The following is a 133,498-nucleotide window of genomic DNA, read 5'->3' as shown; positions in this document are numbered from 1 at the left end:
TTTCCTCAGTTTTGGAGGTTTTAAAATCAGACTCCGCTGCATAGTTTCTTGGTTTTCTTCAAATGCCCAAATACACTTCAAATTCTATTTTTAATCATCAGGATTTTAAGAATAGAAAATGTTTATGTAATAAAGCCCAGCCCTTCGCCTGATGTACACAGAACCTCGGTCACTGGTTTATTTGAGGTAAGAGTTACGAAGTACACGTAGATTAGAGTTTTGATCGATAAGGAGGCTTTTAAATACCAAAAGTGTTGAGAAAACAGAGACAAAGTTTCCTTTAATAATAAAAAATCAGGTTTTCTTCTGAAGGATGCTGACTGAGGCAACTTGATAAGCTTGACTGACAGTGGGCACGTTTCCTTTTTTTTTTTTTTGTCCCTTCAGTAGTTTTGCTGCTGTTTAATGTGGACTGTTATGAAAAACACTAAAGCAATTGAAATACTTTAAAGGCGGCAGCTGTTTAACTTGCAGTGCTGTGCAAAAGTCTTGAGTTACCCTTCATTTCTTGATATTTTGTCAGGAAAATGGGTGCAGTGATTTATTGAAACGTACAAACAAACATGTATATACAGTATATGAGGCAAAAACAGAGTCAGTATTTGGTTTGACCACTTTTATTCTTCAAAACAGCCTGAACTCTTTTGGGGAAACTTACTTGTAATTTCTTCAGGAAAAGTTCTCCAGGATTCTTGAAGGACATTCAAAGCTCTTCTTTGGATTTTGGCTGCCTTTTGTTCTGTCCTCTATCGGTCCAGGTTCTGGGGAGGCCGATCCATGACTGACAGTGTTCTATTGTGGGTTTTTTCTTCTATCCAGGTATGCTTTTACTCCATTGGTTGTCTGTTTGGGATCATTGTCATGCTGAGAAATGAAGCCATCCTTGCCAAATCAGATGCTTTCCAGATGGTTTTGAATGGAAGATCAAAATCTGATGGTGCTTTTGTGAGTTCATAATTTCATCAATTTTGGCAAGATCTCCAACACCACTGGCTGAAGTGCAGCCCCAAACCATGACAGAGCCTCCAGTGTGTTTTACAGATGGCTGTAGACAATCACTGCTCGCTTCTCTCCCAACCTCCTCTGTACAAGAAAGTCTGGCTCCTTTGAAGTGAAATATGAAGAACTAAAGGATGACTCAAGACTTTTGCAGAGTACTGTACCTACAAACTAAAATAATATAGCTTCATATTTCACTTTCAGATATAAAACAACCTCTTTTAGAGAAACTGAATAACTATATAACTCTTCCTGCCAAAAAGAAAAAAAAAAAAATCTAACTTTTCCTTGAATCTGGCTATTGAGGTTACAAGAATCAAACACAAAATTCTACTTGTCTTCGTCACTCACAGTGAAAGCTAAATTCAGGAGTTATTCAAACCTGCTATTCCATTTGCATTTAATCATATCTATCTAATATTTACAGTTTCTCATAAACAAATTACCATGGAATAACTGCTAATAAATGAATTTAGCATTGATTTTGAACATCACTGCCTCTGAAAACAGTCAAACTCTACTGCGTTTATAGCAGAGGTGGTGTTTTTGCATCTGTATAACATGGCTTATGGTCTTTGATCAGTTTGTGGGGCTTTAACTGGATTCTTTTGGGAGGCAACGTGCATGCACAGGGTAAAATCTTAAGGACTGCAATAGTTGATGTATCCTGGTCAGAAAGGAATGCTGAGTTGGGAAGAGATTTAGAATTTCAGGTGGGAAAACTAGGGAGCTGGAGGAAAGACAAATACTGTGCCATCCCAGCAAAGAGATTTAAGTTCAAAGCCTGCAGAGGAAAAGGGAGCTCCTCTGTGCATATATGTTTGTGAGGCTGAGTTTCCCTGTTGAATTTTCACACCCCTCTAAATGCTATGGTTAAGGCATAAGTTCTCAGAGGAGCAGACATGATGTTAGCTAGTTTCCATTATCCCCCCCATCTCTGTATCCTACCTCAGTCTTTCAGCCTTATCCAAGACATTGCAATGCTTCTGCTATTAATTCAAAGTAGTGGACTGAATCTCCTTTGGGCATGCTGCATTCCCTGGGCCGGTTTTCTGTCGCCTGTGAGATAGCGCAGAGCACACAACCTGCACTACTATTAAGATTCCTTATGCTACCCAGATAAGGGACATAAGAGGAGCTCTGCTTTCTCTCTGCCTCTGCTTTAATTTAGTCTCCATAATGTCTCCCTTCCTTCCTCTTCCCCTCTGTCTTCACTGAGGATTGCTGATGTACTGGATTTGTTCCATCACACTTTTTGTCTGAATTTTCAGACCTTGTCCAATCTGCACCAGTATACTGGCTCAGGTCTGGTTTCATTGTTGGTGGCTTTATGACACTCTGCTCTTCCAGACTGCACCCATCCTGAGGGATATCTCACCCAGCAGTTATCCTTTTGTTGAAAGAACTTGAGAAGACTGACATTATGCTGGTGGCAGTTGCCATGTATAGATATACTGTATACAGTGCATGTGTGGGATTGCATAATTTCAACTCCCAAAGAGAAAGTAATGAAAATTTCCCACCTTTACACTCCCCAAACAAGCTTGAGAATTTCCATGGTTGAAGGATTTTGGATGGAAGCTATATGCATAAATTATTTTCTTGCTGTATAGAATCTCTTTCCAGCTTTATCCTGTCTTTTCTTGGCAATGGGAGCCATTTGCATAGTGCAGACCCAGTGGATAGTGTCTGTTTCCCTCATAACAGAGGCTGTACATCTTCAACTGCAATCCTCTGCAGCTTTCAGGGGCACTAGGCTGTAATTTAATGTGCACCAGTGGAATTCAGTGCAGGGTTATACTGCTTCACTAAAATACCATCAACAGCTTTGTTCCACCACAAAAAAAATACATTACTAAAATGAGGTCAGCTGCACTTCTAGGTGACACTTTACATATAACACATTACTTTTTACAGACTTGTAAAAAGCCAGATAACCAGATTTACAGCCGTGCTTGTACTATCAGCATTTGCAGGCAACGATTTTTTTTTTTTTTTTTTGTATTTTACTTAAACTTGTGGTACCTTGTTGGCTGTGGAATTTACTCTAAAAGGAAAAAAAACCTCTTTCCATTCCAGGCATTTTCACATTCTTGTAGATCAGTATCCTCAGGATCATCAACCTGGAGTTGTGCCAGTGCAACTCTGTCTGCACCTCTGCAAGATGGCCCGATGAGCCAATGTTTTTTGGGGAGTTGGAGGGGTGGTCTTACAAAGGTAGTCGGAAGGTAGCCTCTCACTGGAATTTGCCCCATTCCCTAAATTCCTTGCTAGGCATCCTGCTTCAGATGAGCATGTTTCAATTGGAGGTGCCGCCCAGTTTTGGGAAACCTAGGCCTCTGGTCTACAGGCCTTTCTGAAATCGATTAAACTCTCTTTTTCTTCCATTCCTCTCCCGCCCTCGTCTTCCAACCATCTGTCCCATGGAAATGTGCCATTAACAGATCTTTATCAGCAGACCCATCCCAGCACAGGCTTGCAGTTTGTCTTTGTTTTATTTAACCAACCAAGTGCTGAGCCAGGATGAGGGATTTGTGTGTACACTTCCTTCTGTAGCTCTGCAGTCCTAATTTGAAACTGGTGTTGCTGTGGTTCTGACAGTCCTTTTTTTTTTTTTTCCTTCCACTCTACGAATGTTCCTGTGGATGATAATAACACGGGTCTGTGCCTGAGGGACAACACTGTGTGGTCGGGGTCAGCCGCAGATGGTTGTGCCTGTGGACGATATAAACAGCGGGAATGTCAAAACAACCCTCAGACAAGTAAGGAGAGGAGGAGCAAAGGAGAGAAAAAGTGGGTAGAAAATATGCCTATGAAACAAGCGCAAAAGACAGATAAAAGTTAAAAAACAGACATTACAGAGAACACAGAGCTAAATATGGATGACATGATGACAGAACTTCCCGCTTGTCCTTGCTGGTCTGATTAAATGGTGATGGAGAATGGAAAGAATGTTGAGCAGAGTATAAAACTCAAGGCTGTGGACAGGAGGTGTTGTCTGTCATCCCCCTGGGCTGGGGACAACCATATTATTTGGGTCTCAGGAGAGGACCAATTCTACCCATCCAAACAGCCCTCACCGGGCTGCTACACTACATTGCCCAGGAAAGCAGGGGTGCCCAGCCTTCTAAAGTCTGAGAGGGACATCGAGAACAAAGTGTTAATCCGTCTCAGCTCTCTACTGGCAGCAGCTACATGACACCATATGTGAAACCAAATGTGTGTGATTTCATTTGTCTTTTTGCCAAAAAATCATTAAACCGTTTATTTTCATATAACTTTCCCACAAATACTCCGCAACAAACAACATCGAACACCAAAATGAACCATAAGAGCTCCTTGAAGAAAAAACATTTTTATGTACAATATTCTAACAAAAAAAAGTAAAGAAAAAAATAAAAACGAATCTGTGTGACAGATAGCTTGGCAAGAAAATCTGCACACAAGTCACAATTATTTGAACAAAAAATAGATTCTGTCTATTGGGGATGGTCACAACTGCTCAAATTCAACTCTAACATGTCTAGTTTTGTTCATAATGCTTAAATGGCTTTCTTTTTGATTGCAGTGAATATGGTGTCCTAGATGTGCTTTTGCTGACCCAGGACTGATGACCATGTGTGATCTGAAAAAACAAAAAAGCCCTGAATAGAGAGGGTGACACATCCCATTGCCCAATCTTTCATTCTCTGTCTCTTCGGCTTGCTTTCTGTTTAATACGCTTTTACGCACACACACACAAGGTGGCATCAAATGCTTGACCTAAAATGTCTCCTCACAAAGACCGTTTGCCTGTCAATCAACACTCTCGTAATTAGGCACAGTGTATCTGTGAGTGTCAGTTAGTTTCATTTGTGCGTCTCTGCTTTCAAGATGATCTGCTTCTCTCAGTTAGAATTTAATGAGGTGGGAACAATAAAAGAAAGCCGGACCATGTGCGGTGCTCCTAATGATCGAGACATTACTGTTGTCACATCACACCATTACCATTTCCACTGTGTGCCTTCTATTGTACACTGTGCTCATTAACAGCGTCACCAGAGAGAATTCACTTCTGTAGCCTGAAATAATCCAACTTTTGAGCGTTTAATTAGCCAAAAATAGGACTTTCCCTTGAGGTGAGCTTGTAAAAACACACACTTGAATCTTTTGTAATTTGGGAAATATTCCAACACCTGTGCCAGGCATGGATTTACTTGAATCTGAAATGCAAAAGAAGCAATCGTTACCTTTGATCGCGTGTGCATTCTTGAGTGTCAAGGTCCCTGTACACCTGCCGCATTTTGATTTTCATATGGAAGGTTTTATTGGATTGCAGGTCGTCAAACACAAACACACACACACACACACACACACACACACACACACACACACACACACACACACACACACACACACACACACACACACACGCACAGAGCATCAGGGGTCACGCTGGCCCATTAACAGTCAGTCTTCTGTGACGTTAAAGACAAACACCATTAGAATATTTATGACTCATTTTCAAAAACGCCCTCAAGTGTGAAAATTTGATGAATGTCTTTTGGTTAAATGACACATGGGCAATCGTGACTCAGAAAGCAGTGATGGATCATGTGAGCATGATGAAATGCATCAGTCGGGTTCTGGTTTTAATTTTCCCCAGCAAATATTGCAGATTTGAAGAAAATGGTTTCTGTGCTTGAGACACGTGCAGATGGTTTACTTTAAATTCTTTATTTATTAATTTTAGAGTAAATGATTTGACTACTAAGCATGTGATAAACTGCAAATGTTTAAAGTTTTACACAGCAGATGAAACGTAACAGTAAGCTTCAAATCCCTGTGTCAGCACACTCTCAATAAGCTAAATCTGAGACTTTACATGCTGTTTTTCAGAATAAATTAAATAAAGTTTTCCCTTTTAAGAAATACAATGTTATGTAAAACTGAATTGTAACTATATAAAACAATGTTTTTAAGGACTGCTTCATATCAGTTCAGATACTTTATTTATTTATGACTGACCCAGAGATAAATCTTATTGTAGTTTTCTGGCAGCGCATTATAGACGTATGGATGTACTCAGTTATCCAAAGCCTGGGGAGCTGTCAGGGGAATAGGCATTGCCACTCTGCTGGTGTAATGTGTGTGTATGTGTCTCTGTCAGCTGCTCCTTTCTCTTGGTCAAGTGCTTATCCATCAATTTAACCCGACACTCCTTCACTGTCTTCCACACGATAAGTGAGGTGACCGTCAGCCTGGAGAAAAAGAGGCTGTCATTGCTCTCTTTAATCCTACTTAAGGCATTTGAGGAACTCAGCTGTAGATTAGACGCACACGCACGCACACACTTTAAGGTGAGGTGATTGTTAGAGTGTAAGAGCTGTGTCCATCATTGCACATATAGTCTGCCATAATTTAAATAGGATACAATCTGAGATAATGCCTGCGAGAAAGAAGAATAAAAGCTCCCAGCAGCTGCACATGGAGGACGCTTGTTTAAGTATTTTCTGCAGGCCCTTCTTCATGAAGACATATTATCCTCTTTTAGCCGTCAGTAAAACTGCAATTGAGTTGGACAATGGGGCTGATCATAAATACAGGGTAAACGAGGAGCATAATTCATTGTCAGCGCATACATATTGTTCTGGGCTATATTATTCAGTGATTTATTCTAGAGAGTGAAAGCAAGCCAAGAGAGGATAACACTAAATAGAAACTTTTGTTCTTATTTTTAAGCGTATCTTTAAAAGTATCATCCTATTTTTATCTGCTTGAAGGGAAAGTACCATTACTGCTCCTGAACAAACATACAGTGACTAGTCTGAAGTCGTACGAAGCAAAACAAAGCTGCCCTTCAACTGTCATTCAAAGGTTCAAAGCTTTAAGGCTGCAATGCTCAATTTGTATAAGAACAATGAGCCCAATGGCTAAGTCGAATGTGAAAGAAATCAGTTAGGGTGATGAAGCCACACAGATTTATCCCCCAAATGGTTTCAGCTTGTCTTTGTGCCAAACCATTGTGTCTTTCAAGCTGAAGAAACTTTTCTGCTCTGGTAAACTTGCTGCTACCAAGCTAGTGCCAAACAGGAGAAGCTGGTGACTACAATGCCACATTGCTTTAATGATGGGCACAGAATATCACGTGGGCATGTCATGAGTTATGGTTTTCTTAACACTGAAATTAGTGATTAAAGAAACCAGCAATGACAGCGAAGGATGGTGTTGCTTGTCATATGAGGGGCATGGTAAAATCATTAGAGGCCTTTCTAGTCAACCAAAAACTGTAATGACTACTAGAGATCAACTATCAGCTACCAAGCGATGCAAATAGCTCCATATTTGGATGTGGATTAAAGCTGATAAAATTAGCAGTTGTGTGTGGGTAATTTGTGAAGGGGTGTAGCTTGGGATGGAAGAGGACGCTTATAGAGAGCACAGGTGTAGGAAGGGTGTGTAATCACGCTTGAAGATTACAGGGTTTTGCTGCTCGCTGAGAATGCTCACAGCTTCAGAACAGCCAAACCAGTCATTGTATCATATGCACAGGTTTTATATGCAAAACAGAAACAAGTTCCATGTATCATTTATCTGGGAACATCATCCAACAGTGGATAATGTCTGGAAAAGAAAAAAAAAAGTCTCTCACTCCCAGCTGATTTTAGACAAGGATGAATTGCTTGCTTGGTTTTTGACAGCAACTTTGTATTTGTAGGATTTCAGTCAGGGGTGTATTTTTAAACTGGTTCTGGAGTATCCTAAAAAATAATTTCATAAGGAATTGTTAATCCTGTAACTTTTGGCAGGTCAGAAACCTTATGCAGAGCTACCCTGTAGATTTGGTCACAGTGAGTTCAAACACTGGTTGTTGAAATTTGAATTCACTGAGTTGTTTTTTTTTTAAAAACCAGCCTTGATGAGTCCAGTCAAGTATCTTGTAAAAAAATTTACCATGTTCTAAATGTGTTTACCTGTTTCATGTCATGTCATTTGACTCTTAGTTTGACCATATTTTGTTAAAAATAGACATGTCATGTTAAAAAAACTTGAAACTAGCAAGGTCAGTGAAGTCATACATTATGTAGGTAAGCATTAAGGTAATTTTCATAGTTACACGGTTGGACTTATTTTTGCAACTGGAGGAATTACTATCCACTGGCCATTTGAACGAATACATAATTAAGGCATATTTAAGGTTATGTAATAACTTCTTCTAAGGATCTTATAATCTAAATAATAGCGAAAGACATAGTTTCTATTTTTGAGGTTGGATCATGAGATTTATCTTTACGACTACTGTCAAATAAAAATCCAACTGGTCTGACATGCTTATGGAAGAGGTAATGTGTCAAAACTGTTATTTTTGGTATGTAATTTTATTCCAATGAAAAAGCATTAGATGTTCAAAGATGTTAAAAATGTTAATTAATGGGACATGATTAGCGTTGTCGTGATACTAGAATTTTAAACTCGATACTTATACCCAGGAATATACTTAAAGGCAAAGAAAAGAGGCAAAATTAAGAGGCTTTTCGTTAAAAAAATAAATAAATAAATAAAGATCAGAACAAAACTGGTTGGTGCAAATATATGCAGTAAACAGCCCTGTTTGTTTCCTGTGCTTCTGGTGATTTGACACCTGATCAAACAGAGTTGTTAAGTCTACCATCAACCAGACACTGTTTCTGTCTAGTTGCTGCTAGACTTTTCTCACCTTCAATCTGGGACAAACCAAATCAGTTTTCAGATACATATAACTGTGTGATCCTCTTAAATTAAAACGGTCTATTAATTTTGCAGAGGGGCAGGACTGATAATATTTGCTGTCTGGCTTCCGCATTAATGTTGATAATGTTTTATTATTAACTACAGCTGCTAGCTGCTACCTTAATGATAACTTAACAGACGGGTGGGTAAATGTTAATAGTTAAACAGCTAATGTTAATGCATGTGCTAGCTAGGCTAACCTTTATGGTAACTGTTTAATAATTCAGTGTTTTTGAAACAGGAGCTGACGTCACAAAGTTCCTCATGAAGACGGATGTCAGTCTTTGTGGTGCTAATGTTCACTTGAAATTTTACATATTACAACTGTAAACTAAACATTTTACACAGTTTTACGCTGTTTATATCATCCACAGGGACAACCATCTGAACATGATATTTATTCACTTCATGCCAACACATGATATTGACGCAAAATTGTCTAAAGAAAAAAAAACACACTAACCCTTAGAAGGATACTTTTGAGCTTGCCGTTGCTAAACTCTACATAAAAGCTTCAATTCATGAACCTCCCCTCGGGGCAGTCTAACCCTGGTGAACCTTACAGTAAGGCATCAGAGGAAAACGAGACGTGCTGTTTCAGTCTGTTATTATGGTGACACCACAGTTCAATGCCAGACAGATGTCACTGTTAATGAGACAAGCAGTGATGAGTGGATTGAAGCAGCATCATGAATGACCTAACGAGACATGAATCACTCTGTAGACTGTTCACTGTTCTTTCTTATAGGCAGCTATCTGACAGGCTCCTATGCCTGTGTCAGCAGTATTATGGGCTGGTAGGACAGAGGAGTGTCTGTTTAAGTGAGTTTGAACAAAAGACAATAAGGTGGATGCCACAGTGCATGTACAATAGAGGTGACTGAGTGTGAACTGAATACATCAGTGTTTACTGTCATTAATAAAGGCTGTCTAATAAGATCCCCCAAACCATAGTGGGAATAAAAAAACAAAACAAAAAATTCACCAGTTGTAGCTTTCGAGTATGACAAAAAAATAAAAAATGTTGTTTTTTATTATTTTAAGATTAATGTGGTTTTTGCTGACCTGATTACTTCACGATATCCCTCGTTGTTCATTAAGCAAAAAGCATAGATTATATAGTGTCATAAGGCTAAAATGGAGTCACTTAGAGAGTCTGCACAGATTAATGTAGGGTTCCTGCACTGAGGATTTACACCCTTTTGCTTGAACACAAACCACAGCTGAAACAACTCAAAGCGGTCCAAACCCTCAAGCAGTCAGTACCACTTTGAGAGAGTAGCATGAATCATATGAAACCTTCTCCTTAAGCAGTTCTTCAAGAACTGAAGATCAAAACATCGCAGTGGAGTCATCTTTGTAGGAAATCATAATAAGCAGAATAATATGTTATCCCGCTGTCTTTGTTGTGAGGAGGGAGGGATCCAGCAGCTCGACCAGTGATGCTTGAATCAGTCTGATCTCTGTCAGAACTCTGTCCACCAGCTGTGTCCAAACAGCCCACGCCCTCTGCTTGTGTCTTTGAGCAGACACAAGCTGAGGGTGGTGTTGGGAGGAGGGTGAGAGTGTGGGTCATCTGAGGGTGTATCAAAAGCTCTCACTCTCCATGCTACAGTAACTTCTGCTTTTGACATGTGGGGGCCCTGAACCCATCTATCCACTCCCTGACAGCTCAGCTGCTGCAGATCGGGAAAAGTAGAGAAAAAAAATGGTGTTAGCTTGCTGCTTTAAAACCTAATCTGAAACTTTTTTATCTACAGAAATACATTTTTAATACTAATACTGTGATTTTTAAAAAGAAATTGGAGCAAAGGTATCATTGAGTTTTGCACTTTCAGTAGCAGTAAAATGTTTTAGTTTTAGTACAAAACGACATATCTTTAGTGAGACATCACCATAAAATACTGGAAAATGGTATTACAGGACTTGTCATCTAAATTATTGTTAAAAAAAAACCAAAAAAAAAAACCTGGCTTTAGTACAGAGATACAAGCAAACTTATGATGCTCTTAGTTTGGAGAGGAGAGCAGTAATAAAAGCCTTCCTCAGTGGCGAGCTGGCTTGTCTACATTTTCTTTCTCCTTCACATAAATCCGCTCTCAAACAGAGTCAGACGATAGACGGCAAGAAATGCCTTGTTGAAATAAAAAAAGATGTTGTACTGCAGATGGTGCATCTTAATGGAGGTGAGATCAGCGAGCTGTGATAAGGGATTCTGTCTACTTTTAGGAGACAGAACAGGCAATCCCTGCTCTGGGAGATGTGCAACATCTGCAGCCAGACATTAATAGATGACTCCGAGTATCACGCTGACAAATTGAATGCCAGAGATGAGTAATGGTAAGATACGTGTTAAAGAGATTGTTGTTCAATTGTTCCAAATGCACTGGGGAATCTTAATGCTAAGCTAGCATGGCTGTAGCTTTTTCCTTTAATTCTCCTGCTAGTACCGCTACCAGCATAACTTTTTCCAAAACACATAGAGCCGTGTCTCAGACTATGGCCAGATATTTTGATTTGCTAAACGACCATGTAGTACATACTCCCTGTGCTTGTGCAATAGCTGAACCTACATGGTGGCTTTGCCTCTCAACTGCATTTGACAGGAATCTCTCAATGGCTTTGTGAACTATGTAAACACAGAAACCAGTGGCTGGTCAAATTTTACTCTGAATCCAATCCCTCCTCACTGTGAGATCTTGGGGACATGGTATTAATAACTACAAAGAAGCATAGGTCTGGACTCAATTGCCTAAATGACCACAATACACTTTCACTTGACTGCGTTCTGAGATTAATTCTGTGTTCTCCAATACCTTTCCCCCCTGACTGGCCATGTTGCAGCTAAAAACATAGCAAGGGACTGAGTCATATGGTTTCACTTTGAGGACTATACTTTCCTACGTGCACTCTGTGAAGCTCCTGTTTCCATTTTCGTAGGTGTGGCCTTCTATTTAGGTCACAACAGAACTCAGAGGAGAGGAATTCCCTGTGCATCCGTGTGAGGAGGGTTTTTTAATGAACTGCTCAGTGATTGAAATGGGCCAAGTCTGCTTACTTTTACATTTACACCACTGTTACTATTACACTTTGGGAATAAGAACCACATAGCTGAGTACATTATGCTAAAAAGGAACAGAGGGAACTGCTCTAATGGGCCTCATCAAGAACTGGACAATATTTATACTGAAAATGACAAAAAATGTGCTTTAGATCCACAATTATCCACGTGTTGGAAAAATATGTTCCATACATCCCCAGCCCAGCACTTCATCAGGTTATCATAAGCTGCATACCAAATAGTTTTTCATCAGTGCAAAAATGCACATGTGGAAGTGGATGGAGGAGGACACATGAGTTAAGGCCAGCTAGTATTCTTGTAGTCTGGCCAGAGCTCCCACTCATACCCAGGACAGCCTTCTACGATGAATCAAGAGGATACTTTATGGCCTCTGGTCTTGCCAGGTCTGGTCCAGCCATTCACCGAAGCACTGCAGCTTTCCCCAGACAGCCAGAATGCTATTATCAAAGAGAAACAAACTGAAAGCCCCCCAAAAGAGTAAGCGGTCTCATTAAATGGAAAACCTGGTTTGTGAGTGAGTTTGTATATTCAACAATTCTTCCCAGTAGCCTTATGTGGTTATGCTCTGTCCTGATCCTCATAGGGTGTAAATATAGGTGGAGAAAGCAAAGGGAGTGATTTAATGACCTCATCTTACAGAAACAGAGGATATTCCAGTTCCTCGTGTGTCATCATCCAAGCATCACCTTGCTGGAATGCTTTCCAAACCACTAAACTATCAGCAGATGTTCCCTATGTTGGAAAAATGTTTAAACTCATTGCTCGGTTTCTCTCGAGACATCTCAAAGACCTTAGTATTAATATGTGCAGTACTGTGCAAAAGTCTTGAGCCACCCCCTTTATGCTTTGCTAGGAAAGCAGGAAATATGTGCAGTGATTTATTAAAATGAGCAAATGGAAATGGAAAAAGGGATTTAAGGCAAAAACAGAGTTTGTGCAAATCTGAACTTGTCAAAATTTGGCCAGTCCATGACTGATTGTGTGTTTTTCTATTGAGGCATGTTCTTACTGCATTGGTAGCATGCTTGGCATGATTATCATGTTGAAAAATGAAGTTGTTGCCAATCAGACACTTTCCTGATGGTACCGTATGCTTTCCTAAGTTCATAATTTCATTTTGACAAGATCACCAACACCAGGGGCTGAAATGCAGCCCCAAACAATAACAGAGCTTCCACCGTGTTTTACAGGTGACTGTAGGCACTCACTGTCACACCTTTCTCCTGATCGCCTCCTGACCTTCAGATTAAGGATGATTTGAGTAGATTCATCACTCTGTAATACTTGTTGCCGCTAATTTTCAGTCCAGTTCTTGTGTAATTTGGCATTCCTCAGTCTTTTCTCCCAGTTTCCCTTCCCAGAGAATGTTTTTTGACAGCCACCTTTCCATTGAGACCATTTCTCAGCAATCAGTGGATGGATCAGCTGAAGGTCCAGATGAAGCTCTCAGGTCCCGTGTCACATCTTTGCTGGATTTTTTCCTATTTCTTGAGGACATGATTTTCAGATGCTGTTCATCTGCTGTAGAAAGTTTTTTTTTTAGGACTGGCATTTCTTCTTTTGTCCTCCACTTGTCCAGTTTCCTCAATTTTTTAAGGACACACTGGACACCATGCTGAGATATGCCAAGTTTTTGGCTAATAGCTCTTTGGGAATCACCTTGTTGGTACAAAAAAAAAAAAAAAAAAAAAATGCTGCTTTATGTCTGTCAAACTGTCTCATCTTTGCCATTCATCATGAATTCAGCTACACATAATTTTTGTTACAAAAATGCAAAATGTGTTTCTGAGACAGGCTGCTAGTAACAAAGTGCCTAAAGATACAATTTAAAATTTATTTGTTATGGTGGCTAAAGATTTTTGCACAGCACTGTATAATAATATTAATACAGTATGTATCAAAAAATTGCACTTAGTTCTTGGACTTTTAAATTACTTTTAAGTTACTTTTTATCACTGGATGAATAGAATCAACCGTTTGAATGATTTTTAGCAACACTGACAATTTTCCAGGATGCTTGTGCATGTGCAGGCAGTTTTCTGCATGTACACTATGCAGGAGTTTGTGTTCGTTTGAGTCAGGAGTGCGGATTAGGTCTGGTCTCTGGCTCTCGTCAGCACATACCGGACATGGAGCTCTGAGGCCCTGCATTCATTCCATGTTGTTTTCATTCCCCCACCTTTGCTAGGTGCACCAAAAAAAAAAAAAATCTCAAGCCTCCACATTCCAGCAAAAAAGTGCATTTCGTTTTACACACACCTGGATTGTGGCGGTTCATTTGATAGTCAACATTTTTCAATTTTCAGCAGAACCTCAAAAATGAGAAGGATTTCTTCCTCTGTACTAAGGACGCTCTGGCACGCAGAGAAAACAAGTATTAACAAACACATTTCTTGATCCTTCATTAATCAAAGGAATCTACATTTATCACTCCCCTTACCTGGTTCATACGGGTTGTATGAACATGACATTTTTTCTTACAGAGGGGCCCATCACTCTCAAAGCCTATAATTTGAGTTGGGTACAGAAGGTAAGGGAGTGAATTAATGTTCTCGATCAGAGTGCAGCATTAATGGAAGCTACAGACTTCTGCCAGAGCACTTTCATTTATTAGTTTTTCATTAGGAAATCCAACCTCAGTTTAATCCTTCCCTAAATAAAGCTGCACAGAAACTTCTGAAAAAGCGTTTCCACTTCTTAGTAGATGAGCTGGGGTCAAGAAATCCAAATGTTTTTACTGTAAAACTAACAAGAATTATTAACATATAATGACCACTGCTCTGTAAACACACACCTCATGGCTGGTATGACATTGTCATTGCATGTTAATGCTGACTTCTTTTTAATACCATTTAAAGAGTAGATGAATAATCGGCCTTTTGCTTTGATCCCGATGACATTCTCTGACATTCTAGTAGAAAGCAGTTGGCATGCTGTGGCGTATTCTGAGTCTGGCTTACACTTCTGCAGATGAGCTGAACAAGTTGTGTCATCCCAGAGCCCTCTTACCAGAATCAGACTTGACTGAACACCTCCTGCCCTCAGCAAACTGCACCATCATATACCACCAACAGATGCTACAGTTTTAGAGATTTGGCTCTAAATCAGGATTTGAATCGTTATTTATGGACAAATGCGTCACAGTGTTACTTCTAATCACACCCTTACATTTCTTTGTGCAGACTGGATGCTGCTGGAACGAGTGCAAACTGACTTCAGACTGTAAGGCATACAATCTCTGTTTGGCTTTTAATAGTCAGCTATGTCACACAACTATTCTAGCTGTGTGACTCCAAGCATGACAGTGTCAGTCTGTGCATAAATCTCACTCTGTGTCATTTGGACTGCTAACTGTTGAACCAATTCCAAGTGACATTGACAGCTTCAGCTGTAATTTACTGTAATGATTTCTAACAGTAGATAGTCTAGTTTCAGTGGAAAGCATACAGAACTTTAAAACTTTAAATCACATATCAAGCTTTTACTAACCCCCGATCTTCATAATCTCTTAAGATCATCACAAACATGAGACAAGTCAGACATCTTAGTGAACGACTGTGCTGTGATATGAGTATGTTTATTAGATGATTTGTGACTGCTGTGGCGATAAAGAGATAAATCATTCTGGATACCTCATTGGCAGGAGCATGCGTGTCTGTCTGCTTATGGTTGGGCAGTTTCCCCTATGCACACTGGTTCACACAGGCGACCTCATACCAAAGAGATGTGCTGTACTGACGACGGGCTGAGATTCTAGCACCACACAGACAGCCCTGAGCAGGGCACGGTTTCAAAACAGTGCTGCTGTTTCCATTTCCTATCAATGATGGTGTGATTTGAGTTTGAGATGAACAAGTCTCCACTGTACCGGCAGCAGATTACCCCCGGTTGTGACTGTCAGGCCATAACATCGTGCAGCTTGATCATTCTGCTATAGAAAATCAAGAGACCCAGAGTGAAGATGTGAAATAGCCTCCCATCATACAAGATCTTTATACGGTTCTCTGCTCAGTTTTCAGAAAACATCCACCCTAGCTTTTCCTGGAATATTAGGTTTTAAATAGGCTCCAAGCTACTTTGTTGTATTGGGAAACAGTGCTGCTATTCCAACAAAGATCTCTGTCACATCGATTTATGATGGCAGAAAATTCACAAGAATGGCTTTCAGATGAAATCCACTAAACTGGTTGCTACTGTGCCATCGCGCTTCCCCTATACTGTACCTTTCACAGTGGAAACTGATCCTATCGTTCCTTATGATGGGGGTAACGTCTATTTAATTTCATCAGTAGAGGAGAGGCAACAGTGACTCACATAATTACATCATACACTTATAGATAGCAGATGGCGAGATATGCTATGCAAAATGTAGCCCGGGAAGGGTGAAACATTCCCACCATGACATCTAAAAATCTATCTTAAACTTTAAATTTAGTTTGTGCAAGAAAAACAAGACATGCTTGAAGGGGACGGCAAAATGACTTTTTTCCTGCTGCAAAAATTAATTTCCAAATACTCAGTTGGCTCCATGATTTGGACAAAACGTTGAAAACAAGCTGAAGGCGAACGTGCCAGCTCAGAACGAAGGGGAAAATGATTATAACCGCACAGACTTTGGCTTAGACATGATGGTTTGTTTACTGCCAAGAACAGCCACTCTGCTGAGGAAACGAGATCCTTCTGACACTCTCTGAACGAGTCCCAGGCTCTTGTGGAACAAGCCATTTGCTGACCAAGTTTAATTAAGAATAAATTAATTTCACATTTTATATGGTTGTAAATTGAAATTAGGGCAGTAAAACAGTCACTGGAAGGGAGTGTTTCTTGGTTAATATATAAAGCACTGACTTTCATTTAGGAGGTTGTATACAAGCGCAGATAAAACTCATGATACCAGACTTGGCTGGTCTTTCAGTAACAAACATTATTTGTGCAGAAACAAATGGAACCTTTGATCTGTTATGTTGTACCAAAATATTCAGTGCTGAAGATGAAAAGAGGCTTGGTGTTGTAATTGCCTTGAGGTCTATGTAGTTCTGACTCATGAGGGCAGAGAAGCTAATGTCTCCCCTTGGGCCTTAAGGCGTCTGCCTGGTTCCCAACCAGCCATTGAGGACCTGCCCTCAGAACCACAAGGTTCAGTGAACTCCTGAAGGTTAAGGGTCAAGAGCCCTGGGCCAGGCCACAACCTCTGCAGCTGACAGTTATGCTTAAAGATCATAGTCATCAACCTGATTTGTGAGGTTTACGCAGAGCATTGTCAAATAAAGATGTTTATGACCTAAGTGTTTACCTGTGTCCTGCCCCGGAACATAATTCAAAGCTTATTATTCTACAACTACTATACATAGATTAATTAACAGCAGTGAAAGGAGGTTTTGTTTCGCTAAATCACAGGGGGGAAAAAAGATAAAAATGACCCTTACTGCATGACAAAAACTGCTGCCTCATTACAAAATAGCATTAATTTACAACCTATAAAAAGTTTCTCATACAGTATCTGACAGCTTTTAAACACAGTGATGGTGAAAGGCAAATGATCTTTTAAAGAGGGACAGCAGTAACAAAGTGGCCCATTGCAAATCTTGTCAAGGCTTTTTTGAAACATGCTCTCATGATGCCGGCTGACCCTGGTGTAGAGTAAACATTCCATTTGGCCTTCATGACTTGCCAGTAATTACCCAGACTGCCTCGGGGCCTTGCTCACTGCCTGACTGACTTGCTGACTGGCTGAATTTACTTGCTAACAGACATATTTGTGACATGCATGCATTTCCCAAGCCAGTTTACCCCTCTTTAATGAATGGGAGGCCAATCATAAAGGGTTTGTGAACTCACCTTCACATGATTTGACACACAAAGCAAAGAGATTGTAATGAAAAGCAGTGTGTAGGTGTTTAAAAGGATGTGTTGAGTTGTTTAGTTTTTTTTTTTTTTCATTTTTGACATCACCTCAGTGCATTGCAGCAGTGGTTGTTACAGCTTCTTGCAGGCATTCATTAAGGTGTGTTGACTGCTGAAGGCTGCTGTCGGTTCCAGTGGACGTTACTGTCTGCCAGGTGTGACGCTGGACTGATGCATCGTCAGTGGCTTCTGCCAATCCGCACACACACACACACAGAGCTGATTGTCCACTGTCCGGCTCCACTCCCTCATTATCTGTATAACTGCTTGTCTGAGACATTTAGCTCAGCAGTCGGGCCAAGTCTCCACAATGCAGACAAACATCCCAGCTATGATAATTTACTTTTAGGACATCAGTATGTTTCCCTGGCTACACTGATTTTGTTAAGATGTCGATCCTCTTCTGACATTCAGTAAATTCTGTGAAAAGCTTACCATGTGGTCTCATATGAAATGCTGGGAAATAGTCTGTGTCAGCTAAGAGAAACTTCCCTTATTGGACTATCCAGAATCATATTTCCAAGGCATGTTGTATAAGGTTCTCTTTCATATACCCTCCCAGCTTACACTTCTTTTTTGCCCCAGCTACAAAAATGGCATCTGCAGGTCTCAAGCCTTGTTATGCAATTTTAAAAGGTCTGTGAATTAATGTGACAGCAAAAATGTTGCAACAGCTAAAACCATTTTAGCAGTGATTTATGGCAGCGCAGCAGAGAGAGAGATACTTGAGATACTGTTAATCAGCCACATGCCTCTGTTATTATGCATATGATTAAAGTTTTCTCAGCATAGCAGGAGCATCGTCCAATCAGGTTAGTTCAACCCTTGGCGCAAATGGTAAATTAACATGTTGTTAGCTTAATGGGTGTTAAGGGTTAGGGTTTCCTAAGAGTGAGCACTTGTCTTTACAAACAAACCCATACATCATTTTTAATTAGCTGTGGTTGGACTGCAACTTGTGCTAATTAAAATGTAAAGTCCTGGCAAATGAGCTGCTACTGGTGCAAAAACCCACAGTCTGGTTATCTGAAGTTCTATTAGTGAGTTTACTTATAGAGTATGTATGAGCCTTTGGGCATGTTAACTACCTGGAGAGGATCTGGAATAAATTCCTAGCCAAAAAGCAAACAAATCCATCTATGCTGGAAAACGAAGCAATTCTAGTTGTATGCCTTGCATTATCGTATTTGCTCAAAACTTAAATATCTGCTCAAATATCCTCAAAATATTACATGTTAATAGGCCATGTTACCATGTGCTGGAGCAAAAGGTTTAAAGAGCCCAAGGGGGTGGGGGGGGTGTGGGGACTGCAGGGCTGAATGCAGGTACTGTTCACACAAGGCGCCCTCTGACTACATGTTTACTCAGCCAGTCACATGTCTAAATCTATGCAGAAAAAAGAAAAGTCATATTACTGTCTTCCGCACAGATTAACCCTAAAATTCAGGTTAACAGCCCTCCAGTGCAGGAAATTCCTCTTTCACTTGCTATAAGGGAAACCATAATTTTTGTATTAGCCACATAATGAATTTTGATCTGTCCTGAAACACCCTTTGAATTTATGAAGTTGTACAGTATACAGTAAAATAAAATAATTCATTTAAGTCTTAACTTTTTATGTTCTTTGTCAATGTCCCAGGTATTTATCATTTTTTTATAGACTGAGCCACTGAGCCACACAGGTATATTTATTACCATTTATAATGAAAAAAGCAATAAAGACATCTCAACCTCATATGGCCTGTTTAATAGTTAAACATAAGGTGGGTATTATATCCATCTTCTGGTACACACAAAGAATCAAATTACAGTGACTGGTTGTGCCACGTGAGGAGTGTTTGACAATAAAGATATTTCTGGTGCTTTTAAATAAACCCTGATAGGGTGGATTTTCCATGCTTGCATACACTAAGAGTCTGTGTAAATAAAGGGAAAGAGCTGGTACAGCTCTCTCAAGGCATTGCTCTCTGCTCAGGCCTTATAAGGAGGCTCGCTGACCAACAGAACAGTTACTGGGACATTTGATCCATAGAGACAAATGGAGAGCACTTGCACTGGAAACAGTGGGCAAAAAGACAGTCCGGGGGAGGGGGAGATATCATGGTTAAATATATCAGTGACATTTCTTAATAAGGCCCTTTCTAGTAAAATTTCTAGAGTAAATCTATAAAAAGATTGCATCTGGAAGAAAATTTGTTTGGTGTAACTGAAGTTCTTGACCTTTGCTGCAAATTTTTTTTCAATTTCTACTGTTGCTACAGCTGCAACAGCTGCTGATTCACAAGACTGCTGGGATGAGAAGGTGATGCCACTCTTTCTGAGACAAAAGATGAAAGGGATGAGCATTTTCATTTCCTAGAGCTGCTGACAGCAGAACTGACTTCCAGGTCAGGTTGCGTAAGGCATCATCCACAGGGTTCAGACCTTTGCAGTAACCAGCAAGAAAACAGCTGTTCTTGGGCTCGTCCACCACCCATCCTCCCTTTCTCCTCCACTCATTCCACTTAGCAAGAGCTGAGTCAACTTTGTGAAATAGACACCTCCCCTTATGACCAACCACATCCCAGACAGTTTGCTGTTGATTCTAGCGCACACCATCAATGGGAGCTTTCATGTCTTAGAAGATTGTAGGGTGAATGTGAGTGTCTTAGAGAATTGCTCAGGACATTTGTTTGTCAGAAATGCTCAGGCTTCTCTGTTGGTGGTATTTCCTTGGCCATGCATTGAACTCAAAGTCACAGTGAGAGATGTGATCAGGCAGGCTCATGTGGGAGGGGGGGGGGGGTGTCTCAGGTGGCACAGTGGATGTGGAACAGTGAGGAAAACAAACAAGACAAGAAGGAGGTGCAGGAAAGGGGAGACCTCCAACTGCAAAGCAGTGGAGTGAAACATTACACATTTGCTTAGTTGGTCCACCGATTGGCCCAAAGTTGAAGCAGCCCAGTGGGAGGATTCAACTTGGTGATCCAGCACCCTTATCAGTGAGCATGTTTTCATTGCTGATCACTCAGTGAAACTCCTGCAGGGTCCACATCATGCAAACCAAGAGGTGAATGTCTGTGACACAGAAATGCTGTTAAGACAGGGTGTTAAGTGAATGACAATGCAGCTGTATGGCTAACAGGCTCAGGATGCAGCAGCAGGTGTGAGGGACAGACCACCTACAGTCCAACCTGAAAGTACTCACCCCTGAGAATCCCTCCCCAGGCCCTCATAAACAATGCAGGTGTACCACCACATGGTATCAGGACCATGTCAGTGTCATGTGAATTAATCATGGCTACCTCTCCCTCTCTATGCTCACATGATTGTCTGGTAGTTAAAGAATAAAGCTAAGTTCCAAAAATGTTAAAGTTAATATTTGCAAGGTGTTTTTTTATGTTACTCTACACACATACTATATATCCATTTTTAAGCCCATTGTATCCTGTATTGCATTCTTTTGCTAACAGCCATAATAAAAAAAAATTTATATATATATATATATATATATATATATATATATATATAGACTGCATCTACATGCACCACTTTTTTAATCTACCACTCTAAACCCTGTACTCTATAAGCCACATTCACCTTTGTCACCATATGTGCACACACACGCTCACATAGATAGCAGGGCATTTTGGGGTTTAATATCTTTCAAGAACACTTTGATGTACAGAGAGGATCAGAACAGCAATCTCCAGAGTCACAGACAAGATTAAGATTTATAATTAAGGATTTGGTTTGTTATTGTCGATCAATATTATTTTAGGATACTTTTGACAAGGTGAATGGGACAGTAGGTTAGTAAACTCATTCACTGATGATAAAGTCATCATCTTGTTTTGTGTTTTTCTTTTTCTTCTACCATAAAGCCTGGTTATGCTCTGAAGTTGTGATTTACACAGCAAGAGGCCCCTCAGTAAACACAGGGAGCAGACGCACTGCTCAAGGGCTCCTCATTCATCTCATCATCCCAGGGACACTGACAGCTGGCCTTCGTGACAGGACAATGAGTCAGAGAGGTGCTCCAGCAGCGAGACGGTGGCCGAGGACTCTTTCTGCTCTCGCTCTCTGAAGGGGTTAAAGTCTTAATCCGCCACTATTCTCTGTGGCATAAGGATTAGCCAAGCAAAGTTTAATATGCAAACCTTCAGGTTAGGGACAAGAGCAAGATCCCAGCTCTGTTGCTACAAAACCCGTCAGTTGATCGCAAACATGCAGCCTTTACTGCTCACATCGGCTGTAGCCAATACAAAAGGCCATTTTGGCCAGAGGGTGACCACCCCCATTTCAAAGCCCTTTATGCAAAAAAGAACAAACTCTCTGCACTTTACACATATGTACTTTGTCACCACTTAACCACTGAGCTAGGTCATGACTGAGATAGCATTTTGCATTAATTCTCCATGAAAATATTGTCAGAGTTATGTAAACAACCGCATAAATAGAGTGATTTCACAGCTCACGCTGCTGACTCTCAAAGGGAGTTTTGTTTGCCACTGCACAGCAGTATATAAATATTCAATTGCCTGTTAGCCACAGCTGCTACTAATCCTCAGCAGAAGTCGCTGCCAAGTTGGAACAAATTTGAGGGCAACTGGATAATAAATCATAAGAGCTCAAACACAGAAATATACCAAGGAGCTTGCTGTTTACACCTTTTGTTCTGGAGTGATGACGGTTTTGACAGCAGGCTCATGTGACCAGGACCAAACTCACGAACAGCTTTAGGCCATAAATGGACCGTCGGTGCTCAAAGGCAAACACAACGAAAGAAGAGCTCCGCTCTTGGCGCAACAAAGTATGACGGGGCAGTGTTGTATTCTGAAACAATTCACGTTTTGTGACTGATTTTCATTATGTTACTTTTGTGTTTTAATGTCAGAAATGTGTGTATTTTTCACCTTTCTTCTTTTTTGTAGACCAAAAACAACTTTTTTGATTTGACCAAATACACAAATTGAAACCAATACTTTGATTTTTTTTTTTTTTTTAACTTGTTTGAGTATCTTTACAAGTGGTATTGTGGATATCGTAGGAGATTCAAAAATAGGATTACGTTAGCCAAACATTATCCACTTTTGTTTTATGGGGCAAAGTTGCCCTGCAGTTCCAAAGCAGGTAGAAAAAGTACTTTGAAATTTGCTCATTTAACAGTATTAACATGAGATGCAGATAAATCACACAGATGAGGAAACTGCTCCACGTGTTGTAACTGCACTTCTTTCACATCGTTTTTTGGCATTGTCCATTAGTCTGAACTACACCTGAGAATTATTTTCAAGTCCAATTCTTTCTTTCTGCAGATATTAGTCATATATTTCATGTGTGGAAATATGATTAATAGCTTGAAGCCTGGTCATGAATCATTTAATGTTGGAATATTTATGGACAACATCACTGCAAAATGTGGTCCTGGAGACATCTATTATACCAGGACTACAAAGGCAGTCGTGAGTACTTTGGCAGGTGTCTGCCTGACTTGTCAGTCTGTAGACAGATTTTGTCAAACACTTTCGCAACTGTGCAAGATAGTCACAAAACCAAACAGGTGTGTGGCTGTGGGTGTGGAGGATCTCTTAAAATTATGAATCAGGAAGCATTACTCCTGACTTTTTCTTTTAAAAATCTCAAACATAACATTTTGTGAAAATCTCTGATTTTCTTTCTTTTCAGAAAGAAAACCTTTAGCTATTGTATCTTACTATACCTGCAGGAATCAATGGAATCTGGGAATTGACCAACGATTGCCAAAGTATTTGAGAGATTACCTTGATCTGTAATCCTGCTTATAGGATGTGTCGAGCAGAATAACTTCATTCATCTTACCAGTGAGAGGGATTCTGTGTAAAGTTAAGAACTCCTTCTGCTTTCCCGACGATCCATCATTGATGATTAGGATATAAGTGGCAAATAGATAGTGTTGACATGGCTTAGATTCAGGTAGCACTCTATTGCTGATCTGTCCAGGGAAGTTAATCTTCAATTCCAACTCTGTGTCCAGCTAAAGGCACAAAGCAGGGTTTCAGTAAAGAAGGCCCAGCTTTGGAAGGCTGCTTTAATCCAAAGTGAAACTCGGCAACCTTTGTCATCGAGCTGTTTTTATTATGGAGCGGATTAAGGTATTGCTAGCTTAAGAGCAACTTTGATCATGACTACTGGCTCCTGGAATGCACAAAGTCTTGATCATAAGCCAAAGCAACAATTACCAGATGACAGAGGCTCATTAAGACAGAGGGCTGTTCCCCATGTTCCAGACACCCCCAGATAACCATAATTAACTAGTTCTTTGATAACATTAAACACATTTCTTCTTGTCCAATCTCTACCACAATCACACCAAACAAAACTGCCTAGTGCTAAGTACAGATCTGCTAGACCTTCACTCAGCATCCCCCACAACTAAAGGAGAGGAGTGGCCCGACAGGAAGTGTCCATGGCAAGCCAAAGCAGGAGGCTCCGAGGTGGTTAGGCCCATAGAGAGCTGCTCAAATGTGCTTCAAATGTGATGCTATCTTTCTGCTGATTCCTTACTTGACCCCCCCCCCCCCCCCCCCTTCCCCCCCATTGATGTTGTCAGGAGGCAGTTAACTGAACTAAAAAGGTACAGGTTGACTAGTGTTTATTCTGGTTTTATTGTAGATTATTCTAAAACTGAAATTAAGACTTGCACTGGATATCTGAAGAGATGACCATAACGTTAATCGAACTTTATTTTCGCTTTTAATACATTTATAGGCTTATTTCTGTAAACGCCATATAAAAACTGGGAATGAGTAAATTTTTAGCTGAAACACATGAAATGTGCTTAAAGATAAAGAGGAGATAATGTAGGCGGTTATGTGCTGTCTGTCCGGTTGTTTACTATCGCTGAGATCATGGCCAGTAGCTATAGTAAATGACTATGGTCACATTTTTAACTTACATCCATCCAAACATCTACCTTTCTCGTTCAATACTGTCCAGTAATGGGCAGAATGTGGTACCAGATATGGTTAGTGTAGTAGTTTACATATTTACTTGGAAAGCAAAAGGCCTCTGGTTCAATTCCAGCTGGAGACAGAAATCCCCTTTGGGGTTGTGTCATGAATGTTGTCTGGTGCTTCCAAAAAAAAAAGTCTGCCAAATCAAAACATGTTTAGCTACCTGCTGTGGCAGCCTCACAGTGGCTGAGCAGCCAAAAGCAGCTTGTACTGTTTGTGTTTAGCATAAAGATAAGTGCTCTCACACTGATAAGGGTCACGGGCAATTGATTTGTATGAAGAATAAATGAATAAAATAAAATGCACCTGCCTTCTCACCCCCACCACCAACAGTTGTCATGAACATTGAGGGATAGAGAGAGACCCAAACCACTTTTTGTACGAGCTCTGCTGTTTCCCTGTTGTATTGTTGGGCATCTTAACATGGAGGTCTCTGTGGGCTGACTGGCTTTAAGGGCCAGGCTCATGTGGCCATTTCAAAAACTTCAGTTTTTGGCACTTCTTCACTGGCTTCTTTTTCAGGCCCGGAGGCTTCTGCTGTAAAGGCTAAATTAGAGCATGAAATCTACAGGTTGATCTTTGACCCATCTGTTCCTTTTGCCCTATTGACTCCAGGGGTAAACTAAGGTTACTCAAATGTCTACAAGGTCAGAGCAGGGTCGATGTACCTGCAAACAGGGAAGTGAAAAAGATCACAGGACCAAGCTTCTGTTGAGACCTTGATAACATTTGAGAGTGGTGAGGCTCAGGCCACTGTTACACCGGCTGTCAGTCTTAATTTAAAAGGTCAGGACAAAAGGGAACTTTGCTATCTGTTTTAATGTTTTGAGTCTTTCTTTTTTTTTACAAAGGTTGCAGGACTGGCACCAGAGTCCAAGAAAGTCTGTCAGTTTCTCCTTTTTTTTATAAGCAATCAGCTTCTGTTCTGTTTTTTAGTTGCGTAAGATCTTTAGTTCCCAAATCTTCCAGCTCAGCACTGTTTGTCAGTGAATATACAGCATTTAATTATAATTAACAACACCCCTTTGGGTCTGATTATGCCACAAAATTATTCAGTCCCTACAAAGTTTTCCACTCGTTCTGGAGTTATTGCTTTCAGGTGGCCGAGTACCATTGATCCCCATCCTGAGCATTTACATTGTGCATATCAAGAGGAAACAAGTCACCAGTGAGTAAACACACAGCACTTTGGTTACACTCACAAAGACTCTCAGATGACTGGGAGGAAATATGTACGTAAATGAAAGCTCTATTTTTACCCAGGTCTCCCGCAGAAGGCACGAAGTCTGAGACTATGATAAACTGGAAGCAAATAAAGATAGCGTCTCTTGACGTGAAGTTATCAGGAATAGCACGAGACAACATCTTGCAATAGTCGTCATGTCTTGTGAAAGATGGACTTTTGAGGTTTTAGGATTATATTTTAGCTTCTAAACATCAAACTATTTAAGATACCCAACCTTTCACACCTTTTCAGCTGTGAAAATTTCTTTCATCAACATTTGTTACTTTCCACTGGTAAAAATCCAGCAAGTGTGCCCACATCACACAGCAGTGGAAGTTAGAAAATTTGTAGGAATTTAACTAATTTTCCAAGCCTTGGCTAAACCACTTGCACAGCTGAACACTTATAACACTTCCAGGTGAAATGCTGAAACCATGCATCATTAATCCCATTTGTACAACTATTTAAAAACTAGTTTATTTGTTCCACCATTTTAAACTTTTTGACAGTTATAAAAGGTGTTTCAAAGAGCTTAATCAGAGTTTTAATGAGTTTGGAATTTTATAGTTTTGTTTCATTTAGTTTCCAGAATGATTTGGTCATTTCAGTTCAAGTGAGCTAAATTCAGTTTGATTTATATAGCACCAAATCACAACAACAGCTTCCTCAACACGCTTTAAATTGTAAGCTAAAGACCTTACAATATTAGAATATTAGAACAGCCCCCTATGAGTTTCTTTGCTTCTAGTCTTTGGTTCCTTGTTTGACTATAATTCCCTTTTGTGTCCAGTCTGTCCTACTCTCATCTCTGTGTTTTGTCCTTAGCCTCTCCTGTATGAAGTCAGTCTTGTCTCCATTTTGGTTTGCCTTTTTTTTGTCTTTGTGTCAAGTTTGTATGTTTGAGTCTGTGTGTTACTTACGTCCTGTATTGTTTTGATAGTGTCTCGTGTGCTCTGTTTAGTTTGCTTTCTTGTCTTGGATTCCCATGAAGGCAGTCTTATATATTTGTGTAATGTGCACACAAGATTTTTAGGATCAAGTACAATAATATAAGTTATTGGGTGTCATCTGCATAGCAATGAAAATGTATGCAGTGTTTTCTAACAATATTGCAGAGCACAGAATCCCTTGGAGTGTGAGGAAGACTCCCTGTTTACATGCACACATTGTAATCTATCAAATAGATGTGATTATCCCACTGCACTACTTTTGGTCATCCATGTCTGGTTGCTGTATATCCAGTTCTGTCGTTTTATACTACCAAACCTCACAAGCTGAGCAATATGCTGGTGGCTACTACACAGAGAGACCTTGAGTCATAATGCATGCTAGGGCATTAGCTTGCAGCACGGTATCTGGCAACAGTTTGGAAGCTTTCACAAACATGCCAAATATGATTGCATTTTAAGCATCTAGAGTGCTGTGGTCTTTTACATTGTCCAAAGAAAAACAGCAATTTACTTTCAGTAGCCTCTGGGTTGATTTTGGAACGATAGGTGGTATTTTGACAAGGCTTTAGGGAAAGTTATCATAAACACAGCAAACTGAGAGTTTGCAAGACCTTTTCTATCCCTAGATTTTCCTTGAACTCTGTGTTTCGGGTGGTGAGTAAACTCTATTTGGCGTGGCTGATAGTAGATTATGACACACAATGCTGGCTTTTCTTTTATTATTATTCCAGATTTGGGATGGATTTGGATTATTTCTGTAATTTATTAGTTTTGACCATAAATGGCAGCTCCCATTCTGTTTGAGAATCATGGCAGTGTTTATGTGACCTGAATCCAAAAGAAACTGCATATTAACTAACGATCTTTTGGGAACTCTCAGTAAAATAAGGAGACATTTTATTCTTGGATAAACATGTGTGAAGTGTTTCTGAAAAAAAAAAAAAAAAAAAAAAGAGAAAGAAAAACGGGACATTTTTGCACTTTCCCTCCCTTTCTATCTCTTTGGCACATATGCAATGTAAAAGTGTAGCATGATTAGATCAGCAACGATTCCAAGGCCTCTGCCCCCATGGCATGTTCAGGCTTTATCACAGACAATGCTACATTCCACAGCAGGGCAGACGGAGTCACATTTTTCCTCTATCCATCGACAAGATTCACCATTGCGCCCACTATCTCTGTGATTTGTAGTTACAGCCCACTTTGAAACGATCCCATTTGCTTCTCCGCCCTCTAGCACGCTGCAATAAGGAGGAATATGGGTGGTGTTCAAACTCACCTGTAGGAGTCAGAATGTTTACTCTTTAAATTATTGTATTTTCCTCATTAAACTCATTAACAGGAAAAATATCTTATTTTTTTTTCTTTTATTTTGTTGTATGAATACATTTTTCAGTTACTACATCCTGTAGTCAGAGACAGGCATAATTTTTCAGTGATTTAATATTCTAACTTTAAGGATTTAAGCCATTTTATGACATTAAAGTTCAGTACTCCTAATCCTAGAGTTTTATTCAGACTAAATCACTCATGTCTACCACATTTCCTCAGGGTGCTGTCATTGTTTGTTTTTTCCATGCTTTGTTTGTTGGGCCCAATATGAAGGGAACAGAGCGACTGAGGTGCCCACTGTGATGACTGGAGGCTTGTGGGTCGGTTTGATTTGAAGTCCTCTTTTGTGTAGTTCAGTTATTTTGTTTTTGTTTTTCTCCCCTTTGCTGTGCATTCTTAAATACATTTTAATTTAATACGGACTAAAGGCCTGGTCACACAAGAAATTCACACTTAAAAGCCAGGCAGTTTATTCCCATGTCCCAGTTACCAACTTTAGTGGATTTTTTTCTACAGAGGCAGAGTCTGCATCAGAGCTGCTTCAGAGTGTAAGTAGATTAAATGCTGGCTTCAGGCTCATGTGGCAAACAGAGCTTCTAATGTCTCTCAAAAGTGCTTATCTGGTACAAAATGAGGAAGAAAAAAATACAACTGCTGAAACAGAAATGCTCACTTATATATATATACTGGCTTCTTACATGTGCCATAAGATTTTTAATTGGTCTAAAAAGTCACATGAGTCAATTGACTATGTGTGTAGTCTGTGTATTCACAGCCACCAGGCATTACCACTTCTGTATTTCCTCATGCTTTGGTAGAACTTCTGTTATAATATCTGTTTGCCTGTGACCAGCTATAACCTTTCAAGCCATCTACATTGCAGACTGGCTCTTGCCGTCTTAACTCACAAGCCACCAATACTGTACATAGAAGCTTCAGTGTGCAAGGAATTCTTGGGAGAGTTGATGCTGCAGAGCCATCATAGCTCATGAGTTAGTTAGCATGAGGATTATAAAGAAATTGTCAGAAAATTACTCACAGTGCTTTGAATTAAATCCCCCTTTCTGTCTCTCTTCTGTGTCCACAGACAACAAGTCCAAGCTGTGAGAGGCAGGGCCCCATACCAGGCTGCTGTAATCTATTTGACCTACATGAATGTGTCATGGCAGAAGAAAAAAGGCTGACCTCTTCTTCTTGGTCACCATATCCTTCTCAAAAATCATTTGAAGTTAAGGTCAGTGTTAAATGAATCTCTGGTCTGCAAAGATAAGCCTTACTCTACAGGAAGTCTTGAAATCCTTTCGTTTTATGGATTTGATGATAAAGACTTAATATTATTTAAAGCTAGATTAGCTTTTAAGAGTATTTACACCAAAAAGAAGTCATGGAGTGCATACACATTTTTGTCTGAATGCACTGTATGAGTGTGGAAAGAAGCCATTTTGCTCATAATGTTAAGGAAAGCATGCTTCCATGTTTAAATGTCGTGGCATCTGTATAATTCCAATTTCTGGAAATTGGAAAAAGCAATTAAAGTTGTTTAAACTTCCCAGATCCATTTTATATTAGATCATAAACATGGGAAATTCGCAATATTTGGCATTACCAGCAAAGCCTGAATTGAGAAGATAGGAAACTGCTGAATCACATTCAGTCAACTCTAGAAAAACCCCACGACTTTGATCCCGACAATGAAGACATGAGCCGACGTCGGTCAAACACTTCAAAGAACTGAAAAGAGAAACAATCACTTTCAGAATTACCGTCTTCCTTTTGGCTTATCCACTTTTCTAAGGAATTTCTTGTATGTAAATCACTGTTTGTGGAGTTGATCAGTTGGGACCACACTCAAGCATCACTTAAGTCAAACTGCCTAGTCTCACTCACTGAAACCTCTGCAATCTTATCACCAAACCAAGAACATAGCCTTTTTATTGCTCTATCAGATTTAATGACAGACATGACCGACAGCGTTATCTCTTGGATCCAGATAGGTTTTTGATCTCTTGATCTTTTCTCACATTTGAAGCCACATCAAACGTTTTCGAGCTATTCAAAAAGGATGGAGGATATAGCATCCTGTCTTCATGTGCGCTAATCCAAGCCAGGTGGAAAGAGTGGAAGGAATGAAGACTGATTGATGGCCTGAAATACACATGTAACCAGCAACACTGCCAGATGTGCAGTACAGTGATATTTCTAACATTCCATTCTGATTTTTCTGAAATCTGTCAGTGTTGTATTGGGACAGTTTTTTGTTTGTGTAGCTGGGTGGTTAAAACCTATAACTCAGTTTCTGGGCTAAATAGGTTTTTTTCTTGGGATGTTGGGGTGCCAGTAAACATGTTCTTCATCAGTTTCTTGAATGTGACATTTGCTGTTAATTTGTATGTGTTGTAACGTTCTGGCAGAGGTTCGCCTGATGTTACAAACTTCAATCACAAGGTGGCAGCGTCATGAAGAACAGTGGTTACGCCTTCAGTACATCTTGGTCTACGTTTCGGATAACGTTTGTTTTACAAACGGGTTGCGTTTGGTCTGCACCAAGGTGGAGATGCATGGAGGATGGTGACAAGGCGTAATGTGCTGAAATATTCTTGTGTCAACAAGATGCCAAGTGTGTAGTCTCCAGAGTGTCCAAATGTGAAGTTAGTGAAACTGCTGCGAAGTGCCTGCAGGCATTTTATTATTATTTGGTGGTTTTGGCTTGACATTAATTTGTTCCTCTGTTTTTTTCTGTGTGTAACGAGACCCACTGCCATATTTTTTTCTGTGTATTTCTTTGCGTGTGCGTGTGTCTGTGTGTGTGTTTTACTCTCTGTATAGTTGTGTGCCATTAAAGTGCCCCAAGACCCCCTGTTATTGTGTCCTGTGTGGGCTACATTTGTCTTTAGCTTAGTTTATCTTGTATCCCCATACTTGGTACACAGGTTAAAATCTGAGGCTTTCTTCAACCTAGTTGATGCTTTGATCATCTCAATTAGAGCACATTAAATAAGCTGTAATTTTGTTTCATATTCAACCATCACCACAATGTAGGGTTCAGGTTTTGGCTGCTGTCTTCGACAATGTACTCGGCTCTGAGTAATCCTAACAAAACAGCATTCAGAATACAGGTATTTCCATCAAACTGTTATTAACTTAAGACTCCAAATCTACTTCAAGAAAGGACGCCAGCATTTCCCCCTCAGCTCCAAAGAACAGATGCCACATAAATGCCGTTTTTATAAACACTACTAATTACTGAGTACAGCTATTTGAAACCAAGCCACTAGGTGTGACTGTGTACATTACTTTTTCATGAATGGAACAGCAGATGATTTTGAATTGCATGACCAGCTAGCCTTGTGAAAAACTAGGAAAACTAAAGGGAAAGTGTATATATTTGATCATAAAAAAAAGCTTTTAATTGCCTTCCTGTTTTAAACAGCACCAAGACCTCGCACTGTGTGCAGTGATTTACAGTCCAGTTATGCATCTATGTTGACCAATTTTGCACACTATTTTATCTTGTTCAATAGAGTCACTTAAGCACACAAACAATAATTTAATCACAGGCTTTAACACTGACCCAAAGCCTTTCCCTGCGCCACTGAGAGTTCTGCTGTTTTGGGGGGAAAAAAAAGATTCACAGCTTAACAAATTTAATCTGCATGCAGCTAATTATGGCATTTACAGATCTGAAGTGTGAAATGTGAAATATAAATTTAAAAAACATTATGCTGTCAGAAAAATCTGAAAGAAAACAATATATGAGTTTTAAAGGGAAAGAGGGGGCTTAAAATGATACATTAAGACTGGACTGGATACTCAATAGGCAGACAAAGTTCAGAAAACACACACACACACACACACACACACACACAAAGAGATCAAGAGGATCAAAAGTCAGAATCACTTTGTAGCACACTGGTCTTTATTATTGCTTTCTGAATTGGCAGCATGTTAGCACACAGAAAACAAAAAGGAAAGCACGCAGATCAAGTGAATTCTTCATCTGTAGAGAATTAACTGTTTATTAGTCACTAAAGCAAAGTGCGGACAGGATAACCTTCAGGCAAGTACAAATGACATAATCTGTGGCGAAATCTCAGAAAACAAGTGTTTGTTCATTCTTCCCAGCTGTCCAACAAACTTTGTTTCAACAGAATTTTTGAGTTGGCTTTCATGGACTCAAAATCTTGTTTGCATGAAGAAAAAAACAAAAAAACAGGAAAGAATCATTAAAGGACAGATCTGTCATAAAGTTACACTTCTAGGAAATGTAGCCTTTCTTATTGGACCAAGTTACACACAGCAACATTAATTTGCTGTGTGGAGTGTGAGGAAGTCAACAACAAAGCATCTCCCTTAAGTGTCCTCCTCAGTTTTCACTGGATTGCAGGGAAGGACAACAGAGAACAGATGCCCTGCAGTCATAAAGTGAAAAGGGCAACAAAAACAGACCTTCTAATTTGTTTAAACTTGAACTCCAGCAGGCTGATGGGAGGTGGGTTTTGGGGTGAATGGTGCCAGAGTGCTTCCCCTGTATGCAGAGCCTCCCTGTGCACATCAAAGATCATCAGCATTAGCAGATAGCTGGTCAGCCCAGTGAGCAAAAACAGCTGGGCCAAAGCAAAACAAAGATGATATAAGCAGCTTCCTCCTTAGGGGCAGCACCAGTGCAGTCAGCAATGATAAGTCCCAGCCTATATATATTGTTTGAAGTGCACCCCCCCCCCCCCCCCCCCCCCAAAAAAAAAACCTTCTTACTCAACACGCACCGCCCTTTACCCCCCACCAGTCCTCATACCGCACTACCAGCACCATCAAAAACACACAATTTACAGCCTCATGTAATGCAAGAGGAAATATAGACTGTGATCTCTTGAACCCTCTCAGGAGAAGAGTTCCGGCCTTTGTCTCGACAACCATTTTGGGGAAGTAGTGAGTGTGACTTTAACTGGCAAGGATCGATCTGTGAAATCATACAAACATGATTTAAATCTCTACTTCCTCGAAGCACAAGGATCGGTAAATCAGACATATTTAAAATGATAAAAATCTCATTTTGAAAGTGTAAACTTTGAAGCAACGTGAGAAAAAAAAAAAAAACCTGTCCAGTCTGCACAATCTACCCACCGTGCATATGCACAGAAAAATAAATAAATAAATTTAAAAAACTGGAAGACACCCAAAGTGGAGGTATACATTTCCAACTGCACAATTTCCTGTTGGATTTAGCTGACAGTGCTTGAGGCATGCATGACAGAGCAAGCAGGAATCCCTCTTTAGAGGCTGCCAGAAGCAAAAGTTCATATTTGTACACATAAGATCCTTTTCAAAACAGAAAGAATTTAAGCTAATTTGTTTCCCCAAGTCCATGCCTGCAGTCACAAGGACCAGAGAAGAGGAGGAGGAATACATATTTGTAATGCTATGATTCTCATATAATCCAAACAAAATGTCAAGAGCACCAGGATAGAGTTCTGCAAGGGATTACACAGTATTATGTCAACGAAGGGGCTAATTTGATTTTTGTTTGCACACGGTGCAGGCTGTATTCTTTTGGCACTGAATGGTCATTATGATCATTAATTTTAATATGTTTATATTGAGGAAATCCATGTACATATGTGACCTGTGAGCTCTAATTTTAAAGCCTATTTTCTAATGAATCCAACACACATTAGTCGAAAAAGGATTACCTGAGATGTATATTCAGAACTGGAGTTGTGAACCAGCACTCCGAGGAGGGAATTTGTTAATAATTAGACTGCATTTATATAGTCTATATTTTACAATTGGTTCTCAATTCTTTCAAATGTCAACACTGCCAAGAGCATCCACAAGGTTGCAGCACAAATCTTTATTTACTAAAGTTCCATTTTATGCCCCAAATTGGCTCAAAGTGACATCACTGTCCCTGAGATTACATTGACACTGAAGGCTAGGAGGGGCCAGCCAGACCCCATCGTCCCCAGGGGCTGTCCACAGCCACAGCAATGTCTGGTGAAAGTGTGAGTCAAACATCTCACAGCCAGGGTTGTTGCACCTCCATCTGGAGCCCTGAATTAAACATCATCTAGGCAGACGGGCTGCCTGCCCCAGAGCCTGAAGGACCAAGAACTGAGGCCAATTAACCCATGCTTGGTCTATTGAGACCTTACTGTGTAGCCAATTAGGAGGGCATGTCAAAAGATGATAAAACGGTTGGATTTTGACTTGACATCAGGCGTACTGGACACCATTTGCATAAAATCACAGGGACTGGAGGGGACATTTTGTCCTTGGCAATGGTACTACTCATCATAATCCAAGTAAACAAAGAGCTGAGGATAATCATGATTATTAAGTGGGTATTTTAAGAGCACCCACCAGTATTTCCCTTCAGTGTTTTAAAAAATAACAGACCTCTTTTGTGTAACCACTAAATAGTAAACTTTGACACTAGACACTACTCTGTCTTCTCTTCAGCTCAGTTCCTCTGACGTCTATTTAGTATGAAGAAATCCTTCTGCAGATGAGACAAGGTCAGGAAACACAGCAAAGAGAGGAGAAGTGAAAGGAATCAGGAAGTAAATTTCTTTTGTCACTATGACAGATGGAAATGACCACATGTGACCCAACAGAACCTCAATTATTAGATTGTGAAATGGAAAATCAATTGCAGTGTAAAGACAAAGTTTGATTTAGCTTTCACTGAATGGTGTCATTAAACATCTCTGAATAATATAATATGTCCAAGATTTATCATTACACAGAGCAGTCTGTAAGTATGAGGACTGATATGGTTTTCATTGTTTGACTCTTCTCCAGCACACTGACATAGAAATGAAACATATGCTATGTAGTCAAGATGCTGGCTTTCAGCTTTGAGTATCCATCCATCCATCCATCCATCCATCCATCCATCTTCTTGAATGCTTAATAGCTTCTTAACCTACCTTCGGTGAAAGGAAAGAAAATAGAATTAGGGGGTCTCTATATAAGAAACCCTCAAGAAGGCTCAGCTGAAACATTTTCACAAATTGATTTCACATTTCACAAATTTTGCTGATCCTGCTGGCACAGCTGCTATTGCTGCTACACCTGTAAATCCAAAAAGCTGGCCTATGAAACTCTTCTTTTATTAAATGCATTTCTGTGTAAGTTTTTGTTGCCAGCTGCAATATTAAAGACACTAATCAAAAAGGTGGGGAGTTTGAAATAAGCACCTTCTTAGTTTAATGTCAACTGTGATATAAAACACAAGGACACCGCATGCTTGTTTGACTGTTCTCACCCATGTCTGAAAACCTGCTGCTTTTAATTCATCGCACACACACACACACACGCACACACAAGCATGCACGTCTAATCTTTACAACATTTGTAACTAGGAATTTATTGCATTCAGCCCTCTGTACACCCTGCGTTGAATAGCTAATATTTTACATCAATCTGTTCCCTCGGGGTAGGAAAAAGTGTAATGATGGTGAAACTAGAAGAAACAGGTGTTCTTCTGGCTGCGCGTTCCTTTGAAGGTGCTGAGAGTTACAGAAAGATTGTGAATCACTGATAATGGCACGAAATTATAGTTGTGGGGCTGCAAAATGAACTCATGCCAGTGCAGCACAAGACAGCACAGTAATGGCAGTACTTCGAAGGGTTGTAGATGGCACACTTTGTGGAATGACGGAGGTGTGTTATACGTTAACAATGAACAATGCTGACTGGAAATGCTGCGGGGGGTGGGGGTTGGGGGGCGTTACAGAGAGCTCCCTTGATTATGATGACTGAAGCACATTTCAAAGGCAAATTGTTTATTTATTGGCATTAAAAAAAAAAAAAAGCCAGCTCATTTTCAGATCTGCCAAATTAAAAACTTAAAGACCGTGAAAATAGCTGAAGCTCTGTGCCGCTTGGAGACTTGTTGAACTAAAACTAATCGGGCGAATGAGGTCAGCCTATTAGTTTTTGCTCAAAGGGAAATACTGTTGTGTGACTTTCAGCACCAGCGCTCTGCTCTCGAGGGAACGCTTTTTTATAGTTTGGATTGACAGCTGTGGCACATCTCTAATTACAAAATACACAAGTTGAGCAGTTTAACTGAAGCCACCTAAATAAAGGCATTGGCAGCAAATATTAACAGGAGGCCGTGGTCTCATTACTCATTTGCTTTATCAGAACAGGCGGCCTTGACTAAACCAATTTGGACTCCACAAATAAAACTCATTTGTATTCTTCGACAGCCAAAAACCAATAACCAGAATATATAAAGCAAAGGCCAGCAGGGAAATATCTTACTGGTGATCTTTCATACTATTTCAGTAATCTAATATAGCATGTATATTACGTTTCTGAAATATTATACTATTGCTGGATGTGTTCTCTTTACAGAGCACAGATCAAATCATTTATCTGAGTGTGTTGTTCTTAGAGTGTCTTCTAATCTCTTCCAGTATGTGTGAAGATTGAGATTTGGACCTCTGCAGCTACACATAAGCACAGATGATGAGTTTAAAATATTGAGAATTTATTTTTGAGACCTTCATTGTCATTACTGGAAATCTGTACCACTTTGTATTCACCATCTATTTGTCCTAAAAGAGAAATCCACCCTCAGCCGCTTTTCCTAAACGTTATTAGAGGTGCAATGATAGAGAGAGCTATGCTCTGCCGATTTAAAAGACATTAATTTTAGTAATGGTTTATTAAGCAGTATTTTGACCACAACTCTTTTACCACCCGGGTCACAGTCGGTAAAACGGCAGTGAAATGCGTATTTATGTCACATGAAGAAAAGAGAGTAAATGACAATTACCACATGACTCTGACGGCACTTTTAGTCAGCTTTGCAGAACTGAGAGTGGGCGTTTTAAGAAATAGTTTGCTTACTGGAGATTCACTTCCCAAATTTGTTACATATGTGTCAGTTATATTCTTTGCAAATGTAACACAGAACAGGTTCTGAAGCAGGACTTGAAATCATCTCGACTTCTTAACCTTTATACTTTTTGACAGTTGTTTGCAGAGGCATACTTCTGGATATCATGGCATATTTTACAGCCGCACTTGGTGCTGCCATTTTGTTGGGATTCATCAAGCTCTCAGTGGCAAATGAAGCTACCTGTGATCTCTATGCTGTTCCTGGGCAGACTCTGACTCTGCCTTTTGTCTTTGAGGGACTGACAAACTTACATATTGTGAAATGGACTCATAACAAGAAAACAGTTTTCAACAAGCAAAGAGGAGTGATTGTTGGGAAACCAGAGGACATTTCTTCAAAAGGATCACTTGTGCTTAAGAAAATTCAGTTGTCAAGTGAAGGGATTTACCAGGTAGATGTGCTCCATCCTAATCATACTTCTGCTAAAACATGGACTGGGCGCCTCTGCGTGATGGACAAAGTCTCAAAACCACAGCTCAGTTATGTCTGTGACTTCAGGTCTATGGCTGTCAATCTTAATTGCTATGTAGCTAAATCTAAGGGTCTGGTGTTCTCATGGACGCGTGATGAAGAGACATTAAAAAATGAAACAAAGGAAACACTCAGCATATCTCTTATGCATCTGAAAGGGGAGAGAAGTTTCACATGCAGCGCGGCAAACAAAGTCAGCAAGGTGAGCAGCGACAAGGTTCGTCCAACTTGTCCAACTTTACTTTCTTTTACACCCAAAACTGTTCTGGCAGTGCTAGCAGGCGGAGCAGGTCTGATTCTTTTTCTGCTCGTCATCATCATTGTATTATCCTGCTTACTCAGACGCAGTAAAAACCAAATGAGTTCCACGGATGTAAGCGAACTGAGGACGCTTTCTCTAAAGAAGCGAGAATCGGATTCTGTAAGCCCAAAGTATGAGACCATGCAGCCAACAGAGGGCTCTCCGCCCCCCAAACCCCAGCCTTCACCAAGAGCGTGTTACCAGGATGTTTCACACTTTGAATTCCAGACTGAAAACAGGCCTCCACAGCCTTCACCTGTACCAAAGCCAAGGACAAGGAACCTCCAGGGAGCAAACATCTGACATCCCACTGACTTTGTGAGAAAAAAAGCACATTTGTGGAAATTCTCCTTATTATCTTCACTTTTAATTTACACTTTGTGTGTGTGTGTGTGTGTGTGTGTGTGTGTGTGTGTGTGTGTGTGTGTGTGTGTGTGTGTGTGTGTGTGTGTGTGTGTGTGTGTGTGTGTGTGTGTGTGTGTGTGTGTGTGTGTGTGTGTGTGTGTGTGTGTGTGTGTAAATTTAGCTCCTTAGTGTGCTGGTTTACACACTCACCTAACAAGTGAAAGAGATCTGGTTCAATCCCAGGAGGAGACACAAATCTCTTTGGGGTTGTTTCAGGAAGGGCATCCTAGTGTATCCAGTGCCAAATCAAAACATGTGGGGCTGCTCACTGTGGTGCGCCGAGGAGCTGAAAGTAGCTTTAGTTTCATTTAGAGAATATTGATGTTTTAGTGCTGTGGGTCTGAGAAGTAAAACTTGAAATATTAATACCTTTATTTCCTTTTCAACTTGATGTTACGTGATAATTTCAGAGACAAATGTTAGAGTTAATGTATAATTCATTACTGATGGTCTTATGTGTTATATCATGAATGATCTAACTGCAGAGGTAATTTAGTCTGAAGATGTCAGCAATTTTTGTGTAAAATAGTGATAACTGATATAATAGAAAAAGAGCATAATACTGATGATATTCCAGTCAGCCACTCCCATGAAACGGTACTTCAAGCTTACTAAATAATTTTAAAAAATACTGGGCACTTTCTTTTTTTTTTTTCTTTTTTTTTTGACTGCATAAAAATATAAGGCAAATAAAGACATTTGGATGCCCTTACACAAAAATCTTACATGAAAGCAGGTTGATTTTCTGCTGTATAATCACAGTTTACTTACAAACAGTATATGGTGTTTGAAATAAATAAAGCTGTCAAAATGATCTTGTATCTCGTATTTGGATGGAAAACTGCATTAAACAGCTTATCTGTGTCAAACACAGCCCTTTGTCCCAGTTTCTTACATGTCAGCATTCTTGCACTTATTAAAATTTGCTTGCTTGCAAGAAGTTATTAAAGGGAAAAAAAATCAATAGAGAAATGGATTAGCCAAGGCAAATATCTATTATCTCCAATGGGTAAATGGTAATCCACACATGAAAGTGTTTGCTGTCTCGCCTAATGCTGTGTGACAGCCACATAATGGAATCCCCCTGAGCGTCATCGCCTAAAACTTACAAACCAATGTCATCTTTTGTCAGGTCCTGCTCCACTCCTGCTCTCTATACATGGCTAAAATTTTCAGTGCGGCCGGATTTGGCAGGAAAGCTTGTATCTGCTTCCTGGAACAATGCTTCTTTTTCTCCATTTCTCAAGAAACACTGAGACGTGGCTGGCAGAACGCCACATCACTTTCATTCACCAGCTAAAACCGTGCACGACATACATAGATGGAAGCGACACACACAAGCATACATGTACACTGGGGACTGCCATTATACAGTTTAATGAAACACATCTCATATGCTTATTCCAGGTCTACCCTGGAAATGTAAGGGAAATACTTCTACTGTAAATTATGCTTAATCAGAGGCTCTTGGAGTCTAGAGGATAGAGCCTTTTGATCTTGATGCGTGTGTCCAGGAAAAGGGTCAATTACCCTCGGAAAGTATTGTGTCAAACCGTTCCCACTACAGTTTTCTTGTTGTTGGGGGCTGCCAAGTCTAAGGAAAGTACAAACCAAATCAGAACATCAGATGTCAGCCAGTGCAGAGGCGGTTTTCATCAGATTGTTCTGAAAACACAAAAATCTGATTTCTGTAGCTATTTTCCTCTCTCTTTGACCTCCGTCTATAACTGACACTTAATGTATGCTGAAGCCACAATCTTCCAAATCAAGCTGCAATTTGTTGAAAAGGAAACGTGGCCAAATACTCTTTAAAGACTCAAATGCAGTACATGCAATTTTGTTTCCACTCACTGCCTTTAAACATCATTCACTGTGGGGAGGGGGAAAAAGTAGGACGTGTAGGTTGTGGTCTTGCTGAATATATTTTTTCAAATGTCTCATTAAGAATCAGATTTACAGTATCTGTCAACACACCAGTCCCATTGATGTTATTCTTCTCCATCTGTGCACCTCACACTTTTTCTCCCCCCACACAGCACATGCAGCTTGCTGGCTGTCTCTGCACAGTCTGTGGGCGACTGCAACACAATCTTACAAATTTGCTGAGAGATCTGGCAGAACTGATTACGTTACATTTATACTTTTTTTTTTTTTTTTTATGGACGCACAATACATCCCAGAGTTCAGCGAGATTTAGCACCTCAAAGACACTGGATGTCAAAGCAATAATACTGTGTGCAGAATCTTTCTAACATCTAACTGGCTCTCATATTACTTGCTAAAAGATTATGTCTTTAAAGAGAAATTAACCTTTTCATCTGACCTTCATGTTGGCTGCATTAAGCAGTCCCCCCCCCCAATTCACTGGGTTGTGCCAGGTGGTGTGTGACTCCTTGCTACATTCTTGTAAAAACTGGTTTAAAAGCAGTGTCTTAGTCATTTGGGTTACTTTAAAACAACATTAAAGACTCAACAATAAATAAAAGAAGTAGGGGGCTGTCCAAAAGTCACTCTAGCTTCACTCTAGAACACTGGAGGTAAAAAAGTTGACCAACTAAAATGCAGATCTGACTTTTTTCTATTTTTTAGAGACAGCAGTTTTCTATTGTTGCGAATTGAGCATCGTCTTGATGAAATATGCACGGCCTTAACTGAAAAGGTCATCCTGTGGATGGGAGCGTATGTAGCTCTAAAACCTGTATATGCCAAAAGTATTCATTATGCTGAAGATGTTCCACAATTTGCAGTTTTTTTGCAGATTGGAAGTCCTCCGCCCGTCCCTGTTCTCCAAGACGTTCTTTTTATACCTGATCATGTTACTGACCTGTTCCCACTTAAACTTGTTATCTGCCAAATGTTCGTCCAGCTGTTTCATTTTAGTACCACTTATTTTGCGAGCCTTTTGTTTCCCCGTCCCAACTTTTTTGAGACATGTTGCTCTCATCAAATTCAAAATGACTTAATTCTTTTCTTAAAATGGAAATTTTTCACAATTTAAACACTTGATGTGCTTTCTGTGATCTATTGTGAATAAAATATGGGTTTATGAGATTTGCGAATCCTTCAGTTCTGTTTTTATTCACAATTTAGACAGCGTCCCAACTTTGTGGGAATTGGGGTTGTACTTGTGCCATATTATTCATAGACTGATATCTATAATCACGCATTATAACTTGGCAAGAGTTAGAGTGTCTGTGAAAAAGGAGTCCCAGACCCTTGAAAGATTCTCACATCTAGACAAGAAACCAGCATATGAAATTCTGTCCTATAGGTAATTTTAACTATTATGTACCTATTTAGTTTTATCAGAGAACAACATCCCTGTTCCTAATCCTCTTGCCAAATATTCCTAAATATCTAAATATTGTCTACTTTCACATGGAAAACAGGAGAAAATGTAAGACTTTGACCCTACAATTCTATTTGGGAGGCTCTGTTAGAGAGACAGATTTACAATTATTACCTCAAGACCAACTTTACAGATGTCTACATGTTGATGTCTGCAGTTATCTCTGGATGAGTCAAAAAAAAAAAATATCTGCTCTGGTTAAGAATGCATGTATAAATCATTTGATAACATAAGTGTGCAGGAAATGAGAAACAGAGGTCACACAGGACGAAGGAGAGAAGAACAGAATCGATGTTCAGACCACATCAGCAGTGAGTAGAAAAAATATTCCCTTAATTTTATTCTAATGCCCTGGCAGCTGTTCTGAGCCAAAGAAGCTGGAGTGTGAAGAGAGGAAAGGCTGGGAAAACAACAGCCCTTTGTCAGACGCAGACCTAGAAGGGAGCGCTGCAACCATTAGTACTCAGGAAGGAATGTGACAGCAGCAACGTCTAAAGACAAGACGGAGAACATCACATTCTGTCCTCAGGAGATATTTTAAAAGTAGTTCACTGACACAAAGATTTGTGAGAATTTAAGAATTCTATATTTATAATAGCCACCTGTACAAAGGTTTTTTTGTCTGCCGTCATCATATCAGAAATATCCACATGTGAATCTTCATAAAACTTAATTTGGGGGGGGGGGGGGGGGGGGGGGGGGGGGGTGTCAGCACATTAGAACTGCTTACATGCAGAGCTGGCTAAATAAATGAATGAATGCCCTAAAGCTACATGAGCAAAGAGCCAATTTGTTAAATTAAATTTGTTCTGATGCCTTCTTAAACCTTGGTTGTGTTTTTATAATTATTCCTTATATAGTAACATTGTAAATGACATCAGTCCAAATGCTTTACAGTACAAAACCCTGTTTTTGACTTTTCTTATTATTTTTATTTCAGTCTAAGGATCACGCACTCACTGGAAAATGTCTTTCATCATTGAGTAAATGTTGCTTTGTACAAATTTAAAATGGGTTCACATAAATGGTGCTCCAAGAACCAGATTGTTCAAGCAATGAGTGCAAATTGCAGCTGAACAAGCATTTTAAATGCTGACCTATCGTTACATCTTATATACTGGATTTTTTTTTTTTTTAAATTGCAACTTTTTTCATTACTTACACTTTTAGTTTTTTCTATTTGGTGTCTTTGCTTAAGTTGCTATCAGTATGACTGTGTTTGGATCGTGTGAAAGATGTCATCGGTGGTTGAAAGATCCCTAACAGGGTGGTTAATCTCATCTCTTTGTTTTCCCTTACCAGGTGTATCTCAGAGCTCGTCTTCATCTAGGGCACTACTACAACTTCCAGGTGAAGCTTCCGTACAGGGGGGATGAGTCTAAACAAACATTCCAGGATAATCGGCTGTAGACAAAAGAAAGGGGGAAAGCTGCAGTCCGCAAATGCTGTAAAGCAGACCTATCATTTCCACTACAACGAGAACTCTATAATAAAAATATTTCTATCAGCGAAATTACCCTTCCATGGTCTTGCACCTGATGTAAATCAGATGGAGGAAAAATTCCAACTTCTGCTCTAATAAGCATCTTGTGTGCACAGATTCAGCGTTCATCCAAAGATCAAACATTTCTGTAACATTCTTGGAGATATGGTGTTCTGTATGTGCCAACATGAAATTACAACTTGGCAAAAAAAAAAAAAAAAAAGCACCCCGCTACTTACGATGTACATTTTGCACAGTAAGACTTTTTGCTTTGACATGTAGGGCATAAACATTTAGGATGACTCTCTCAAATAGCTATAACACCTTCTGAGGAACACCCAGAAGAGATCATTTTGGGTAGTTTGAAGCCCTTGTCTTGGTCTCCGGGCCTATCTCAACTCAAAGAAAAGGATCCCTTTAGCCTTATTGTCTGTGCTCTTTCATGCAGGGATAATAGCATATCAGTGATGGCCCATGCAACAATAGTTCAAGATGAGAAAGGTGTAAGGGTGCAAAAGAGAACTAACAACACAAGTTTTTGCTATGGCTGTGGCATGACTATCTAAGAAAGCATCAGCACAACACCCCAATGGCCTCTCTGTGTGGCCTCGGTTTCTTCAAACACTTTCGAAAGGCAGCATTACTGGAAAATTGTCTTGAAAAGTATTTTATCACCACAACAGATAAGCGCTTTTTAAAAAAAAAAGCATGTTTTGTGGTGTGTGTGCGTGCAGATTATTAATTGCTGCCATGAAAACCATTTGACTGAGTGAAGTGTTCAGAAAAATAAACACACAAGAGCAGGATCAACATTACAGCTGCAACACGTTTCTCATCCTGTCATCTCTACGTGTGATTTTGACAGCACTGATAAGCCGTGTTTGTGTGTACTTTTAATCTATCAGGACAGGTCACTAAGGATAAAGAAACAGAAAATAGTACATACGGGTTTATTATCTATAAATGACTATAAAAACTCTTACAATGAAGCATGACTGGCTAATTAGAAGAGATCTAATCGTGTCTAACGAGCCTTCTTGGCGTTCTTCTCAGTCAAGCCTAGTCCTTATGGCAACTAACAGACAGTCTGGTCAAAGTGGCCACTGATGCTGCACTCTGTGCCAGTAAAATGTGTCAGAAGCAGCTGGGTGGAGTATGAGCTTCAATAGCCAACCATATGGAGTGTTAAAACTGAATAAATCCTGCTGCCACCAAGACATGTGAAACACTATACTATATGGCACATCTTATCTCACTCAACACGGTCCATGTGCAAAATGCAAACGTGAATTTCAAGGAATAAGGCCGTGAGCTTCCTTTGAAATTTGTACAATAAAGCTTTGGTACAGAAGGTAGGTAACACTCATTCATTTTAGGGTGTTAGCAGGAAGGTTCAGCAGCAGTATCAGAAAGTTAAGAAAGAACTGCAGGTTAGAATGGTTGGTTTAGAAGGGCCATAGATCTTATTGACTACGTCTACAAAACAAACCAAAACCTGTTCTCTTAATTAGCTTAATTGACTTTTTAAATGTAAAAATATAGGAAATTTCTCATAAATTCAGTTTTAACAACAGTTGAGCAAGAGCTGATCCATGTGTTCTGTGTCATTTTGTGTCTGACCATCCATCCATCCATCCATCCATTCATTTTCGGGTCACAGGTGAACTGGATCCTCAGGTCCCAGGTGACCCAACTGTTACAGGACAAGAGGCGGAATACAACTTTGACAGGTCATCAGTCTATCGCACTCTTTCATTCTCAATCTGTGAACAACAACAACAACAAAAAAGTCTATCACAGTTTTTTAATTTCATCTGAAATTTCTTTTATTGGTCTCACAGATATTAACCTCCTCATCGTCCTTCTCATCCACTGCCTGTTATATTCATTCTTTCATCTCTACCTCTCATATCATTTCCTGCCTCTCACGCTCAGCTGAATTACTAACAAGTGGTGTGAACAACTTTGTGTTGCTGTGTGCAAACAATTGCATCTGTGCTGTAATTTTGTTGAACTTCTGCTGCCTGTGGTTGCAATAGCCAACACAGCAAAAAGTGTTTTAATAAGTAAATGAATGTATTTCTTGATGTTGTTTGATGCTGAATGTGGAAAGAAGACAAAGAGACTTGGTGGCAGAATGAGGAATTGCAGATAAGTATTTAAAGGGAGAAATTACTGAAGAAAAGGTGGGATAATCAGGTGTATGACGAAAATAGACAGGAGTACTGGGAGGCATACAGCAAAGAGCTAGCAAAGGCAAAGGTTTTATACTGACTTGTATGTTAGGTTGGACACTAAGGAAGGAGAAAAAGACTTGTTGGCTAGACAGAGGGATCAAGCTGGAAAGTATGTGCAGCAGGATAGAGTAATTAAGGATAAAATGGAAGTGTACCAACAAGTGAAGAGATCTGATGAATGTGGAAATGAGAGCGAGGATGGATGGAGGACAGTCCGTGAATCAGGAAGTGCAGAGGATTAGTAAGGAAGATGTGAGGACAGCTATGAAGAGGATGAAGAGTAGAAAGGTGGCTGGTCCAGATCACATACCTGTGGAGATATGGGGATGTCTGGGGAAGACAGCAGACAAGATTGTTTAGCACAATCTTGGAAAGTGAGAGGATGCCAAAGGAATGGAGAAGAAAGGTACTGGCACAGATTTTCAACAATAATGGTGCAGAGCTGTAGTAAGTACAGAGGGATAAAGTTGATGATGTACAGAGAAAGTCAGGAGTTTCCCTGTGTCTTTGTGGATCTAGAGGAAAGCATATGATTGGGTGCCAAAAGAGGAACTGTGGTACTGCATCAGGAAGTCAGAAGTGGCAGAGAAGTATGTGAGGTTGGTGCAGGACATGTATGAGGACAGTGAGACAGTGGTGTGGTGTGTGGTAGGGGTGGCATGTGTTCAAGGTGGGGGTGGGATTACATCAGGGATCAGCTCTGAGCTGCTACTTGTTTGTTATGGTGATGGAGAGGTTGACAGATGAGGTCAGGCAGGAGTCTCCATGGACTATGGTGTTTGCAGATGACACTGTGATCTGTAGTGAGAGTTTGGAGCAGGTAGAAGAGAACCAGGAGAGGCGGAGGTATGCTCTGGAGAGAAGAGGAATGAAAGTCAGCAGAAGCAAGACAGAATATATGCGTGAATGACAGGGAGACCAGTAACAGTGAAGCTGCAAGGAGCAGAGGTGGTGAGTGTAGCTGAGTTTAAGTATCTGCGGTCAACTATCCAAAGCAATGGACAGTGCACAAGAGAGATAAAGGAGAGAGTGAAGGCAGAGTGGAGTGGATGGAGATGAGTGTCGGGGGTGATTTGTGACAGAAGGATAACAGCAAGGTTTACAAGATGGTAATGAGACAAGATATGATGTATGGTTTGAAGATGGCTGCACTGATGAAAAGACAGAAGAGGAAGATGAACAAGAAGAGGAATGTGTTTCCAAACAGGAAATGAGATGTCCAAATTGGGTCTCAGTGAGCTGTTAACCATTTTGCTAATGATAATGCTTGGATCTGTTTAAGTGATGCTTTCCTTCCAGTTTTCAGACAATGCAATAGCTGCAGATTTGCAGCCTTTTGGATTGTAACTACAAATACGGGGTGACACACAGTGCACTCCCCGAATGGATCTTTTGCACGGTTAACATACATTACCAAGTAATCATTTACATTCACACAATTCACACAATTCATTAAAGTTCCAAAAAACACTGTCTGCATGTTTTGGGGACCATAAAGCAGAAACACCAGAGGAAACCCAAACAAGCAAAATACTTGCAATAATACAATCCTCTTCAAAAGCCAGTTTAATAGACACACATCAACTTTCTGATTAAATAATCTTTTTTCTTCTTCTTCTTCTTCTCAAAGCAAAGTGTCACGTGCACTGTGTGGATTCCTACAGACATACTTCAAAATAATATGAACAGGCTACAACAAAATCTACATATTTTATATTGTAAAATATAAAGATGTTCACATGGCAAATTAGGGCAGGAGAACTTAAAAGCTTTGCACTGGCTATTGTGCTGGTCTACTGAAGTGGTTTTTCTGTGTCTGAGCAGCTCTCGAGAGAGAGAGAGAGAGAGAGAGAGAATCATGAGTAAGACTGGAATAAGTGCCTTTCTTACCAAGCTAACAGATGAGGTCTGTGTGCTTGTGTGCCTATGTGTGCGTGCATGTGCATGTTGGCGTGTGTGAGCGAGAGAGAGAGATTGTGCTCATATTTAAGTGTGTTTGAAGCACATACACGTTATCAAACACAAAGACATCCCCAGACACAGATACAGTCTGTAGTCCAGACAGGAAGACATGCTCAGCACAAGACAGCAGCACTTGGACTGACTCTTAATTAGAGCAGGTAGACAAAGGGGTGGAGATGTTTTGGGGGGGAAGGACACAGTTGAGGTTTTGAGGGCCTTTTGAAGGACGAATAGCTCAATGATGGGGCTTTCTTGTGAGTTAAACATGGTCGCACCCTCATCCACAGAGGGAATGAATATAATAAAAAATAAGAAGTGTTTTTTTTTTCATTGAGACCCATTTAGAAAATGTACTACCAAATATTTAAGTGCTTAGGGATTTTCCATTTTTCCTTCTGTCCAGAGATTATATCTTACTCTGACAGATGAGGGCTAGTTTATAAGTCTCTTAAATACAAGAAAGTAGAACCTATTATTTAGTCAAGCACAGAAAAGCAGTAAGTTGTGACTGGAGAGGACTTTATACAATCCACCGCTATCTATATTATTTTACTAGCTGTAAGACTTTAGTGTGTGCTTGCTGAAGGCAACAGTGCCATCATTAGCTCATATTAAGCAAAGACACGATATCTATTTTTCCAAAAAAGGTCCCGTACAGTACTGTATGTAAATCAAATAAACTAATCCATGATGTTGCTGACAAGACAAACAATAAGAAATGCATTATTGTCAGGCAGATTCGTGAAACATACTGTACAAAAGTTTTGAGTCACCCCTCATTTCTTTATATTTTCCTTTTAGGGAGCCGGGCTTTATTGTAATTTTATAAACTGGTCTTGAGCAATAGTTCCCCAGGCTTTCTGAAGGTCTTTCAAAGTGTTTTTTTGAACATTGGCTGGTCTTACACTCATTTTCAGTCCAGTGTTTGTACCTGACCATTTTCAGAGGAATGCTTTTTTTTAAAAATTTGTTTCTTTAAGCTGCTTAACACTGACCTACAGTATGAGTCATTCAAGCGGAAAAAGACACCTGACTCCGTGTTGTGTCTATAACATACATCTTAGCAATGAACTGATTTTAAACTGTATCTTCAAACACTTTGTTACTAGCAGCTGCCCACAAAAACACATCATTTGTTCCCATTTCTTTAATTACATTTAAGATAAATGCCAAAGATGTCAAACACGGTTTGACAGACATAAAATAGTATTTTTGCACCAACAAGATGATTCCCAGTGAGCTACAAGCCAAACACGACATATCTCAGCATGGTGTGTAGTATGTACAAAAAAAAAACTATATACATTAGATGAACAATATCTGAATGTCATGTCTGTCAGAAATAGGAAAAAATCCAGCAATAATCTGACACGGGACCAAGACGCATCTGGCCTTTCAGTTTATCATCTACTGTTTGCCAAAGCCTCATCAGAAATGGTCTCAGTGGGGAGAAAATGTTGAGGAATGCCAGATTACACAAGAGCTGGAATGAAAATTAGTGGTCAGAGTGATGAATCCAAATTTGAAATTTTTGGTTCAAATTGTCATCAATCTGGGCTGAGGCGATCAGGAGAGCGTTACAAATGCGAGCATCTACAGCCATCTGCAAAACACATTGGAGGCTCTGTCATGGTTTGGAGCTGCATTTCACTCAGTGGTGTGGAGATCTTGTCAAAACTGATGAGTTTATGAATGCAGAAAAGCACGGTCAGATTTAGAGCCATCATGCAATACCATCTGGGAGTCGTCTTGGCAACAGCTTAATTTTCAGCATGACTATGATCCTAAACACACTGCCATGCAGTGAAAACCATACCTGGATAGAAAAACACGCAAGGACCTCAACATTATTGAAGAAGGGTGGGATTGACAGAGAATGGAACAAAAGGCAGCCAACATCCAAAGAAGAGCTTTGAATGTCCTTCAAAAAGCCTGGAGAACCATTCCTGAAGACTACTTAAAGAATTTACAGGAAAACGTGGCTAAAAGAGTTCAGGCTGTGTTGAACCATAAAGGTGGCCATAATAAATGTTGACTTTCAAGCTCATCAGAAACATACAAACTCTTTTTTTGCCTTATATACTGTGTTTCCATGTATGTTTGGACATAAGTCACTGAACCTTTTCCCCATTTTCCTAGCAAAATATAAAGAAATGAGGAATAAATCAAGATTTTGCTGTATAATTATTTTGCAATCATTGTATTAAGTATGAAGGCAATAAAACAATATTGAGCTGTTGAATTGAACCTGGGGTCTGAAAGACCCAAAAGAAAACATTAGAACTGTACTACTACTCCATATATTGAATAAATTTGGACTTTTTAAAAGAGGTGATCACTCTACACCAAAAAGCTTTTTCACTCACCAAACTGGTTTGGTGAAAGAGGAGCTGGTCATTGATAGCAGGAAAACAGCTGGTTTGGGGGAAAAAAGGGCATCATCTATTCTGAGCTACCCGAAAAGGAATTCCCTCATGACTGTGAACATCTTTTTCATTAGCTTTGCAAACATTTCCACTGACCCCCCCCCCCCCCCCCCCCCCCCCCCGACACACACACACACACACACACATAGCTTTAAACTGCCAAGATCCCGAAGCTGCAATAATCTCAAAGAGTTTCAGCTGCTTGCATTGTGTGCTGTCTGTGTCATCTACATGACAGTGCATGTGTGGCTTGTGCTGTATGTGTAGTTCCCAGTGGCCTGTTGCAAAACACAAAAACAAAGTAGACATTCTGTTAAGAGGTGTAATATTCCCTGGTGACATGAGCCCCAACAGTGTGTAAAAAGCCTCCAGACTGATTGGAGTGTTAAGCTGTTAAAAATAATTAGCCCCCCACCCACCCACCCCCATTGTGAGTCTAGTTTCACGCACAAAAGACTGCCCACAGCTCACAGCTATAGTCGTGTCTGGCCTTTACCTCAGTCATTCTAAGTATGCTGACATAGGGCAACATTTTCCAGGCTTTTTAACAGCCTAGGTTTTACAATGGGAAAGTATTTTCCACAACAAAAACCCCACCACTGACCATAATGTGTACATTTCTTGAACGACTTTCAGCAGGATTTCATGATTCCTTCACTGTGAAAGCTTTGAGCTTCTTTTTTTGGAGTAAATAATGATTGTATGGTTCTTACTTTACAATATGAAGTGCCTTGAGACGACGGTCTGTTCTGATTTGGTGCTATATAAATAAAATCAAATTGAAATTGAATTGAAAAAAAAATCGTGGCTTGCTGTATTATATTAAGTGATGACCCCGTGAGCCAAAGTGGAAATCCTTCAGGGAGCGTGTTCTGTTCACTGCTGGCCTTAATGTGAGAGTCACGCTGGAGTCTCACATCCACGGATCAAACAATGCAAGTCCATTTTTCACCACACCACATGTGTGCATAGGCTATCGGCACATACTTGCAGACCCCAGGGGTCCAACACTAATCCCCAGTTGGGCTATGCCCATTTCTGACAGCATACCACCCGGTTGCATGCAATGAATAGGTGGTCAGTTTTGGACCAAGGCTACAGTCCCCCACACATCGCATGCAGCTGTTACAAAGTGGACACTTTAGACGTGTAACACAATACCTAAAAATGACCTCATTCAGTCTGAACCAGTTAAAGTCAAAGCTGGCACAATTCCTTTAAAAAGAGCTGACAGACAGCCTGACAGTAGTGTCTTTAATGCCCAGAAGGCAAAGTGCCAACAGCTTCTACCCCTAAACAACTGATAGCCCAGTTGGCAGAGTAGATAACTTCTAAATTCTGCATGGTTTTGATAGATTTTGACACAGACGTGGTGCATCAAAAGATGAAACTGATACTGTTCAAGCCCAAATGTTTGAATATATGATGTATCTAAGGAGTGGAAGGGGGTTGTGTGTGAGGTTTACAGGATTTGAGTGTGCTTAACCTCGTCCTCCTCCTGCAAAAGCTTTCACTGGAAAAAAAAACTTTTTAGCACCTGCAGGGCTGTGAAACTGGATGTTTGTGCTCACTACTCTTTATCCAGTATGTAAGTGTATACATACATTTGGCCAGATATAAAAAAAAAAAAAACAAAACACTAAAGTATATGAACATTTAAAGCCTCACACTACAAAAGCAAGATCATGTGACCACAGATATGTCACATATGTGACACTGCACACTGTATGTCTAGAATAGATTGGGAATTGCTGATGGGACACTTGAAAAGTTTCTGTTTTTGTTTCTCTGCTCACAGTTAACCTTTGATGGGTAAGCCATGATGAAGTAAGCCAGTGGTTTTTCTAATGCTTTACCGCCATCTACTGGTCAGCAACAAAGGTGCTCTATTAGGTGCTCACCGAACTGCTGCTAAGGAAACCTTTTTTTTAATAGGAGAATTTGCAACAGGACAAGCAAAGATGTAACTTATAAAATCACTTATGTGTTTTCCTACAATAAGTCTAAATAGATGAAGCCTAAACTCCAATGCATTGTAAACATGTAAGCAAAATATACAGTACACATAAAGTAACAATAATAGGAAAGTTTTTGCACTATTTTTACTGCGTCTTTCGGGCACTTTGTTGCTCTAATTAGTCGCCTTTAGTCGTTAAGGCTCATGTGTAGTTCTCCATTTTCGACTGTAGGGGTCACTGTTTGTTCAGTTTGTGAAACGCCTGTTTTCTTAGGCCAGTAAATAAATCTCCACTTGGCTTTCAGTGTCTACTTTCTCATAACTGAAATGTAATTTAATTGTGTTGTGAAGCGTACTCAGATAACCTTTTATAACTGTACATTAGTGGTAGCTAGGCAATACTTCTTTTTTTTTTTTTTTTCCCCTGATGGAACTTTCCTAAAGGGATTAAAGTTTTATCTAATCTGCCTTATTTTTTTGTAGCATAGATATAACAAGGTGATGGAAACATTCCTCTTTTGGTCTATATCGACGTTATAGCGTCACAGAGTTGCTGCAGATTTGTTGGCTGCACAGCCATAATGCAAATTTCTACCTCCACCACAACCCAGTGGTCTTCTGCTGGTTTGAGATCTAACTGTGGAGGCCATTTGAGTACAGTGAACCCACTGCCATGTTCAAGAAACCAGATTGAGATTAATTGAGCTTTGTGACATGATGCCATTAGAAGGTGGGTAAACTGTGGTCATAATGGGATGGCCATATCAGCAACAAGGTAGACTGTGGCATTTAAATGATTCTGAATTGGTACAAAGGGGCCCAGAGTGTGCCCAAAAAAAAAAAAAAAAAAAAAAAATATATATATATATATATATATATATATATATATATATATATATATATATATATATATATATATATATCCTCCACACCAGTGCACCATCATCACCAGCCTGAACAGGGCAGGGTGGATCCGTGCTTCCATGATGTTCACACACAATTTTGACCCTACATCTAAATGCTGCAGCAGAAATTGACACTCATCAGACCAAGCAATTTTTTTTCCAGTCTTGTGTTTGGTGAGTCTGTTTAGCTTCAGTTTCCTGTTATTAGCTGGCAGGTGTGGCACCTGGTGTGGTCTTCTGCTGCTCGAGCCCATCTACTTCAAGGTTGGAGGTGTTGTGTGTTCAGAGATGCTCTTCTGCATATTGTGGTTGTAACAAAAATGGACTGAGCTGTTGCAATGTGATTGGCTGATTAGCCATTAACATTAACAGGCAGTTGCACAAGTGTACCTAATGAAGTGGTCAATTAGTGTATTATAAGGACTATTTAGTTCGTATTATTATTTACTCAAGAATGTGGCCATTGTAGCATACTGAAACTCTAATGCTTCCTTAAGTACTATGACAATAATGCAAAAGTGGCCGCAAATTGTACTTTGAGACATAGCGTACACATAAAACAAACATTTATCTAAGTTTTTATTATTTTAATTTTTTTCTTTTTCATATGGTTGATTCTGGCATACGTCCTTTAGAGCAGGTTGCAGCTGCAGATTACACTGGAATGTTTGTGTTGTTACCTCAAAGCAGACTTCATGGTAAACATCAATCATTAGTGCTTTTTTTTTTATGAGGATGCTCTGTGTAGGTTTGTGTTTTTCAGCTCAGTCATTAGCGATATCTGGTTTATTCTCAAAACATTCAGGCCAGAGAAGCTGTTTCCCAACTTGTCCATAGCCTGGGGAGCCTGGAAGGACCTCATCAAAGCTTGAATTCACTGGAAAACTGCTCTTGAAGGGAGTTGTTGTCGTGCTTCAGGACTATTCCAAATCCTTAGATTAGATTTTAGGAACCAAGGCAGGCTTCTGGCAAGAAATCAAAGCAGCTCTTGAGGCACCGCAGTATCTGTTTTCATTTAATGTACAAAGCTATCTCGGTGCAATGAGCCCTAGAAAAGTGGCTTATGCATAAACACTCTGCCTTTTCCTGACGTACCTGCACCTTTATTACCAAGGGAATTTGGTGACATAATTCCCTGAAAAGGACACTTTCCACCTCTTTGTGGGGTTTACATGGAACTTACCTCATTCTTTTAATTCTGACATACTGACACTCTAATGATTCATTTTAAAGTTGACAGCTTTAGCTGTTTCTAGATCTCAAGAATACATATGCATTAGTGAGAAAAGGTTTTAAAGGTATTTGCTGTGTTTATATGTCTCTTAAGTGGAGCTGAACTCTTGAAAATCATGTTGTGGAAAAGCAGCCTGCATCGCTAAGTGAATCCACATGGAGCCACAATGTGGTGAGCAAAACACCCACCCAGAGCTGACCTGCTGCCCTTCTTTAGAAACCAAACACACATCACTTTATCAATGGGTCTGCTGAAAAGCATGTTTTATTCTTATTTATCCTTTAACATTAGTATAATAGCAAGACATAACTGTAATCGTACGATTAGTATAGCACCAGAATCATTCATTTCTTTTATACGGACTGCATACATACTGTAGGTACATAGGATCCTTAAAACATCTTTGGATAAAGCATGGTGAACAAGCACACCGTTTCTCTATTCAGTACCAATGCCCATTCAATATTTAGCACACTGTTTGCAATTCAAGTATGAATATTACAAATACACATATATCATAAGTTACAAATCTTAATGGTTATTACAAAAAGACAAACAGGATTACATTTCTACAAAACTGATGGCACACAGTGCATCAAGAATTCTTTAAATTTCTGATACAGACCTCATAGCACAATTGACCATCATAAAATGTAATGACAGCCAAAGGTTTTCTAGCTGCTCATTGACTTTTATTGTTTTCAGCCATCCTTTATATCAAAAGAAGCTGCATTGTCTGAGAAGAGAGGAAAAAAAAAAAAAACATCTGCATCTATCTCCTAACTTTGGTTAAAGCTTAACATTAGCGTATCTGCATGTTCAGTTGGTTGATAGGTGTAATCGCGGTCATGGCGAAAGCCATATATGATGGGTTACAGTAAGTATTGCTGGAAGGGAGCAGCTGATCTATTTTATCTGGCGATCTTGCATTGAAAACATCAGCTCTGTTAATATAAGGACCGCGACAGGCTCTATAGGCAGATCCTACAACTGCTTTAAGAGTCAGAAAGAGTTGAACCTCTGCCCTATTGAGTGTTATTCCCAAAGCCAGTATGTTTCTTCTCAAGATTAGAGGTAATTCCAGTAGTTCAAAAGCACCTTTTAAAAAGATCCTCATTCAAGGTTAGTGGTTACAAATCGTAGGCTAATACCTTTTTAGCAGAAAACAGACAAAACATAGCAGACAATGGCTTCTCCGTTGGCAGTAGTCATTGTACCATCGTGATGAACATATCTACAAGTCAATACAGAATAAATATGGTCAAACATAAATATATTACAACACATATCTCAAGAGAGTATGGATGAGAGGTAGGGTTTGCAGGCACCTACAGTAGGCCCGACAGAGCGCGTGAGGTCAGACACGCACGCATATACACACCTTACAGTGTGTCAAGGTGTAACAGATGAGAACTTGTCTGCGTGACAAAGAGAAACACCAATAACAATCTAACGCGTGCACGTGCACACACACACACACACAGTCACACACACACGCACGCACGCAGGCGCAAAATAGAAGACTTTTCATTTGTACTTCAACACTAGGAAATATGGATAGTAGCTAAATAGTTTAGCTATTTCCTCACACCACTATTGTTTATTCTGGCAGTCGTATATCAGTGTCAGTCAGTGGAGTGTCTGCGTGGGTTTCAGTAGTTTTGTTAAATACCTGACAACAGATGACAGGAGACAGACTCATGAAGTACACAACAATGAAAACTAAACATTATCTGCAGTTGTTCTAAAGGCTCCTGATGTTCTCCTAATGTTTGACCTCTGACAGGAGGCACGTCTGGAAGCATATCAGTACTTAAGTTGCATGCCGATACTTTTCAGTCTTGAGCTCCAAACAAACCCATATGGAAAAGAAATAATAATTTTTTAATTTTCCATTTTACCTGTAGTAGATGTTTGCATGTGAAGACTGCATATCTCAAACTATCATTTACTCAAGATAGCGTCCCCTTTCATTTTTTCATAAACAAAATAGCGCTTATTTGATTTATACTTTATTCTCATTATTATATTGCATGTAAAAATGCAAAAGACCCCATCTCATGAGTACTTCACAGTATGAGACATATAAGTTGTATGGAACACACATTATTTAGGAAACCTGAACATTTATAACTACTTTTTTGTATTTCTTTTCCATATGAGAACAGTTTGTCAATTTGCCTTCTCATTTGTTGCTGAGAGCAACATTCATATCACTCTCACATCTAATGTAACATCATAAAACAACAACACAACTATCCCGTACATATACTTCAAATGTCTGTGTATAGAACTTTTATCTTTTTTAACCACAGTAGGATTGCGAGGGATGTTTCATAGGGCAGTATACTCGCTTTTGGACTGTCTCACTGATGAGTTGGATCAGAGCCTATAAGATTTCTACAAGTTTTTTTTTTCTTTTAAGTTTGAAAATATGTTCCTTATCAGTTTTCCTCATCTTTTCCTCCTGCCTGTGTATTTGCTTTCCCAGTGTTTTCAGTCCTATATCCCTTGTTATGATACAAAAAACATGCATAACGTGTGCATGACAGCCTCTGCAGAGCTGCTGGGAAGCAAATATAGCTGCATCTTCTTATGAGTTGGCAGTTTGAGTGAAGGACCTGATGGTGGCCCTGTAGTACTGCACTATACAGTATGTAGTATCCTGTCTGCTTTGGCTGCCATTTGGGAATAGAGGGAATTACTGTGGGATAATAACTGTTAAATGCTCCCCCACCACACTCACAGATGACTACAGGATCCAACAAATCTCTCTTATTGCAGGTATCTTATTTCAGACAGATTTAGGTGGTTTGGTCTCTGCACGGCCCTCAGTGGACTTGAAGAAGTAGGCCGTTGTGAGCCTGGGGAATGCACTTCCCACAGAAACCCCCACAGCGGCCGTAGATTCTTGTTCCATCCTACAGACAGAGACAAATGAGAGAGGAAAAAGTGGGCAAAGGGCAGAGAATGAAATCTTCATAAATGTCATGAAGGGATTCCTGTTCAGTGAATCACACTGATGACATTTCAGAACTACAGTCTCACTCCACCACTCTAAGGTCTAACATGAGTGCACCCCAGCGAGATGAAAACTGTGAAATCCATTACTTGAAATCCTCATAGCACCGCCAACACTAAAGGCAAACATTATGTATCAGTTCATTTGAAACTTTTTACCTCAGATCTGTGGACTTTGACGGAAACATAGTTGCCCTGAGACGTCCACTTGGTGGCCTGAGCCACTTTGAGGCCAGTGCCAATCAGATTAATGCTGAACTGGCCCTGAAAACACACGTCAGACTGACTGATTTCAGAGAAGTTATGGAACATGTAAAGTTGTGCATATTCATACTTGCACAAATATAAAACAAGCAAGCAAAATAATCTAGCAAACATTTCTGCAAGACAGTTTCTGCACTAACCTGTGGACATTTGGCAGCACTATAACAATCTCCCGCCGTAGCAAAGGGCACGGGTTGACCAAGAGGAGTTTGGGAAAACCGGAGGTCTGTGACTGGTAAACAGATACCAAAGACACAGATTTAGAGTCACAGTGACCACAAGCAGAAGAAAAAAATAGACTTAAGATGTCTGTGCAAAGGAAGATAACCACATAGAAGGCAGCAACAATTCTGCTTTTGGAGTTTAAATCTAAAACCAGTAACAAAATTTGCAAAAAATCTAAAAAGCATTTACCGATTTTCTAATATTTACTCTAATCTGTTTTATACCCCAAATATGGATAACATATACAATATACAGAAGGCACACGACATTAGCACCTCTTCATCTTCTGCCCCTCATCTTGAACTCATTATTTCTCCTCGGCTCTCTTTAAGCCACCTGAAAGCTAAATGAGGGCTGTGCAGAGAGAGTGTGGGAACATGTGCTGTAGGGACTAATCCAGCTTCTCAGCATGCACACTCATTCAGACACATCTTTGTGTACCTATCTTTATGTGGACCCATCACAGACATGATGCGGTCCCTAGCCCCTTAAAAAACTGAATGTCGAAACCAAACTGTTACCGTTACCCTCACCCTAACCTAACTTTTTTTTTTTTTCTAATCTGAATCTAATACCTGAGATTTAACAATCAAACAGCCATTTAATCTTGTACAGTCCTGCATTTTGGTCCCCACAAAGCTGCCTGATCCCACAAGTGTAATTGGCTCCCAGTCTTTGGGCCTGAAGAATAAAATAAAATGTGCTGTAACACAAACACACAGACAAAAAAAAAAAAAGCAGCACAGTAATCTTCATTCTTTAATCAAAAGCATATTTGGACACAATAGGGCAGGTGGAGCTGAGTGGAATAATGAGCAGAGGAATATGGCCTGAAGATGTGCATGTGTGCACATCATAATTGTACGACTGCTTGCGTGCAAGCGTGAGGACGTGTTTTATTACTGACGCAAAAGGACGGATGGGTGCTGACGGGCACGGTTTCAAGTCCTCGCCCAGTGATGTGAACACAGAGTGCTGAAATCTCATTATTTTGATCTCAGAGGAGAAAGCGTGGAGCAAGGCTCACTTCATTTGGACAGGGTTTTGGATGTGGCATTAGCATTCTGGAGCGAGGCGTGTGAGGGTTAAAAAAACAGTGATGTGTGGTCTCATTACAGTACACAGCGTAAGGCAATCATGAAGTAATTACTCACTCATTATCCTCAGGGAGTTAAGGTCCAGACGAACTTTGTGGAAGAGTGTGTACCCGGCTGCTGAGTAGTCATTCCTGCACTCGCAGTCCTGTTTTCGGCTGCCGTTATAAGGGCATTCAAATGGGTTCAGCAACCTGTGTGTTTAAAGAACCACAGGAATCTAACCTCTCCTTCAAACAGCACAATATCGCATAATCATACAGTGAGTCACTGCCACATCACACACACCTGTGGCCATACACCTCAGAGTAGTTATCCGTCTGACCACTTCGCAAGGTCACATACTCCTTGGGGAAATCAGTCTGCATCTCAGCGCAGTAAATCTAAGAGCAAACACATTGAGGCAAAGGATGAAATCCCATGGGGCTGCTGCTGCTGCTGCTGCTTGAATCATGATGTGTGCACACGTAATTCTGACAGAACAGACAAACCTGTAGGATCCGGGATTTGACTTTGAGATAGTATTCCCCATCTATCCTCACACCCCGTCTCATCTGGACCTCTCGGCACGTACCGAACAACTGGCCTAGGAGAGGGAGGAGCAAGAGATTTCAGCGCAACAGCAAGGTAACAGGAGCCGTCTTTGACCCTGAGGTCAACAACTTTTTAAAATTCAGAGTGTTTAGCCACTCCACTTTGAAGGCTAGTACATAAATCTTTTGTCAGCAAATGCCAGAAATGTTTTAAAGCTAATAAACTAGGAACATCTCCATAAAAGGATTGACTTGGATCTACCTTTCCTGAGCAAGAGCTGTTGGAAATGTCTCGTTCGTGTTGCTTCAGTGAGCTATTGGCTAAATTAAAATTAATACTTGACCAGAAAACTGGCTGTCCAGGATATCCTCTTAATTTCACCAGTGCCTGACTTGGCAGAATCTCAGTCAGGAATGATTAGCGATCCACTACGCCAGTTCCGAAAAACATCTGAAATGCGGGGGAGTGAACCTGCAAACTTTGGCCTGCTGTTTTACAGCACTTTCCATATCCACAATAAAAGCTGCCTCAGCTGAGGCCCTCGAGGCGTTCTGACAGAATGTCCATTTCAAAATTTGCATCAAACTGCTGCCTGTCTGATTATTGCTCCACTAAGTGATTCATCCAAGAGGCTTCAAGTAGAAGTTGCTGCTCTGTCTAATGTGCAAAAAAACAAAGCAAAACACTGAGTTTCTAGAAATGCAGTCAGATATGGTGCTTCCACGTTACCATCACCATTACGGTCCATAGTTCTACTCACATTCTCTGTCCTGACATGCAGCTTGAGACTCAGGTCTTTCTGACAGATGGCAGAGTTTGGACAACTGGCCTTTTGAGGTCACACACTCCAATCTGCGCTCCATCACTCCTGCCCCACAGGTCTGCGAGCACTAGTACACACAGACGCACACAGACACACACACACACAAAGTCAAAAAGCAACCAACAAAGAAGCCCCGTCCAAAACCACAAATGAGGTTTATTAAAATGCAAAAGTCATCAAAATATTTTGTTAAAATGGCAATCAGCTGAAGAGGATTTCTTGCTGACTAACACGCCTTTTCTGACTCACCTTGCTCCATGGGCCAACTTTCCAGTAGGACGTGTGCGGGCAGTCCATGAGGAGGCACGGCCGGGTGCCAGGAGGGTGGGGCTCAGGGCAGTTTGTTCTGGCAAAGGAGGACTGAGCATACGCACGCTGAGCAGGAGAGGAGGGCATCAGGGTGCAGGAGACAATACGCTGCTGATAGCCAACACCGCAGCTGGCAGAGCACTGAGCCATGCAACAATACACAGACACTGAGTTACAATCACTGGCTTTATCAGAGGGGTTTGTACAGTAGAACAGTGATACAGAAGTGGATTTCTTCTTCTGGGCCTCATCGGTACTACTGATGAGAAATGATCACATTATTCATTTTTAAAGCCTCCTCCTGAAAAACACATTTAGTGAAGCCATCAGTTGATTAATATGAAAATTAAATTAGTAGCAGAGGTCAAACGTTCTCGTGTTTTATTTAATGAAAAATTTGCATGCATGATACAAAAAATACCAAATTTTCATCAGTGTCATCAGATTACACTAGTCAGGGTCGCTAAAAGGTCTGTTACAGTACTGCGCAAATGTCTGGAGTCACCCCTCAATTCTTTATATTTTGCTAAAATGGGACAGAGCCTCAACTGAGTTTTACAGATGGCTGTAGACACTCACTGTTTGACCTCTCTCCTGACCTCTTCTTTACATACTCACTCCATAAGACCTGTTGCCACTGATTTTCAGTCCAGTTGTATAATTTGGCATACCTGTGCCTTTTTCACCCGTTGTTTCCCCTCTTTAGTGAACAGGAGACAGATCACAGGTCCTGTGTCAGGTCTGTGCTTGAGTTTTTTCCTGTTTCTTAAGTTGTCTGTTATGTGTAAACACAACAGTGGTTCATCCCTTGAGTTAGGTACCCTTTTTTATGCTTGAATGATTCATAGGGCAGACACAAGACTGAAAATGAGTCAATGTTCAAATCAAAACCTTGAAGTCTGGCTCCTTGGAAGCCAAATATAAACAATTGAAGGTTGTCTTGAGACTTTTGCACAGCACTAGTTTCCAGAGACTTTACTTTCTGTTGTGCATCTTTTTTTGCATATGCAGTAGCTCTTCCTACAACTATCGGAAGACTTTTATGTGAGAAACCAGAGAACAGCTTCAAATCGACACAAAACTGGTTCCAACTTTTTATATGATTTTAAAGTGAATCCTTTGTGGGTTCAGACTAAGGACAAACAATGTGAAGATGTTGCCTCTGTCTTTGAGAGAAGAACTATGCTTTTTTTCCCCCATACCAAAAGTAATACTAAAACACATTAATGCTGAAGCATAATCCTTTTTTTTCCCCTTCTCACCTGTGACCATTCTCCTGTTATCCACGTGTAGTGACAAGGAGCTTCTTTGCAGGGCTGGAATGATGACGGCTGGGGTAATGGCTCACAGTAATCATCCTGGGCAGGTGTCATTCCTGGACCCATGCACACCACCTTCCTGCTTCTCATGCCTTCTCCACAGGTTGCATTACACTACGAAAAAAACAAAACAAAACACGGTTGATGAGGCTGGAGAAGAGCTTCCAGTGGGCGTGGGGGTGAGAGTAAGTTGAACTGTGCTTTCAGCAACTTCATTAACTTCTAAGACGCCCGGCCGTCCCTTTAGTGCTCTTGACAACATTACCATTAAAGATCAAATTTAAACTGGTTTCCCCTCAATAATGGCTTATGTATAAAAAAAACAAAAAACACTAAAAGTCATAAAATGGACCAGGATTTGAAAAGGATCAGTGTGTGTTTTTTTTTAAAAATCTGTTTCTTTATATTTCATGAGAACAGAGAAGATTTCAGAGGCAAGTTGTGAAAAAGAGAAGAGTCAAAGTTCTCACAGTGACACAGACAGAGATCCAAACACTGCAAACATTCAAGCAGTGCTATGTCCCCACATGGTGCCCCCCCCCCCCTTTTTTTTATGCCTCGCTTTTGAGGACAAAGCACATCACATTAAAGAAAGATGAGCCAAGAAGACAACAGTCTACTAGCGTGACACAGAGCAGTGCCATTCAGCAGCACAGAAAGGACGATGGCCACCGCTGCTCTGAGGTTTTGATAATGTATCACATTTAGTGATGGTTAACACTAAAGCCCTCACAACTGATGCAAGAGATAAAGGGTACATGCAGGTCATCCATTTAATGGTGCAGAGAGAGAGAGAGAGAGGGAGGGAGGGAGAGACAAAGTTGAGATCTCAGCCAATAAAAACCTTAATAAGATGGTTAGACATCTGTTTCACACTGGGAGACTGAGCAAAGGAAATGGGTAGTCACAGACAGGAAGAACGAGAATAAACAAGTCACTTACATCTTTCCATTCACCGGCGACCCAACCATAATGTGTGCAATCTGCAACCTGGCACGGTCGCACAGTAAGAGGACGTGCGTGAGCGTCGCACAGGTTCTCGCGGACTCGTCCTGTCCCTTTTAGCCTGCAGTAAACATCACGGTTCTGAACTCCGACTCCACAGGTGACAGAACACTAATAAAATACAAACAAAACGCACATCTGATTTAGAAAAACAATGACAAGCAAGTGGAAAATAATACTAAAGGATGTTTGTTTCTCTTTTGCAGCAATAAGGCTGCAATACAGTCTGAGTATTTATTTTCACTGCATTTCAAACTCAGTAATGTTGCAGAACTGACTTTAAAAGGAGCATGCTGCTGATTTTTACAGTAAGCAGCAGGGGTCAGTCGTAAGAACTGAGAACTGAGCGGCATTATGGGAGTTGCTAGACCCTGTGTTTATGATGCTTGATACAATTTTAAATTACTGAACCACCTATTTAAATTGAGACTATGTAACTTCTCCTCATGAGCAGCCACGACGAGGTGCAATTAGAAGGTAATTTCCCCTTATTTTCCAAAATGCTTGTCCACCAGTTTCTTCTAAGATATTTTGAGTGGTGATCAAAATGCATCAGTATTTTATTACCTCCTGCAAATATTTCCTAGTGGTCAACTATAGTACTACAGCAAGAGAAATCTGCAATCCAGGTTTTCTTATACTGTATTCCACCATTTTAACAAATATGCTAAGAAAAGATGTGTTGTCATTAGAGTACTTAAGGTGAGACATGTCTTAACATTTGCTAGAGAAGGTGCTGATTTTCACTCAGAAGAGGAAGATTGTGCTGGTTTCATAGGCTGTCACAGGGAATATTTTTATAACGTTTGTTTGGTCTGTCGAGTCAAGATCTGGTGCTTTGATGCTCCAGTTCAATGCACTTCATGAATCCAACACTGGTTTGTTCCTATTCTGTGTGCTATATATGTGGGATCACACAAAGATTTATCTCAGGCATCTCTTTGAAGTTCTTTGAGAAGCATACCTGCATACTAAGGAAGCACTCTGTAAGATTTAAGCTGATCACGCTGATTTCTCAGCCTGCCAGGCACACATTACACATTCATAAAATCAGCGCATTATCCAGAAAGTATCAAATTCGCCCCCCCCAAAAAAATTCCAGATCAATTTGTGGTGTTCGTTTCTCTCTGCAACTTCATGTTATTGTTGCGGAGTTTATCCTTGGATGTGAAGGTTCAGCTCTTTGAGTTTGGAGAAAGAACAAAAAGCATTGCAGGAAATCTGACCTTCAAATCAAAATATGCCTTTGAAAAAAAAAATTGCATCAAGCATTAAAATAGAACCTGCTGTTAAAGCGACTCTCATTGCTGTTAACTTTAAAAAGTTTGCAGCCTTTAATCACAGTGTTAAGTAAGCAGTTTAAAGGGTCAGTTTAATCCAATTTTTCTCCCCTTGCTTTAATAGTTATCTTGCCTTGTACAGTCAAATCCAGTCATTTCTCAGCTGATTTTATTGCAATCTGGATAAACCATTCTTTTAACTACAATTTCAATTTTAACACTAAACATGTGTAACATGTTTACTCTGTTCTCATGAAATATAAAGAAAGAGATTTAAAACCCCCCGCAGGCCTACTAACATGTTGTCAGTTACATCCACAGCCACAGGTGACTGGGTGCTGAGGTTTCAAAGTTGTCACATGCATGGATATTAAGATATAAAACATGTCTTTATGCTCTAGCTGAGGATTTCATGGTTGCTGGTGGTATGTGGAGGAAGATGATTGCTTCCAGACACCAGTGAGAGAAAAAGTGAGAGGGGAGGAGGAAAGGCTCAAAGAGTGGGGAGTGGCAGGAGTCTTGTGAAGGGGGAGCAAATCTGGTCCTTCCAGGACCTTTGAGGATTTTGCATTTATGTTTTACACTTTCCTACTGAAAAGCTTTTCAGGAATCGGTACAGAAGTATGTTAAGTATCCAAAGTTACCAAGTAGTACAGAAACTGCCAGACATTTATCCTGGTTTATCCTATTACTTTCACTCAGATAGATTATCATTCATCTGGTCAGTTTGTGGTCTGACAAAAAGCTTTCAAAGAGCTGCACAAAACTTTAGATTACTCTAAGCAAAGATTTTCACATGTTCTTTAAATGCAAAATGTTCTTTATGTGCAAAAGTCAACCCTTATTCCTTCATAATTTGCTGCCAATGAGCCAGACGTGTAATTTTTAAAGTGGTCTTCAGCAATAGTTCTCCAGCTTTCTGAAGAAACCCAAGCACCTAGGCATGCAGACTGCTTCTACAAACATTTGCGAAAGAATGAGTCGCTCTCAGGAGATCAGTAAAATTCTAGCATGGTACCGTGATAGGATGCCACCTGTGCAACAAGTCCAGTCGTGAATTTTCCTCACTACTAAATATTCCACAGTCAGCTGTTAGTGGTATTATAATAAAGCAAAAGCAATTAAGAACAACAGCAACTCAGCCACAAAGTGGAAGGCCACGTAAAATCACAGAGCGGGGTCAGCGGATGTTGAGTGTGCAGAGGACGCCAACATTCTGCAGTCAATCGCTACAGACCTCCAAACTTCATGTGGCCTTCAGATTAGCTCTGGAACAGTGCATAGAGAGCTTCAGTGATTGGGTTTCCATGGCTGAGCAGCTGCATCCAAGCCTTACATCATACAGTGTAAGGCAAAGCGTCAGATGCAGTGGTGTAAAGTACGCTGCCACTGGACTCTAGAGCAGTGGAGACGCGGTCTCTGGAGTGAGGAATCACGCTTCTCCATCCGGAAAGCTGATGGATGAGTCTGGTTTTGGTAGTTGCCAGGAGAACTGACTGCATTGTGCCAAAAGTTTGGTGGAGGAGGGATTATGGTGAGGGGTTGTGTTGGCCTTAAGAAATAGGAAAGAAAATCCAAAGACCTGACAAAGGACTTGAGCGACACATCTGACCCTTCAGATGATCCATCTACTGTTCACTGAAGCCTCCATCAGAAATGATCTCAAGGGAAGGGTGGCTGTCAAGAAGGCATTCTTAAGGAGGGGAAACAGAGAGAAAAGGCTGAAGTATGCTGAATTCCACAAGAAAAATGGAGTGAAAATAGCGGCAACAGGTTTTATTGAGGGATGAATCCAGATTTGAAGTTTTTGGTTCAAATTGTCAACTACAGAGGTACTACAGTGAGTGTCTACAGCCAACTGTAAAACACGGTGGGGGCTCTGTCATGATTTGGGGCTGCACTTCAGCCAGTGGTGTTGGGGATCTTGTCAAAAGTGATGAAATTATGAACCCAAGAAAGCACCATCTGATGCAATATCATATGGAAAGCATCCACATGGTATTGCATCAACTTCATTTTTCAGCATGACAGTGATCCCAAACATACATGGATAGAAACACAATGGAACACTATCAGTCATGGACTGGCTTCCCCAGAGCCCAGACCTCAACATAACTGAAGCAGTGTGGGATCATCTTAGAACAAAAGGCAGCCAATATCCAAATAAGAGGTTTGAATGTCCTTCAAGAAGCCTGGAGAACTGTTCCTGAAGACTGCTTGAAGAAATTATAAGAAAGCTGCCTAAGAGGGTTCAGCCTGTGCTAAAGAATAAAGGTAAACATGTTAAATATTGGTTTTCAAGCTTGTTACAATTGAACAAACTCTGTATTGCCGTGTATGTTTGCACGTTTCAATAAATCTGAACCTATTTCCCATTTTCCTAGAAAGATATAAAGAAATGAAGTGTGCAAGATTTTTGCAAATCACTGTACATAAACAGTTTTGGCCAATAGAGTTTAGTTTATGCCCTTGGGAATGACACATAACTCTTGAAAAAGAGTAAACTGAGTGGTGATTGGACAGGTGCTCTGTGTGTATATGTCCTGCATCTGCAATCTCTAGAAAGCCTTTGGCTGTGTTTGTGCTTGTGTTTCAGCTGCAAGCTGCAGTTACTCACAGCATGGCCTCTCAGAAGCTTTGGCTATTATCGGAGCCACAGAAGACAGAAAGAAGAACAAACATACCTCCCTCCATCTGTTAGCTTTCCAACTGGGGCACCCTCGAGCCCGACAGGCCTTCTGTGTCCGTGGCCGGGGCAGATGACTGCAGCGATCCTCTTCTATTTTGGTTTGGTTCTGATAAACACAGACTATGTCCCGCTGCTTGGTCCCTCTCCCGCAGCTTACTGAACACTGGGGAGGGAATAGGAGGGGGGTTGGGGGTTGGGGGGTGGGATGGAGAACAAGAAAAAATTTAGTAAAGTCTAAGTAAAGTCCAGCTCATAGCTCAACTAGTGCTCATGCATTTCTGTATGGAAATTCCTTCAAAGGAAGTTAAAGTTATTTGGTAAAGTCTAAAGTTGCCCCACTGAAAACTGCTCATAACAAACTAAAACCAGAAGAGAATTCTGGAACGGTTCGCTGTTGATTTTTTTAACGCAATTAAATTCTGTTAAACAGAAATCTCATTCATTAACATTATGCTCTTTTGCATTGTGGCTAAATTAACCCTTCAAAATGAGAACACAGCCATAGACCAGTGGGCATAAACAATAGCATCTGATGCACGCAGGATTTAAGACCTCATTGGAAGAACACCCAAAGACTTCCATGTAGCACTTAAAAGCCAAGTGAACACACACCCCAAAACAAACTTGACTAAAACAACCCAAATGGGTGTCACCAAAAACCTTTTGTTAAACAGTCACACCGATGGAATGCAACCAACAATTTAACATGTAAACAGAGAAATTGCTTTTAGAGCTGCAAACAATGGCAGAGGCACAGGAAAGAGGGGCAAGAGATGCAATGCAAAACATACTGTAGATGCACAAGCGAGCGAGACATTCATCTGGCACCAATAAGGAACTCAGATACACTTCAGGAAAGCTAGACAATGAGACAGAAGGAGACAAAAAAAAAAGCATAAAGAATAAAAACCAGACACACCAATAAAAAGTTCTGAAAAAGGCCTGAGATGGCACTACAGTCCCCATGAGGCCAGACAGCAATTAGGGTGCCTATTTCTGCTCGCTGAGTGAGTGCCCGCGTACAAAGCCACTCCAAAAAAAATGTGATACTAGAATCAAACACACCAGATGAGGAGATTTTGCCTCAGCATATTTTCCAGTGCAGATAATGAACATAATATTCCATTGTTCTGTAATTATGATCTCAGATGGTGACCTGTGGACTTTTCCAGTTTCTCAGAGGTAAAAGGGATGTTTTCCTGTTAAAGGACTCTAATGATCAGACTGTCCATTCAAAGCCTTTAAACAAAGTCACCTCATCCTGCCTTTTCTTCTTAAGTATGGTGCAGGCAGCGGTTGACACTGCACACACATGCATTGTACACATTGTAATTATCAAGGCATTTTAAACACAGGGCTGGCTCAGCTGACAGACGACATCAAAGCCAGAGCCAGAGCTTGAGTGAATAGTCCTGAGCACGGCAGATTCACATACCTGCTGCACACTCGCTCAAAAAGGATAACAGAACTCCCTTTACCTCAGACAAGAGCAGAGAGAGGCAAACGAGTTGGAGGGGGAATGGGGGAGGGGGGGGGGGGGGTCTTGCCCCTCCTTACTCTTGTAAAAGAAGCAGGAAGAAAGAGGAAAAAAAAAAGGGAGGAAAAAAGGAAATCACAGCCATACGAGCTATGCTCCCGCAGCTGAACTGTATCTGCGTTTTAACAGTGGGAGAAAAGACGCTATACACCAATGCGCTCTTCCCTCTACCCTGCCAACCTCATCTGTCAGCCATTACTTAATCAGGGCTGATAACACAGAGCACAGAAAGCTGGCACAGCGCGTGGGACCAAAAGACAGTTTCACCTCTGAGAGCAAGAGGAGGGCAAGGACTCGGGGACCTCTGATTCACTGATCTACAGCTGGGTTGCTTCACTCACCAGCACCCACTCAGGTAAGACTATTTTACTTGTCATTTGGCCTGCTGCTGTCTTTTATCTCCCGCATTTGTGCCATGTTAAATGTACCAAATTTATGCTTTTTTTTTAACATTATGGAAAATTGATTCCTGAATATTAACAAGCATATTTTATGTTATGGTACCATTTAGTGCCTTGTATTGATATATTTCATCTGAACTTCTACATATTTATGCTTTATCAGATGTACTGGACTACTACTGTTATTATTATTCAGCTATGCTAAGGTGTAGCAGTGTTTTGAATGTAAGTTCATAGTTCCTGGAGAAAGACACATAAATCAATAGGTCACATGGGAAATTAAACTCTCTTGAGACAGATTTGCCCTCCCACGTTGTCCCAGCAATTAATTTCACATGATTAGACAGGCTAAGTCTAGTGTAATCCAGTGAGGTTCATTTAGGCATAATGTGGATTACTCTCAAATGAAACAACTCAACAGCTTTCAATCTGGCAGCTGAAAATCAGCCAAGTAAAACAGCTTTTGTGAAACAAGTGTTTTTTTTTTTTGTTTTTTTTCCCATGCAGAACAAAACTTCTACAGAGGAAGGCATAATTAATATTTACAGCCACATGTAACAAACAGGCAGCTTTTAATTATTTTACTTAGTGGCTCTAGAGCAGCCTTTTTGAGTTGATCGGGACTCACAGCTCTACTACAAATCACATAATTGAGTGCTAAACCAAACCCAGCTAATTCATACCATTTTTTTTCCCCCCTTGCATGCTACAAAACCATAAAACAGTCTGGAGAATTTTAAAAACAGGCATCTGATTTTGATTAAATGAATGAAATATGATTCCATACAGACAAATATCCAACAAATATCCAACTGGATAATCAAACTGATATCTGATACATTTTCGTGCATCAATGTCTCTGTCTAGGACTGGCAGCCAGAAACCTTGAGATGACCCAACCCACTGCTTTAATCTAAACAGGTAAGCAAGTAGAACACATGGAAACTGTTAGACACCCAAAGACAAGTTTAAATATGTGTCACACTGCTAATAAATGGATATGGCCTTGCAGAAAGGAAAGAAAATTCTATGAAACCAACTAACCACCTCGCTCACACAGACTCTTTTGTCATCAATCATCACTATGGCTTTAAGTAGCAAACATTTATTGCTGCTTGAACTATAATTATATGATTAAAGAGGTTTTGTTTGGCAATAAAAGCAGAAATTAGAGTTGTTTTATGTTGGGACTGAAATAAAAACCCTAAGAAATATTATGTACCTCCTGCTAAATATCATGTTTGTTCAGATTAGGGACAAATATCTGGCTAAAAACTGTTTGCACGCTTTTTTCTTAGCTCATGCCATTATATTGCAGCATAAAAGCATAGCAGCTGTTTTTATGACACCAGAGCGGATCACAGGACAACAAACAAATCATAGCTTTAACATTTAAAGTAGTCATATAGATAGAAATCGTTACAGAAAGAAAACACACAATGACAATAATGATGTTGTATACTGGCTACAGTAAGTGGGTCTAACTGAGTACACATCTTAAAATGTGAGCACCATGGTTGCATTCCAATCACATTGCAGCACGCTCACAATGCAAGCGGATGGTAATACCAAGCATATGGCAACTGTAGTTGCATACAGTCTTCAAAGGCGCTCAGTGCTGACCTGGAGCAAGAACAGAGCGTGGACTCATACCCCCAAGCACATGCTGTCAAGGTTGAGTGATAAAGTATCTTTGACCAAAGTTGTCTCCTCTTGGTTAACCGTGCTAACCCAGCAGAATATTAATCTAGCAGGATCCTTTAATAGTTGGGAACTGAACACACTTTAACATGGTGTCATGCTTTGAGTCACCACATTCTTGCCACAGAGCAGATCATAAATGTTCAGATGAGAAGCCGAGGAAGACGTGGTGTCGCAGAACATTCAGACTTTTCTGTTCGTGGTCTTGTTTTTCAGGGAGGTTTCAGAGACAGAAGTCAAAACAACATATGTTATCAACATGGGAACAGCTGGTAAGAGTGGCGTCATGGGGCAGAGGAATGTCAAGACTCATAGATCTTTTTTATCCAACAGGCTGATACATCCAACCAGACTTGAAACCACGCACAGAAACAGAATCATTCATTTATGCTGAATGTCCAACTCTTGCCATGCTATCTGTAACTAACTTTATCCACCAATCTCATAATGAGGCTTTGAAATATTAAAATAATGACAATTCAGTGGCTCCTATGAAGATGCATCCCAGTTCAAAATATTGACATCTATTGAAGAACAGTCCAGTGATGACTGTGGCAAAAGTCACACTGAACTTCTGATTGGCTAAAACTAAAGAGCAGATTCTGACCTAAATGTGTAAGTATGAGTTTGCCATCTTTAAAGAGTGGGCATATACAGTGTCTTCAACACAGTTTCCTTTTCAAGTCAGCACCACTCAGAATATAACAAGTGACTGGAGAAAAAAATAGTAAGCAGCCAAGTTTTTCCATCTCTTTAAACATTCCACTGAGACATTTCTCAATGAGTAGCACTATAAGAAATGCTGCTAAAAATGAAGCACGGTCATATAAGCAAACGAATAAAGCAAATTCTTGAAGACACAGCTTGCAAAAACACAAACAGGAGATCAGTTGTAAGTGATAAAGTAGTGACCTTTGACACAGGGCAGCCAAGTCAAACTCCCTCTTCCTGCTAAACATTAAGCAGCTGCTTTTCTAATCTGTCATAACAACCAGCTAGCAAAGTATGGAAAAGCTCAGAGAAGTGAAAGGTCTTCATAAGGAATTGATGTAAAGGAGGAGAATCTTATTCTTAATGCATTACGTGTTTTGGGTTTTTTTGTTTTTTGTGTGTGTGTGTGTGTGGGGGTGGGGGGGTGCACTGATGTACAGATTGTCTTGTTTACCTTATAGATTTTTTCCCCCCATTTTCTCATCATCTTCTTTTTGTTTTGTAGCTCTCCAACACTGTGCATCGTCTTAGCCAAGTCCAAGAATGTATCAAGTCTTAGCAAAGGAAAATGTCTCCACCAGTGGAAAAATACAATAGAAATCAAGACAGAATGTAAATAGCGGCATATAAGGGCACGGATAATGCTCAAGAGTTCCTCAGTCAATCCAAATGCATCGTGCAGGGGTCATGTGGTGAGAACTCTTAAGAAAAAAAAAAAAGACCTACCAAGTAGTCATACACTGGTACAGTGTTAACAGAGTTAAATCTCTGATCAAAAACATATCTTTGAGTTTTTATTTTAGCTAAAGTTGAACAAAGTGCTATTCACTCTGTTAGCGAAACTGAGCTAGAACACAGTATCTATCATTATCGCTCCCATAAGAGGGGAAACAGCTCCATTTCACTTCATCACTTGATAGCATCGACATGCCCAAACATGAACAGGCCCCATTAAGTCTGAGGTGGTAGCCTCATGTGAGAGGACTGTTCATATGAAGCCTATGAAGTGACTCCTGAATGTTTAAAAACACTTCAACGTCCTTCACTTAAGGAATGAGATGCTCTGTAACTGTGTCAAAATATGATCACCTTCTCTGCCATTCAGTGGGCCTGGAGAAGACCAAATTAAATGCTTCCAGAGACTTTCACTCCATACCTCCTCTCAATCCTTCTTACTGCATCAGCTCCCGAGCTGGATCACCCACAGAACAACAGCTATGCTTACTGAATGGGCTCAGATGGGTTCATATTCCTTCAGCTGGAGCAGGAAGAGCTTTAATAGACTTGTGTTAGCTGTTCCTTAAACTGTAATAAATCATGAAGATGTGCTTGCAACAGCCTGCAAAGAAAATCTATACTATAGTGTTTAAACCTTTATTTATGTTATCCAACTTCTTCACCACGCTTCTACCCCTGATGTAAAAACCACACCGCTATCCAAATATTTTGAATCTTCTGATAGCATCTCACAGCATCTGCTTTTCTGCCAGCTATTAATGGCCAAACATCTGTAAGCCACAATGATTGATTCTGATGATTGAAAACACTTTTTTTTTTCTTAGCCACCAATTCAGATTTATATAAAAGCCACAGCAATGACCATACTAGTGAGCACCACGAGGGAACCTTTCAGCTGCTGCTCCAATAACTGAAACTCAGCTAGCACATGGGCAGCATAAGGAAACACAAGCCTGATGATGTCACAAGCAACTGACCCCAAAGTGACAGGTTTGGAAGATGCCCCCCCCCCATTGCCCTCAAACTGGCGTTAAGTACATATATCATCAATGTTCTGCATGTGGATTTCATTTGAAGCAGCATCATTAGTGTGCAAACGCTCTGCTGTGATCCCCCCTCCATGGGAAACCCACACTTGCCGGGAAATGGTATGTTTTTGTTAGCAACAAACAGGCATAAATCACATAAGTGGTGCAACACGGGCATACTGTTGGTCCTTACACCCAGCTGAAATCAGCATTGCTTTTAAGGTAATTACCATTAGCTAATGATATTTACATTCCCAAAGGTTTATGTTGCACTGTGTGCCTGAAATCTTTAACCTGTGCAATAAATGTGGTAATTGTTTTGTGTCTTTTCTTTTCTTTTTCTTTTTTTTTTTTGAAAATGCATTTTGATGGAAACAATAATATTAATGTAACTTTGACAGTAACTGATCAGTTTCTGAAGCTCACACTGCAAGATTTCTCTGCAGACCTCTCAGGCTATTTACAACAGAATTTACAGCCTGGTTTTATAGATTTGTAAAACTCTCCACAAGTAAGTCAGCCAGTCAGTAAAGACGCAAGTAAACAGTTTCATTTACCAAGATGTGTTTCATATGCAGAAGGTGCCAAAAAACATGAATAAAGATGCAAGATGCTAAAAAAATAAAAATGAAGTCAAGGAGACAACAAGCAAGATAAATGTCTGAGACTGTCAGCCCGAAAGGTGGGTTTTAAAAACTGGGTGGTTAAAGAGGGTCAGCATTTTGTAACTCGAGAGGCAGAGAGAACAAGAGAGAGAGAGAGAGGCAGAGAGAGAGGCAGAGAGAGAGAAAGAGGCAGAGAGAGAGAGAGGCAGAGAGAGAGAGAAAGAGGCAGAGAGAGAGAGAGAGAGAAAGAGGCAGAGAGAGAGAGAGAAAGAGGCAGAGAGAGAGAGAGGCAGAGAAAGAGAGAGGCAGAGAGAGAGAGAGAAAGAGGCAGAGAGAGAGAGAAAGAGACAGAGAGAGAGAGACAGAGAGAGAGAGAGAGAAAGAAAGAGGCAGAGAGAGGCAGAGAGAGAGAAAGAGGCAGAAAGAGAGGCAGAGAGAGAGAGAGAAAGAGGCAGAGAGAGAGAGAGAAAGAGGCAGAGAGAGAGAGACAGAGAGGCAGAGAGAGAAAGAAAGAGGCAGAGAGAGGCAGAGAGAGAGAAAGAGGCAGAAAGAGAGGCAGAGAGAGGCAGAGAGAGAGAGAAAGAGGCAGAGAGAGAGAGAGGCAGAGAGAGAGAGAGGCAGAGAGAGAGAGAGGCAGAGAGAGAGGGAAAGAGAAAGAGGCAGAGAGAGAGAGAGGCAGAGAGAGAGAGAAAGAGAAAGAGGCAGACAGAGAGAGAGGCAGAGAGAGAGAGAGAGCGGCAGAGAAAGAGGCAGAGAGAGAGAGAGAGGCAGAGAGAGAGAGAAAGAGGCAGAGAGAGAGAGAGAGAGACAGAGAGAGAGAGAGAGAGAGAGACAGAGAGAGAGAGGCAGAGAGAGAGAGGCAGAGAGAGAGAGAAAGAGAAAGAGGCAGACAGAGAGAGAGGCAGAGAGAGAGAGAGAGCGGCAGAGAAAGAGAGAGGCAGAGAGAGAGAGAGGCAGAGAGAGAGAGAAAGAGGCAGAGAGAGAGAGAGAGAGAGACAGAGAGAGAGAGGCAGAGAGAGAGAGAGACAGAGAGAGAAAGGCAGAGAGAGGCAGAGAGAGAGAGAGAGAGACAGAGAGAGAGAGGCAGAAAGAGAGAGAGAGAGAGCGAGCCCATCAGGTTTATTTCCAGGAATTTTCCAGTATTTGTGCAAGATCAAAAGAAATGTAAAAATACTGTCTTTTATGGAATCTTTTGAGAGAATATAAAGAGTATGGGATATATTTGTAACTTTACACACACAGATTTCATTCAGTTACTGCTCCAAACTGATATGTCTGATATTGAAGATTCAAAATTACTTTCTATGCTAAATTCTATTTGGTGGATACTACACAAAGAAGAGGCCAGTGCATAAGGTGAGCTCCTTTAAAGCCATGATGAATATTTTGAAATGCTAATTAAAACAACTGCCTGACCCCCCCCCCCCCCCCCCCCCCCCCCCCCCCCCACACACACACACACACACACACACACACACACACACACACACACACACAGAGTTTGATCCCTATCTGGCATCTGTGGGTCTCCTATTTCATCTGAACAAACAGTATGTTTGTATGAACAATCAGTAAGTTTGGGGTCACTCAAATCATTGCAAATTCACAAATTATATAACAGTTCATGCATTACAGAAGCTGCATAGATGACTGTGAATTGATTTTATTTCATTCTAACAAGTTAATAAAAGATTTAAGATTAATAATTATATTAATAATTAACCTACACTGGTGCTTTGCGGGTTGTTTAAGTGATATATTCAGTGTATTAATTTTTCTTTTGTAGAACCAAGCAATTCTGGTATATTGTGTGTTATTTGAAGACTGTGCCAAAATATTAATTTGAATAGACTGCTTGACAGTAGAATATAATTTCCTGCAAATGGTGATTTGTTTTTTTAGCTTTTTCTCCTGAATCTCATCAACTAAACAAGCCTAGCCAGAAAGAAATTATACCAATTACAGCTTTGGTAGATAAATTTAAAATAATAGTAATAATACTCTGTCTCCAGCCAAATGCATTACAGAGAGCACCATTAATACAATGGTAAACAGATGTGCCACCCAGCGATGAAGCTTAATTTGGACTCTGCATGTTTTCTCCAAGGAAATTACAGAATAAAATGTTAAAACACATAAAAGGGGAAAGCCTGTAGTGTTATTACACTGTATTGTGCCAAGGTATGTGAAGTACTATAGATACTATAGAAGCAGCGTTTAAGTTTGCCACCAAAGATTTAATTATTTAAAGGATTGCTGAAAAAGACCAGTTGAGTCAATTCAGGGTCAAACACCAAAACACCTCTAATGGCCTGCAGATCACATCTTCTCTACAGGGTGTTAAAAGTATATTAACTTTGTACATATACTGTATGTGTATTGCATGCATGCAGCATGCCAGAGCATTTAAATGTTCTGTATATAAAAAGTCACTGTATGTGAAAGCAAATGCTTTTAAAGTCATTAGCTATTTAATTCAAGGTTTTTTCTGTCTTTCATTGCTGTTTGTTGTGGAGCATTTTTGGGTTTATGTGTGTTTATATAACATTCCTCTAGAGTAAAAAGCAGCCACTGCACTGTAGTGTTGATTTTTTTTGTTTGTCAATAAAATATTGCAGTGAGAAACAACACAAATTTCACAGTTATGTTCCTTTAATAGTCTTTACAGTTGGAAACAGCTAAATTAACATAATTATATATATATATATATATATATATATATATATATATATATATATATATATATATATATATATATATATATATATATATATATATATATATATATTTTGCATGTGAGTGAAATAAATAGCAACAAGAACAAGAATGTACCAAAATATGCAAAATAAAGCAGAGTTGGCCCTTTGAGTTTGTGCAACTTTGCACCACAGAGTTAAATAAAAAGACTGGGAGTGAAACTGCCACGGGTGAGGAGTCTCGGTTGCAGTGGAAGTCTTCACGCAAAACACACAGGGAGAGAAGCGAAAACACAAAGAGGGAGACTGCAGTCCTCCTCACTGGGAAGGATACCAACATAAACAGAGACCAAGCTGCAACACTTCACCTGAAATATCTGTCACGATAATTTTATGTTGCCTTAATCCAAATGTAACTCGGAAGATTTACACATGTCACATTGTATAACTGGTAATTAAGTGTTTGTGGAAGCCTGACTCTGCAAATAGATTCAATCCCTGCACAGTGTGTAAGTCCGACACATACTCGGACTGTATATGGCAAATGCACTGTGTTTACCTGGATCAGTTACAAAGTCTTCACAGTTTATGTTACCTAATACCAGACTGAAAAGCAGTCTTTTTACTGAGTTAAACATTTCAAGTCTTTCATCCATATTCAGGTTGAATGTGAGCCTAGCTGCACCTGTAATGACACTTAAAAGTGAATTTAGTGCTTACAAACGCGCCTTGAAATACACTTCAACATTACTACTGAAAGACGAAATGTCAAAAAAAAAAAAAAAAGGCTTCAAGATTCTACTGCTTAGCTGCTCTTTAAAGGTTATAACACAATAAGAGCAGCAAACATATTATTGAAATAAAATATGGTCTCCATACTAATAACTATAATATACTTTTTTACCTGATAGAAGAATATGGAAACTATGTGATGTATCCCAGGTAAGGTCACGTGATTGCAAAGGGGATGTGTGTAAAATGGCAAATAATTCAAGTGAAGCATCACATCAGTCTGAACTGCAACAAAATATTAAAGCTACAACAATTAATAATCTATTGTAAACAAATAAATATGTTTCATTTCATTTGAAAGAAATCCTTCAGGAAAAAAAAAAACTGGCCAAAGGATAAAAAGAGAAACAACAATCGACTTATTTTATACAAAGGAGGTATCTGTGTTCTTTTATGCACAATGGGAGAAGCTGGAAATGAACTTCTCACTGGTTTTGCTTTACTGCACAGCACTGCATGTTAACTAAGCTGAACTGACGCTACCGACCAAAAACAGAATAAATTAATTAATTATAAGCCTGGAAAAATGACTCAATCTTCACAATACCAATAAGTCATCGTTATTTAATATTAAATTATTAGCACCTTATCGTATTGATGTATCCCTCCACAACTGGAAGATGAAATATGTAAAGTGAGAATCAGAACAAGTGTTTGAAAGCTGTTGGAAAGTAACTAAACCTGTAATGCTTCTTCTGTGTGATATATTTTATATCACGTACTAAACCATCTTGACTGTAATGGTTCTTTTGTAATAATCTTGCATTTTAATTTTATGTCCTTTTGCTATGTTTTTGTTTTTTTTTTAACCGTGACTGCGTATATTTTCAGTTTAACCCAACAGAGATGCATTAAAATGTGAGTCAAAAAAATGAATGGCAAGATTTGAAAATATTAACCTCTGAACATATTGTAATTATTCATTGAGATATACAAGAGGTTTGACCAAGAGCACCAGCAAAATATTAAATATTCAATTATGAAAACCAGCTACTTGCAAAATATCATGATCCTGTACAAAAATACACATACACAAAATGCACTGACAGTCGTTTGTTGTTGTTCAATAAAGGTCATAATATTAACTCTTATACACAAATATACACTTGTGTACTTCGGGTACAGGGTGAAGATAGCAATAACAACATAAATCATTTACTTCACGCCTCATATATAAAATAAATATTTTCTGAAGTTAGAAATATATGGCATTGTTAGACAACACTGTCCTGATTTATATGTTTTAATCTGGAGCCTTGGCTCAAAATGGGACCCGTGTGTTTTTAATGATCCCCTAAGTGGAGCAACATTGTTTTGTTTTATTTTTTTTCTCTCTCTCTTTTTTTTTTAACATTTTAATCAGCACCATGCCACTACAAGGCCCATCTGGGTGGGCTCAAGCTGGCTAGGCAACAGTGGTGCGCAATAAACCAGCTCTTACTTCAGAACCTTTGATAGTTTCAGGCTGAAAACACACTCGGAGTAGAGATCTGAAGTACTGTCAGCACACCTCTCTTGAGGAAGATAAGCACCGAAGGTAAATTAGTTAGCACTATCATACCAGATTCCACGGTCCACGGTGCCAGGAGGCAGAACCTGGGCAGGGCTGCAAGTTGCACTGCTCCATGTCAGGTGGTTTGTCTAGGATGTCACAGTTGTAGTCATTGAGCCTCTGTCCGTTAGGCCTTTGACATACCACCAAGCGAGTCCTCCTTCCTCCACCGCAAGTTTGGGTACACTGAGGGAAACAGTAAACAAAACAGTGAATGCACTAAATGCAGTGGTTATATGGTTTAACAAGGCCAGTCTCCTTTGACCTACAGGGGCGTGACTACCACACATTTAGACCGAGTCCCTGTTTTATGTATGATAAATGAGAGGAGAAAGACACCCATACAGATATGCCATATATGATTGTGACAACGGAAAACAAAAGATGTGTGGGGAATTGTAAAAAAGTTTCATGATGAGAAAGCAAATCACAATGATAAAGACTCCTTCTAACTATAAATATGGTCTCACCTCTCCCCAAACACCGTAGTTCCACACAGGACAGGGCCCAGAGTCGCAGTTCTTCGACTCAGCCGGTTTAACCCTCTCATCACAGTAGCTGTTGCTGCGCCCTTCAGCATCCTGACAGACAACCACCCGCCTCTGGAAGCCTCCTGCACAGGTACTGGAACACTGGGGAGCACACACAGTATGTCATTATATTCACAGAATGATTTATTTAAAACTATTTGACTATCTATTCCTTGAATTCTTGCTTTAATATAAGTGTAACATTTGTTTCTAGAATCTATTTTCAATTCAATTTTATTTATATAGCGCCAAATCACAAAAAACTGTCGCCTCGAGGCGCTTTATATTGTAAGATAAAGACCCTACAATAATTACAGAGAAAACCCAACAATCAAAATGGCCCTCTATGAACAAGCACTTGGTAACAGTGGGAAGGAAAACTCCTTTTAACAGGAAGAAACCTCCAGCAGAACCAGGCTCAGGGAGGGGCAGTCATCTGCTCTGACCGGGTGGGGGTGAGGGAAGGGAGACAGGACAGCAGACGTGCTGTGGAAGAGAGCCAGAGTTGGTTCCACAGAAGAGGGTCCTGAAAGCTGAAAGTATCCTAGGAGCCACAAGTAAGCCAGCAGTCTGAGAGTGAAGTGCTCTATTTGGGTGATATGGTACTATAAGGTCTTAAAGATAAGACGGGGCCTGATTATTCAAGACCTTGTATGTGAGGAGAAGGATTTTAAATTCTATTCTAGATTTAACAGGGAGCCAATGAAGAGAAGTCGATGTGGGAGAAATCTGTTCTCTCTTTCTAGTCCCTGTCAGTACTCTAGCTGCAGCATTTTGGATCAGCTGAAGGCTTTTCAGGGAGCTTTTAGGACAGCCTGATAATAATGAACTACAATAGTTCAGCCAAGAAGTAATAAATGCATGAATTAGCTTTTCAGCATCACTCTGAGAAAGGATGTTTATAATTTTTGAAATACTGCGCAAATGCAAAAAAGCAGTTCTACATATTTGTTTAATATGTGCATTGAAGGACATATCCTGCTAAAAAAAAAATGACTCCCACATTTCTCAGTGTTACTGGAGGCCAAGGTAAAGCCAACCATAATAAGTATCTTGTTAAACACTATTTCTAAGATTTGCAGGGCCGAGTATAAGAGCTTCAGGTTTATCTGAATTTAGAAGCAGGACATTAGAGGTCATCCAGGCCTTTTTGTCTTTAAGACATTCCTGCATTTCAGCTAATTGATGTGCGTCATCTGGCTTCGTGGATAGATAAAGCTGAGCATCACCTGCATAACAATGAAAATGTATGCAATGCTTTCTAATAATACAACCTAAGGGAAGCATGTAAAGTGTAAATAGAATTGTTCCTAGCACAGAACCCTGTGGAACTCCAAAATGAACCTTAGTGTGTGAAGAAGACTCCCCATTTACATGAACATATTGGAGTCTATTAGATAAATATGATTCAAACCACTGCAGTGCAGTACCTTTAATACCTATGGCATGCTCTAATCTCTGTAATAAAATGTTATGGTCAACAGTATGAAACGCTGCACTGAGTCTAGCAGGAAAGGCACAGAGATGAGTCCACTGTCAGAGGCTGTAAGAAGATCATTTGTAACCTTCACTAATGCTGTTTCTGTACTGTGATGAATTCTGAAACCTGACTGAAACTCTTCAGATAAACCGTTCCTCTGCAGATGATCAGTTAGCTGTTTTACAACTACTCTTTCAAGAATCTTTGAGAGAAAAGGAAGGTTGGAGATCGGCCTATAATTAGCTAAGACAGCTGGGTCAGTGACAGCTTTTTAAGGAATGGTTTAATTACTGCCACCTTAAAGCTTGTGGTATGTAGCCAATTAATAAAGATAGATTGATCATATTTAAGATTGAAGCTTTAATTATTTGTATTTATTCAAGCAGTCTTGTAGGAATGGGGTCTAATAGAAATGCTGATGGCTTGAAGGAAGTAACTATTGAAGTTAACTCAGACAGATCAAGCGGAGAGAAACAGTCTAAATAAATATCAGCAGTACTGAAAGTAACTGCATACAAACATAGGTCTGTGAGATGGTTATGAATATTTTTTTTCTAATGTTTACAATTTTATTTGCGAAGAAATTCATGAAATCAATAATAGTTAAAGTTAAAGGAATACTCAGCTCAGAGCTCTGACTCTGGCTACAGTGCTGAAAATAAACCTGGGGTGGTTCATATTTTCTTCAATCAGTGATTGATAGAAAGCTGTCCAAGCTTTATAGAGGGCTTTTTGTTCTCCATAAAGTTTGCTGCTTTGCAAACTCTTTTTCCAGGCTAAATAAAGATCTTCTAAACTAGTGAGACTTCATTTCCTCTCAAGCTTACGGGTTATCTGCTTTAAGCTGTGTGTTTGTAAGTTATACCAGGGAGTCAAGCACTTCTGATTTGAGGCTCTCTTTTTCAGAGTCATACGCAGTGAACACAACTTTCAGTCTCACCCCCACTCCCCCACCTATTAGATATGATATTTAAGAGTACATATGATACAGTATAATGATGATCAACTAAAAACTAGATGTGGATAACATTCTGAGTAAAAATGACCCATATATGGCACTGCATTTGGTTTCACAGTGATAACAGGCAGGAAGCAAATGAGCAATTCCATGTCAAATGCATGTAAAAATTCATTTTATATATGTTAACAATACTACCAACAGGCACAAGCACACCTGCACCAAACTTCCTGCACACAGGCAAACTCAGACATAAAACTTCCAGACAAGGTTAAAAGGAACAAAAGAAGAAATTAAACCTAGAATTCTGTCTGTATTTGGGCCAACCTGATTCAAAGCCAGGAATATTAAGAGCTTCAGCTTTGTTTGTGCCAAACTAATTTCAGCCAAATAATCAAGGCTAACTTATCTGTTCAAGGGAGCGTCGATGAAAACAATGCTGAAAACAACACTTTTGGTAACCCTTTTTTTTTTTTTATTAATAAAGCTATAAAGTACTGAATGCCAATACATAAACTGACATGAGATATGCTATGTATTCACTACACTATAGTCTTCAGTATTCCTTTTTAGCTGTCCCTTGATGCTGTCCTTTACCATGTATGGCCTTCTGCCCTGGGAAATGAAAACATCTGCTATCTCACTGTCCAAGTAAATGTGCTCACAAGAATGTGTTTACACACACACACACACACACACACACACACACACACACACACACACATACACACACACAGGTCTTCTCAACAACATGTTATATAAGTATAGTTTGTATATAGTACATTATGTAAACATTAAAATGAATGTGAACCATTTATATAAAAATAAAAATATTAATTAACCTCCAAAGACATTAAAAGAAACATATTTAAGGTCGACAAACTATTTCTGCACACTGCCATTTCTTCAACAACCACATGCTGAACATACTGCGCCCCAGGGGCCGGTCCTCCACTGGTTGTCTGCTGAAGGCACATTCCAGCTGCTGTGGCCTGGGTGACGTCCTGGATCCTGAGGATATCCATAGGGCTGGTCATTGATGCGCTGGCGGTGGTAAACAGAAGGACAGGGTGCAGCAGTGCACTCCTGCTCTGTCACAGGCCTCTCATCTGGGTCACAGAAAGACTGGTCCACTGGCTGGGGGTAGTTAGAGCAGACCACTTGTCTGGTGGTTCTTCCTGCACCACATGTCACTGAACACTGGGGCAGGGGACAGAAATCCAAAGTGTTTTAAACAAAGATGGAATAGAAGCACCAAATTTTAACAAGAAAAGCAATAAATGTAAAAGAAAAAAAAGAAAATCTCTCATCCTGAAATTCACTTTGAGTGCAAGGTCACTCCACAAAGCAGACTCAACTGCATGTTCTGCAATGCTGTGAGGACCACGTGATGTTTTCTATACCCTCTAAATAAATCTTTGCTTACCCCTTTTTTAGTTTGCTTTTGTTCAATTTCAAGATTTTTTTTTTTTGTCAAATTTATATCACTCATGAGATTTTTGTGGGAGGTTGTTCTGAATTACATTTGAGCAGTGTTGTTTTCACTGATGTTCCCATGAACAAATTCGTGGTCATTCACGGTGAGGTTTTGATGGGAAGCCCCCATGAGCCTGGAGCTATGAATCCAGCAAGAGTAGAAATCAACTTTATATGACATTAAATTCTAATGCTTTTAATGGGGCCAGTGGGGAACTCCCTTTTAACAAGAAGAAACCTCCCACAGAACCATGCACAGGGAAGGCAGACGGCTGCCTCAACCAGTTGTGGTGAGTAGAGAGCAAAGAGAGAATTCAACAGAGAATTAACAACTGGCAGGTTGGTCCCACCAGAAACTGTAAATCAGAGAAATCCCACTTGGGTTTTTATATTAAAAGGAATTTGTTTTCACATGAACAAATTAATGCAATGGCTGCAAGTCATCGCCAGCTCCACGTAAAAGCTGGTTTAGTGACATCATCAACAGCTCTGTTGTGGTTCAACGTGATTTGAACATTGTTGGGAAAAAAAAAAAAAAAGTCACCACAGAGGAAAACAGCTGTTTGGTTTTTTTGTCAGAGTTGGATGTTTTACTTACAGGTGACCACTCTCCGGCATGCCATTGCCCACAAGGGCTGAAGCAGGTGGAGAACTCAGGGGGGCGAGGCAGGTGGGCGCAATAGGATTCGTCTGCCACTCCTCCGTGGACATCTCTGCAGCTGACATAACGAGCCTGCTTTCCCTTGCCACAGGACACTGAGCACTGCAGGACATGCCGATACAAGCAGAGCTGTCTCATTGTTGGCTTTGTGTTTTCTTTTTTCACCCGCTGCATCATACATTAATGGGAGCATACGCTGTACAGTATATATATAAAAATATCAAATATATTACCAGCAGTATGTATATAATCAAGCAAATATCCAACTGGCTCCTTGTGTCTTAGAAAACGATACATTAATTATCATCGTCATATGTGTATGTCATAACTCCCTGATCAACATTCACATGTTTATACTTTGTAGGTATATCCTGCCATCTCAACAGGACAGCATGGAAACATCTCTGAAGGGATGAATATCTAATGCAATCAAGTAGCTCTGGCTCAAACAGGAACACTGATACCCCTCCCATATCAATGTCACTCTGAGGAAGGCTATTCCACTCCTTGGTGAATGCATTCATGTTTATATGTGCATGTGGAGCATGTGTGTATGAAAGACCATACTGACGCTGGCCTCTTTGGCATGTGAGCTCACATCAGTTTTCAGATTGACAGACGGGGTTCAATCTCAGACACCGAAGACTGGTGTTTAGATGAAATCTGGTTTTCATTTGTTCTAAGTAACAATGCAAAGTATTAGAAAGGCGGCGGGATCTCTCAGCCAAGACACTGGAGCCTGCACGTGTCTGCATACTGTGTGTGTGTGAGAGAGTGTGTAGATACTGTGGGGGGTAAAACAGGCAATGCCAAAGAGGATCATAGTTATGTGCAGTATGCACTTTCTAAAGGAATTTTGGGATATACAGTGAAATTGAATATGTCAACCTAATATTTGTAAACACATATGCAGGAGGCCTAACATCACCTCAGTGGTTCACACACACACACACACACACACACACACACACACACACACACACACACACACACCCCTCCATCGATATTCTTATTTTTCATTCTTTGTCACAGCCCCGCAGAGAACTGTCACGCAAGCTACACACAGAGTGATGAACAGAACAATTCAACAAAACACTCTGCTTTTTTTCTCTGTAATACGCTCCAAAAGACCCATCAACCTCTAGCTGTTTCCTTACCGCAGTCCAGGAGCCATATCTCCACTGAGTCAGGAACTGTGCAGAGTTGTCTGGACGAGGTGTGCTTTGTGCTGGAGAGGCCCGTGGGCATGGCGACATCTCACAGTCCTTTAATGACAAATACAGAGTCCCATTATGAGCTCTTAGTTGTACAGTACAGCAGTAAATATGCTACACAGATATCTTGGATACCCTCGGGTGCAATCTTAATTCAAACAGCTGGCAAAGATCACTTATCTAAAGACTTAAACTCTTCAGCCAAATGGATTGAATATCCATCAGTGTCAATCGACCCTTAAAGGTGCCCTACTCACACTCAAAAAAGGTGTTTTAGTAAATGCCACTTGGATGTTCCACCTTCTCTGATGCATCTACAGAGACTAACACTTAAAGACCTGTGAGCAAAATTTATGACATCAACTAGTTTGTGAGCCAAAGTAAACTTGTGAAGAGAAGATTTGGGAAAGTGATGCTGGAGACAACACATATCCAACAGTAAATATAAAAAATAGGTAGGTACTGTATTTTCAGCTAGAGAGGAGGTTCAAGCTAAATCCAGTAAGATTTCAAGTGACACTTATTAATATTTATATCCTAAAAATTAATCTGTTCATCTGAGCTATATTAAGCCTTTCAGTAACTTTTAGCTCATTGTTGACACCACAGCTGCAGCGTTTGGATCAATTCTGTCACTCTTGCCAACCTCCTTTCCAGCCACAGCAGGCAGCTGGATTTACTCAAAGAGCTCTAATAAACCCACTGTACACTTGTGTTACCTGACCAGCACCAAACCACAAATAGTTGGCAAGTATATGGTGAACATAATAAAGCATCTACCATCTTAAAGTGCCAGATTTTCCATAGGGAGCCAGTGAAAGCCAAACCAGAGCAAACAGGAAAGTGAATACTGGACTTACAGCTGATACATTTGCATTCATTTGTAGCTCTGACAGGAGTTTGGCTCTGTGTTGCTAATATTACTCCAGGTCTCGTGGTTGTTTAGATTAAAAAAAAACAAAAAGTTTCTTTAGGTGGTAACATACAGATGTGTTTAATGCTTTTCCCACTGCCCCCAAAGTAATCAGAAATTACTCAGTGCTGCTTTAAACTGATTTAGGAACATAAACTCATCAGTAATCTGAATCTACAACACAAGTTTCCAGATTTACAGCAATAAGCATTTTTTTTAATACTATGGGATGCATTTTGGACTCAAGAAGTTGTATTACTATACATATTTTCAGGGACCGGTCCCATAAAACAATAGACTGTTTGTACAACATTTTAGCATTTTGGTGAAATTCTTGTAAAACCCATTTTATGACCCTGAATTGATCCTCTTTACGGTTGCTTCTTGATCAGAGGTAATGCACAATATTAGTTTCTGATGCGTCTTTTTACCTGACTGTCTCTGGGCCTCGCAGCAGCATTGCACTCTCTGTCATCTACTGTGTCGCCATACTCTCCTGACACACACCTTACAGCTCTCATCTGGTAGCCATGGCCACAGGTCACTGAACACTAAAAGAAAAAAAAAAATTACACACACGCACACACAAGAAAAGAGGTACCCAGTCAACCACAAGCTATGTCAGCTCTACTGAAGTTGAAGGTTGATATCTTAAACAGAGCCTCAGTTAAAATCCTGCTCAGCAGAGACCCTGACATGTACACACAGACATCCATTCACATACATACCCAGAGTCTCAACTCGACCCTTAACCCGGTTCTTAATTCACATACGAAGCTCGCCCATCATAGGCACCACACGAGAGTGCAGGAAGTGACACGAGATAGGTTTATTTGAGCTGCAAATTAAAATTACCCAGGCAATAATGAGCCGATATATTCCAGCTCTGTAAATACTACTATCTGACTTAATACAAACATGTCTGGGAGGGCATTAGAGCTACATGTAAACTACACTATGAATGGCCAAAGACATCCATTCATTCATACTGGTTTCATTTAGTTTACTAAAATGTAGATAAATCTACCCAGAGGCAAATTTAGAAATGTGAATGCTGTCAGAGGTGTGTGTGTGTGTGTGTGTCTCCTAGTGTGGGTCAGGTTTAGTCTTACAGGATATGAGGGCAAAGTGAAAGTAGCATAAAGGAAATGGCAGCTGGTGTCACAGTGAGCACACTTTGCTGTAACTTTCAGGTATATCAGGTTACAGACACACACACATTCTAGAAATCTACACTGTCTCTCCTACACACCACATTCTCTCTCTTTGGCCACACACATATTCACCCCCCCCCATACACACACACTAACTCGAAGGCACTCACACATGCAACCCATTTCCTCAGTCAAACACTGAATCGCGTCACCTCGCCCCGGCGTGTCAGTCTTGTTTGTGTACGTGCGCAGGACTCACCGCTCCCCAGACGCCAACTTGCCAAGATGCACACTCGGGCAGCTCACAGCTTCCCACTGCAGGGGGTTTACTAGACAAGTCACAGAGGTGCTCACTCAGCTTCTCCTCCCTGGCTCCCATGCTGCAGGATACTTGTCTGTGCCTCATCCCTTTCCCACAAGTCACCAGGCACTGGTTGGGGGGCAGATTTGTGTTGAAAGTTGTAGCATTATGGTGAAGCTGAGTGTTGTTTCTTTTATTTGTGTCTGTGGGTGTGAACACTAAAATGATCAAAGAAAAAGATAAGTACATCTCTAACACTGGGGTCAATAAAACTGAAGTTATGCTTCACCACACTATACTCAATATACAGTATACCAATAACTTTATTGCTTATTATAAGCACTTCAGCAAAGCCAGGTGCTAGTTTCACAAAGTGTGTTAAAGTTTGGAGAAGTCAATTTCTCGTTCTGGGGAATAAATCATTTCCATTCTGTTCTTGAATGTGTTTGTGTGAGGCCGTGTCTGCTTGCCAAAGTGTATCGAGGCTCACCTCACTCCACTCACTGACAGTCCATTTTGGACACGGCTGGTCGTTGCAAGTTCCTGTAACTACCCTCTGGTATTCACTGCATTCTCTGTCCACGAGCCGGCGGCCCAAATTGTTCATACAGTAAGACTCTCTGCTACGGCTCCCGTGTCCACATGTCTTAGAGCACTGTATATGGAAAAGTAAGGTTGGAAGCCTTAAACTTACTTAACTGGGCTAGGCCTTCAAAAGTAGTCTGAGTTTAAACTGTATTCAGTTTGTTTGTAATGTAAATTTTCTGCTGACTGTACCTGAGACCAGGCGCTGTACTGCCAGCTCTTCAGCAGACAGTCTCCGTGGCAGGACTCTCTGGTCGGAGGTTTAGTGATGCCTGCACAGGCACTGGGCTCCATCCTCTCGCTCTGTCTTTTCATCAGGCTGTACTTCATACACTGAACATCCAAGCTGTGGTAGCCTGAACCGCATTTAGCTGAACATTCGCTTTTTCCAGCAACGTGCCACCTGTGAGAGAGGGGTTGTGTTTGACTGTGCGCGTGCTGTAGGAGTTTGCTCCATGGAAATATGTGTGTGACCTTAATACGCACCTGACTTCACAGTCAGTGTTGCAGGGCTCGGTAACAGCATCAGGATGAGGTAAATGTTCACAGCGCTGGTCTGACACCTCAAGGTGATCACTCTTACGTACACACACCCCCTTTCGTCTTCGCTCACCTACACACACAGACACACGGGGAAATAAAGTTCAGATCTTACAACATCTGGTAGTCACTTTCTTTAAAAATATCACATTTCATCACATTTAACAAGTCTTGCTAGCTTTCTAACATTCAATCCTTCAGTCATACAGCCTTAGGGGTCTGTGTTGGTCTCAGACCCTAAAAACACACACTGTGCACTCTGATCCACTGGGAAACCGACTAGCTTGGTACTAAAACGGAAATTTGTGGAGCATAGTTGGGTTAAGACCAAGGTGAAGGTGAAGGTGTCAGGTAATGTGATTACCTGGGATCAGATTTAGGATGTAAGGAAGGGGCTTTTTAGAAAGTGGAGCTTGAGTGAGTAAGGTTTTAGAGATAGAGGTGTGAGTTCCAGATGCACAAGAAATAATAATAATCCTAATTTGCACGGCAGCTTAGACCACACATTTTAGTTCCTACATATTGCACACTTGAAGATTTTTCAAAGTTTGGTCATTTCACTCTTCACAAGGATAAATGATGAGCAATAGTGAAAAATATTTATTTATGAAGGCATCGCAGCAGCTCACAAGGTCTCTTCTGGGTGTTTTTTTTTTTGTGTGTGTGTGTGTTTCTGAAGCCTTTTCAGATCCACAGAAGCCAATGAAAAATGATCCTGCTCTTCATGTGCGGAGAGTTGGAAGCCAAGCGATCTTACCCTGGCAGATGCGGTTGCACTCGAGCCAGGAGCCTGAGGGATCCCAGACAAACTGCTCCCTGTGTTCCTCAATGGGTATGTTAAAGGAGTAGCGAACATCTGGGTTGTAGAGGTTTCCCACACACAAGACCTGTGGGAACAACGTTGAAAAACGCAAGGTCAAAGGGCTGACCTGCTTATTATTTTGTCCACACAGAGTTCTCACCTCTTTAACAGAGGGATTAAGCTCAGTGTGTCGCTAGGTGAAGAAAAAAAGCAAACTTTTGCAGAACAGGACGCTAAAGCGGTGTGACCAGAAACATAACATTAGAGTAGACAGCATGCAAATAACCAAAGCAGCACTGATACAGTAAACATAACACAAATGCCATTAAACATTTAAGGTCATTAAAAAACGTCCTCTTAATACCTGCAGAATAAGTTCCTCATCAATCCGATCAGTGCAGTTAATGCGCTCAACTTTTGTGTCTGAGCCACTGTAATCAATGACGGTTCCCTTGAAGTTGATTTCCCTTTTGAACATGGCCACCACAAAGTTTCCATTTAGGAGGAAGTTGGACTGGCTATCGGATAATGCTGGAATAACAGACATTCATATAAGAACAACACATTTCACCACAAGAGAAAGAAGAAGGAAAGCTTTGCTCTTGATTGAGTTTGTCTCTTGTGATTTGGAGTTTTTTTGGGGGAATGCATGGGATGGCATTTGTCACTTTCAGGCTACATTTTAAGTAAACAGTCTGGCAGAGAGTTGCCAAACTATTGTTGTGAAAAGCGGTCGCTGTTGAGGAGGTACTGTATGCTGAAACGCTGGTGGAGTTAGACTCTGTGACTCTCCTCCATGACTGAGACTGCGGTGGAAACAAAGGATCTCCACTGATTGCAAATGCACACAAATACCTAACCAACCACCTCTTTCTCTACATGAAGTCAATTACAATCTGCCAAAACAGTCTGATTAAGCCTCGACAGAACTTTTGTTGTTTGCATTTAAGTCGGCACTCAAATGAAGAACAATGGACAAAAGAAGTCAATGTGATGCTGAAGCATGAAACGCTGCATTTACATTATTTTGTTTTCATAGCAATAAAGCCTTTTGAAATATAGTCACAATATACAGGTGATAAATATAGAAAAATGATCTTCTCCAAAAATGTCTGCATTCAGCTGATGTGGCAAAACTGCCAGGGTGTTGCAAACACTGACCACATTTAATGCAAGCTGCACTCACTCACTTGTGACACTTAGAAACAGTGGGGCTTGACCTTCTCACAGCAGTGTGGCAATAGGGGTCCACCAGATGTGTCTTCTAACAATTTGAATTAAAACATCTTGAATACAACTTGAACCATCTGAACTTTTTCTTTTCAGTGTCTTCCTCTTGCTCACATGCAAGCACACAGTAGGTCCACCTAACCCTAAACTCTTATTTCTACTTCCATGCAGCTTGGGCTCCACATGCATCTAATTAGCACTTATTGCTGCCTCATTTATCTTTCTCGGTGGCTGACACTCCATTTGCTTTCCCAATGAACCCTCAACCAACCCAGATGAACCAACGCTCCTCACATTTCCTCCATATATGTGCTCAGTAAAAATGGCATTTTCGTTTCATTTATGAAAACGACTTGACAGTAACTTGGCCCATTTCTCAAGTTCAGACCCTCTTTTATTATCCCTGCCTTTACTGCTCTGGGTCACCAAGTCAGCGTGGTTTATGGTCATGTTAGGGATAATGGCACTGGCCTATGAGCTGAGAACTGAAGAAATGTAATATATACATCTGACTGGTTTGAACAGCTTCTGTTTCAGATTGATTCTAATAAATGTGATACAGTGTTGCTTAGAAACCAGATCTTTTTACTGGTATACTGGCACACAGCACGCTCACCGAGGTAGTTGTCATCTTCTGGTTTTCCAGAGTAGCTGACCTGTTTGATATCAATGTTGGTGGCTCCAGCTGGGATCCGCACCACTGTGTTGTAACCTAAAGAAGAAGGAAACACAACCAGACAAACAAGAGAGTGAGACCATTTTTAAGAACTTTCGAGAGGGGAAAAAATGTAGCTGCAATAACACCAGTGAACACTCCCAATGTGATTTCCATAATAGCTTCACTATGCTACACCAAACCCCAGTTAGGGAAGTTCCAGCCACTAGGGATTTAAATGTCGCACTTGGAAAAATACAAAAAAAAAAAGAAAAAAAGTCTAGTCATCTCAAATAACCTGCAGGAGGTCCTGTTTTAGTCTCAGAGGCCTAACCGTGAAATGATATGTAATTATTCCCTGGACTTACCTTTGGCCTGTAATTACTACACCAGGCCTGTTGTCCCGTGATAAACTAACACAGAAGATGACTGAGCGCGAGCAAGAGAAAGAGCCTGTGAAAACCAAGATAAGACAACCAGGATGTAGGTATAAAGGTTTAACAACAAACTAAACAAAATACAGAACCAATGGGACCAGAATGGGATCCGTATTCGACCTGTGACATTTAGGTTCTTTAAATTAACACAAACAGAAACTTGTAGATGAATATAAATATCCAAACTGCAATCATAACGAGCAGCTGTTTGGTGCAGCCATTATCTCGCACTTTTGGCCTCCCTGCCAGTCTCTAATAGCCTGCCATTAGTCTAATATTTGTAATAGCTGGTAGGTAGATACACTAGGAGACAATTAGCATTTGCTCATTTCCTTTTTCATAACAGTTCAGCTTGAGAATCACAACTGAGAAGTTAATGGCATAAAATAAAAGGTGTGGGCTGATGTGATCTGACAATTAGCCTGACACCTTGAGCCACTCGGGGGCAGCACTTGTTTTCCATATCATCTTCTCATCGGCCGTGTAGATCTGACACAGGCGCACAGACAGCCATGTAGGTCTCTCCTTTTCTGCCTGTTAGTCTTGCCTGCCTGCCCTTGTTTTGTATCAAGAGGAATGAGAGCCTTGAAACTTTTCGCTCATAAAGATTTGCGTGAAACAAAACTACAGTGCATATTCCTTTGCCATTAAAAACAAAAAGCTTTATGAAGTTAGATTTGGAGTCCACTTTTACTGTTTTTAAGTGACGTGTCAAGTTCAATACCTAACCACTGGGGGAACCGATAAGCTCACAGGCACACAGAAATACATCAACTTAACAAACAGCCAGCACGGACCCTCTCTGAGGCTACAAGCTATCCCCGAGCTTAGCAACTGACCACAGACGCAATCAGCAGTCACCACAGAAGGAGGAATAATAAACACAACACCCTGAGGTAAAAAAAAAAAAAAAAAAAAAAAGCCCACAACCATGCTGCACTCTGAGAATGAAGAGGTTTACCTCAAACACGCTTCTCTCTGTCACTACCAAGAAACAATACAATATAGTATTAGTAGGCTGAAGATGAAAATGATTTTTTTTTCATGTTTTTAACCCCTTTAGCACATTTTGCACAGATTGATTTCATTTCAAGTGAAGAATGTAGAGGACACTAAGTGGTGTTTTTGGACTTAGGAACCCTCTTCAGCAGTGGACGGTGTGTGGGGGCTTGATTCAAAATCATAACTAATGAACAGTTAACATAAGTGAGCCAGCAATTCCTGTGTTTTAATGGATTTAACAACAATAATGTAGGTCTATTAGGTGAAGGATTATCAGTCTTAGGTATAAAAACACGTTTAACACAAACTGTATTTAGAGCATACAGACATTTGTTTATTAAAAAAAATGGTGACTAGACTTAAACCTGAGAGATCACCGTTTCTGCTGAAGAAGATTAAGGAGAAAACAAAATAAACACAATGAATGAAACGAGGACAAAAAAATAAATAAATCAAGCGACATCAAAAGAAAAAGAAAGAAAAGGGTGAATGGGGAAAAAGACAGGCTCAGACTCAGGAGCAGAGGGATATCCTGCCTGGGCTGCACTCCCACTCCTTTTTTTTTTTTTCTTTCTTATGGTTAAGCCAGATTTCCAGGGCTGAGGTCAGTGCCTGATTTGGTTGAATACAGTTCTCAAACTCTTTGCCACCCCTGAACCAAAAGAGTGCGGAAAAAGGAAGATGGATAGAGATGCTAAAGTCCAGTGCCAAACGAGCACAGTACGAATGACAGAGGCCACACCCATTGCTTTTTATGCTAACGCTTCTGCTGTTTTACTGCCCAGACTTAAAAAGGATTGGATGCAATCAGCACTTGGCCCACAGTGAGGCACTGCTTTGAGCAAGGTTGTTGAAAGGGATGATGTCAGGTTTGTGTTTGCTATCAAAAGACCAGAACAAGTGAGATCCATAAATTTAGTAAAGCTTCAGAACAGACTGATTGCGTGCATGTTTCCAAATTTGGCCAAAGCATACATTGTTCTTAATATCAAGCTTAATATGTTAACCATAACCAGACCTGACATCAGTGCCTAATATAAGCATATTGAATGTCAGTGTTGTAGTCACATATAACTGAAAGTCTTTCTAAGCCTTCTATGTTTACTGCATATACCATTTATTATAGCCTATTTGCAGAAGGTGCTGACACCCTGAATGTTTTTAGAATAGTCAGTTATTAATGGACAGGACATGCAATCTGAGCTGCAGGACTTACCATACTGAGCATCATTGAAGGTTCCTTCCAGAGTTTTGCACGATGAGTTGTCGCCGCCACACACTCCGCATTTGTCATTCCTGGCCTTCGAGTTAAGCACGTGGTCGCAGCCTGCTTGCTGCAGAAGCACAGATGAAGAAAAGCTAGAAACATGTGCTTTACAGAGCGGTACTGAAGCTTGACGGTGTTGAAGCATGTGTTTTGCTTTGTGCGGGAACAGGACAAATAAGAAATACGCAGACGTACTCTGCAAAGGCCTTGAACGCAGATGTCGTAAGTGTCTGGTCCACACGGTGTGCCGTCGATGACGCGGTCCTTCAGCTGATAGTATGCCATAGTCCCAGCAACCCGGCAAAAGAGCTTACACCGATCCTTCATTAATACTGGAAGGAAAAAGAAAACAAATAATGGAAACAGTAGAACTGTGGCTAAATTAAAATCCAGAGCAATAAGAAGAAACTCTCAGCGATGACATGCAAGGGATTAGGAAACAGTTTTTTTTTTAAATCACACAACTTATCATTTTTGGCTTTAAACCAATTAACTTTTTTTGTGAATCTCACCAGACTCTTGCTATATCTGTAAAATTTATGTTGTATCACATGGTATCTGACAGTGTACTGGCTCCAGGTCTTGGCTTGTTCACTTCCACGGCATCAATTAACTAAATGAACCACTTGCAGAAACTTTGCCAGATGGTAATCTCATGGGGCAGGCTATCTAGGCAGCTTTCTCTCCTAAGAGCCAGGAGGTTCATATGGAAAGGCTTTATGTTGCTCTCGATTAGTGTCAACTACAGGTTTACTTAAGGACACAGGAAAAAAAAATAATACAGCTGTAAAACTGTACCATATATTCACAGATTTCTCAATAAGAGTTTTCTATCTTTCCCTGTCATGCATTAAAATTCTGTTGCAGCCCAGGATGCCACAAGACATTCAAACTGCATGGTTGAGTATACTCACTGCCACTGTACTTGGGGACCCAGCGGACGGTGGGAGGTAGACCGTTGATGTTGAAGTGCTTGCCGTCAAACTGAGAGCACTGCTCTTCCCGGAAATCCTTCCGTCCTCTCGGGCATGGCTCAGTGTTGCAGGAGCGGAACTTCATCCTGCGACCCACACAGAACTTACCACCATTTCTGGGCCTACAGTGACAGGAAAATTAAAGAGCACAGAGACACTAGTCTGAATTCAAAGAACACATTATGTCTTATTTGACTGGTGTCCAACTTCAAACCAGAAAACTGTTCACATTTAAATCACACTTAGGCTTTCCCTGAGGTTGACATTTGCTAAATCTAACATGGTGGCTTGTTTACCCTGCTGTCTCGCTCTCTTTTTAACTACTTCCCTTTCTGGTTCGGAATTGTACACATATTTTTGCTCTGACCGTCGCAGCTGTCTCGTTTTTATCTTACTCAGGCTTGTTGCAGTCTCTAGAGGTGCTTCTTGTTCCTCCACCACAGGACCTGGAGCAAACACTGTAGGGGCCCCAGGGACCCCACTCCCCATGGACTGGTTGCAGGTCCAACTCTTTATTTACACACATCCCATGTCTGCAATACTGAAATGGAATACATACAGAAGCACAAAGCAAGCATGTTAAAAATGATCAAAGCAACCCCTGTATTACTGAGGGCAAACATAATCTGGTGGAACACAGCTGGAAGTGGTGTTCCTCTTTGCCTTATCAGTTATCTGCTTAGATTTTTAGTCCCAGACGAGAAAATTGCATTTCCACAGCACAATCGACAGGGAGAAGAAATTCAATGAAAGCAATGGCAGTGTGACACTCACAAATGTGGTTTAATGTATATTTAGTCCTATCCCACTATTACAAAGTTTTTATTTTATGAGGTAAAGTCACCTTCGGAAATAAAAAAAAAATGACAGAAAAGCTTTCATACAGCAGACCCAATGAACCTACAAATAAGGCATGCAGTATCAAGCACTGTGCACCCACTAAGCAACTTTTGCCAAAAAGAGCTAATACCGCTTCCATAAGCAAAGCAAAGCACAGCACGCACGTTTCCCTTTGTGTGTAACCAAATCCTCCTCTCAGTGACTAAGATATTGGAGGGTCCTGTTCACAGAAAGAATGCAGGACAAGACGGCGTCTGTCTGGGTACGTAGCCTGCCGTCCGGGCACACAGGCAAGGGGAGTCGTGGCACCATGATAAGGAAACTCTAGAGTCGTGATAACAAGAGGAAGAAAGTTCATTACTAGCTCGATATCAGCGGCTCCTCAGTTTTGTATGAACCCAGCTTCAGAACTCCAACCAGAAAAAAGAGAATGCTTTTATTTTGACTGCACTTCGTTTGCCTCGTGAGGTTCGTGTGCAAGTTCTTACTCTCACTCCCAGCTCCAATCAGCTGAGAAATGAATCTACTGTCTCTAATTCTCTTTCCACAACAAGACATTTGATCCCTTGCTTCATGTTCTGAAGACTCATGAAAACAAAACCATGTGACATTTGCTTCCCTGAAATTGTATCATTTAGCTGACTAAGCAGTGATATCATACAATCCAAGTTATTTCCTGACCAATTTCTGCTTTAACATAATTTTATAACATGCAATCATTATTTTAGGTCTACAAATGCAAAAAGGGCTAAGGCGCACACACAACCACATGGAAGCATGCACTATTTGGCACTGCTGCTTCTACTATCCTGGCTTTGTTTACATGACTCTTGTAGGTCTAATGATGGAGTGTAAAGTCTGTACACAATGGCAGGCAGGTGTTAAGAGCTGCAGGGTATGGACTAAACAAGCCACAAACATTTCCATAATCCACCAGTTTGAAGAATTCTCGGGCTCACTCTTCCTGTCTGAGTCCAGCGTAAACGTGAACTGAAGGCCCTGATAATTCTGCTGGAGCACAAACAATGAGTTAAGAAAAGAAATAACACAGAAAGCGCTGAAAAGAATTTGATAAAACATCTGCATTAGTGGAAACAGCTTCCACACCGCGAAAAGGCAAACAGGTGCTGGTCTTTAAAGCTCACTGAGTTCATGGAATTGTCAAAGAAGCACATTTAAGTCCAAAAGCTTTCCTTTGTTACAGCAAATAGCTTTCCTCCCCTTCCTCCACCTCAACTTAGGGACTGTCAGCCCAGACCTGAGCATCCCTTCTATACCTCCTCTCCAGAACCACCCATCCCCCTTATCCCCTTATGGCAAATTGCAAGGGCCGAGCAGAGACCACCACAGCGCAACCAGGCAGCAGGGCCCAAGGAGCTGTCAAGCACAAGGCGGACTGTCTGTCACAGAGGACCAAAGACTGCGTAAGCCTCTGAGGCATTCCACTATCCATGCTGGCACCCTGTGCTTACAACCGTTTTGTTTGGCTTGAAAAGGTGATGTGGTGAAAAAAGAAAGGGCGGTGGGGTGGGGTGGAAGTGGGGAAAAAAAACATCTGTGTGAGATGTGTGCACAAGTGTGTGCAAATGTGAATGTGTACTAAGTGTAAAAATGACTGCTTAGGGTCTGAAGGCATCTGGGGTCCACACTCAATTCCAATTAACTTCTTGCTGAATTGCGCATACACACTTGGAAAACATAAATAAAAGGCAGTCTTGGCAAAGCCCAAATGCCCATTAAGGACACTTTTTTTGTAAAAGACTGTCAAATTTTGCCCTCAGCTGGGAATGTGGTGAGACACTTGAAGGTCCCATGAGAGAAACCTGTCTAGCTGTGACTAGCATGTGTTTCAAATTAGGAATTTCGCAAAGGCACATGCTGACTTACCAGCTCATAACAAGGTGTGCATATGTGCATATATCTATATCACAGGCATGCATCTTGCACTTAATTGTACTGATATAAATAAAGCAAACGGAAATACACACAATCTCTTTGCCTCTTGGCTGTCAACAACATGCATCATAAAGTTTAAGTAAGTGGCCCGTGGAGTCACAGAGAGTAGTTACCAGCATGCTAACAGTGAAAATAGTTAGACAGCAGCATCTGCTCTGAGCACCTCAGCTGGCTGCTTTGGAAGTTAGCACCCTGTAATTGCCAGGAAACTGTTGCTGAGAGCACCTCATTTCTGAACCCCAGCCATACATCACAAGAGGAATGAGAAGGTAGAGGACTGATTTAAAAAGCACTCCGCTCTTTCATTTTAACACGGCCATTTCCAAAAGTCATCACCTTTCATGTTTGCGGTGCCTTTCTCGAGCCTCTGGGTTAGGAGTTCACTCTGAACGGTTGGGGGTTTGTGTATCTGTCCCTAACAGCTGTGAGCCCCCTCTCCTCCCAACAATGCAAAATTAAAACAAATCTTAAAAATGCTAAAACCATCTGGAACAAGCATTCAAAATGGAACAACATGGACCACCACTGTTCATTTTCAATATGGCATCATTTCCTTTTACAGTATATATTTTCTAACTTGACCTGGAGGGGAGGGATGCTGCAGAGGCTATCAACACACAGGAGCAAAGGGCTGTATGTGATGTTTTCTTTTGCCGGCTATGAGACTGGAAAGGGTTAAGTTGACAGCTGCTTTTATAGAATGGATACACACAGACTCACTTTCTTTTCTATTAAAAGGCTTTGAGACAAGAAAGAGAATTGACAAGACACAGAAGAAGGTGTGTGACAAAGAACAGGAGTAATGACAGCCTCTAATTCGATCTTCTCACTTTGCCTCCTGCCCTCATTTGCCACCTCACTGTAGTCACTGTCATTCCAACTAGTGTTAAAAAAAAAAAAAAGGCTGGTATCAAGCTTGAATTTGAATTCTGAACTGATCTTTTTTTTTTTTTTTTAACAGCAAAAAATAAACACCCCAATCTGTGATGGGTGCTCAGTACAAAAACTGAGGACAGCCACAATCTAGCAAAGACTTATGCATGTGTGTAGGTGTGTGCCACTCAAGGGTATAAAAGTACACAACATCATTTGCTGTTTGATCCTGACACATCCCGTGTCCAGGTAATTACCAGCCACAACAGTGCAGCTGGTGTGTATGTGTGTGTGTGTGTCTGTGTGTCATCATGACAAAACATGGTCACGGAGAAACTTGGTGCATCGGGATCTACCTGCAGGCGGTAATATGTTTATCTGTTTCTGTGTACTTCTGTCTTTGGACAGATTTTGTTAACAGGAAAAGTGTATGTATGTGCTAATCTAATGATAGCTACATTATTACATACATTATTACACAATGTATATACATACATACAGATAAAAGAGTCCAACAAATATCTGTAGGCAAAAACTAAACTTTATAGACTCTTTTTTGGTCAGCAGCACACACCTGTGTGAGCAAAAATACAGTGGATACAGGTAATCTCATAAAAAAAACAGAGTTAGCAATTATTTGTTTATTTGGGATTATTAGCAAAGTAAAAGTCAAACCTTCTCAGGAAGTGGTGCAGTTTATTAGACACATTCATTCTAAATGCATGCTTATACTGGGTCTTTGCAAGATGTATAAATAGACAACTGCTTGCTAACAAGTTAGCCATTTACATTATATTGCCAAAAGTATTCACTCAGCCATCCAAATCATTGAATGCAGGTGTTCCAATTGTAGCAGTGGGACTACTGTACCCATAATGCTTTTTGAGACAGAATGTTTGGACTGTACATGTTCTGGGGTGGGGAGTAAAAGCTTGATCTGAATTACAGCTTATGGCGTCCGGTGTCCTCATTATACATGTGTCAGAAGTGACGGACTACAATTCTCCGTGGTAGAAGAGGAAAATCGGGTGAATTCACTTGTGTATGCAATGGGAGACAAAGCTGATGACATACTGGCCACAAAGTTTCAGCAAATGGCATAGAGCCCAACCCAAATAAAGTCAAGGCAATCCAACAGCTGCCACAACCTACCTATGTGGAGGATGTGAGACGCCTTTTTTGGGCATGGCCAACTATCTTGCAAAGTTTTTGCCACAGCTGGCCATATGAACCACTCCACTGAAAGAGCTGCAGAAAGACAGAAATGAATGGATATGGGTGGAGCCCCAGGAAACAGCTTTTCTGAAAGTGCTCGCTCAGTATTCCAACACAGCTGAAACAAGAGTTACCGCTGATGCATCGCCGTACGGTATTGGAGCTGTCCTCACGCAGAAACAGATAGATGGCTCATGGTGACCAGTCACATACATCTCACGAGGACAGACAGACACAGAGAAGCGATAAGCCCAAATTGAAAAGGAAGTGTTGGTGGTTACTTGGGCGTGTGACAGACTCTCATCATATCTTCTGGGTCTATATTTCTCACTAATGACAGACCGCAAACCCCTGGTTCCATTGCTGAGCACAAGAGGCTTGGATGATCTTCCCCCACGGTTCCTGAGATTCTGCCTGCGGCTGCTGCGATTCTCACACCAAATTATGCATGTCCCAGGGAAGAACCTCATCTCAGCAGATGCCCTGTCTAGAGCCCCACTGGCAGGTCCACCCTCCGAAGGAGATCTTCAGCTGGAGAGAGGCAGAAGTTTTTGTGGACTACATGATAGCTCATCTCCCAGCAACAGACAGAAGACGAGGAGAAAAGACGACAGAAAGAGGACGACGTGTGCACAAAAATAACAGAACTATGTCACACAGGATGGCCACAGAAAAGTGAGCTGAACCCAGAGATTAAGCCATACTGGCAGTACAGAATGGATTTTCACCTGGCTCACAGCCTTCTCATGAAAAGAGTTAGACTTGTGATACCAACCCCATTAAGAGCCGAAATTCTACAGCGCCTGCACGAAGGACACCAAGGAATTTCAAAATGCCGAGCAAGAGCTCAGTCTCAAAGAGTCAGTCTGGTGGCAAGGCATCTCTACCCAAATAAGTCAGATGGTGGACAGGTGCAACAGGTTTCTAAACCACCTGAGAGAATGGACCTGTGAACATAACATTAAGAATAACATAAGTTCAGGTAAACTAGTTCAGATGTCCTGATAAAAGAAAAAAAAAGAGAGAGAGAACTTTAGCTAAAAGGAGGAGGTGTGGCAGTGGGACTACTGTTCCCATAATGCTTTTCGACACAGACTGTTTGGACTGTACATGTTCCAGGGTGGGGAGCAAAAGCTTGTTCTGAATTACAGCTTATGGCATCCGGTGTCCTCGTTATACACCAATCACTTCCATGGCCACTGGTGTATACATAAAGACATGGATGAACTTGACCGACCTGCACAGAAGGACTCATACATGAACTGCAAGACAGAGCCATTCCAAGCTGTGTGGCCTGCTCAGGCAAGAAGAGCTTTTTAAAGGATGATTTGTATGTGCCCCAGCGTGCTGGGCAGTTCAGGAGTGTGCATAGCATTTATATTACTTATACATTGTATGAGCACAGTAAGAATAAAGGCTTTCTGCATTTAGTCTGTGCTTGGACTTGTGCAGGAAGTGGGATCACTGTTGTGTTTTCAGCTTCTTGCTGTGTTCCTATCATCTTGTAACTCTTTCCAGGTTCCAGTGAATATATCACCTTCCACACAGTAATGGGTTTAAATATCACCACGCTACGCTGTAATCTAGCAAATACACATGCAATGAAAGCTCCACTCAGTGGTTACCGGACACAGTATTTCAATCAGCAAACTGCATGAATACAAAAACAACAATCCTCTTGTTACCCCAAATCCACAGATACGTCTGTGATGATAGCAAATCAAAGTGGCAACATCCTGCAAATACCCAGAGATTAGCTGAGAGTAACACTGATACCAGCCTCGCGATCCCAAGCTCCCATGCAGACGTGCACGCTCACACAACCTCACACAAGAATACACACTCTGTCCCAGCATCGCACAACAAGTCTGTCAGCCTGCCAGTGGAGATCCAGCCAACACTCACCGCCTCCGCCAGCATACTCCATTCTGCCCTGGCTTCACTTTTCAAGACCTCACTATCTCACTCTAAATGGCTGAAACCAGAGCAGGTCATCATTCTTTTCCAAAGAACGTTCTGGAAATCAAAAACAACTTCCTGTTTCTTCATTTACACTAACTGCTCAATTAAGCCCCTATTAAGAGTATCTTTTTTTTTTACACACACTTGGACAAAAACTCAGCTAGCTACCACCATACTAAACAACAAGTTAGTCGAATACTTATTTTAACTTAATTTTCTTATTTTGCATTTTGTTCCCCACAAAATTTCTTACAAGGAAGCTTACAGACAAAAACCTTTATCAAAAAAAAAAAAAAGAGTTAATTCAAGCTCTGTTGCCTCCTTTTCTCTCTGCCACCCACTGAGCGACGACGTGGTGAGAAGCAGCGCCGGATTCTTCAAAGGGTAGGGATATTGATACAAGGCCAAGCAGTCCTGAGCTTCAGCTTGACACTTATTGACCAGGATGGCCCCTAATCTGTGCACACATACACACATGCGCAGTTACCCGCACACATCTCCACTTAAAAACAGGCAATTCTGCAACGCATGCTTATATAGGAGCACACAATTACAACACAAATGCAAAACAGATGCACTGAGATTTGAACGCGGTATCCTTTTGAAGAGTGAGGGAACTGGAATGGGGGGGGAGGCTAAAGGAGAGAGAGCAAGAAAAGAGAGGATGGAGGGGAGGGAGAGTGGTGGTGGTATTTATAGACAACAAGTGATGGGATGCCCTCGTTAGTGCATGGCCCACTGAGCCAGATGACAGACGCAGCGCCGCAAGGTCATGTGACCGCATTACTCACTCCGGCGCCCAGTGAAAGCAATTGATGGGGAGAGAGGGTGGGAGGGAGACAAAAAGGCAGGACTGGAGATATTTAGAGAAGAAGGGAACAGCGAGGGAGGAAACTACCCATAAACTCTGCACTGCCCATCGCCCTGATTTAACTAAGAAGTATACAAACAACTTTTTTTTCTTCGTACGTGCCACTCCCCCACTATTTAAGCACTGACCTCAATTACCCAGTGTGGTCAAAACTTTGTTTAATAACTCCAAAAACAAAAGGTAACAACCACTCACAAAATATTTTATGAGATGAGCTGGAATCCCTTACACTGACATGGTAAGCAACAAGATGGATATTTGAAAGGAGTGCTGCTTGCCACCCCCCACTCCCCCCATAGAGGCCGTAGCTGCAATCCTCCAGATCTGACAACTCCCAGATCTGACTCCCAGCCCATGCCTCAGACTTGAACCTAACCGTGGACCAATGCAAAACCAGCACCAAGAGATGTAAAGAAGGAACAATGCAATTCTGACACAAAAGAATGAAGCGAAATCATCTGGGCATGCTGATTACCAGACTTTAAACATACACAAACACACCACACTGAAATACCACATTAAAGAGCACTTGTGTGGGCAGGTGAGTGTTGGTGTAGGGTCCCCTGCTCTTTCAACTAACGCTACTTCAAAGAGCACCCTGCATGAAGATGAGTCTGGGCCTCGGCACCACAAACAAAGGCGGTGCCCCCGCTGACGCACACGCACCGAAATGAAAGAAAACTGTTCTCTTATTTATTATTGCAGAAAAAAACACTACTTAAGGATCACGTTTTTAGACACATTTGGGCTTTGGAGATGTTAAACGTTAAACTCTCAAAACCGATTGGATGGATAGACATGAAACCTGGCACATATACTGTACTTGTTTAACCTAAAGACAATCTGAATTTTTATAGTCTAGTGGGATTTTTTATACAACCCTTTAAAAAAATTATTTTTAAAGGTCTGCCTAAATATTTTTGTCAGAGATATCTCCTTTTAAGTTAGTTTCAATATACTGATTCATACCTACTCACAAATTTTTAGTATATCCAGTATTTTGGCTCCAGACATACATTCATTAGGAGGATGGCTCCCCCTCAGCAGTGTGGTGTCCACGAAGATGCAATGATCCAATGAGCAGCAGCAACCACTGTGGCATGTACACTAACTGGTCACTTTATTAGATACACTCATTCAGCCTCTTGTTAATGCAAATCTCCAATGCACTTAGGCATGTAAACATGGTCAAAATGACCATATTTCAATGCGAGCATCACAAAGCGGAAGAAAGAGTGACTCTGAATATGGCACGGTTGCTGGTGTCAAACTGGGATTTTCCAATACAAAGAGAAAATATCCAGTGAGCAGCAGTTCTCTGGGTGAAAATGCCTTGTTGATGCCAGAGGTCAGAGGGGAATGGGCAGACTGCTTTGAGTTGACAAAGAAGGCAACAGTAACTCAACTACACATTACAACCAGTGTATACAGAAGAGCATCTCTAAATGGAAAACATGTGAAACCCTGAAGCAGATGGGTTGCAGCAGCACAAGATCACACCAGGACCTGTCAGCTTCGAACAGGAAACTGAGGCTTTGCACCGGCTCACCAAAATTGGAATAGAAGAATGGAAAATGTCGCCTGGTCTGATGAATCTCGATTTTCCCTGCGACATTTGGATGGTAGGGTCAGAATTTGGTATAACCAACATGAAAACATGGATCCATCCTTCTTGTATCACTGGTTCAGGCTGGTGTTGGTAGTGATATAATGGTGAGGGGGTTATTTTCTTGGCACACTTTAGGCCCCTCAATACCAATATTATTTAAAAGCCACAGCCTACTGACAATGTCTATCCCTTCATGACCACAGTGTACATGTCTTCTGATGGCTACACCCAGCAGGTTTGAGATGTCTAGGCCTTAGACTACAGTGAAGATCAGACATCAATGGTAATCTAGCAAATCAGCTCCAGTGGGATTAAGGCATTAAATCTTAATAAAGCAAACTACTCAGTGTAATTCTCCCACATACAAGTTGAGAGCAGTATGGGAGTTACAATCCCAGGACCATTACTGTTTAGTCTGGTTGTTGTAGTTGGATTAAGATGTTAGCTATCCCCCGTTAACCTTTCTTCGCTAGACTGGGCTGATCCAGGACCTAACATGGAGAGGAGGGAGATGGAGCAAGATGAAAGGATATAAGGGATACAAGATTTACATGTGTCTACACTACAAGACTCCTGGAGGGCATAAGGTTAAGGAGAAAAGAGAGCCCTCTTTCTCTCACTCCCTCTCTTTTCATTCTCCCGTGCATATTTTGAATGCTAGTCCAACATATCAGCCTCCTTTACCTCCTCCTTGCTTTCCTCATCCCTCTCCTCCCCACCTCCCGCCCAGCAGAATCACTGAAGTGAGGTCTTTTGTGAGAGCGTTGGCTGGCCTCAGACTGGCTCTGTTTCGGCCTGACCACTGACCCAATCACCCGCCTTTTAAAGAGGTTTTAGGGTCACGGGTTCACAACAAGGTGACTCAACTGTGAATGGCAGGCGGCATCCTTTTTCAAAGGGCCCATGTCTTTACCTTTCCCTATCAGGGCTTCGTCTCCCTCTTTCCCTCGCTCGCTTTTCTTTACATTTTTTGCTTCTCCTTTTTCCCCGGTTTCTTCATGTATCATCAGTAACTGACCCGTCTCACGCCTAATTAGCATAGCATCCCAGAGCGAGGGGAACATGAAGGCTAATGGGGGCTGGGTGCCTGGAAAAAAGCTGAGGGTAAAGCTTCAAGTTTCTAACAAAGGCCATCACCTGAACACATCTGAATGGGTTTCTGCAATCAAGATGCAGGCAGCAGAGTAATACATGATAAATTATTCCTTTTTTCTTGGCAGAGGAAATGAACCAGAAGGAAAAAGCGTCATGATTCAAAGCAGCGCTGCATTAGGGGTTTGGCTTGTGTCAGTAATGTAAATGTACTGACAGAAATATCAAATTGGTAGCCTTTACTGCACCAGTGTAATTCACTGTATCCATTTATTAGATGAGATACATATGTTTTCCTCCCACAGTGCAAGAAGTGAAGGGAAAAAAATCCTATGGAGCTCAGTGCCCAATGATTTAACCTACACTATAGGTCCAACAGCAGCTTTATGAAGACATCTGCACTCCCAAACTGGCCTTGAATATCAAGTGGGACACCTTAATTGACTTCCTTAAGACTTTAAGCATTTTAAAGTCATATGAACTATACATGGACACTTACCATTCCATGTCCACAGTCAGTCCCATCAGCGAGTGGCATGTGCTGTGTGCGACACCCTTTGTGGTCCCCCTCTGCACTCGTACACCACAGCCTCTTGCACTGTTTCTGTGGGAGGGGGCGGACGTAAGCACTAGTAGTAAATCATTTGGGGATGAAGGAAAAGAGCTTTTCTGTGGTTTGACAACATCCTTCAAGTTGTCAAAGCATGGAGAAGACACCTGGTGTGAACTTTGAACAACAGCAGAAATGAACTACTCCATCCTTCCATATTTGTCTTACTTAGGATAGGTAAAGTGTCAGTGTACTCCCAATATATTAATGGGTTTCTTCAAACATTATTTCAGTCCAAGTTGTGCGTAAGTGTTTTCCACAAATGTGCAAAATATATTTTAAATATCTCTGCATCAGGTATTAATCAGCATTTGTGCATTCAGCAATAGACTAAAGTAACTGGCCTTTTTCTATCTTGTTAAAATGCATGTTATGCATGCAGTTAAATGTACTCCACTGGGTTTTACAATAAACAGCACAATTAACTAACTACAATTTTATATATGTTAGCATATAGAGACAACTGCTTTGCTCAAATGTTTCAGGAAAAGAAAGATTTTCCTGTACATCTGGGAAAAAGAGAAAGATTTCACAGGATTTTTATCCGCACTGGTAGCAACTTACCATGTAAGGACAAATTTGGGAACCAGGACCGAACATCAGTTCACACTGTCTGTTGGCATTGTAGAGCTGACCAGGGAGGAGGGTGGGCAGCTCATATGTTCTCCCTATAGGCTCGTCAAGGAGGCACTCCCCATAGCCAGTGCTAAAAAATGTAACACGTGCAAATTAAAAAGAAAGTATAAAGACATACACAATGCACACATTCAAGAGGCAGACTTTCATAGTATAGGATTTTTGATAACAATCCAGTAATTTCTAACCCCAAAATGTATCAGCACACCTCATCTCTTTCATAAAAGCAAAGCAAACACCTCTGTGTCATTGTCTGTGATCATCCTCGGATGTGTTTTCCCTGTGGGTGGTCTGTAAAGTTACCTAAGAAAGAGACTGATACCACTTCCCCTTAAAAGCCTAATAGTAAACGCTGTCACTGTGAAACTGGAGTTAGGCGCCACAGACTGAATAAGACAGTATTTTGATGGAGACAAAAAAAAAAAAAGGATCTGCTTACTGATCATTTTTGTATGTGATATATTTTCCTCTGCTGAAGGCAAACAAGAAAATTAAGAATCCTAAAGCACAGTGATTACGTTAAATAAATCTCTGCCAGCACCAGCGTAGAGGTATAATGACAGATTGCGGCGTATATGAGCCACACCCTGAGCCATCACATAATAAAAGAGACAACAAAAGCACAGCTGGACTGACTATATATGCACCAACAGCCAGCATATAAACTCAGCCGTGAAAAGGCACAAATCAAACATGTTAGCAGAGCAAGCCGAGCCACAAAGGATCTTTTCCTCTTTCTCTTTTTGTTTACTTTGGAAGAAGGAAACTTTCAGATGAGATGTGTATAGATGTATAATTACACAACATGTCTGCACTGCCCTGACAAATTTCATCCTGGATCGAGCTGCTAAAACACCTGCTCAACAAAGCACCAGCTGATGTGACAGGCCAATAATTACACAGGATTATCCTCCGTTACCATTACTTTGTTTCTTTACCCTTTCATTTCCAGCAATAATGTAAGAAACTGTAGCGAATGCTGACTTGTGGCATTGGGGTGGGGTGGGGGGGGTGGGGTGGTTACACAAGAAGAAAGCAACAGCAGTGGAAGACACTGAATGCAAACCACAGAGCAGCCTGTCAAAGAATCACACAGATATTACAGTGTCTTTCAGCAGTTGGTCATCTGTCTAATCAGGGTCCTGGAACCTAATGGAATTATTATTAAGACCAAGACAGACAGAGGGAGAAGGGGTCAGTGTGATCATCTTTTAAATGAAACATCTATGGTTTTTTTTTGTTGTTTTTTCTTTGGGAAGGGGGGGGGGGGGGGATCAGCTGTGTGGATTCAAGACAGGCAGCTGAAGAGCTCTCACACCTGGCAGCCATTGGGTGTTTATTTATAAGATGACTTGGCTATTGTGTACCTGTCACATGAGACTAAACAATAATAGTTTTCATGTTCACCATAAAGACAAGAAGTCAAGAGGTCTACTCATATGACAGACTGAAGGATTCTTCAAAGAGCTGAATGACACAGAGCATCACTGTAGCAAGTTTTTTTAATGAGAAACCCAAGATAATGTGATATCATCTTGTTTGTATCAAGAAAAAAAAAAAATGATTTCACGTGCAATTTTATAAGAGAGCTGCTTATCAGAAAATGATAAGGCGACGCCAAAATAATTATGTAGTTTCAATGCTTAGCTACAACAACTAGAGGGTGGAAATAGTCAAAGAGTTGTATTTTACTTTTATATCCAAATGTTGTGGCTTTAATCAAATGGCAGAGTGCCAGAGTAGGAATGAATAGTTTCTTTATGCAGTGGATGGCACCTAATGACACTGCACGATAGCAGTATAGTTTTCATCAGCTTTCAGGTGCGGGATTTCAGTGCACATTATTACAGCAATGTTGTTTCCCATTTGAAAAGGGATGTCTGAGAGGTGGCACGGCTTTTCGTTTTGTAAACTTGCAGGAGAGTGGTGCAAGTTGAATTTGCTCTTCAGGGAGAATGGGCAGTGAAAACACTGATATACTTGACCAGGTCGTACCACTCAGAAGGAGTGGTACTGTAGAAGTGCTGCTTTCAATCAATGCTCGTCATTGTTGGCTGGAGAAAAACTTCAAAAGCACTTGGACTGCACTCTCAAGGGCCTTTCCCACCACTGCGGCTCCCACACTGAACCAAGTGCTGCTTTCACCATACCTGCGCACAGCCCATGTGACTAACAACTGTTAAAGTTTGGCATGAATGCATTTGAGATTTACATCTTACTCTTCCTGTTTTTTCGTCTCGTAATTAGATACAAACGGAAGAGCAACACAGCTGGCACGGACTCATCCAAACAATAAAGAAAGTAATGGAGATTCTTCTCATCTTTGGCTAAAATTTCCAACCACTGAATGCTGAGGTCAGTTCTGGCTGGAAACTATGCAAAGCACAACCTAAAAAGTCCATATGAGGCCATCGCCCAACTCTGTGCTCTCGAGATGCATCTGGTCAACAAGGCTGCCCTTTGTGAAGGCCTCCACAATTAACAGAGGAAAGGAGGCAAAGATTAAAGGGTCATGCCCAGGAAAGATGTAATTATAACTGACATTTTCCATTTTAAATGGAAGTTCGGATCAGCAACCATGGTTTGGACTAGCTGAATCAGCCACTTCTCCATACACAAGGTTGTGGTGAGGAAATGAGATTAGTGACTAGATTGCTATTTGCCCACCCTCCTTACAGAATGGCTCTGTCTGAGTAGGGAGACAGATGAATGGCTGCAGAAGATCCGTCACTCAGGTCAGTAGTGGAAGACCCAAAAATTCAAACAGGAAATGCTCTTAACAACTTCATACAGTTTACACTGCACTGACCTGTCTACAGAGTTCTGGGGGAGACTGGAAGCCGTTTGTTTTGCGAGTTACGTCACAACATGTAAAAGTTGATGCTGCAGTTGCAAAACCATCACTTTCTCCTTGATGAGCCCATAATCAGTCATATGTTTTGATTACATAGTAGTTTAGAAACAGATAGAAGAGCTGCAGATACATACTCAAGAAACTCAGTGATGTACTTGCGACTGCACTTGGACCACGACCAAGGATTGGTATCGTAGTTAAGTGTGGGAGCCATGACGTGATACTGGTGCTTCATGCCTGCCTCCCGGCATTTGGGGTTGTCATCATGAGGCATATTGAACCTGGTGCAGAACAAAAAAAAGGGAAATTTAGAGATTGTGAGGGGTATATAACGAACACACAAAGTGGTTATCAGCTGCTTAATAGATATGCCGTAGTAATAAGGATAAATGTCACAATATTTGCTTTTAGCCATTTTCAGCAGGGGCTCATACCACAACCAGCCCACAGAGCCCACAGATCTGTGGGTGGCTGTGGCTCAGAGGTTGGTTGCTTGATCCCTAGCTGCTCCAGTCTGCATGCCAAAGTATCCTTGGGCAAGATACTGAATCCCAAGTTGCTCCCAATGCATCCATTGGAGTGTGAATGTGTGTGAACGTTAGATAGAAATCACTTAGACATAGGAAAAAAAGTGCTCATACGGATGTGTGTGTGTGTGTGTTGTTTCTTTTACACTTCCAAATACATGCACATCCTTATTTGCGCTATTTCCCAAATATTTATAGACTAAAATCCTTAAAAAGTTTCAATCAAACTCCAACTGGCCAGTAGGTGGTGCAGCGTTTTCTTTAAAACATCCTTCTCCATCTATCAGCATCTACTGACTTCAACATTGTGAACAACATGCTAGTGAGAACTACCTCCAGCTTAGAGGTCAAAGCTCACCATCTCACATTCTCAAAGGGCTTAATGCATAGAAAAAGGCAGGGGCAATACCACCCACACATCAGTTGCTCCAATGTCAATACATGGGGGGAACAAGGCAGATGTCTTTACACAGCATTATCAATAAAGCTGCAATAAGACTGTCATAATCATCTGTTGAGGTTGTATTTCTTGTACTTCCTACAAGTCCAAAAATCAATTAACCAGCTAATTGTTTCAGCATTTGTCTTTAGTGATCAAGCAGTGAGACAAGAGTCTTCACAGAAGAATAACTGTAAGTAATGAGGCATGGCATCTGCAAACTAATGAATTCATCCAGGCTGTCTGTAGCTGGCAGTCTCATAAAGCAAGTTTTCCTGATCACGTCCAGAAGAGTGTAGTCCAGTATGGATGTCCTGTTTTGTACTGCGCTTTGGCGCATTACCCATAAATACATGCACACATGAGTGCACATGTATTTATACACACAGGATCCCATGCAGCTGTATGATGTCTGAGATGTTTACACCAGGATGTGAGCCAGTGCGGCGCTCTGGGCTGGAGCTGAGGCTCAGTCCATACCACCACACAAACAAGACCTAGCATGGCTGGCATGAAGCCCACCCTACAGGGGCCTGAGGGCCTGAGGGCAAACACCCAGGAAATAATTAAGCCTCTGGCACAGTAATAAGCTCTGCACACAAACCAAGTTGTTGGATAATCCTCCCAACATCAAAACTTATTTGACCGGTATTTTCCAAATTGTTTTTGTTTGTTTTTTTGGTCACTTACTATGCTAAACAGGTGAACTGTGTTGAGTTTTCCCTTTACAAAAAAAATAATGAGATAAGTTGCCAGCTGGATATCTTGCATCAAAGAAGCAGATTTTGTCATTATGATGATGGCTGATCCAGGAATTGTGAATGTTATGATGAACTAGTTCAAGCAGATCTGAAGGAAAAATATGAGGATACAACCTTAAAATCCTGGGATGAGAGCCTTTTAGTGTAATTAGACTATAATTCATGCAGTTTTGTGGGTAGATCAATAGAGAAATCAATTTCAGTGATTTACTTAAATGCAGCCCCACTCACTTAACAAAATAACTGCTTTGCTCTGTGCACATTGCTGTCCCAATGTCACACTGCTACACTATTTGATGGATTTTAAGCATAAAAAAATATTTATTTGATTAAATGCCTTTGAGAAGCACTTTAAGAGAGGCAGAGCTCGCTGTCGGTGAATTACACATCTTAGCTGCTCCAAATGTACTTATCCATGAAAGAAATCACTTTTAACAATCCCAGCAATTGTATCCCATTAGCTTTCTAAGGCTGTTTTTGTGGTGCTCACTTTCATATATCTTAATATGTTAAAATAAAAAGCTTGTTTGCGGTTATTCTAAACGTCAGGAAGATTTATTTTTGATCGGGGACATCTGAAGCCAGACAAACTTGTTAAGTCCTTATATGTGTCACCTTTGAAGAGCTATCAAGTGATGCCACGTCACCTAAAAATCCCCATAATGCCTATTACTAAATGCACATTCTCGCAGTTATCTGAGAAAGGCCTCCTATCCATTAGTCTAAATCTGCCGTTAATCTGTAGCGCTCTTGAGTGGCTCCCACTACCTGACACTAGCTTTCCCAGAGCACTAAACACTCATGAGCGTTCACGCCTGCAAACATAGCGATCCACCATGCCAAGAGACAGAGCCAAGTCGGCCTCCAGCTGCTTGAACTTTAGCATAAACAGATCCACATGAGATGCGAAGGAAGGAGGGAGGGTGTAAGCTCAGTCCATCTGCTGCTGCTCCGGTCCGATGGCTCCACTGGAAGAATGTGTGACCGTGACAGAGGATTTAGACAAATATCTTTCATTCTTAACTATTACCTCACAGGCTCACAGTGGTCCTTTTTACGACACAGACAGAGGAAAAAAAAAAAAACAGACAAGAGACCTCGTCTTTATCAAAAATGCATCCAAAAGTAAGCTCGCTGAGGTGGAATATGTATCAAAGTTTACGTGGAAGGTTGGAGTGCTAAATAATGGTAACTCAAATGCACCACATTTAAATCACCTGGAGGGTTTCCAAGAATGAGAAGGTGATGAGTTATGTATCATAATTTCGCCACAAATGGATGTTTGGAATAAACATACGAGAGATAAAGTCATGTGTTTTGACTCGGTCATTTGAAGGCAGATTATGCGTACAAGTCTTTCTTCACTCCACGCTTGTGGCAGTATTTGCTTGTTGTGAAAACACTCTCTGGCAGAAGGGCATGTTGTGATAACTCCGCTATTACCCACTAGAAGGCAAAGCAGCACATGATGGCAGCGTGACACCTCCAGTTTGTTTTACCTGTCTTTGGGGCTGATGAGTGGAAAAAGGCTGGAAGGCTCCCAAATACTAAACACAATATTAAGCCTTGTATTCACTGATAAAGCTCCTTGTACCATTTCCAAGAAAATCTTTGTTGTTGTTCAACTATGCAGGGTCCAATTATTATTAGAATAATTTCTAACATATGCATACTAAATTGCGTCTCTGAGCTTATCGTTATCAAGGGGAAGCTCGGACAAATAGAGGGCTAACTTCTTGAGCTGTATAGTAAGGTATTGTAGGCTGGCATGTTATTAAAAGTCAAAGCTTTTTTTCTTTATTATGTTTTGCACCTGTGTCTGCTGCACCCTGTGTCTCTTGATAAGAGCGCTTTTGTAGTCAAGGCTGGCTGTGAGTGGTGACATACATCCTGTGTGTGCGTGTGTGTGTGTGTGTGTGTGTGTGTGTGTGTGTGTGTGTGTGTGTGTGTGTGTGTGTGTGTGTGTGGGACGGTGGGGGCCACAGGTTTTGACCTGCAACTTACACATGGCCCAGCTCATGAGCAATGGTGAAGGAGGCACTAATTCCATTTTCCTCACTGATGGAGCAGCTCCGGTATGGGTCACACATGGTCCCCAGCTCAGCAAGCCCTACAGGGTCAACACACACACACACACGCACACACACACACACACACACAGGAAAACAGATGCAAATAAGCATATAAAGACCAACTGCCTTTGGAAATTTTCTGGAGTGTTACGGACAATTAAAGGCATCAAACCCTCTGTTCCCTAAGAGAGATTAGCACAGCCACGGTCTCCCTCCTCCCCTTTCTACCACTCTGTTCTGTCACTTTAATATTATTAGCTGATGGCTTGCCATAAACTCATTACAGCACAGTTCACGGGCTGTGGTCAGTGGAATGGAAAGTTCATGTGCAGAGATTTTTTGCATGAAAACGTAAAAGTTTACCTAATGTGTCACATTTGTCTTTTGCACGGCAGATGTCTTCCCTGTGAAAAAGAAAACGCAATCCTCTCTGAACAGGGCAGTTTGAGCAACTTGCTTTCAGAAGGTTTGGGGTGGGGGGGGGGGTGGGGGGGGGGGGGTGCAAATACCTGGTTATGAGGAGTGCAGTGTCGTGGTGAGAAGGATGGCTGTCATCCTGGATGTTGTGGCTCTGCTGCCAGACACAGAAGTTGTGCAGAGTGGTGGCAGCATTGAAGCTCACAGTGGGACCTTCCTGTTTTGGGTGAAACACCAGTGGGGTTGTGACCAAGAAACTGGGCTTACATATAGGAAATATTTTAATAATCCTGGTATGCACACTTACAACCTCATGTTGAAAGAATCTTTAATGTGTAATTTTTTTGTCCTTTATGAATATTGGTTGGCCTAGAGTAGTCCTAGATCTTTGGCAGGAAGGCCATTTTCCACAATAATCTGCCAGTTGGGCCTTCATTCTTAATCAGTAAAAACTCAAACTGAACCACTGTGCTAATTGGCTCTCAAAAGCTAAAAGGGTTTACACATGATTTCTTTTTGTCCTGGCAAAATCTTCTAGATGAATTCCTGCAACCTACAACAGCCTTATGCTCTTTCTCGTGGTCCTTATCAGCCTATCAATAACTGAGGTAGTGAGCAAAATCTCACCATGACCAAAAGTAACCAAAAAAATACATAAGAGTAATCTCAAAATAAGAATAATGTCCAAAAAAATGCCTACTTGTTTAAAAACTAACTATAGAGCGTTTCATTGGCAGGTGGCTAGCAGCCTTAGTACAGAATGATTTTTTTTCCCATGCAGACCTCTCTTGAGAATTAAGCCTGACAAGAAAGACAGTGTCCTTTCAAAGAGGCCCCACAGAGGAAAAAGCCAGGCAAGGGACACCTGCAATGATGTCAGCCATGCGCAGATGACCTGCATACACGTAGTATTCAAGACCCCACGCTCACCTGCTCATTGTGGATGATGACAAGCTTGACAATCTTGATGTTGATGAGGTTTCCTATGCTGGGGTCCCTGTACACTGCTGCTACCTGTAACAAAGACAAAACACACAGACAAAAAAAATGCAAACCTCCACTAACCCGAATCAGAGCAGAACTGGAATGTTGAAGCTAGTCAACTACTTTTTAGGTAAAATACTTGGAACAGGAACACACAGTCAAGGCTCTTTTGATTAAGCTCTATTGGGTTCAGTCAAAATAGCAACAGTTCACTAAAGTCAAAAGAAAGCAAAAATGCCTCCTTGAGGGTAAGTTTAATCAACAGAGTATTTAAACCAATTACAATCCCCCCCCAAAGACCTTAGGAAAAAAAACAAAACAAAACCTGGACCTAGCTACAAATGTGAAACAGCCAATCTGTGAGGACAGCAAAACCTTTCCCCTCTGCTCCTCTCGCCTTTCTCGTGCATCCCTGTCACGGTCAGCCAGCAATCCCCCCGAAACCGAGTACGGCCTCATGACAGGAACTCATTAGTCAACTATAAACATTTAGCTCATCATAACATAGAGGGAAGCACACGCAGCCCAGGCTTGTTCAGAGCGGGCAAAAAGAGATTGTCTTTGCATGCACTTCATCCAACTGTGACACATGACCCTGTTGAGTATATTCTCACCCCCAGTGGATGTTATTATATGATTAGTGTAACATCCAGAAGTGAGGGGGGACTACACCCTAAATTACTGCAGTATTTCTGTTGGCCAGTTAACTAAAAATGTGCTCCTTTTAACCCCAAAAATTTGGATTTGGATTTTGTTACATTAGCCAGTTACCATGTGCAAACAATGTTTTAATGTGGCCAAAAGCTATTTTCTTAAGTCGGAAATGCCAGAAATAACAGTGACACATGCACCTTCTCTCTCAGTGATCATATCTATATAGTTCATTTATGTTATCAGCATGACCAATAGAAAATAATTTTAAAAGTTCAGTTATATTGTGGCAAAAATAGAGCAAATGGAACCATGTAAAAGAGGGGGGGGGGTATGCATTTGTGTATGGCTGCACCCCTGTTGAATGGACAAATGTAACACTCACTATACGCCAGCAGTCTTACTTACGGACACTCGACTGACAATCATTACTCCTTTGCAAGTAAATGAGTTTCAAACATTTTGCCTGTTATACTGTAGAGAGCAGATAGTAGACACAGTTCAATTAATAACCAATCCCATTTTTATTACCCACAGTGTTACTGGATTAATTACCAGCCTGCCCTCACAGACAGAACTGGAACTCATAAAGAGGCCAAGGCACCGGCAAACAAACGCTGAGGTTACATCAGGGTTAACAACCAAAAGGCCAAACAGTAAAATCTGAGACTGGAAAAACACAAACCTGGACTGCAGTTTGCACTGTACAATTAGTGTGTTACCATGGAAAGAGATATACAGTATCACAGAATATGTGACTTATACTTCCTAAAGCTAAGTGCAATTTAATGTAACTCCTTGCACCCTTCTGGAAAATTTCTTTTTAAAATATTATCAAATGTGAGGTTCAATAACATTAGTGTCACTGATTTATTATTAAAATCTCACCCTCGTGATGGAGACTAGTACAATAGGTTTCCTGTCCAAGGTTGCTTACTTTTTGCCCTAAAGTTTTGCAGCTATTATTGGTTGAATTTGGAAATGCTTTTCCAGGTGGAATTTAAAAGAAAGAAAGAAAGAAAGAAAGAAAGAAAGAAAGAAAGAAAGAAAGAAAGAAAGAAAGAAAGAAAGAAAGAAAGAAAGAAAGAAAGAAAGAAAGAAAGAAAGAAAGAAAAGACAGCATATTAGGGCTTTTAGTGTTGTGGTAATTTCTAAGGCAAATTCTCTTTTTAGAGACGTTCGTTACAATTACACAGAACAATCAGTGTTTTTAATGTAAAATTTCAACTTTGTGTAAACCACAAATTAAATTACATTCTGCTCCACAGCAGGCTAGGGATCAATTTACATTAGATCAAAATCATGCAGTGGGAAAGTTAATGTTTGAAAATGTTTTCAAGCCTAATTTTGATCTAGTTTGAGACGCTTATTTGCATATGGGGAAAATAGAAAGCCGAATATACAGCCAGGAAAGAGACGTGGTCACAAGGAGTTTAACACTGCTTGTGCATTTACCTGCTTTTTAGCAACCACGCAAGTTTTCACCAACTTAGAAGTGTGCTGCTTTTGATTCAAGTTTAAACCTGGGATGTGAAATGTCTAGATTAACTATTCCAAATCTCAAGTTTAAACTATTCAGTGACCTGCGGCGCCTACTGTAAAATTTCGACATGGCTAACATTGACAAGTTTGTCTTGTTCTTCTAGCAGGCAGCATACTAATATTTATAATGCTAGCCAAGCTTGACTGGTACATCAGCAACACAGAAGAGAAATAACAGCATCATACTGGCATTAACATGGGCCTTACTGGTTTGTTACTGGTTAACTTGAAATGCAGTGGTTGCTCTACAGTGTTATGGAGATAGTCAATATCTGGCAGTTACACTATACTTAGTTTTTGCCCCTCGTGCACACAATTTGTCTATATTTTTCATTTTTTTGTAAAATTTAAAAAGTAAAGTTAAATTGAAGTTAGGTGAATTTAGGTAAAGTTAAACTAAGTTTGAGTGTTTTCAGTGAAGTGGCTACATTTAAAATCCTTCTCCTCACATACTTGGTCTTGAATAATCAGGCGCCATCTTATCTTAAAGACCTCATCGTACCATATCACCCCAACAGAGCACTTTGGTCTCAGACTTAAGGCTTACCTGTGGTTCCTCGGATACTTAAGAGTATAATGGGAGGCAGAGCCTTCAGCTTTCAGGCCCCTCTTCTCCAGCTCCCAGCTTGGATTCAGGAGACAGACACCCTCTCTATTTTTAAGATTAGGCTTAAAACTTTTTTATAAAGCTTGCAGTTAGGGCTGGATCAGATGACCCTGAATCATCCCTTAGATTTGCTGCAATAGGCCTAGGCTGCTGGGGTTTCCTATGGTGCACTAAGTGTTTCTTCTTCACTCACCTCTTTTCCCTCTGTGTTTATACACTACTCTGACTTTAATCATTAGTTATGATTAAACTCTGGCTCTCTTCTGTAATGTGTCTTTTGTCCAGTCTCTCAGATGGCTGCCGGAAGTGCTTGCTCATAGTCTGATTGTTGGGGTTTTCTCTCTTAGATTGTTGGGTCTTACAGTATAAAGCGCCTTGACGCAACTGTTGTTGCGATTTGTCACAGAAACGAGTCATTTAGACACGCTCATACAGGAAGACAATGCCACCAAATAACACTGAGCAAAAAAAAAACTACACATTTTAACAGTGAAAAAAAATTAGAAACATTATTTTACTTACTACTGACATGATTGTAAGGATGTAGTGCTCTAGGTTTCGTCCATGGTGGCGCACCATTTTGGCATCCGCTGTCACCATTAGCTCAACGTAGCGAGGATAGGACAGGAAACGCTTGCGCCTGCGAAGCGATTTGGGGTGTGGGCTGGTGGAGTTTTTCTCATGCACACGTTGGTCATCTATTGTGGTTCTGAGAGATTCTAGCTCCTCTGTCATAGTCCCTCTCATCTCTGAAGATGCTGGCTTCTTGGAGTTCTCTGTTCAAGAAAGAGAAATGATGAAAAACTCTGGAATTATGATGGTTTTTTTTATGTGGGAATGAACCTTTTTGTTCTTAATGTCATGAAGACATTTCATAAGAGAGCAAGCTACATCTACACTTCAGAGCCACATTTTCAATCACCTGAATTCCTGTTGCATAACTCAAGCATGCTTTGACTTCTATGGCAGAAACCTGCCATAAACTGTCTCATTCAAGTGTTCAGAAAAGCAGCTGAACCAAGAGACACAGAGTCACTGGTAAGCTTTGAAACTAGCTCAGGCAGTCTGAATTCTCCTGTCTCAAATGAAGCCGCACAAACCAAGAAAATCCCTTGACAGCACTTTACTGAGTCACAGACAAACTAGGCTCAGTTTACACCGTGCAGGAGGGATGTAAAAATCCTCAAATTATTCCACTCCAATACCCCAGTCAGTGTATTATTTTGGTAAACAGTAACAATCATGGTGAAAGGAATGCATTAACACTGAAACGGTTCCATTCATCCACTGCCTTCAACAGCAGTCTCAGAACAAGAATGACAGCCATATACTTTGCACAGTCAAATGGCTCACTTCGCTCAGCTGAAGTGCGCGTGTTGTGCTGGCTACAAACAGTAGATTCCATCACGATGACAGAGTGAAGTTAAAAGAGGAAGACAAAGGCAGAGACACAGACTGAACACCTACATTATTAGAGGCAAGGCAAGGTAAACTTGCTATAATTAAAAAAAAAAAAAAATTAAGCAGACTTGACTGCATAACTGTACATTAATAAGAATGCTGGAGTTTAGAGAGACCAACTGGTAGAGGGGACAAAAAAACAGCAAGAGGTTTCCTAGTCACACCACAGGAAAGATCCAAATCACAAAAAAGGGTTGGTTTCCACTGCTGTTTTGCCAAATGTGATAGAAAAAAGCTTGCTTAAAACAGTTTCACCTGTTGCTCTGCTGAGGAAAGACTGATTTAACTTGTGCCAGGCAGGAGAACAGGGGAGACCAAAGACAAGATTCATGGACGTAGTGAAGAAGAAGAAGAAGAAACAAAAGTCCCACAGAAATATACCAGGAGCCACTGGCGCAAGACAACTTTTCTATTTTGTCACAACTTAAATTGCTGCAGTTTTCTTTAAATGGGGCAAAGTTTGCACACATAGATGCATTGCACTCTTTTCTCTTAGTTTAATTAAAACAAGCTGCAATGCACACAATGTAGCGAAAGTTGCTAAATAAACTACACTGACTGAGTAATTACTTTAAGTAAGACCGCCAGTGATTACGATCCAAGCATAGTTTGGAATCCGTCATCCTCCTCAACTTTGGATAACCCGATTACAGTGAAGACTTCCATTGTGTTCTGTAAACTCAATCTTTCCAGACAGTCACACAGAGACAGATTGTGTGTAACTGTTAGATTAGGGGAAAAAAAAAGAGAAAGGAAAACTCATTCAGTCCTCTGTGAGTATTCAAGCGATGCCCCCAGTGGGCACGCGAGGCGAAGCGTGACTCCCTGGCACAATGGTGCACAGCTCTTGCCGCCGTGAGGCCCAACGCCATGCCAGAACCAGCATCCAAGTCAGCACCAAGCCGGTCTGTGCCCGTGCACGCAGCCCGGGCAGCTGGGCCAGTACAGAGCTTTGTATTTTCCAGGAAAAAAACTTTCAAAGGCCAAACCCACTACACTAAACCCCTTAAACAGACTCATCGCTGCAGCCAGTCCAACATCAAAGGGATTATCAAAGCACAGAGGAGCACTTCTCCATCTTCAGAAATTGGTGTTAAGACTCAAAGTAAGCAAGTGTGTGCTGGAAAAAAAAAAGAGGAGGAGGTGAAAATATTGTCTCTGCTATAACAGCCTTTGAATCAGCGCAGATTAGCCACACACAACCTTCCCAAATCGCCTTAGGTTGAAATCCCCCTCTCACTAGGTAGTGAGCTGCTACTTACACCATGAGAAGACAGGGGTGACTGACCTGCTGTACACACAGAGACGTTACATCACCCAGTGGGCACTGGAGAAATCAGCTACAGAATGTCTTTATATATCTGAGCTGTGCATGTTAGAATTTACTACCAAAAAGAATATGACTGATATTATTTCTTTTTACGCTAGGAAAAAATGTCACAAGCATTCTCCTTTAAAGTCAAGCTTCTGAGGTTTCTCATAACAAGGAACAATAAAAAGGGGCCCTGCGTGGTGTGAATGTAAGCATTTCAAACTTGTAATCTGGTTGATTCCAATACACACAGAGCTAAAAAGGACCAACACCACACTCACTTCTCTGTTCCAACTCGTGGATGTGTACATCTTTTTATCACTTTGCCAAAAGACAATCAAAACAATGAATATTACCATGTTTATGTATTCACTCAACGGCATGAATAATTGCAGACACAGTATCCCATACACATTATGAACTGTTTTAAACATATTTAGACATTTTATTTGGGTTTGAATGGCCACATGTGTTAACAATTAAGCATTTATTTACATTAATCCATAAACATTAAAGTGTGGAAATATTTTGCTGTTGCATACTGGCCTGTTCACGTTGGGATTTCAACCAATACCATTCTGTCAAATGCACAGGACCAACAAATACATAGTTGAACTAATTCCCGATGCTTTACAGTGGCCTTCTGAGAGTTAAAATGTTATATATTTGGCTACAAATTAAACAGGCAGTATACCGTACAATGAGTATAGGTACCGCCTGCTTCTTTACAAAATCAGACAGTCTGGTTATTGGAATTTAACTGACAGACAGAAGCACAATTAAGTGCAATTCTGTGGCTAGACAGAGAGAAGTACGGCAGCTAATCGCTTCAGAGAAGGCTTTTAAAAGTGAAGTGGCGTGGCTTTTGACCTCACTGGAACACAGGTCTTTGTACACTTGCAGTGCTCTCAGCTGTTATTTTCAGTTGGGCGATAAAGACAGCACGGTGGTCAGCTGCAGACTGCATTTGGAGTAGCAGACCTCCTCAAATGACAAAACACTATCTGTGGATCGGGAATCCTGATGCGGGGCGGTCGCCCGGAGAGTTATCTTAGTCAAAGATACTTCTGACACCTAGTTTAAAGACAGACCAGTGTTTTTAGGTTGCTCTATAATAATATTATCCTTTATTTATCCAAGTAAAAGTCCCATTGAGATTAAAAATCTCCCCCCCAGTAGCTACTTTTGACAGTTTCAGCGCCATCTGTAGATTATTCTATGAAAAATGGGCGACATACTGATCATGGTTTTACATATGTGTGTACACAGATACGAGGAAACCAACCCAATTGGAGATTTACACACATAAACCAACCAACTGGAAAATCTGCCGACATACAGGAATGGCCACAGAAAACAGTGATTTACACTATTTCCACAACCAGTAATAAAATGTAAAGCACAATGGTAAACAGGAGACAGTCTGCTTAGGTTTGGTCAAGTGCATTCCTCAACACTCTTAAAAAAAAAATCATGTATACCATGAAACACACAACTACACTTATACCTAGTTGTAGAAAGTAAGTGTTAGAATACTTGCATTACTTTTTTCCACATCACCTGTTAAGCATTTTTATGCAATCACATTCCATCTGATAAGGAGGACACAGGATCTCTGCACTTTACCTTATTATTCTTTTCCTTACACACAACAAATCCAAAGGTACATAGAATACAAAGATACATTAAAATACATAAATGCAGAACTACAAATATCACAACTGTGAAACAACAATGGTGATAGATCTGTTCAAGGAGCTGTTTAAATAACGAGAGTTCACTACAAGTTCATTTTTCTCCAACACAATCAGCGCTGATGACATAATATCTGCCATATTTAAAAAAAAAAAAAAAAAAACTACTTGAGATACTGAACTATCATTGAACTTTACATAAAGATAGTTGGTCTGTGTTTTTGAATGATGTCTGGCCTCTGTGATGGTAAACAGCCCGAACCGCAGGCCATGTCACTGATGATTCCCCGGCCATCTCTTGGGCCTTCCCTTCCCCAGTCCACCTTAGTGGGAAACTGTTGCTCCCCTGTCATTCATGCCACCATGCAGTCAGTCACTGTCACTCAAGTTTTTGAATAAGCTCAAGTCTGTTAAGAATGCTCAGACAGTAATCAGTGGCAGAAAATATGAGCAACACACCCAACACACTGGGCTCAATAGGGCTGCAGCCTAAAGGCAGGCACATGGCAGCTATTAAAGTTACAGACTGTGCGTACCCAAGCCACTCAGCCTTGTCCATAGTATCTGTTATCCTAAAATCAGTGAGTGCAATAGACCAAATTATTAGCTGCTTGATTACCTGCCATGGAGTGTTACGAAATTTGAGGCAATAACTTGACAGAGCATCCTACCTGAAGGGGCAACTTGTGGTGACTCAGACTCGCAGTCAGCGTGTGAAATACACATTTTTAATTCGTGTGATTCATTTTAAGGCCAATATTCACATCTCAGTAATTGAAAGAACACAGAATTCAATTGGCGTTCAAAAGACAAGAGAGATTATGATTCCTTTTATATGAGGGTCAATGCAGTGGGTGAGAAAGCTACTTTTAAAAGTAGGTGTAAAAGAAGAAAAGCAGGCAGTGGGAGCTTAAGAAAAAAGCAAGGGCCACTGCCAAGCTCTGAAGCAAGACTGACAGGCGCATGCAGTGCAGGCTAAAATTGCTCAAACTCACAAAGAAAGACGTTGATTTCCCCATTCCTCTGCAATCTTGCTCAGCAATTCTCAGCACTCAGTGGGACATTTCATCCACTAACAGGCCACAGAGATGACATGCACTTTCACAAACACACATTCACAAGCATGCATGAATACAGAAGCCCCCCCCCAAAAAACTTGCAACAATAGGTACTTCCTGGAATGCACAAGGTTGAGTCAGTGCAAGAGCCATAAGGCCACACAGTAAGCCTAAACCCTTTTTGGAGCCAGAAGTTCCACACCATCTAAAGAAAGATGGTGAAGATGACAGAGTAATTGCTGTTCACCCATCACACCCTAGCTGACCACCTTTCCTGACCCCATCAAGAGCTGTGCTTAAGAGGAAAACAAAGGGTTTAATGCATACATAGTTCCAAGTGAGGCCCAGCAAACAAGCTGGCAAGCCCAGAATCCACGCACCTCTAGGAGGGAAAAGTTCAAGGTCACGTCAACTCATCGAGTGAGTGACTCCAAACAAAGAGGGAAGTGAGGTCACAATCAACAAGTGCCTCCATTCACATACATGAAAGCGCAAAGGGAGTGCAGGCACCAATTCAAGTCGGCTAGTTCAAACCACAGGCGGGGGAGGACATTTTTCCATGTAAATGAACCCATTGACCAAAAACCTGATGCTAGCATTTGAGCTACCATGTTTACTCAGTAGGCACCAAGAGGCGAATCCTATATGATGATTGTGTTAAGGGTCAGGGGGCACAGATGCCATGTGTGCCAAGTATTGCTGCATCGAAGCCAATCAATTTGGTCTCCAAGCCGCCCTCAGTTAGCCATCAAGAACTGCCTGAGAGCCAACACTGGAACAGGATTTTGGGTATTTGGATTTCAGTTTGGTGTCAAGCTGTCTTTTAGTCTTTTCACTGTTTCTAATTCAGACAAAATATGACACCCCACAGCTTTGGACTTGCAGCCAGTGGCTTGGTGAAAGAAATGCTTTGCAATTCCACTTCCCTTCGTCTTTTGCTTGTCTTTACACGGATTTTAAAAAGCAAAGGGATGAGAGCGACAGAAGAATCCACCCCTACCTGCAGCTGCCCTCATTTTTGTGCTTATCTCTATCAAAGGACGACACAGGGATTCACATGCAAGCTGGCAGACTGATACCCTGCAGAATGTGTCATTAAGGGTCGGTGCTGTGTTGTGATTTGAGCCCATTAAGCTTTATTCCCTGGTTGCTTTTAAAATTCAGAGCGAGGCACAACAAGGCCTTCTGTGACTTTAAAACATTAATCACCCACTCAACAGCTATCTACTCCAATAAAGGCATTTCTAAACAGCAGGGAAGCCACCCAGGATGGCTGACAGAGCAAGGAAACTGATCCAGCTGCAAGCAATGTCAGTCAAAGTGACTGACATTCAGTCATCCATTAGGTTATTTGGAGTTTTTGATATAGTTCTAATGTGCACTGTTATTTTGGAATTTTGCCTTTTAAAATGTATTATAAACTTCCATCCATTCAACACAGCATACAAGAACACCCTCCTGCTTTACCAACACAGCGTGAACGTACGTAGTGCAGAAAAGCAGCTGAAGACAGGCATATAATCATGTCCCAACTGTTAAAATAACAAAATATCATTTTCCATCAAGGTAACACTTTAAAAGCCCTTATCAGTCCACCTCTACATAGGGCATCTCACAGGCAGTGACAGCACATGTATGAAAAAGTCGAGTATTTGTACGTGTCAGAGATGACAAGCACAAAGCTTAAAACACAACGTCATCTTTGTGCAATGTTTCTATGTGGAAACATAGCCTTCCACTCCTTTCAACACATTTTTTCAGAGGTGTTGGAAACCCTTACTATCTTGAGATACAGAAGTCCCCGTTGTTCTGGCACAGGGCGCAGTGCACGGGGGAGGTATTCTGAGCCAGCATTTCTGAAGGAAACTCTTATCTTACCAGATGTAACCTCCTGCTGATGCACATGTTGTTTCCTGAAAGTAGTGTTTGATGAAATACAGTTTGTTTCGTCTTTATCATTTTCAAAAATATGTTTTCCTTCAGGCCACAGCAAAAACAAAGGGGTGGACAAAGAATAAAAAAAAAATCACCATGGCGAGTAAAGGTGTGTGGGAAAATGATTCCTTTGCAAATCAGAGCAGCATTTCCATGTGTTGCAAACTACAAGGTCTCTAAACTTCCAAACCTGTCGTCCTCTGCGTGAAACATAAAATGCAAAAAGAAAGCGCCAAAGAGAAAAACAGAGTCATAAGATCACCCTGACCTTGACAAAGAGGCCTTTTAAATCTATTCAAAAAGAAAAGAGATTGGAATCTGTTCTCTTGCTAACATCAGAGGTTTGGGGGTGATTTGTGTGCTTCTTGCTGTGAATCAGGCTCTGTGGATATATACAAAAAACTGAAATGCTTTTCAACTGTAACAAAACAAAATTTTCCCCAAACCTTTAAAAGATGTTTATTCAGCTCAGTGGTCATTCTAAAATGTTTAAAATGTGGTCTTGTGTCTTCCTATACCCCCCCCCCCCCCCCCCCCCTCTAATCTAATAATAAAGCTTTACAAATTTGAAACATGATGACAACTTAGCAGCCTTGTGTATCTTGACTTTTTTTTTGTGCTGTATTTAGAGGTCAATTTAGTCTGATGAAGAAAACGAGAAGACAGTTTGCCTTCTGAGCTGTTAATGCTGCAGAGTAGGTGAAGTTCAAAGCCAGAAGGAAAATGCCCAAAGACCAGGAGTAATAGCTGCAAGCAGAATGGCACACACCAAGACAGTGTTTATATCTAACCTGCACTGCGCTGCTTCCCATAAAAAGGACAGGACAGACCTGTTAGTCTGTACTCAGTGTGCCCTTCAAAGAGCCCATTTTGCACTACATCTGGAGATTACCCAATCTGATAAGGGACAATCCCACAATCTGGGACACCTCACAGTCCTAACCCAGGCCCACTGCTGCTTCTTTTAATCCCTTGCTCATTGTTTACTGGCTGGCCTTTGATGAGGCAGGTGTCTCAGCCATTTACACACCTACATCCCTGCTACCTCCTGCTATACAGTGAATAAAAGGATTTCATTTCATAGCCGAAGTTATGAGAAGATATTTCAGGATGCTTCTCATTTAATTGTTAACTAGGTATTAAACTGTTTTACACATTTAAACTGAATGACGGAAGTGGATGTTTCTAAAACATTAAAAGTCAGGTGTTATTAGATACAAACAAAGCTTTCGCACACCTGGTCCTTAAAGGAGAGGATATTTAAACACGCCTGAGAGCAGGGGCTGAGAAGTCTTCTAGAACACTCAGTCTCTGCTTACCACACACAGACTGAGAGAGTGAAAGGGTAGAGCATATTGAAGCGGCATTGGCCTGTCCAAGTTTTTTTAACCCAGCGCCACACACAAAGGCCACCACCAGGCGACAATGGCTGCGTTTAGACAACAAACAAATCAAGCAGTCTGAACATAAAAGATTTATTGCATCATTCAACAAAGGCCCCCCTCGTAGCTCCCTGTGAGGACAACTTTAAAGTCTTCCATCGAGGTGAACTTCACTCAGTCACCATGCCTTTCTCTTGAGGGCCTCTCCACCAAGCAAAAGCCTCAACCATAAAAATTCAAATGAAATTGGGGGAACTTTCAAGCAGCCTCCCAAGTGGAAAACCTCTCCAGTTCTTTTCAACTACAAACTGAGAAGTTATTATTCCTACCCTCTGAGCTGCTGCTACAGACCTGGGACTCAATGTTCCAGCAGAAGAGGCATAAAACCACCAAGCAGTGCTGTATCGTGTTTAGTAACAGCCCCTAATCAAGGCTGAAATCTGCAAGTCAAAGATCGTGACTGAGTACAATTTACATTTTAGGGTAGTGATTACTGCCATGGTTCAGAAAGCAAATTTAGGAGATAAGGAGCTAAGTGTTTGTGGGTGAAAGTCAGACAGACTGTGGTTACAGGTAGTATAGTTAAGCAGTCTGTTACCTGAGGCACTGCAGGGCTCGGCGCTATTGTCAGTTTTCAAGATGTTTCTTTTCCTCTCATGCCGATAGACGAGATGAGGTTTGTTGTGTTCTTCATCATATTCCTCCCCCACAGCATTTAAAAGGGGCTCCAAGAAGAATTCACCATGTTGTGTTGTAAAAGTTCCAATCTATCAGAGGGAAAAAAAAGAGAGAGATGTCACTGGCATGAAGCATGCACGTGCATTCAATTCAATTCAATTCAATCCAGTTTTATTTATATACTGTAGTGCCAAAGCACAACAAGGAGTCGCCTCAAGGTGCTTTATATTGTAAGGTAAAAACCCTACAATAGTTACGGAGAAAACCCAACAGTCAAAACGACCCCCTATGAGCAGCACTTGACGACAGTGGGAAGGAAAAACTCCCTTTTAACAGGAAGAAACCTCCAGCAGAACCAGGCTCAGGGAGGGGCAGTCATGCCATGATCGGTTGGGGGTGAGGGGTGAGAGACAGGACAAAAGACAAACTGTGGGAGAGAGCCAGAGATTAATGATAGCTAATGATTAAATGCAGAGTGGGGTATAAACAGAGTTAAAAAGGTGAATGAAAAGAAAGTGTATCATGGCAACCCCCCAGCAGCCTAGGCCTATTGCAGCATAACTAAGAGGTGGTTCAGGGTCACCTGATCCAGCCATATAAGCTTTATCAAAAAATAAAGTTTTAAACATAATCTTAAAAATAGAGGGTGTCTGTCTCCCAAATCCAAATTGGGAGCTGGTTCCACAGAAGAGGGGCCTGAAAGCTGAAGGCTCTGCCTCCCATTCTACTCTATCCTAGGAACCACAAGTAAGCCAGCAGTCTGAGAGCGAAGTGCTCTATTGGGGTGATATGGGACTATGCGGTCTTTAAGATAAGATGGGGCCTGATTATTCAAGACCCTGTATGTGAGGAGAAGGATTTTAAATTCAATTCTGGATTTAAGAGGGAGCCAATGAAGAGAAGCCAACATGTGAGAAATCTGCCCTCTCTTTCTAGTCCCTGTCAGTACTCTAGCTGCAGCATTTTGGATCAGCTGAAGGCTTTTCAGGGAGCTTTTAGGACAGCCTGATAATAATGAACTACAATAGTCCAGCCCAGAAGTAATGAATGCATGAATTAGCTTTTCAGCATTACTCTGAGACAGGATGTTTATAATTTTAGAAATATTGCACAAATGCAAAAAAGCAGTCCTAATTATTTGTTTAATATGTGCATATCCTGGTCAAAAATTACTCCAAGATTTCTCATAGTGTTTTATCTGAATTTAGAAGCAGGAAATTAGAGGTCATACAGGCCTTAATGTCTTTAAGACATTCCAGCAGTTTAACTAATTGATGTGCGTCATCTGGATTCATGGATAGATAAAGTATCATCTGCATAACAATGAAAATGTATACAATGCTTTCTACTAATAAAGCCTAAGGAAAGCATTTATAATGTAAACAGAATTGGTCCTAGCACAGAATCCTGTGGAACTCCATAATTAACCTTAGTGTATGAAGAAGACTCCCCATTTACATGAACAAATTGGAGTCTATTAGATAGATATGATTCAAACCACTGCAGTGCAGTACCTTTAATACCTATGACATGCTCTAATCTCTGTAATAAAATGTTATGGTCAACAGTATCAAGGTCCAACAGGACAAGCACAGAGATGAGTCCACTGTCAGAGGCTGTAAGAAGATCATTTGTAACCTTCACTAATGCTGTTTCTGTACTGTGATGAATTCTGAAACCTGACTGAAACTCTTCAAATAAACTACAACTACTCTTTCAAGAATCTTTGAGAGGAAAGGAAGGTTGGAGATTGGCCTATAATTAGCTAAGACAGCTGGGTCAAGTGATGGCTTTTTAAGTAATGGTTTAATTACTCCCACCTTAAAAGCCTGTGCTACATAGCCAACTAATAAAGACAGATTGATCATTTTTAAGATTGAAGCATCATGCATGTGTGTATACTGTACATCTGTAGCTTTATTTTCCAGATAAGGGCACAGTTTCATTTACACAGGTTGTGGTCTATTTACAGTCACTCTGTCCTTGCCTCTGGCACCACAGTTCACATTATTTCCATGTTTCCGAACAAGCTCTAGTTGTTGACAGGTGCGTATGGAAAGAATACGCTGATTCTAAAGGCAGAAGGGTGTCGGTAACCATTTTCACGTCAGTTATTGTTGAAGTTTTAGCCCTGAGGATGAAGGCCATTTCTGAAACCTTTTAAGCCTTTTACACGATACATTCATCAATGTGCAAGTAAGTTGCTGTGATTCAGTAAAAGCGTTCCACATTTTTATGCACACTTTTATGCACAGGCTGTTAAGTTAGTGCTTGTTATGAGTGTGAAAATGCATTTTCCCTCAAATCCTGACACCGAGAAGAGTGACATCATCATACATGGACAGAGCTGCTGACAGAGGAATGCTAATATTGATTTGGCAGCTCAGTCCCGCACAAAGCTTCTTAGCTCACTCAGCCATGAGGCACACTGGTGTTTGCATGGTAATTTCATGCGCACACTTAAACAGGATATTGGATACTGGAATGTTATCTTTAAGGCAGCATCACTCCATAACCATCCCCACAAGTGACAGACATTTGACAATGGAAAACATACAACTCGGACGTGGAAAACGAGTACAAACTCGATGTTTGTACTTCCCACCTTTCAAAGAGTGAAGGATTAGGTCCCTTGCAGGTTTACACTATAGTTACTCAAAAAGGTTAAAGGCGTTCCGTGTTACAGTTAGGTATTTGGAAAATGGCATGATTTGTGTAATTTTGCCTGCGCATGTCACCACAGTGATATTTAATTCAAATCAAGATGTGAAAGCAGTTTTATGGCCAAGTGAGGTCTGTTTCCTCATTATTCCGTGACAAATTGAGCAGATCAAAGTTCTGGAGTTGATTCCAAGTGTTGAACTTGCATTAGTTTGATGTTTACTGGAACTCACAATATGAGGGCGAAAGAGATGGAGGAGGTCATCATTAGGCTGATAAACCAAAACCCTGAAAAGGATAAGCGGAGGAGAATGGATGGAATTGTGAAGTGTACAGAACTATACGCTCTTCTCAGATTCAGCAACAGAGCAGCTTTTCAGTTTTTGAAGACAAAGCCGAAGGCAGAGAGACCCACAAACAAGCAATAACTGAAGGTGGCTGCAGTAAAGGCCTGGCAGAGCATGTCAAGGGAGGAAACAGCATGATAGACTTCAGGCAGTCATTGACTGCAAAGGATTTTCATCCAAATATGAAAAAGTCCTTATATTTAAAATAATGTTAGTCTGTCCAATTAATTTTGAGCCTCTGAAAAAGAGCATTTCCCTATGTGCCTTGAAAAACGATCACTGAATATGAGCATTTCTTATTCATTCTTGTTCATTCTTGACCTTGGAACTTAGAATAGTCTAAGTACAAGGTTCCTTTGGTACATGTTCTGGCTCTTTTCAGTCGTGATCCTTAGCAAATGGTGATTACTCAGTTGTCATAAAACTGTAGATGGAATGTCCTCTTTGTTCACAGCAGGCTTAAAACATTCACTTTTGTCTCATCTGGTTGTGAAAATAAAACCCTTTTTTTTAAATGTGCTTGATTAACACGAGATTTTTTTTTTTAAACTACTGCTGCCATAATCTAAATGTAATGAATGATTTACACAGTGCAACAATTGGTAGATGTTTGCTGGTATCTTGTAAATCACTGTCTATGGTGAATTAACTTTAATTAGGTGATTATAGTTGATCCGTTCTAAAGTTTCATGTAGTGTTAACAGAAGGCTGAACAGATAAATGCTCCCTTTAGTCAGTGGAGGGGAAGAGATTCAGGGTTTCCCAGCATTAGCTCAGCAGCAACTCTGACAAAAGTTTGGACAGACACAATAGCTGCTGTTCAGTAGTGGGTGCTGAACTGGACCTTACAACTGAGAGACTCCCTTTTGAAGTGAGGTCACATTCATGACATGAGTGGACTAACTGTTGGCACGCATCTCTTTTATAAAATCCCACAAAGACACTATGATTTTCTGTGGCTACCAAGTCATTCAAAAGTGACAAACACTTGTTGTCGGTCTCTGTTAAAGGCATGAAGGTGCCATGAACCTGATCTGTACACAGAGGTATTTCGTTCTGTGCTGGAAATAAAACAGATTCATTTGTCAGGACAGCCTGACTCACCACACACGTCTATTATGTGAGTGGACTGAAAGAGCCAGCTCCTCCAGGAACTAAAATTTCCCACGGTGCAAGCAATCTTTAAGTCCCCCGCAACCTTCACTGGCAGCTGTCTCCTCTTCAGAGCATTTCTCCTCTTTTCTGCCCATCACAGCTCACTTTGAAAAGGCCAAAAGCTCCTCAACCCTGCCTCCACCAACTCCCCTCAGTTGCCCCCTGGTGATAGCTTTGAGCAACACTGGACGAAAGGGGAACCTGCTTTTTTCCAGAATGACCCCTTTGTTTTAGGGCTTAATTATTCCTTAATGACCTCATCCCAGCAAAATGTGCCCGGCCACTAAGCCCCAGTGATCAGACACGGAAACATTTATGACCCAATAGCCCCTGGTGGTGTATCCATTGTTCTGTCATTCTCAGTGAGTGATGTTGCAGAGAAGCAGCAAAGATTGTTGAAAAAAAGGATGCAAACATGTAAGTGAGTCATATATCAAAGATGGGCAGAGGGGCAAATAAAAGCTGGCCTGATAAATGTAAAACACCTTGTGTCTTAACTTGCTGAATAAATAGGAAAAAGCTTTATTTGACTGATTTATGCTATAGCTGCACTGATGTGAGTCAATTCTTGCATAGTGATAATACATAGATTTTTTTTTTGTATGTCTCCTCGTGAATGTGAGTAAATTATTAAAAACAAATAAAAGTGTAAATAATTATGTCCTGGTACTGTACACACTGTATATTAAATAAGGATTATGTCACTGATAGTGGCCTAGATCAGGAGTGAGACTCCAAGGATGTGGTCACTCTGTCTGTCCACTCTAACAACCCCTTTTCAGCCCCCCCCCAAAAAAACCACCCCCAGGCAGAGTCTACGCCAGAATCCGCCTGGCGCGACTAAGGTCAACCCCCTGCCCCTGTACCACTAACCTTATGTGACCCATGAAGTCATCCCTGTCAACAGTTATCAGATTCTCTCACATAAGAGTCAGCAAACTAAATGAATTGGGCATCAGGATTCCCATATTACGTATCAGTCCCATAAACCATACATTTATACATTTGGGGGAAAAAAGAAGATAAATAGCTGCTTTAGAATTAATAGGCTGTTATGACTTTAATCAACAAGCAACTTGCTTTTTTTTCTTTCACTTAATTAACCTACCTTTTTAGGCTGTAAAGGCTGTGAAGAGCAAGAACAAGAGAAAACCCCAGCCACAAGATTAATTGCTTATTTGTATATCAGTCAGATTTCAAGACATTCACTTTATAATGTTTTGAGTATCATATTACATTAGGGAAGCTGGGACATGGAGATGTTAAGCATCTTTATTGATATAATAATCAACTTGAGTTCTTTAAAAGTTTCAGCTGACAGACTGCTTGATCAGCTGATCGGCCTTTCTCTTTTTTTTAAGACTGAGGTTTGCTGCTGCAGCAGCACTTAAAGCAAAAGCACACGCATGACACCGAATAACCAAAAATCCTTTTCTGGGTTTACTGATCTGGTTTTGTGTGGGAATCCTCCACAGCCAGATCAGGGTTTTAGTGTGTTTGCTGAGGAACAGAGTGGCTTGTTGTCACATCAGCCCCAATCCCAACCATAAAAACCACCCTAATTTCCTAGACTGCTCCATCCCATCTCACCACCCTACAGGCACTTAGACGCAGGGCTTCTTATTGCCGTTAGTCCAGTAACACTTGCTCTTGTTACACTCTTACACACACAGTTTAAGCTGTGGGCTGTGGGGGACTTTGTTGAAATGGAAGAATGCATGTCAGCGTCGCTTGATTAAAGCGTCCAAAAAACAAAAAACAAAAAAAAAAGTCGGCAGATAGTGGAGTGGAGAGCCAGTACTCACCAGACCGGTGCACAGGCTGAAGACGGCCGGGTACTCGCTCTTGGCGTTGACGTGTCCGCGGAAAAAGCAGTGGCGCATATCGCCGGGGTCAGGGAGGTGGGAGTCCGTGTCGTTGCTCTGTTCCGTTCCCAAGTGTGTCACCGTGTAAGAGGGTGCGATAAAGCTGGAGTCTGCGGTTAGATTGAGATGAAAGCGTTCTCCGAACGCATCAATCCTGTAGTGGACCCGTAAACCAGACAGGTCATCGTTTAAACTTCTTCGTCTCCTTCTGTAGTGCAATTTGTGGGGGAACGACTCTCCGAAGTCATTCACACGTAACGGTCTGATGATTTCGTACGATGACAGCTGCTTGATGAAGCTCTCTGCAGAAAGTCAACAAAAAGTTGTGACTAAGACAAAGCAACGGCATAAACAGCTATGCGTCTGTGCAGCAGGTTAACTACAGATGCACACTGACAAGCCTACTGTTCACCGGGCTTCATCCTCAAATGTCACTGTTAATGTTGAAACACATTTAGCGGTGTCACTTAATCACACTCATAAGTCAAGAAAATACTACCTTGTTTCGGATGCAACTGGTATTGCAAAGTCTCCCGGACAAAAGCTGACAGATGACACATTAGTCCAACCAGCCAGATTGCAAACTGCATGATTTCCTCCGCGTAGAAACCCAGGCTGTCGTCTCCAAGGCAGTACCCTCTATCGCTCCCTCCGAGCGGCTTCCCCTCTGCCTCTCCTTTTCCCCGGCTTGTCAGCAGCAGGTCGTGGGATCCGCGGAGGCTCTCTGCAGCACAAGTCTTGCAAAGTGCACTGGCCTCATCGCATTGCTCAACATGCATCCACTGCCCTCTATAAAGGCGAACTATTTATGACACATTCATCTCCCCCCCCGGACTTAAAAAAAATGCTCCCTAATGTTAATTGCAGTCTATACTGAAAGGATCAGTGCCAAGTAAGCTTTCCCTTAGCCATCCCTAGAACACCCCGTGCACCCTAAGCACTCACCGACTGCGAAGCAACGCCCCTACATACACTCGAGCCAATAGTGAGTGCGCTTCGGCCACCACACAAGGTACAGACCCGAGTGTTGCAGTGCTAAAACCAGTCATATAAAAAAAAAAAATCAACCAAAA

General features: G+C 40.9%; 2 protein-coding genes and 1 long non-coding RNA gene across 3 annotated transcripts; 2 read left to right on the top strand and 1 right to left on the bottom strand.

Moving 5' to 3' along the window:
- The first annotated feature begins 37,112 nt into the window (after positions 1 to 37,112).
- LOC115782204 (T-cell surface antigen CD2-like) lies at positions 37,113 to 38,305 on the top strand. The gene has a single exon (XM_030732274.1). The coding sequence runs from the start codon at positions 37,230 to 37,232 to the stop codon at positions 38,199 to 38,201; it is 972 nt and encodes a 323-aa protein (XP_030588134.1). The 5' UTR covers positions 37,113 to 37,229; the 3' UTR covers positions 38,202 to 38,305.
- A 15,832-nt stretch (positions 38,306 to 54,137) lies between these two features.
- Positions 54,138 to 133,271, bottom strand: LOC115781673 (A disintegrin and metalloproteinase with thrombospondin motifs 20). The gene is made up of 39 exons (XM_030731469.1): positions 132,925 to 133,271; positions 132,366 to 132,727; positions 126,318 to 126,486; positions 117,400 to 117,653; positions 114,024 to 114,107; positions 113,186 to 113,310; positions 113,040 to 113,080; positions 112,609 to 112,714; positions 109,012 to 109,158; positions 105,952 to 106,093; positions 105,277 to 105,381; positions 94,755 to 94,900; positions 94,300 to 94,481; positions 93,581 to 93,717; positions 93,335 to 93,452; positions 90,641 to 90,736; positions 89,159 to 89,325; positions 88,750 to 88,879; positions 87,939 to 88,065; positions 87,645 to 87,855; positions 87,358 to 87,522; positions 86,826 to 86,996; positions 85,844 to 85,963; positions 84,443 to 84,550; positions 83,223 to 83,387; positions 82,079 to 82,348; positions 78,651 to 78,812; positions 78,190 to 78,366; positions 66,415 to 66,582; positions 62,388 to 62,561; positions 61,389 to 61,559; positions 60,067 to 60,267; positions 59,755 to 59,884; positions 58,952 to 59,046; positions 58,749 to 58,843; positions 58,521 to 58,654; positions 57,282 to 57,373; positions 57,037 to 57,141; positions 54,138 to 56,777 (listed from the first exon to the last, which is right to left on the bottom strand). The coding sequence occupies exons 1-39, from the start codon at positions 133,202 to 133,204 to the stop codon at positions 56,688 to 56,690; spliced, it is 5,922 nt and encodes a 1,973-aa protein (XP_030587329.1). The 5' UTR covers positions 133,205 to 133,271; the 3' UTR covers positions 54,138 to 56,687.
- Positions 68,028 to 73,042, top strand: LOC115781674 (uncharacterized). Its single transcript, XR_004020091.1, has 4 exons — positions 68,028 to 68,311; positions 69,225 to 69,278; positions 70,275 to 70,330; positions 71,275 to 73,042. It is a non-coding gene; the product is annotated as an uncharacterized LOC115781674 (long non-coding RNA).
- Positions 133,272 to 133,498: the final 227 nt, after the last annotated feature.

Source organism: Archocentrus centrarchus, chromosome 6, assembly GCF_007364275.1.
Source record: "Archocentrus centrarchus isolate MPI-CPG fArcCen1 chromosome 6, fArcCen1, whole genome shotgun sequence".
Classification (NCBI taxonomy): Eukaryota; Metazoa; Chordata; class Actinopteri; order Cichliformes; family Cichlidae; genus Archocentrus; species Archocentrus centrarchus.
This window is presented reverse-complemented; position numbering and strand designations above follow the sequence as displayed.

Coding starts and splice junctions, on each gene's coding strand:
- LOC115782204 (XM_030732274.1), top strand. CDS start 37,230: ATGGCATATTTTACAGCCGCACTTGGTGCTGCCATTTTGTTGGGATTC.
- LOC115781673 (XM_030731469.1), bottom strand. CDS start 133,204: ATGCATGTTGAGCAATGCGATGAGGCCAGTGCACTTTGCAAGACTTGT. Junction 94,901..105,276: donor CTGACTGTGGACATGGAATG/GTAAGTGTCCAT, acceptor ATTCCATTTCAG/TATTGCAGACATGGGATGTG. Junction 86,997..87,357: donor CTGTCAGTGAGTGGAGTGAG/GTGAGCCTCGAT, acceptor CCCCCCAACCAG/TGCCTGGTGACTTGTGGGAA.